General features: G+C 49.2%; 1 protein-coding gene across 2 annotated transcripts; it reads left to right on the top strand.

Annotated features, from left to right (window-relative positions):
* The first annotated feature begins 20,864 nt into the window (after positions 1-20,864).
* On the top strand, positions 20,865-102,411 carry WNT3A (Wnt family member 3A). 2 transcript variants are annotated; one of them, XM_050309943.1, is made up of 4 exons: positions 20,865-21,085; positions 65,848-66,089; positions 98,626-98,891; positions 101,929-102,411. In XM_050309943.1, exons 1-4 carry the CDS (start codon positions 21,015-21,017, stop codon positions 102,406-102,408), a joined length of 1,059 nt encoding a protein of 352 aa, XP_050165900.1. In that variant the 5' UTR covers positions 20,865-21,014; the 3' UTR covers positions 102,409-102,411. The 2 variants fall into 2 exon arrangements, with proteins under 2 accessions (XP_050165900.1, XP_050165906.1); XM_050309949.1 differs by lacking the exon at positions 20,865-21,085 and adding an exon at positions 22,247-22,272 and having other exon boundaries at positions 101,929-102,408.
* The last annotated feature ends 39,754 nt before the right edge of the window (positions 102,412-142,165 follow it).

The following is a 142,165-nucleotide window of genomic DNA, read 5'->3' as shown; positions in this document are numbered from 1 at the left end:
ATTTCTGCAGACACTCTGCCCGCAAAAGTGAGGGTGAAAAATGAGTGGCAGCTGCTGAAGCCTCCTGGGGTTCGTTACAAAGCATGGATTTGGGCAAGATTAGTTTCCAAGGTCAGCCCAGTGCAGGTGGAGACGTGGGGAGCAGCAGCGGCCTCGGGCACGGGGTTGGTTGTGTGAGAGCCCGGAGCAGGTCATTATATCGCAATATCCTCACGGGGCTGTCAGAGCAGCTCTGCTGGGATGGACAGCCCAGCGTGATTTCTGTATGGGAGCCATTGTTCAGCCATCCAGAGGGCCTTCCTCCTTGGTTAATGGGTCAGCAAACTCTGTTGCTTTAATGGTTAATCATCTACTCGCATTGTTGGCCGAGCAAAGCCAGGCAGATAATGCTCCTTGCCCGCGGTTCATGTGACAGCCTGACTGCCCAGCTGGGAGCAGGGAAAGGGTTTAACACTGGGAGAAGGAAGGAGAGAGGAAAAATGCCAGGCTGGGAGGCTCTGACTTCAAACTGGTGCTTATAACATGGGCAATAGCACACAGAAATGCAGAGAGGGTGTGTGCACAACTGTAGGTGCAAAGATTGTGTGGGTGAGCAGACACACACACACAGACCCACGTCAAATTAGGATTTTAACCCCAACTGAACAGTTCAATTAGCTGATTATCAGATATCCTAGAAGCACAGGATGGTTTGGGTTAGAAGGGACCCTAAAGCTCACCTAGTTCCAACCCCCTGCCACGGGCAGGGACACCTGCCACTAGAGCAGATGGAAATGTTTCACACAAAAGGCTGCGAGCTGACAATGAAAACTCACTCCAAACTCTTTTTAAGCAGCAAGTCAGACTGAGGGCCATCCAGGATTTCAACTCCTCAGCCATATCTCTTATGATGATTGCTTGAACATCATACAACTCTTTCCTTTTGCATCCCAAACTCCACATCCCGCCCCTGGGCCCTGTGCTGTCTGAGCAGATCCATCAGGGATGTTGTGGAGGAGTCAGGTGGCCCAGTCCTACTCACTGGTGTCATTTTGGAGGTGTCTCTTGCTTGGGCTTGTCTAATACAGGGAATGCACCACTGCTTTAATTCTTGGAAGAGCTTGGAATAGTAGAATTGTTGAGGTGGGAAAAGCCCTGTGAGATCATCGAGTCCAACCAGCACTGCCAAGGCCGCCCCTAAACCATGTCCCTAAGCACCCCATCGATGTCCCCAGAGACTCTGCCATGGTCCAAAATCACCTGGACTCATCCACATGAGAAGTCAGAGCTTGCCACTGTCAAGGCAGAGCCACTGGGGCAAATTTTCTCCTTTGCTGATGTCTGTGACTTGACAGAAGGAAATATCAGCCACCAATATGCTGGAAGATGTCCTTTATAACCCTCCTTGATACATTCCCACCACCCTGAGCAGGATGGAAGGACTTCCCTACCTGCTAAAACACTCAGCCTGGGCAACCCAACAGCAGGAAGGCCACTAAAGGAAGGATTGACACATCCCAGACACTCAGGGCTGACAGAGCAGACACAGGACCCCCCACAGCAGCCTTGACATGCTTGTGACTCAACAGGGTCAACACACTCCAAGTCCACTCCAGGAAAAACAGCCTTGACTTCATGTCATCCCCCGGGGTGGAAGGAGGCAACGGGAGAACGGTCTGCAAACACTTGGGGTGTTTGTTCCTCCCTGGAGGACACTTGACACTTAGGAAGTACTTCCAGCCTTCCAGGGCATGGATGAGTAAGCTTTGAAGTACAGGTCCCCTTCCCACCTGGAGAGGCACCAAACAGCCCAGACTCACGGGATTTTTGGGTTGTTGAGCAGTGGATGTTGTGCTGGGTGACGGGGAGGGGTCGTGGCCGCCAGGTGAGAGGAGAGGATGAGCGGTAGAAATGAGTCCCTGTCTCCAGGGGGGAAATGGGCTTAACTCACACCCTAAAAACAGGGAGAAGGGGGCCAGTCTGCCACTCATCCTTGAGGAATTAGACTGAGTTAAACACCACATGGATCTTTGTGCCCTGGTTCCAGGCATGGGCTCCTCTGTTTGCCCTTGTGCCAGAGCTTTCTGCACTCCTGGAGGAGCCTGTGGGGCACTGCCCACAGCCCAGCTCCTCCAGAGGGTAATAATTGTCTGGTATCATAATCATCAATAATCATACATCATAGACATCACAATTGTGATAATACATATATAAAATATATATTATAATACTGGAACCATTATAATCATGTCATAATCATCGATCATAAAGGTGATCCCACAGCCTTGGCCAAACTATCCAACCCTAGAGGGGAAGGACAAGAAAACAAAGCCAATAGCAAAGAGATATCAAATTCCAACAAAGAGATGGCATTTCTTTTGCTCAGGGGTAATAAGGCAGAGCCCTCTCACCCTCAGTCCTGAATCTGACCTGTTTCAGAACCCCATCCTCATCCCAGCACGGGAATCCACATGTCCTTCCTTAGCAAAGCCAAGCCTTGCCCTGCTCCAAGGATGTATCCCTCCAGAGAGGTCACAGCACAGGAATTAAGATGAAAACAGCCCTCAGAAGACAACCTGTGAAGGGCAGTGGGGGAACAGACTTGTTTGGTGTAGGGGGAGAGCGAGAGGTGACGGGGTCGGTGTGTCCACCTGCCCTGCTGGGAGCAGAGGGAATAAACTTCATTTCCAGAGGGGAAGCAACAGCAGGCTGTGAATGCAGTGCCACAGGCTGGAGTTAAACATTAGTGTGACCTGTCTGCAGGCCTGGCTGGCAGCAGCAGGGACAGGGCTGCGGTTTGAAGGGGTCACTCCAAAAATCACCAGGCTGGCCCAGCCCCAAGGAACCTGAGCACACCCACAGAACTCACCAGGGGAAGGAGTTCAGTTCAGCCAAGAGTATTTTACTCAAGGGAGAAAAGACAAAGCTGGCAATGCAAAGTGACACTCAAAACACCTCCCCAGCACAGAAAGTTGATTTCAAAGACACACAGTTCCCACCTGCCTGTTTGTACCCTCTGTCTGTTCTCTCCACCCAGTGCCAACACACTCTCCAGCCTCTGGGATTTTGTGCCCCTGGAGGGCACCTGTGCTTTGATGGCTTCTTTGGTTTCAAGCCTCTGTCACCAGGCTGATGTTTTATAACTGGGAATCCAGGAAAAGCCTGGGAGCAGCTGCCTGTGGAGGTCCTTCAGGGCACAGTCCTGCCCCAGAGGTGACTTGGCAGATGTGGTGCTGTCCTGGGGCAGGGTGACAGAGCACAGAATCCCAGAATGGTTTGGGCTGGAAGGGACCTTAAGGCTCATCCAGTTCCACCCCCTGCCATGGGCAGGGACACCTCCCACTAGCCCAGGCTGCTCCAAGCCTCATCCAACCTGGCCTTGGACACTTCCAGGGATGAGGCAGTAGATGAAATGGCCAGGAACTTTTTCCAGGTTGACCAGTTACATCTCTGTGAGAGCCACCCCTCCCTTTTCCAAGGGCCCCAACCCAGGAAATGCAGTTTCAGCTCAAATCCCAACTCGTTTTCTGCTCTGCAAGGTACAGAAAATAGGTGATTTTCATATCAAATATTTCTGACATCATTCCACCTTGCAGATCCCTCTGCTGCTTCGTGTAGCCAGTCTCCACTTTGCCCACCTCACTCTTTTACAGTTTTCTCTCTCCTTTGCACAGCCCTAAAAAGTGGAAGCTGAAATCCACGGCTGTGCCAGGGAAGGCCAAGGTGGATGGTCCCCCAAAATGCCCAGTGGATGTCACTGTGATGCAATGCAAAGTATCAATAGGTCTCTCCCCACCCAAATTTTCTCTCTCCAGCAGCTCCAAGGTGTTTGCCACACTGATTTTCGGCCAAATAAGAAGCTTAAGGGTTTAAACTTCTGTTCCTTTACGGTGTGGCTGCTCCTGACAACTCTGACTGCTGCAAAAACCACCTTGACACAAAACCACTGACTTTGATTCTCGGGGGGTTCCCCTCCTGAATGTTCCTGCAGCAAATGGCCCTGTTTTACCACTTCCTAAGTGCTCCACATGAGCTCTGGGGGCCAAGGGCAAAACTGGCAGCAGCCCAGGGCAGCTCACTCAGGGCTAGCCAGGACGCTGCTGACCAAGGAAACGATGCAGAGGGTGGAAAACCACGTCCCAGTTGCCAGATATTCACCAGTTTGACTCTTTTCCTCTCCTTTCCCACTGCCTTTAAAGCTCTGCTGACCACAGGATTAACCTCCACCTTGAAAGAGCCTTGGAAGTGGGATTTGGGTGCACCTAAATCTTGGTGTCTACAGCTGGAGGGGCAGTGTGGTTTTACCACAGGTACTGCCTGACCCCTAAAATGCTCCATGGGATGCCCCACCAGCCTCCAGCTGCCGTCCCACCGGAGTGCAGACATCCAAAAGTTCCATGTCCTGCAGGCCAGGCTCATGTGGGTGCTTGAGGACACACCTGGAGTGAGCTTGGGGGTCTCCATGTGAGTGGATATCTAAGGTTGCACTGCAGTCTGGGGGGGGATCTGACCCGTGGGGACTGTGGAGAGGTTTGGGAAGCCACGCTCTGGTTTCTCTTGAGTCTCCTGCTCACACCAGCACAGGGGAGAACAGCCTGGGCTGTGTCAGTGAGGGGGCTCCTGGCCCTTGTCCCCATCACCAAGCACGTGAGCAATCACTCAGCTGACCCCACTCGTGTGTCCGGAGCCCCTCGAGCCACATGGAATGACCCCAACGTAAGGAAACGTTGTCTGGGTTTTCTGGACCCAGCAAAGCCCTTTCCTGGGAGGTTTCTGGGACCCAGAGGTCCACAAGTGGCAGGATAACTTGCACCTGATACCCTCAGCTTTGACCTGGGATGAGAAGCAAAATTTTGACCTTGGAAGGAGCCACCAAACAGGCCAGTTGTGGATCTGTAGAACCTTCCAGGGAGGCATTGGGAGCCCTGCTCACGAATTCCCAGTTTATCTCCATGTTCCCTTTCCTGTCCTTCATCTATCTCCTGGCTTTTCTGAATGAATTTCCAAGGCCACACCACAACACTGGGCCACGTGCACGAGTCACAGCTTGGGTGGTTTGCTTGGGAACATTTGGGTTTGGTTTATTACTTCATTTTATTTTATTTTATTTTATATTTTATTTTATTTTATTTTATTTTAATTTTACCTGGGGCAAAGGATCAGAGTATGTCTGTTTGTATATAGGGAGGGAGAGAGAGAAGGAGAATACGTATTTTTTGGCTGGGCTCTCTTATTTTCCAGACTATTCCTAGGCTGCCAGTTTGGGGCATGGAGGGCAGTGGCAGCTCCACATCCAAGGGCATTTCAGAGCTGTGAGAGTGTGTGTGTGTGGGCATTCAAACCACTGCTGGCCTGTAAATCATTGTCAGCTTTCCCACACAGCAGGCCACAGGTCAGGGTCTGCCCAGTGAAGCATCACCTCTCAGACCTTCCCCCCGACTTCCAAGCGCTCCTGAGAGGGTTCTTCATGGGAGTTCAGCGGGATATCAGCCACTTTGGGGAGCACAGGATGTTTCCAGGCAGTTCTGAGGGTGAAAGGAGATGCAGCTTTGTCACATCCTGATGCCTCACACGTGGGAAAAGCTGATTTCGGCTGGCAGGACAGACCTGCATCGCCTTCACCACTCAGCACTTGTCACTGCGTGGCATAAAACGTGGACACACTTATTTCTAATGAAATAAATAGCTTTTTTGAGAGGGTTAAAACACCTACCATTTTCCTGTTTAAGTGTGATATTGCTATCCCAAACACAATCGCCCACTGCTACAAGAACGTGCTTTTTGTGACTGATTAAAACATACCAGACCATTGAACTCCAGAAAAATGCCTCATATTAATGTAAAAGGCTTCAAAATATTGCTCCCTTTCCAGGTGTTGTGTCCTCTGCAAAGGAAAACACGTGCACCAAAAGAAAACACATGCAAGGACATAAATTGTTATCACAGTTCTTATTCCTGTGATTTGTGTGGGCGAGGCACAGCACACCAGGGACCATCAGCCCTGGGCCACAGGTCTCCTTGGGGTTATTTGGAGAGGTTTTGTGCCTCTGCAGCACAGTGTTGGTTGTTAAAGTGATCCAGGCAAACAGTGGATGGAAAAAAAGCACAAGGATCATCACCATCACCTCACATACATAAGCCTCTCTTAATCCCCTTCTCAACCTTTTTTATCAGCCCAGGTCTTCTCTGTCCCCCATTCCCACATTCTCTCTGCATCCCAACTCCAGGCCAAACAAGTGTTTCTTGTCCCCACAGCCAGCACCTCCTGAGGTCCCCACCAACCTGAATCGTTCAGCTACAGCTTCTTCCTCACAAGAGGAAGGAGAGGAGCAGGGTCCATCTCTGGTGACCAGGGGCAGGACCTGAGGGAACAGCACAGAGCTGTGTCAGGAGGGGTTGAGGTTGGATATTTGGAAGAGTTTCTTCCCCCAGAGGGTGGTTGGCACTGAACAGGCTCCCCAGGGCAGTGGGCACAGCCCCAGGGCTGCCAGAGCTCCAGGAGGGTTTGGATGATGCTCTGAGGGACAGGGTGGGATTGTTGGGGTGTCCTGGGCAGGGCCAGGAGCTGGACTGGCTGATCCTTGGGGGTCCCTTCCAGCTCAGGGTATCCTGTGATTCTACCTTTCTGCCATCAAAACCCCCAAAAGGCATTCCAAGGGCGTCCAAGAGCGTGTTCCTGCCGGCCTCTGCTGCTGGGCAGATAAAAGGAATTCCCATCTGATTGAACCTCTCTCTCTCAATCCTCCAAGGTATGTGCGAGTCGGCCAAGCCTTGTTGGCACTTTCAGCACGGGCTGGACCAAGTCCATCCTCCCTTTAGGTCCTGTCTTGAAGCAAAGCCATTGTGAGATTTTTTAAGGGCTTCCTGCAAGTTGCAGCAAAGCCCAGGACTGGCAGGCTGGGGTGGGAAGTGCTGGGGTAAGTCAAGAGCAGCAGGTGATTTTAGGATGGATGAAGGTTTTACCTGCTGAGGGTGGCCTTGATGCTGAAAGGAGGTGTCCTTGTAGCCTTGGTCAGAAGCAATAGCCTAGTATATACAATATAAATAATATCTATTATAGTATAAAATATATAATTATATATAATTTGCATGTATATAAAAAATATTAAAAATAGTAGGAGCTTAGAGTTTGGGAAGAGGCTTTTTGGAAGAGAAGAGAGAAGGTGAAGGACACTGGGGCTGATGGAAGAGAAGAACTGGGATAACACAGCCTTCATGTGGTGCAAAGTTGGGGGATTTTATCCCTCATCAAACCACAGTGGGATTTTTAGGGTTGCCCTGTGCAGAGCCAGGAGCTGGACTCAGGAATCCTTGTAGGTCATGGTTAAAATTGGAGTTTTCTGGGCTATTTTTTGATGTTTGAGGGGTTTTGTTTTGGTTTTGGGGCTTTCTTTCCTCCCCACAGGACGTGAGTAACAACTCAATGGTCCAATTAAATCCCCACATAGGATGGTACCAAGGAGGCCAAAGCAAGTCACAGCACCACTCTTTTCCACTTGGCCTTTTTGCATCATATTTAAGGGCAATTAATCTGCAGAAAAATTCTTGCTATAAAAAAGAAAATAATAATTTTGTTTTGCATTTTCCATGTCGAGGTCTTAATGCACCGGGGATTAAAAAGACTTGTTGGAATTGAAACTCTGCAACTGGTGGTTCTCCATTTTCCCTGCTTTCTTAAATGTGGGGAAACTGGGTTCTTCTGCCTTTCTGATGGATCCACTGGTGGTCCCAGATCAGTTTGGGAATCCTGTGATTCTCTGGTGAGCGTCCGACCTCTTCCAAGTGCCCTGGCTCTACTGAATTATTAATAACTTCATTTTCTCAAGGCACAGGGAAGTCCTACTCTGGGAAGTTCAAGAACAGGCTGGATCATCCCCCAGTGGGGGTGGAAAAGGTTGGGAAAAGCTCTGTGCTCTTCCCTCCTGGAGTCTCCTCCTTTGGCAGGCTGGGAAAGCTTCTCCTCTGAGGAACCAGCACTGCCCTCAGGGGGAGGGTTTTTTTTTAGGGGGGAGAACCTGCAGGGTTTTATCGTGGGAAAGAAGTGGAGGAACAGGATTTGTTGCAGACTTGCTCCTGCCTGTCTGCTGATCGCTGTCAAGACTTTTTTTCGCTGACCTTCCTCCTAAACCTTCATCCCGTGGATGCCGGAGCCACCTTGCTGCGGGCACCGGCACAACCTGCCCTGGAGGACCCCGAGGTGCTCGGTGTGGAAATGGCCCCATCTATCGGCCACTGAACTTCCCCAGCTCCAAATCGGGCTGAAATCACCCCAAAATTGCTCGCCTACCGGTGGGTAACAGGCTCGGCTTCCCGCTTCTCCCGTCACCTCTGTGGGATTGGGGAAGCTGGGATGGGCAGATGAGAATCTCCCGGGGCTGTGAGTGGAGAGGTAAATAGCAATTAAATAAAATAGTCCTTGCCACGTCGAACGCACTGATTTCGGGTGCTTTTTTCTCCTTAAGGAAGCAAAGCTTTGAGCTGAGGGAGTGAAATAGCGGCGGGAAGGGGGAAAAAAAGGGCGGGTGTTTTTGTAGCTTTACCAGTGAGGAATCCCCTCTGCACTCCTCATGTAGGAAGAGAGGTGAATCTCCGGGATCTGGAATGTGGCCAGGCGGGGATAAAGCTGCCCTTGTGCACCTGAGAAGGCAGAAAGCTGCGGGCTCGCCGGGAGGGAGCGTGTCCCAAGCTGAGGAGCGCGAGCAGCTGGGATGGGATGGGATGGGATGGGATGGGCAGGGATGCACCTGCTCCCAGCAGCGGCTCCGTGGAGAACCAGTGCCATCTTCTGGCAAAGGGTCGGTGGCTGGACGGTGCAGACGGAACAGCGCATTTCAGGGTGGCTTTGGACAGAGGAATCTCCAGGAGATCCACCAGCATCGTTATCACCACCACACTCCGGGCGCCAGCTGAGCTTTTCTAGGCTGTGTGCGGGTGGAGAATAAAACGTTGTCCCTGGAAGAGCTGGGAATCCACCTCTTCTCCTCGTCCAGGGGATCAAACAAGGTTGTGCCAACTCAATTTTGGGTTCCTCAGAGCGCTATGAAGACCGATAACAGAGACTCATCTCAACCTTCCCCGTGAATGACCCAGGGACTAATTGTAGTTCCAGCCTCATTTTGCTGATCCACGGAGATCGAGGCTAAAATTTGGGATTTGAGAAGTGCCTTGGGATTTTCCTGGAGTAACTCAGCTCATGGGAAGATGAGGGTGAGTAGCTGGCAAGCAGACTCCTCAAACTGCAGTCCCTTCCAGATGTGGGTTCCTCCCACATTGCAAAAGACAACACTATCACCTGATTTAATCACCCATCGCTTAATTTAATCACCTCAATCAGCTAATTAACGCCCTGCTATGTGAAACTGTTGGATGCATCCATGTGTCTCAGCTCCAGCTGAGCCAAAGGGAAAGTTAGAGCAGCTCAAAAAGCTTAAGGTGCATGATCCCCCTTTCCCAAATCCCTTTCTCCGTGGACAGGACAGCTTTTCTTGGGGATAGGAGTGGATAGTTGGAGCTCCCAGAGACTGGAGCTCCTAAATTCTTATTTTCTCCCCTGTGCTGGGCACTGGTGAGGCCACACCTCAAATCCTGGGGCTTTTCTGGGCTCCTCAGATGAGAAGGGCATTGAGGGACTGGAGCGTGTGCAGGGAAGGGAAGGAAGCTGGGAAGGGGCTGGAGCAGCAGGAGCAGCTGAGGGAGCTGGGGGGGCTCAGCCTGGAGAAAAGGAGGCTCAGGGGGGACCTTCTGGCTCTGCAATCCCTGACAGGAGGGGGGAGCCGGGGGGGGTCGGGCTCTGCTCCCAGGGAACAGGGACAGGAGGAGAGGGAACGACCTCCAGGCTGTGCCAGGGGAGGTTCAGACTTGATATTAGGGAAGATTTCTTCACTAAAAGGGTAGTCAGGCATTGGAAAAAACTGCCCAGGGGAGTGGAGGAGTCCCTATCCCTGGAAGTGCTCAGAAGGTGTGTGGAAGTGGCACTCTGGGGACGTGGTTTAGTGGTTAACAGTTGGACTTGATGATCTTAGAGGGCTTTTCCAACCTCACCAACCCTGAGGACACTTGAGTGAGCTGCACATTCCCTTCCCACCTGCTCAAGCAATGTCAGGACGATGGTCAATGAAATTCCACCTCCTGGTGCAGCCCCAGCTCGGCTTCAAACGTGCCCACCCCCAAGACTTAGGGTCTTCACCTGAGGGCGAGTGGTCACCTCGCTTCCTGGGGAGGCCAGAGACGGCATTCCCTGGAGTCCTGAGCCGTTCCACGGTCACTAGATGGCAGTGGCTGTTTACATTTGACAGGTGAGGGGGAATCGGTGTCACCTGGAACAAAGGCTCTCGGAGAGGATGCCGATCCCACCTGGGGACACAGAAAAGCACCTTCTGCGGTGATTAAGAGCTATTTTGGATCCCTGTGTCAGAGGATGGGAGGGAGGGAGAGAGGGAGGAATTAACTGATGTGATCTTGCTGATTTTTAATTGTCACCTCTGGAGGTGCAGGGAGGAATGTCATTGTAGTTTGGTTTTTTTGGGGGGTGGTTTGATCCACAAAGTTTTAATAGAAGCTGAGCCTGGACCTCCCTGGGGGTACACAGCAGATGGACACAGCACAGCAGGTGCTCCTCTGGGATGGGGATGTTTCATTTTTGAATGCAATATCCGTTAATATTCTATAATTACCCCTTGAATGCTCTTGTATCGAGATGCTGAGTATGTGGGGAAGAAAAATATCTTCATCTGCTGGCTCATCCCTATTGAATCTGTGATTCCTGCACTTGTGATCGAGTGCCCTCGCTCTGGGAACAGCAAAGCAGCCTCACAGATGGCACAGACCAGGTGCAAGCTGAGGTTGAACATCCTCAGGGGACCTCTGGAAAGGCCCAAAACTGAGGCTCCAAGCCATGCTGGAGGTGTTAATAAACTGCTCCAAAACCATGACCTGGCATTACTTGATTTATCAAAGCATAAAAGTGCTTTTTCATTTCTTCTGGCCTTGGTTCTTTCATTACCTGAACCCGTGGCAGGAGTTGCTCAGTTTATCATTGGCTACATGTATAAAAGTGGCTGCTTCTGCTGGGCTGGATTTTGATGCTTTTAATTCCTTTTGGGCTAGAGTGGTGAGTCAGAACCAAATTACAGCTCCTTGACTGATTTCTCTCCTGTTCATTATCTTGAGCAGCTCTTCTTCCCTCCTCTCTCAGCAGTGAAACCCTGATATTTTTAGTCTGCTCCTCTTTTCTGGGTCTTTCTCTTCTTTTTCTATTTTGACAGAGGGTGAGTGCAGCTGAAAAGTTTCATATTTAGGCAAATTCATGAGGTACCTCATCATTATTCCACCCCCCTTCCTCCCTTCCTTCTTTCTTCCTTTCCTTTCTTCTTTCTCTCTTTCTCCCTTTCTTTCTTCCTTTCTTCCCTCCTTCCTCCTTTCTTTCCTTCTTTATTTTCTTTCTCTCTTTCTTCCCTTTGCCTTCCTTCCCTTCCTTTCTCTCTTTCTTTCCACGTGCTTTTTCCTCTCCTTTTCCCTTCTCTTCCCATCTCCTCCTCTTTCTGTTGCCCTCAGCAGAGTTCAGTGTTTTCTTCCTGTTTGTTTTTCCTTTATTTTTACACTGGGCATCTGCTTTCTCCCTTTCATGCACAGCTTCCCCAAATGTCTGGATCTCCCAATTAAGTCACCAAATATCTCAGTGTTTGATGGGTATTTTGAGGATTTCTCTGGTGTTTGGAGTCTATTCTGGAGTTGTGTTATTTTGTGCAAATATTTATCAAGTTTCACGGTGGGCAAAACACTTCAGAAAGAGTGACCCAGTGCCCTGTAAAGCACTTTTTCTACCTGATACAGTTGCAAACAAAGACTGTAATCCTTTTATTTTTTCTCGGGGCAAAAAATATGAAGTAATATAAAAATCTATTTTTTAAAAAAATATATAAAAATATTAAAAATATATTTGAAAACACCAATTTTTATTATTTATTTATTTATTGCCAGGAATTACTGCCAATGGGGCCAAGCCGTGTGGATTTTTACTCCCCTCGGATCCAACAGGATTCCTGGGCAGGATGGAAGCCAAGTAGGGCTGTTAGGAGGCAAAGTTCATCAAGCCTTGTGATTTTCCTTGCTATTCCCATGGAAAAAAAAAAAACAAAAAAAAAAACCAAAAAAAACCCTCCAAAAAAAACCACACACACACACAAAAACCAAAACAAAAAAAAACCCAAACAAACAAAAAACCAAAAAAAACCAAAACAAAAAAAACCAACAAAAACCCACTCCAGCAGCTCCCAGCTCTGCTCCCTTGCAGGCTCCAGCCAAACCCAACCCACATTAAGGGCGTTTGCTCTACATTCAGATTGAAAAGATGGCTCTTGCCAACCTGCCGTGCCTCAACCTCCCGATTTTCAGCTCCCCACGGGTTGTGTTGGGGAATATGTTCCTGCCGCTGGGAATGGGGGGAGGTTCTGGCTCACGACTGGGATTGGGAAGCAGCTCCTCTGCCAGACTCGTCAGGGGCTGCAGCTCATTTGAAATCTGCTTTCCTTGGGAAAGTCGGCCGAGCTGATCGTGGTCTGTGTCTCCATCCTCTCCTTTCCTCCCCAACTCCTCAAGCCCTCGGCCAATCCCAGCCCACGCTGGCAGGGAGATAAAAAAAAGTTCCAGGGAGATTAAGCTGTATGGAAATAAGTGCACAGGTAGGGAAGGGGAAAAAAAAAAAGAACCAACTTATGAGTGCTTTGCCTCCTTTCCCCCGGGAGAAAAGGGCTGGATGGGAGCTCAGCCTTTTTTTTGGGAGCCCACAGAGGAAGGGGGAAGGCGCATCGAGCACCATTAGCACCTTTTTTCCCATTGAATTCCCATTTCACGCCCCTCAGAGATCCCCTCTCTTAACTCGTTACAGGACACACAATAAAGTATTTTGGAAGTATCTTGTGCAGGAAGAGGAAGGGGAGATCTTTAGGAGCTCTCACCTCTTTCCACCATAATTTAGGAGGGTGTTGCTTGCAAGGGAAGCTGAAGGAAGGACCAATTCATGCCCTTTTTGTATGAAGTGACCTCGAGGTGGAATCGTGGAACCACAGGAAGGTTTGGGTTGGAAGGGACCTTAAAGGTCATCTCATCCCACCCCCTGCCACGGGCAGGGACACCTTCCACCAGCCCAGGTTGCTCCAACCTGGCCTTGGACACTTCCAGGGATCCAGGGGCAGCCACAGCTTCTCTGGGAAATCCATTCCAGGGCCTCCCCACCCTCCCAGCCAAGAATTTATTCCTGAAGATCTCATCTCCACCTCCTTTCAGCACCCCATGGATATCGCAGATCCGCGCACTGACCTCCACCGTTCCTTGCACCAGAGCAAAACAGGCACAAAAAGCCGCCGATTCCCGGCGTTTTTCCCCGTTTTCACACTCAGTTTGGGTGCTGGGCAAGAACCCATCTGCAGGTGTCACTCCTGCACACGAAGTGGAGGCAGCAGAGGAGGGCCCGGCCCAGGTGGCCACCCGGCAACTGCATTAAGACATCATAACTCGGACTAATTTGTAAACAGGCTGAAAGAACATCCACCCTCCCTGGAAGGGGGAGAAGAGTCTCTCTAAACCCCGGGGATATGACCTCTTGTCCTCTCTGTTTATAAGAGGGAGGGGAAGGGGGAAAAGGAAAAAAAAAAAAAAAAGAAAGAAAAAAAGGAGGGAGAAAGGGAGAGAAAGTCAGACTCGTGGCCGTGTTAAAACCTGCCCCCCACCATCGGCTTTTGTGATGAAAATGCTCGGGGACACTCCGCAGCTCCGGGCTCTCTGGCTTTGTCATTCAGGCTTTGCAAGGGAGAGCTCCCTTCTGTTTATTTATCAACTCGGAGCCCTTGTCAACACCTCACTTGACCGAGGTTTTAGCACCTCGGTGGGGTTTGGTGCTTTTTTTTTCTTTTTTTTCTTTATTTTTCTTTTTTTCTTTTTTTAACTCTCTCAGCCCAATCTGTCTGGGTTTTTTTTCCCCTCTCCCGAGCGCAGGTGGATCTTTCCTTCCCACCGATTCCGCAGGAATTCCTCTTCTCTCGGCGTGAGCGTCTCCCGCAGCAAAGCACCACACTGCCCTTCACACTGGCAGTGGGGTTTTGGGGGTGATTTTGGAGACATTTCATTAGTAGTTATCTCTCGTTTCACCGTTTCCCACCAGCAAAGCGCTGGCCCAGCTCGTGTTCCCCTCTCCCGTCCTGCGGGTGCGAGGAATTTGTCGTGACAAATTCGCCGCCGTGCTGTTTCGTATCGAGCCGGTTTAAAATCGACTTCTTTAATTAAATAAATAAATAATCTTAAAAAAAAAAAAAAAAACAAAAAACAAAAACACATCACCCCCAAGTAAATAATCTAAACAACCTTGCTGCTCTGCACTTTTTCAACCACATTTAAAAGGGTTTGGAGGGAGACCTTGACCAGGGCACTGCTGCAAGAAAGAGTAGACGCTCCTGTGCTTTCCTGCGTTCCTATTCCTGATTTTAATGTATCTTAATTAACTTGCTCTGTGGCTGAAGAGAAGACACTCCAGTCTGGGTAGTTTTTTTTTCAGTCCAGCGCTTGTCAGCAGCATAAAATAATCCCTGTTTAAAATGCATACTGATTTGCAAACACGCGGCTGAATCCCAACCTTCATCTCGGGCGATGGTATCACTTGAGTTTCAAAGGGGTGGGTTAGGAGCGAGTTCACAAAGAGATCAAATTCTGGTTTAAATTTTAAATTTGGGTTTGTTTTGTTTTGTTTTGTTTTTCTCCTTTTGTTTGCACCTGCAGCAGGAGTGTGGCCAGCCCTTTGAAAATGGCTGATTAGAATAGGATGTTAGAAAGGGATTAGAAAATTTCAACATCAGTGCATCGGTGATTTAATAAATAACTGTTTCTTTTATTGTTCTTTCTGCCTCATAAACACTTGCTTTTCCTTCCTTTCTTTTTTTTTTTTTCCCCTTAATCCAATGTGTATCTCCACCCTCAAAAAAAAACATAAAGAGAGACTGGATGGAGCAAAGCAAAGAAAATACAATTTCAAAGGCAGCCCTTATTCTAATTTGGAGGGAATCTTCATGGAATAATAGGCAGGGACACCTTCGTTTTTCGATGCTGAGACTTGGCAATGTGGACACCTCCAGAAAGGGATGCAGGATTTGCCTCCAGGAGCCAAAATACCAGCCCCTAAAATGTCTCTCCCAAAGAAAGCAGGTGATTATCATCATTGCTATTCTCCTGGGAAGATTCTGTTGTGCTCAGTTACTGGCACCTGAGCCTGCATTGTCCCATGAGTGGTTGGTTGTGTCCCTAAGAGCAGGTTTGGGCCCTGAAGATTATCACCTTCCAGCGCTGATTAATAGGTTTTTAATCTGAATCTGGCCCAGAGAGAAATCCCACCCGAGCAAACACACTTCACACGCACAGGAGCTCAGGTTATGTGTGCATTTACTGGATTAGAGTCCTCAGTTCTGGAGAAGATCATGGAATCACAGAACCGTAGAAGGAATGGAAGGAACCTTAAAAATTATCTAATTCCAACCCCTGCAACGGGCAGGGGCATCTTCCACTAGACCAAGTTGCTCCAAGCCGTGTCCAACCCTGCCTTGGACACTTGTTGATGGTTGAAAGGGACCAACTCAGTGGGTTCAGGAGGAAAGGACAAGAAAATGGAATATTTATCTGGCAATGTCACCTTGGCTGCTGCTGCAGCCTGGTAGAACTGGATGAGCACTTTCATTCCCTGCTGACATCAATTATTAGGGGAGAGATTTGGGTGAAACCCGTGTTATTTCTCATTAACAACGTCCCTCTCAGAAGACACTTTGCTCTTCCCAGGGCAGGGGGTCAGGGCCAGGGGGTGCTGCTCAGTGGGCAGGTGACAAGGGAGGAGCTGCCTGGTGTCACCATCCCAGGGTGCCTGGAAGAGCCAAGGCAAAGAGGTGACACCCCCAGATCACCCTCCCACCTCCCAGGGCAAGCCCCTGCAGTCCTTCTACCCGCCCACCAGGTCTCTCTGCTATCCCCGTGTCTCCAGCAGGGACACAGGGACGAGCCCCTTCCTCATTCTGGCCTCTGCCAGCTCTTCTGGAGCACCGGGTGCGTTTTTCATCCCCGTTTTTTTCCTCTGCAGGTTTGTTCTCCCGCTGCACCACTAGGTGGGCCAGAGCCCCACCGGTGAGAGCCCTCCCTCTCCTGCAGGATACGGGGAAAGCAGGTGGGTCTGCGGGATCCCAGGGGGGCAGGAGATGGAGGGAAGGAGCAGGGAGAGGCGTCAGGGAGCCCCAAAGGGTCTTGCTGCCACTCAAGGCCTCGAAGGAGAGGTGGCCTGTCCTAAAGGAGTGACCATGCCAGGGGCAGGGATCCAGCTGGGGACATGACACGTGCCAGGGTGGCACAAAGTCACGTTTTACAGAGTGGTGGCAAAAGGAGCAGAACACCGCTCCCACCACCATCACCACCAGCACCATCAATTCTGTCTGTGAAAGCCCAAAGGAAAGGATCATCACCCCAGGACAGATCTGCAAAGGGGTTGGTGCAGCTGGTGCAGCTCTCTGGGGGCTCTGCCTCCCTCACACCCAGAGCTATGCCATGGATCCCACCCTCCCTGCCCTCCTGGGGACATGCCAGCACCGGGGTTTGTGCCCTCAGCCATCCTCCCTTTCCCCTGTGAGCTCAGTGATCACACAACAACACATTGCTACAGCATTTTTTTACGGGAATCCCAAAGCAGCCAAAATCCGGGTCTGCCACCGGCATGGAATAACCTGGGAATGGCCACAGCCAGAGGTGTTTTAGGCAGTGTCAAATGCCTGCTGTTCCCTTTCATGTCTGCTCTTCCCTTCCAGTTGAGGACACCTCTTTGAAGCCTAAAGAGCTGAGAAACCCACCCAAAATTGCTCCTGATTTGCTCCTTGCTATCAGGGCCTCTTTAGAGCCTGTGGGCATCTCCCCCCACTTCAGCTGTCTGCAGATTAGGCACCAAGTCTAAAGCAGATGCCAAAGCCAGAGGAATGCAGCTCCAGGAGGAATTCTGTCCACCACCTACCAGAGCCTGGGACCTGCTGGGCTGAGCTGCCCAGGGCTCCACAGCACCAGGGACCAACGTCCTGCCAGGAGGGTTTGACAGTGGTGGCAGGAAAAGTGAAATCCTTTTAGGGTATTTGATTTCTAAAACCCCTCCAGCACCGGTCCAGCCTCCATTTCTGGGCAGCAGTGGCTTTTCTACAGCAAAGCCAGCTGGTGACAGAGAGCTGGTCTTGACAAAGGGACCCGAATTTAGCCCCAAACCCCACTGTTTCACCAGTCACACCCAGCGTTTCACAAAGCATGTTTTGATATCTGGCTCCCCAGGAATCTGCAGCAACTCCTACGTGCTCTTGGGGTTCCTCACCTGCCTGGTGGGGATTTGCTGGTGCTCCCAGCGCTCCCAACAAGCCACAGTGTGGGAGCACAGAAGGAAAAAGAGGTTTCTTGGGACAGAAGGAGAAACAGGCAGTGGCTTTCTCCCACTGCCATGGTGGCTGTCCCAGTCCATGCAGACCAGAGGGGGATTTGTGGGGTAGACAGTGAGTGAACTGCAAGTGGGGGAGTTCAGCCACCTCCCAGTGAGATCCAGTTCCAGCTGCAATCTGCAAAATCAGATAATGAATTAGATTTTCCCAGTGGGATCTCGAGTCTGGAGGAGGGAAGGGGCAGAACATCAGGAGAGAAGAAGCCAAAGCCACGCTGCTGTCACCCCACTGAGGGTCAGATCCTGGCCAGATCAGGAAAAGGATGGGAAAGAATGGATCAGCCTGAGGGAGCTTGGCCAGGGTTTGCCATCAGGCCCTAAATCGGCCGTGGGGAGAAACCCCTGCAGATCCAAATGCCAGCAGTCCCACATCCCTAAGGCTGCCTGCCCTGCATCCCTAAGGCCCGTGGCAGCCCTTTGAGCGATTCTAAGGGATTGCAAAATCTGCCCCTTGAAGGCCTGGGCTCAAAGGTAACTGTGGATAGCGGATAATTAATCGACAGGAGCGTTGCCAGGGATGGCAATGGCCATTACACACCCCAGTCCCCTTTAATCAGAGCCATTAAAAGCGGTTGGTGGTGGCAGGGGGAGCAGGGATGGTGCTGCTGAGGGAATCAATCCCTGTGTGTGTGTGTCTGTGTGTGTCTGTGTGTGCCTCTGACAAAGTGGATTATCTCCATCCTCCCCAAACAGCAGCTGCGAAGCAAAGAGGAAAAGGGAGAGTGGCTGAATTTGTACCTCCAGGTAAAGTTGCCTGGTGCTTCCTGGAGGGAGGGGCAGAGGCTTTGGGGGATGTTTAAAATCTCCTCCCCGGGAAACAAAAGGACGGGAGATTAGCTCGACCCCTGGAAGGGATGCGTGTCCTGCCCCATCCTCCTCCCCCTCCAGCCCCGCGTGGCCGGGACCCCCGAGCCCAGGCAGGGGCTGATGTCGGAGGGTCTCTGTGTGTGTGTGTGTGTCCAGTCTGCAGCGTGAGCAATTTCACTTGAAAAGACGGAGAAATCCCCTCCTTTGAAAGTCTCGGTGTTTGGTTCTTTCCAGTAATGCTATAATTGGATGGGATTTTCTCTAATACACAGGGAAAGTCCTTAAGATGATTTTTCACACACCACCACCCTCCTCCTCCTCCTCCTCCTCCTTTTCCTCATCCTACCTTATGCAATAAAAACTCCCTCCTCCAGCCTCTTTGGCTCCTCCGGGGTGGGGGAGCTGCTGAAGGAGGAAGGGGGGGATGGATTTAATACTCTCCATATAATTGCAGCATCGCCACCGCGGGGATTTGCTGGGAGAGCCGGGAAGAGCATCCATTCCCCCTCTGGAAGCAGGGAGAGAGAAGCGGCTCGGATCAGCCGGAGCTTGGCTACACGAGAGCGATTAGATCTCGGAGCACTTGCCAGAGCTCACATTTGCAATCACTTGTCATCCAACCCTAAAGAAAATAATCAGGGCCCGACCCCTGCCAAATTCCCAATGATTTAAATATCCCCGAATGAACTGCATTTCTAGTATAATTTCACTAGAATGAATATATCTCTCCATCTCGCTCAACACAAACATATCTTTATTATATATATATATATGCATATAAAGCCCTCTGCGTGTGTAAATAGGAATATTCTCTACTAAGGGAAAAAACCCAAAAATATATGCGGCTCTTAATGAGAATGAAAGCGCGTTTTGATTTGAGCTCATGCGAGGTTGCAAGCCTTCCTCCCAGAAAGTCATTAAAAACTGTACCTCTCTTTGTTCCCTGGGAGCCACAGAAATTTTCTGATTCGCAGATTAAAAAAAAAAAAAAAAAAAAAAAAAAAAAAAAAAAAAAAGAAACTCGAAGAAATAAATAAAATCTCAACAACCAGCTCTCTGTCTCCTCAATAACCACAAAAATAAATAAATAAAAAGGCGATTAAAAAAAAAAAAACAAACAAAAAACCACCAAACCCAGAAAAGAACAAAAAAACAGGCAGCAAAAAAAAAAAAATCATGTTAAAAGATCCTCGCTCATCCAGTGCCTCCATCCCCTCGTTTTCGCCTCTCCAGCCCCCTTTCAAATGAGCCAGGGGAAGGCAAAGCCTGTCAGCTGGGTGACACTTGCTCCCACATCCAGCAAGCTTTGAACAATATGTTCCAGAGGAGCAGCAACCCCAAGCCCGGACCGGCGATCGAGGAGCTACATCTTTATAAGAACGTTAATCATGATTTTTTTATTATTACTATTATTTTTTCCCCTTGTTTTCACCCCACCGAAAACCTGCGGATTTTTTTTTTATTTTTATTTTTTTTTTTTTGGACCCGTGGGATCCACCCCGAGCCGCCCCCCACCACCGCCACTGAAAAGGGACAATATGTAAGAGAGAGAAATTAAAAAAGAGATCAATTACTAGTGCCCCGTGGGGTGGATCTGGTGGATGAAGTCGTTTGCAGCAGCAGCAGCAGCAGCAGCGCCTTCTCGCAATGTCCGGGGCTGGAATTCCTGGAAATTGGGATGATCTGGAGAAGCCTTGTTGAGATTTGCATGGAAGAAGTTGATTTTTTAGCAGATGTCTTCAGTGGAGCCCTTGGATATCTGGCTGGTTGGACCGGTGGGGAAGGAAGGGGGGGGGTGGTGTGTGTGGCTGGGGGGGTGGTTGGGAATGTCTGGGTGTAAATCCTCTTTTTTTTTTTTTTAATGAAAAAAAAGGAGGAAAAAAAAAAAAAAAAGGAAAAAAAACACAACCCAAAAAAGGAACCAACTGAAAGTTTCTAGAAAGTTATTCAAATGCGTCCCGACTGTCACCGCGAGGAAACGGGGATTTGAGAAGAAGACAGAATGGCAAGAAGGAGAAACTTGAGAAAATAATAATTGCGAAAAAACCCACCAAAAAACCAAAAAAACTTTCACACCTTTTTTTTTTTTTTTTTTTTTTGCATTTTAGTAGCTTCGACCCAGGGAGTGAAATCCGGGCAGGTTGTTATAGCTACCCAAATCCACAGGGGTCCCCCCTGTCTATTTAAACCCCCTAAATCTTCCTTCCCCTTTTTAAAACTACATTTTATCCCTTGGCTTGTGGGCCAACGTGCCCCCTAATGAGTATTAAAACACTATCTCCTTGCAATTAGCTCATTCCTGACTTCACGCTCCTGATTGACAGAACAAGCCAAAGCATCAGAATTCTCCCTTTGGCAATAAGTGCTGATTGGGTCCTTTTTAAGAGAGCTACTTCAAACTTTTTTTTTTTTTTTCCTTTTTCTTTTTTTTTTTTTTTTTTTTTTTTTTTTTTTTTTTAATATTTGCCTTCAGTGTCTTGGCTGAGAGAAGAGTTTTTTAACCTCTCTGAGATTTTTTTTTTTTTTTTTTCCTTGAGAGTAGTAGAGGAAGCGAGAGAGAGGATTTACCTGGTCGGGTTGAGTTCACTTCATTTGACTTTTTTTTTTTTTTTTAAATTATTGTTTATTATTATTATTATTATTATTAAAATAATCATCCTGCCTCAGAAGAAAGGAAGGTTTTTGGCAACTCTGGTTAAAAAAAAAAAAAAAAAAAAAGAAAGACAACTTTTCATCAATGGCCTCTTTTGGATATTTCCTGTTTCTTTGTGGGTTGAGTCAGGCTCTGTCAAGTTACCCAATCTGGTGGTAAGTTTTATTCTTCTTCTTTTTTTTTTTTTTTCTCTCATTTTCATTTATTTTTCCCCTCCTCTGTTTTCTCTGCAACCCCTGCGCTTAAGATGACTTGAAATTCTCCTTTCGTTGCCACTCAGCTAAAGAGGTGGGATTGTTCCAGCGCCAGCAAGTTCTTAGAACCTGCATTTCACCTCTTTTATTTATGCATTCACTTTGTTTATTTTGACTGGGTTATACCTGATCTCTCCTTCTCCTACTGTAAAAGAGAGAGAGCGAGAGGGAGCGATCGGAAAGTTATTTTTTTTTTTTAAGTGCTTTGATCCTCTCCTGTGAAGAACAAAAGGCGCTGCCTGAATTAAAGAGATAATGATACAAGTTGACATGAGCATTTCAAGGTGATTTCGAGCTAGTCAGGTGGAAGGAAAGGAAAGTGGGGAGGTGTGGGGGGGAGAAGGATGAAAAGTTTGGGGAATTTTTTTTTCCCCCCCACTTCGCTTTAAGGAATATTTAGGGGGGGAGAAAAAAAAATAAAAAAGAGGGGCGGTGGAAAAATGGGAAGAAAGAGAAAGGGAGGTGAAGGCTCCGCAGTCTGGGTGCTGGGAAAGCAGAGCAGGGAGCGGGGACGGGGCTGGGGGAGACGAGCCCGGCGCGGCATCGGCGGGTCCCGCGCGTCTTTTTTCCCGGGGATAACGCACTTATTTTTTTTGGGGGGAGAGGAAGTCGCAGCTCCTTGGAGGGTTTTTTTTTGGGGGTTTCTTTCGCCTTTTCCGCGCTTTGCACCCTACGCCTTTAAGAGCCTTTTCTCTCTCACTCCCCCACAAAAAGCAAATGGTGCTGGGCAAGGCATGTAAGCGCACGATCTGCTCTAATTACCCCGCGGAGGTAATTGGGCTCGGGGGAAGCCCGAGCGCGGGGAGGCTCCGCCGAGGGGGAGAGGGGCTGCTCCGCCGGCAAACAAACCCCCCAAAAATTCCCCAGCGTGATAATTAATTTTTTTTTTTTTTTTAAAGTGCGTTTATTCCCTGCTCCTCCTCTCCCTTTCCCCCCACCCCCCCCAACCCAAACCGGTCGCGGGGTTCGGGCGGGATCCGTGCGGGGATCCATGCGGGATCCGGGCGGGATCCGCGGTTCCCCCCCCCCTTGCCCGGCGGTGCGGAGGTTGAGGGTGTTGAAGGCAGCAGCCTCTCCAACTATTTCAGGTATGTCTGAAAAGCAGGGAATTCGTTGGGATGGGAGAAAAGCAATAAAATGCAAATGCGTTCTCGGGAAGGACAAGGCAGAGAGAGGAGAGAGAGAGAGCACCTGGACGGGGAGTCATTAAAAAGCAATCTTTTATTCCCAGCCACCATCTAACTTATAATTAGAAACTCCGGTTGCATTCCTGATTGGAGAAGGAAGCGCATTCCTCCAATACCAACATAAATATTCCCTTGTCACCCAAGCGAGGGGAGCGGAGGGTCCCCCCCGGTCCCCCGTCCCCGCTGCCGGAGCTGCGGGAGAAGCGGCTGGCAGGGACAGTGGGGGGGAAATGCTGGGAAAGAGGAGATGGAGAGAGGGGCAGGAGTCTCCCTTTCCAAGCCGGGGGTATCAGGTGTGTGCGGGGAGAGGGGCGGGGGTGGCGGCAGCGGCGACACTTTGGTTTTTGGGCTGGTTTTCGTCATATATTTTCCGCCCTTCCCCGGTGCCGACGAGCGGTTTTAGACGTTTCTTTCGCAAGGAGAAACCCCCCCTTAGGCCATGGAAATGCAAAAGAGGGTTTGATTGGGGTGGGGGAGTCGGGGGAGAGGCCGGGAGCTGTTACATTGGCTGCCTAAATTCCATCTCACCCACCAGCCACCCCTTTCTCTCTTTATTTATCCTCAACCTTTCCCTCTTTATTTGTCCCCGAGCAAGATATAAACCCACGGCCACCCCCGCGGCTGGAGCAGCCCTGGGGACGTGGGAATCAGGGCCTGGAGGGTGGCACAGGGGTCCCCTGGGTACCTCCATGCACATCCCAACATCGGGAGTAAAGTTCCTTGGCTCCTAGTCCAGGACAGCTGCTCCCAAAACACCTGATTTAGTATCACGTTGCTTTATTTTATTTTATTTTATTTTATTTTAATTCCCCCTTTTCTTTCTTGAGGTTGTTTCTTTTTTTGTGGGTGTGGGTGTGGGTGGGTGGTGTTGTTTTTCTTTATCTGAGGGGAGGACCAGGAGTTTTTTAGTCTGTCCATGCAAACAGCAACAATCCCATCTCGACCATCCCTGCCTAAATCCTCCCCTGTATCAGCTCACAGCGATTTGATTGCTTTCAGCAGAAAATCTCTAATTGACCCTCCCCAGATTGCGTCCCCTCCCCGATAATAGTTCCTAATTAAAGAGGAAACCCCTCCTGAAGCACACGGGGCTGTGCAGAGTCACACTTGGAGAAAACCCGGGCAAAAAGGGCCGACTGAGAAACTGCATTTTCCCGTGGGTTTTGGTTAATTATTCTCCCCAAAACTAAGGGAAATACAAAGTGTGCATTTGTCAGGGGGAGCAGGGGACGTGTGTCTGTTGCCCTGAGCTCTGTCCACCTCTTACAGCTTCTTACTTGGCTGAGCTGCGTTGAAATTCCTGTTCCCACCGGGGCGTGGGGGCACCTGTTTAGATCAGGCCAAGCGGTGCTGGTGGATCCAGAAGCCTGGAATCTTTGGGAAAAGCTCAGTGGGGAAGATTCCCTCGGAGCAGTGATGCTCCCGTGCTCCATCCACGTCCTTTCAGTGACGATGGAGGAGAGAGGAGGGAGGGGGAAGATGTGGGAGCTTCTTAAAACCAGAAAATAATGTATTTACAGGGCAGGGTAAAACAGGCTTTAGAAACAACGATTTAAAAGCAATGATAGAGGGACCAGCTCCCTCTGGAACCGATGTGCCAAGTTTTTAGGGATGTGCTGACGTGATTTATTGTGCCACAGTAACCCCATGGGACCTTCTCCAGCACAGCAGCAACTGAGCTGTTCAACCTAAAGGAGCTACTGGGAGCAGCAACAGGCTCTTCCACACCCAGGGGGCCAGATTAAGAGCAAAAAACGTGTTGTTTTTTTGGTGGTTTTCCTTTCTTTATTTTTTTTTTTAAGTGTTAGCGCTGTTCATTTTTTGGTTTTTTTTTTTAAAAAAAAAAAAGAAGAGAGAGAGATTGGAATGAAGGAATAAGATTTAGGAAATTCAGAAGCAGAATTAGTGGGTAAGGGAGGATTAGATGTAACCTGTTCCCTGTGCTGTGGGAGTTTGGGGTCCATGTGGAGTCACGGTAGCAGCGTTAACAAAATTAAAACTTTCCCCAGCTAATTTGCACTGCCTTGACTGACTCCACATGGAGCAGAAAAAAAAAAAAGACATTAAATGTTTTTTAATTTATTGTTTAATCAGTAGTGTCTGGCCTGATTTGGTCTGAACGCAGCCAGAGTGCAAGAAATGATTCAGAAAGGAGAAGGGTTTGGTTCAGGAGGAGGGAAAAAACAGCAATAAAAATTAACACAAAACTTCTGTGCTGGCAATCTCCACTTGCAGCAGTCCAGGGTGCTGGTGCAAGGGGACATGATCCCAGGAGAGGCTCTTTGGGCCGAATTAAAAGTTAGCTGGCATCTGAAATGTCATTTTTCCTGGCTGTGAGGCAGCTTGGGGCTTGCTGGGGGTGTGTGTGGTCAAAGTGTGTGCCTGGAGAAGGACTGGAAGAGGGTGTCTCGTGGGAGGAGATGGGCACTGGCTGGGATCTGACGGGGTGGCATCACTTTGGGGCAGGAATGTCTGTCCCTTCCTGTGTTCTCCTGGTCATGGTGGGGCTCCTGTCCCCTCTGCTGCTCCCTGGAACACCCCTGTCACATCCAGAGTGGGGTGGGATGGGATCTGCCCCGTAACAAGCTGGAAAAGGAGATGAGCTGGAAGCACCAGTGTCTGAGTGGACACTACTCCTGGAGGTGCCAGGCTGCTCTGTGGAAAGAGGACATCAAGGGTGTGAGGATGTGTGTTGGAAACATCTCCCTGGCTTTGCTCTTGCCTGTTCCCCCACCGCTGGTCTCAGCAGCTCTCTCGGTTTGCTCATCCACGTGGGATAAAGCTGGAAAAGCCCACGATGTTCTGCAGGATCCACTTTACATGAGGGCTGGGGAGGATGATCCATCCCTGTTTTTGCAGTTCAGGAAGTGCCAGTGCACGGGAGGGGGGTGGGAGTACTGGAGTAACCTGGGGCCATTTCTCCAGCCACGCTCCGGTGCAGCTTCTGAGCCTGTCCCTGTTTGGTGGCATCAGGCTCTGCTCCAGGACTCTCCTGGGATCTGTCCCCCTTGAGGTGGGTGGAAACAGCCCCTGATTTATGCAGGGAAAAGCCAGGCCAGGCTCTGGATGCCACGAGAAACACGATTCCCCTTTGGCTGCAAATCCCACAGGACTAAGCTGAGCCTTGGCAGGCTCCTCTCTGGAGAAAGCAAAGCTTAGGTTGGCAGAGAGCAACCTAACTGATGATCCCTCTCTAGCCAGGAGGGAGGCAGAGCCCTGGAAGGTCACCCAGGGGACAGCCTGGGCCGTGTGTGTGCAAATCCTAAAGCAATCTCTAGAGCTGGGAAGCAGGAATTGCATCCCCCCACTTCCCTGCTCCATTAGCTGGGAGTGAGGATTTGGACATTTCCAAGGTGATGACGTTCCTGTCCATCCCCTGCCCTCCAGCAGTGAAAAGGGATGTTAAAGTCCATCAGCACCCAGTGCAACCCCTCTACAAGTGGCTCTCTCCCACCCTTGCCCCAAGGCTTGGGAATTGTCTTTACACACCTTTATCCGTGTCACAACAGGACCTGCTCTTCCAGGCAGTGTGTAATCATGGAATGCTGGTTCAGCCTGTGCTCAGGGACCACCAGTTTGGATTTTCAGCAGGGCAGGAGGGGTGATTTGCACCCAAACTTCAGTGGGGCAGAGGGATGTGAGTGGTAATAAAGCAGCTCTTGCCCATTCCATGCATAGGGTGTGGCGTGCAAAGGATAAGGGACGTTATTTCCCACCTCCACTTTTCATGGAGAAACAGACCCTGAGGGTATTTATGTTGCTCCTGGCACAGTCCAGGCACAGAGGAGCTGTTTGGTGAGATTCAGTGACTGGACCAAGCTCACACAGGAAGGTTTTTTCCCAGTAGGAACTGAAATTTTTGCAAGGTCTTGGCAGAAAACTCCTGTTTTAAAAATGGGGAAGGCTGGGACTCTCCCATAGAGTGTCACTTTTCTTCAGTGCGTGCTGAAGAAAATCCCTCATCTACTCAGATTTCAGACTCACTTTATTAAATTGTGTTGTCCTGCTACGTATTAATGGATTTGTTTCTTTCAATTTTAAGAGGACTCATCTAGATAAGTTACCCTGAAAACCAGCAGTGAGATATTCAAATCTTTGGATGAAGGCTTTGCATCAAACGGTCTCCTAACTAAGATAAGGAATAATTGTGCTCCCCAGCCCTTTTCTGGGAACCCCAGAGGTGACACATGTCCTGCACAGGCATTTGAACACCTCTAAGACTTCTCACCTGCAAACTCCTGAGCATTTGGAATCGAAGGATGGTTTGGGTTGGAAGGGACCTTTTAAAGGTCATCTAATCCAACCTTCCTGCAACATCTCCAACCACAGTAGCTGGAACAGGGGGTGGGCATTGCTTTGCTTTCTGTTGGCAAAAAAAAAAAAAAAAAAAGCTTTTTGAGCGTTGCCTCTAAAGAATCAGCCCTGATTTTTGCAGTGAGCCCGCGGTTTCTTCTAGGAAAGGAAAATCGAGGATTGCTGATTGTACCAGGGGAAAGCAGGCTGAGTCAGTGGTGTCTCCATCCCGAACCTGTGGGATCCCTTTCCTGCTTGCATCCCATCCCGCTCCTTGCGGGATGAGGCAGCTCCACTCCAGCCCTGCGGCGATGCCGCTGCTCATCCAGGCAGGGATTGCCACTCTCCGCACCAATTCCTGCCTCCCTGGTTGTTATCACGTGTGCAGAGCAGCAGGGGAAGGAGTTTGTTCCACGTTAGACCCCACGAGGAGCAAATATTTGGGTTTTTTTTTTCCTTCTCGCGTTCGGTTGCGCGGGGAAAATCCCGACGGGACGGTGCGGGGTTGATGTGGCCGCCCCGCGTTCCTCGAGTGCGTGACTCAAACAGCCCGGCCGCATTTCAGAGGGCTTTATTGGCCTTAATGACAGCACTTCACAGGCCTTGCTCAAGGGTTTTCGAGGGGGGGAATCCTCCGGGCGCTGAGTCAGGATGCTCCCTTTGGACAGCGGAGCTGTTCCCGGCACGGTGAGCAGGTTGGGTGTGAGCTCACAGCCTCCTCCCACCAACAGCCGGCCTGAAAATTTCCTTCCCAGAGCAGGGAATTTCCTTCCCAGGCACTGCTCTGCATCCCAAAGGAGACCCTGTGGGGGTGTAGCTGGAAGGAGGAGCAGGCAGGAGGTCTGGAGATCACGGCTGAGGAGGAGGAGAAGGTTCAAAACAGGCACCTGCTGTCTTCTGGTGATGGGGAGCCTGGTGCCTTCTGCCCAGTCAGGTGGTGGCCAGTGCTGGGATGATGTTACCAGTTAAATCCACTAAAATATGGTGGAAAGGAAGGGCAAATAGCAGGGGGAGAAGTGCTGGGCAGAGCATACATGCCTGGTCCACACACGGGACTGAGGCACAGCCCCAAGGCTGCAGCAAGAGGGTTCCCAGCCGAAAGGTCTCACTAAACCCATTTCTGCTTTGCTGTCACCACTTAAGAGCCAAATGAAGACCCAGAGCCTGGCCAGATTCAGTGGGATTGATTATTGAAAGGAGAGGAATAGTCAGGGATGCTCATCCATAAATTCATCAGTTTGTGGGTTTGCTCCAAATTCTACTGGAACTTGCAAAAAAACCCCCCCAAAAAAAAAACCAAGGGGAGGGAGGAAGAACTGATACATTAAATCCCCTGTTCTGAACTCCTAACATAGGGCACAGCTTTTCAAAGCAGCCTGTGAGCCCAGGCAGAGCTGTTCTGCATCACAAAGGTGTTGTTTGTCTCTCTTCCTGCTTTGTCACCTGCATATTCACAGCCCCCCTTCCCACTTGGATGTTGCTGCTGCTCAAGAGAGAGAGCTTTGCATTTGTGGAGGCCGAGCCATCAAAGGACTTCAAGGTGCCTTTGGTCTCCTGGTGTCAATAATAGCCAGTTATGCTTTGTGTTGGTCTAGTGAGAATTATTAGCAGGGGTGCTGTGGCTCTTTTCCCACGTGGATATTCCTTGGTGTGAAATGCTTTTCTCTTCTGGCATCTTGGAACACTCTCAGGCCTCACCAAGGTCATGTTGTAGCACCGTGGGCTGGTTCCCTTCTCACATCACCAGCCTCACAAGGTATTCCAGATGTCTGGGATGGCCTGGGATGGTCCTTTCTCCCATTCCACAGGGCTCTGCAGGCTCACAGGGTGCTGGAGCAGGTTTGCCTGGAAGGCTCAGAGAGTATCTCAGGGCTTCCTTGAGCTCAGGTCATGGTAGACCCTCACATTTCAGGCCTGGCCTCGTGTTCATCCCAGGTTTTGGAAGCTTTCCTGGTTGCCATGCATCATTCCCAGCGTTCAGTTTAAACACACCCTCCTGGAATGACATCCAGGCCAAAAATGAAGGTGCCCTTAAGGAGCCCCTGCGTGGGTTCTACTGCCAGTTAAGATGCTTGGTGGCATCCTGGTTGTCCCCAGAGGCCTGGCAGGGATTGCACACAGTCCACTGATCATCTGCCCCTTTCTCAGCAGGAGATGGAGGCCTGAAAACTCCAGAACATCTCAGTGGCACTTTAGGTCTATCTGCAGGAAATTGAGCAAAGCCTTGGGGTGGAATCCACTTTATTTGTTACATCTGCAATTTTGGTGTCTCCATCTGAGCCTTGGCTCCTTTCTGTGATGGGGAGAAGTGGGAACTTTCTTATGGTGCAGTTCAGGTCTCAGTTTTTTGACTGAACTCGATCCTGTGGAGCAGCTGAGGAAATCAGCTCACAAATATCTCCACCACTCTCATCCAGGTTTAGTCGGATTATACCCAAGACAGGCAATCCTCCTGGAGGGTTTGCTCACTTCCCTATTTTCCTAGCTGTTCAGGTCTGTAATTCCCACTGCCTGGCATCATTTCACATGGCTCAAATCATGGGCTTTTTCTCCACTATTTTCCTGTACTTTATTAAGGTCTGTAGTGTCCATTGGTGAACTGGAATGGGTGCAGCCATTGCAGGAACATTCCTTCCATCCAGGCTGCTACTAAAACCCCCCAGACCACCTCAATCCACACCAAGTTGTATTTTGTCATGTCTCAGCCCAGCTGCTGAAAGCCCGAGCAGCTCGAGTGTTTTGCAGCTTCCTCTGTAACATTTTTAATCCTGCCTCTAATCCAGGACTCTCCAGAGCATAAATCCATTTTCCTCATGCTCCTTATCCTCAAACACACCCAGAGTCTCCCACCATCCTCCAACCACATCCACAAAGTTGTTACCTCAAGATTGTTATAGAACTTCATCTCGAAACTCCTTAAAAAGAGACACGAAGTGTTTTTCTTGTGTCCCTGCCATGAGTTATCTCAGCAGAAGGATGTGGCCACTCTGATTAATGCAAGACTCGTATCTGCATTTCCAGAGCTCCCCTTGATTTTGTTTTTCCTTCAGTTCTCTGAAATCTCTTCCCTTTTCCCAGCTGTGTCCCTTAATTTCACTTCCCAGCCCTGTGTCTCCTCCACACCTCTGTCAGACCACGCGGTTCCGCGGCCAAAATTACGCACGTTCGGCTTTCCAGGGAAATTTCTGGGAGAATTCTGCCAGCAGGATTCCCACTGTGGGGTGGAGCAGAGTCCAGCCCTGTCGTAGCCAGGCCTGTGAAACAAAGCCAAGCAGAGCAGGAGCTCCTTCTGCTTCCAGAGGGTGCACCTTGGCTAATAGAGATATTTGCTGAGGGGTGGGAAGGCAGGAGTGGAACTCCTTGAACGGATGCCAAGCCTTCCTTTCACTTTGTCCCTCTGCCCCCCCAGAAGAGCAACAATAGAGCCTGTTGCTAGACTGTGTTGTGTGGCATGACAGACAACAACTCCAAATCCTTTGCAGGCTGGGGGACTCACGCTTAAGGGAGAATCCCCAATTTTTTAATGAGCTCACAGGAGCTGGGAAGAAACGGGACAGGCTGGGCAGGTAGGACTTGCGAGATTTGTAGAATTTTCTAGGAGACCCACGGTTCCTTCAGAGGCATAAAAACCTGGTTAAAGCTGGTTTTTTTAGGAGATCCATGTTTGATTTCCATCCCTCCTGGAGGGAGAATCTTCTCAGGGCTTTTGCAGTCTCCAGACAAGTGTCCTTTAGAGTTGGTGGAGAGAAATAAGATGCCACTCACCTGCTGTGTGTCACACATTTACTTTTGGATGGGATGAATCGCATCCCAGCTGTGTCAGTTTTCTAACCATTCCCTGCAGGGGGATCCTGGATGATCAGGACAGGCAAAGATATCTCCCTGTAGACAGATGAATTTTTGCTTTGAATTTTCCTAAAGGCTTGGAGCATCTGGGCATTTTGTGATCTACATAGACCTGTGTAGTGCTGAAAGGGGATTTTTCTGTTGGAAGGCCCTTCAAGGGGTGTCTTTAGTGACCAAATAACCTTTAAGAATTCTCCACTTGAAGTTGTGCTGTCTCAGTCCACACATGTGGAAGAGCTGAGCTGGGTTAGTCGAGATGCACCCCACTGCTGGGTTTGCAAAAATAGGTGTAACAGCTGCTGCCACCATGAAATCCTTTGATCCAGAAATCATCTCCTCCATCCTCACGTGCCCCAGGCCGGATTAAATAAACCTAAATCCGAATTGGGGAGAAGTAATGGATATATAAGAGCTGGTTAACACTGAGTCATTGCTAGCAGGAATATGGTCTGGCTAAGGAAGGAGCTCACTGGATCACAGCCTTTTCCTAACAGGACAGGTCATGGGTATTAGTGGATTGATTGCAAAACCTCGGAGTCCCAACAGAGAATAAGGGCACAGTGGGAACTGGTTCTTGCCTGAGTATAAGGCCCAGACAGATGGGGCAAACAACTGAGTTGAAAGAGAAGAGATAAGACACATTAGCAGAAGATTGGGAATCAGACAGGGAAATGCTAATTCAGTGGCCACTGAAATCCTTGGTGCAACTTGCCCACAGGCACATGGGAGGCCTGTGATCCAAAGGAGCAGCGAGTCCATCCGTCCTGCTGATGAAATGTCTCGTGGTGAACGAAAGGCTCAAGCCCAGTCCCAACACAAGACAGAGTGTTCTCAGCACAGCTTTCTATCAGCTCCACTGAAATTGCAATTTAGCTGTCATGTGGACCAGAAAAGTCTCCAAATTCTGGTAAAGAAACTAAATTCAAGGTTTATGTAGTGTGGCAGGTATTTACAGCCACAGGTGCCGTGGTGGTGTCTTGCCAGCAACAGTGGTGCTCCTGGTGAGGAATTTGGTCCTGCACACAGGCTCCAGAAACAGGGCAGAACTGTTTGGACTCTGGCATGCAAGAGCCCAGTTTTGGCAATCTCCAGTACCAGGAGGGCAGGGTGATATGCAAAACCTTGGCTATCTAACGAATTGCAGACTTGCTGATAAACCAGGGGGAAAAGATAACTCAGGGGGTTAAAGCACAACCCTGGGACATGGCACCTCTGGTCATATTCCTTCACAAGCCTCAAGAAAGAGCTTGGTGACCTGGACAGATGAGAATCAGAAAGCTGGGAGACAAGAGAGTTCTCTGCAGTCTCTGGCAGAGGCAGGTGCCCACATCCCATTCCAGTGGGCAGTTTGGGGTCACTGAGCCGAGCCTGAGGTAGAGGAGGGAAAAGCTGGGCTGGAGTTACCTTTCACTCACTGTTCATTAAAAAAAAAACCAACCAGTGCTGGGGTGAGGCAAACAGCCAGGGCAGCTGGGCACACATGAGTCAGTGGGACAGAGAGCAGGAGGGCAGGGTTTGGGTTTGCCCTCTGCGTTGCAGAGACAGATGGACCCGGCGCTGACGCAGCACAGCTGGGCAGGGCTCGTCACACTCCAGCTCAGGGCTGGACATCCCATCCCAGGGAGTCATCCCAGCTCCTTTCCCAGTCCATGAATGGAGGCTGACCCTTCCTGGCTGTGATTCACCGCACCTGTCGCTGATGTCAGTCTCTGACTGACGGCAATCACCGGCTCCCCGCAGCAGCCCATCCCTCTGTGCTGCTGGTCAGGAGAACCAAGGTGGCTGGTTGGGTGCCTGGGTGAACAGGGTTAGGTCAGATGCTCCAGTTCCATCGTGCCCAGATCCTTGTGGCTCCTCCTGCCCTCAGCTGCAGGACCCCACGGACAAGGAATTTGGTTTCTGTGGTGTCAGCCCACAGTGCAAAGGCTCATTCAAGACAAGGGCTCCTGCAGCAGCACCATTTGGCAAAGAATTCGTCCAGTGGACTGATTTTTGTAACCACTGGTGAGCTGCCAGGTGGAGGCACCATGGCAGGGACCACCCTCAAAGCCAATCATGGTTCTGAAATCACTGCAGAGAACTCAACAACTTATATTGTCTCCTGAGCTTCAGATTTGTAGGTTCTGCTGACCTTGCTGATAAGATCTGTGGAGATTTATTCATACACTGGTGCTGTCTAGTCCTCAAATTCCCAGACTGTTTCTCTTACTGTGAACGAGGAAGAGTTTGGTTTATCTTAAATTTCTGTGATCTTAAAGGTGTCAGAAAAGATACCTGGGGTTTTCCTTGATGCCAGAAGGATGCAGTGGCATCAATACAATGGAAGAGTGAGGGAGGTGATGTGAACTCTAAACTGACTAAATGTCAGGTCTCTACACAGGTTTTGCCATTAAAACTGTCTGGGTGCTAGGTTAGGCATGAACTGAGCCTTAGGTGCTACTGTGCTAAGTTAGGCTTTATTATTAATCTTAGGAAAGAATAGATGGAGAGACCTCAGGGGTGATTTGCGTAATTTTCAGTCATGTTGGTCCCTTCTTCTGTGAAATTCTGGTTTTTATGAAGATTGTAACTGTAAGGGGAGAGTTTGTGCAGAAGAATTTTGTCCTTCAGGTCATGGTCTTCGTGGTCCCAGAGGGGTTGGCAGGCTGGGGGCAAAGAGGGACTTCATGGAAGGGCTCTCAGATCCATTTCTCCTCTGTTCCACCTCTTGGAACCAGTCTGTACATGATCCCAGACTTAAGCAATCCTGCTGCCTGTTCGTCCCTGCAATGACATTTGAACCCCTTGGCCCAATGAGCCTCACCTGGTGGAGGTTTTCAAGAGCATTAGATGCCCACAAGTCTCACATAAAAAAGGGGCATTTAACTAGAGGAGAGCTGTGATCTGAGCCCTCCCAGGGCTGCAGTGTGTGTGCAGATGTGTGTGTGTGCATGTGAGTAACAATCTGCGTGTGGGAAATGTTCCCAGCACATCCTGAATCCAGGCAGAAGGATGGAGCAGTCAGTGCTCCCTGCTTTCGGTGCCCACAGGATAACTCCTTGCTCTTGGTTTTGTTTTCTTTCTCTTCATCTTCTGTTTCACAGACTCACAGAATGGGTTGGGTTGGAAGGGACCTCAAAGCTCATCTGGTTCCAATGCCCCCACTCATACCCACTGCATCAGGTTCTCAGGGCCCCATCCAGCCTGGCCTTGGGCACTTCCAGGGATGGGACATCCACAGCCTGATCCAGTGCCTCATCACCCCTCTGAGAAAAGAATTTCTTCCCAGTGCCTAATTTAAATCTCTCCTCATTCAGTTAAAACTGGTCCCCTTTAAGTTCTGTACAAAGTCCTTCTCCCTCCCAAAGCAAGACTCAGATCTTTGAGATCCTCACCTGGCAGGCACCTGTGCATTGCAGGTGTTTTGGTGGACAGGACAGAGGGAAGGGGAGGGATGAAGGGTTTGAGAGAAAAGCCACAGCTGGGGAGCAGGACAGACGTGGAAATGCATCCACTTCTCTGGTGGATTGGTGTTAGCAGCACCCAGTGACATCTAGAAAAGTCCAGTTAGGAACTAGTCTGAGGATTCTTTGGAGAGCAGAAGTGGGCATTATGAAGGAAGGTAGTTAAATATATATATATAATACATATGTCTATATGTATATGCAGAAGTAGGTAGAGGCACATAGCCCTCTGCTTAGCTTTAGCTTCTGCTCCAAAGGCAGGTGCAGCTCAAAGGAAAACTTCCTTTGACTGTAACAGACTTTGGGACAATCTTTTTAGACTTTCAGCTCCTTTAGGATCCTACAAGTTGCTTCACACTTTGATTCTGGGCCAGGAAAGCGCTGCTTTGGTGCAATTTCTTTGTCTCGTGTCTTAAGACTCTGAGTTCCTTTAGGTCTTGATCCTGCTGGTTGCTTCATGCTTTGACTCCAGGCCAGGAAAATGCTGTGTTTGCTTTGTGCTCATCCTCAAATATCTGTGGGCAGTTCTGCTCATTTTCTGTGCTCAGCTGGGTCACACAGGTTGAGATCCAGCCTGGGAGCAGGGAGAGTCTTTGGGCTGATCCACAGCACATTATTATACATGTCTTATATCAGGGACATCCAGAAATAACGTATGGAAATCGCTGGCATATCTCAGTCCCATCTCCCATCCCGTGGCAGGAGAGAGAGAGAGGGAGCCCAGTTAAGGCTTGCACACATCTGACAAGGTGCAGCAAAAACTTGGCTTGGAGCTGGCCGGGGTTTTGGGGCGTGCAAAGGCAGAACCGCAGAACTTTCTGCGTGTGTCCCACTGGCCTTCAGCACTGGCAACACCCACCCCTGTGCTCCCTCTCCTGATCTGCACCCGGGGATGGTGGGTGTTGAGAGCTGCTGCCCTGAGCCCCAGAGGTTCCTGGCTCAGCCCCCAGCGCTGGCCAAGCCTCAGTCAACGTGATTAATTGATTAGGCAGTTCCGTGGAACAGCATATTCTGTGCTGCCGAGATTTGGGAAACCTGGGCTCAAAACCCTGCTCCCAGCCCCGCAGGAGGAACCTCTGGAGCTCGTTTTCCCATGCCATGGGTAGGTGCCATAACCACCAAGCTGCTGACTGGGAGTTTAAAGGGGACATTGCGTCCTCCGAATGGCACCCGAGGGGCTGGGCACAGGAACAAATCACCACGAGCTAAGTCAGGGTGTGAGCTCACAAGATGCCAGGTTTTTTTCTGTGGTAACTGCCCGTGTGAATCCTCTTTCCCTGCAATAAACACGAGATGGTTCACATTTACTGGGGGGAGGATGTTCACACGGGTGTTCACGTGGCTCACACCCCGCTTTGACTCCCAGTGACTTGGGTCTGTGCCTCGAGAAACCAGCCTGAGAAACAAAAATCAAACTCCTCCGTTTCACAAAAAAAAAACCCACAAAAACCACAAAAAAAAACCAAAAAAACAAAACACCAAAAAAACCCCCAAAAAAACACACCAAAAAACCCCACCACAATTTGGTCATTTCTGCTTTCCCAGTTATACCTATTTCAGTGCATTTTTCGGTTTTCCAGAAAGGATGTTGCTGGGATTGACTCCACTGCACTGTTTTTAGCACTGAGAACTTGAGGTCCTTGGGATGCTTGGTGTGTCCACCTTCAGCCAAGCGCTGCCTCCACAGTCAGAGACCTTCTGGGCACTGACATCATATTAATATTCCTGTTTCTCACACAGCCAGGTTTAAACATGTGGAGATATGAAGCTAAGCACATAAACCACTATTTGCCCAGTGGAAAAAAAAAAAAAAAAAAGGAGGTGGTGTGGTTGTGGGATGGGCAGTGCTTGCAGGTTGCCTGGAGGTCACTGAGTACTCAGCATTTTCCCTTGTGCTTCCCATGGAGCTGGGAAATGGCCACAAAGGAAGGCAGCAGTTGTGAAGGAAAGCCCTGGGTTTCATTTCTTGGAGGGCTAGGCTGGGAGCCTCCCAGGGTTGCAGGGACAGAAACCTCTCCTAGGAAAAGGCTGAGCACAGCTGGGCACGAGCCTGAGGACAGAGCAAGGGAAAATGCCCTTCAAATTTACCAGGAGCCAAACTGAATTTTCCAGTCAAAAAATACCCCCCCCCCCAAAAAAAAAAAAAACCACTTGTTTATGGGCTGGGACTTTGTCTCGTGATGATGCCAAAGACTGGCTGACTCAAGTTATCTTGAGGCATCTCCCCTCGAGTTTGAAGGGGAAGGTTCAACTCATCCTCGAGGAGCTGTCCCACCAACTCAGGACAGCTCTGTTTGGAAAACAGAGGTTTTCTCAGGAAGTTTGAGCACACCTGCTGCTTCCAAGCATGGAAGGAGTTGTGCCTGTGCTCTGCTGGGTGACAGAACCTTCCCAAAACAGACCTCTGGATGGAATCCACTCAATTTTAGCCGTGTAACGCTCAGCTATCTCAGCTAATCATCTTCCCTCCCTCTAGAAAGCTGGGCACCTTCTGAGGGAGATTCATCCTTCCTGAGATAGGAATCTTTCTAGTGGATGTGATGAATCACTGTCTGGAGTTGTCTCTCTCTCTCCATCCACTCCAGAAACAGCCTAAACACCTCCCTGTTGGACAGAGCTGGGAGCAGGACTGAGTTCCTGAACACCCCACAAATATCATTTCTCTGATGCCACTTGGTGTCTGGAAGGTTTTTACCCCTATTTTAAGGGAGTCTGATGAGAAGCCTTTAAGTGTCTGTCATTTCTTGACCATCTTTGGTGATCTTGCCTGGAGATAAAACACCCAAATCCTCTCTGGTGCAGCCAGCAAAACCCTTCCAATTTAAACACAGCATTTCTCAATAGAATTTTTCCAGGCAACATTTACAGAAATATCACAAATATTCAGGGTTGTCCCAGTTAATGCCAACAAGTATTTGGGGGCTTTTATTTCTGGGCTTTAGGTGACATCTGGCTATTGAAGGCCAGAGTAAGATTTTTGCAGGGAAACAACATTCCACGAATATATATATATATATATATATTCTTTTTTTCTGGAGCAGCTGGTTCTTGGCAATCTGGGAAATGGTTAGTGGTTTCAGGGCTGCTGATTAACAGTTTTCTTTAGGACTGGAGTGTTGTGTGCATGGTGATAACCCATTTATGGATTTAGGAACAACCAAGACCTTGTAGGGAAAATAGAAGCAATTTTTCGTCACTGCACCTTTCAGCTCACGGTTTGTGACTTGCCAGTGGCTTGGTGTAACTTTGACAATGTTTTGGAGAAATACTGAGTTGTTAACAGCGTTTGCTAATTACAGAATCTTAGAAATAACAGGGTCATAGAATGGGTTTAGTTGGAAGGGACCTTAAAACTCACCTACTGCCACCCCCTGCTGTGGGCAGGGACACTTTCCAATGTCCCAGGTTGCTCCAACCTGGCCTTGGACACTTCCAGGGATCCAGGGGCAGCCACAGCTTCTCTGGGCAACCTGTGCCAGGGCCTGCCCACCCTCCCAGCCAAGAATTTCATCCTAATATCTCATCTAAACCTCTCCTCCTTTAGCTTAAAACCACGCTGAAAGGCAATTTAGAAACCTCTCCCTCTGAACTCGCTGTTGGATACTTTTTGTGTGTGTATAATTAAATATCTAGTTTACAGCTTCCACCTGGACTCGTGTTGTTCCATGAGTCCACAGACTCCCTTTTTTGGGGGACAAACTCCCCCAGCAGGCATTTCATCCCACCTATCCTGGACATCTACCTCAGGACAGAGCAACCTGCTTTTCAGTGGCCCTGATTAGTCCTTCTGCGAGGTCAGGCAGGGGCTAAAGTGATACCATCAGCTGGATTCCTAACTTTTAGGTGTTAAAGAGGGATTAGATGAACTCCACTGAGCACTGGTTTCTGCCATGAGCACCTGTGAAATTCCAGTCCCGGTGAAAATTGTGGAAAATTCCAAACCTAGCGAGGGTTGTTTCTATTTTTTTGTAAATCTGTTGAAGTCCTGTAACCTTGAGAGCCCCCTTCAGAGCTGACAAACGTCACACCAAGGGTATTGCAGGGCAGGGGTGAACCAGGAGGTCACTGAGGAAGCTGCTTGCACAGTGTTAGGGCTTGAGAAGTTTGCCAGTACCTGCACGTCATCCCAAAATCTAATTGGGTTAATTCTATGGCAACCCTGACTCCAGGGGAGTTTCTGACCGAGCTCTGGAAGCTTCTTTCTGGCTCTGCTTTGCTTCAAACCTCCCCAGTGGGAAAGTCTCTGTCTCCAGACTGATTTCATAAGCACAGGCCTCGGTATTTCATTAGGATTTGTTGGATGTGTGCTCAGAGGAGGCAACCTGGAATCAGGGAGACTCCCTCAGAACATCCTGAGATGTCATCACAGCCTCTGTGGCCTTGCAGGGAGTGGGTCTGGTCCCCCCTGACCTTCAAAGGTCCATGGCAATTTATTTTTGTGATGATTGCCCCGTTCTCAAAGTTATGGCAAAAGTTACAAGAATAAGTAAATGCCAAGTTTTAGCTTTGCAAGATTTAAACAGAAATGGGAAAGGCTGAGGAAGCTGGGGCTGTTCAGCCTTGAGAAGAGATGATTGAGAGGGAGCCTCATCCATGTCTACAATTATCTGCTCTGGGATGGCCCTGCTTGATGACCCACTAAGGTCCCTTCCAACCTGACCCACTCTGTGGTTGTGATGCTGTGAATTGACCTCTTTTTTCTCTGATTGAAACATCCACCTACTCTCCTGTGACTCCCCAATGGCTGAACACTTTTTCCTCTGCTTTCCTGCTCTTTCCATCCTGTTTCCCCCCCCGGATTTAAGAAACTCCTTCATTTGTGTTTATGTCTCAGCCTGTGAGTTGAGACCCATCCTGGGACATTTCAGTGTCGGTGATTGAGAGTTTGTCCCACCTCAAAGTGGGTGTGGGATGTGAGGCTCTGTGGGATCATTTTTCAGGATGATGATGAGGAGGAGGATTCCACCACATTTTTCCCTCCTCACCCAAACAAATTGGGCTGAAATGCATATTTGGGAAGAGCTTTCAGCTGTGATCTTGAAGGTGTTGAGAGGGTGGGAGAATCCATCCTTTCTCTTGGTGGACTTGGCCAGCTGGGGATTCAACACCTCTGTAATTCAGGTCTGGTTCTGAGCTGAATTTGGCTGGTCTCAGTGAACCATTACTGGTTCCCATTTCACTGCCAGCCTGAGAAAAAAAACCTCTGTCCATCTTCTACCAGGGCAGCAGGAAACATAGGATGGGATGGGAGGGAAAAAATCTCCGTGTCTCTCTGGAAAGTTGTCTCTTCTAACACCTGTTGGGACTTAGACCTACCTGAACTATTGTGGTAGCAAGCATTGAGGACCTCTGGTGACCTTTATTTGTTGTTTCCTCCCTCAGAAACAAGAGGGACTATTAACTTCTCTACAAATTACTTTGCTTGTGATAAACAAATGCATTTACAGTTTTATATTTAGGCCCGGCTCTGTTACGAGGGACGCTCCAGAACCAGATTTGCAAGCAGCTCTTAATATTTTAAGATGGAAAAATTAAAAAAAAAAAGAAGATTAAGGGATTTAGGAGGGGGTTTTTATCGTTAGATTCTTGCAGGATGGAGGGGTCTGGAGCATGTCCACCACATCCTGGCGCCTCCCAGCACGGAGGGTTCTCACTGGGACCGTTCCCCTCTCCTTTCAGGCAGCTTTGTAGCCCATTTTGTACCGCCCGAGGCTCCGGCAGGGATTAGGATGAGGGTCTGAGGGCCTTGCCTGTGTGTGGAAGTCACAGCAAATTAAACTCCCGCTCGGGTTTCTGCGGTGCAAGGAGTTGCCACACACCAGCTGACCCTCGGGAGCCGCCTGCTTGCCTGCAGCCACTCGGGTAATTAGGCTTTGCTCGCCCACAATAAAAAAAGGGGTTAATTTAAATCACATTTCGCCAGCGTTTGCTGTAGGCTAGGGATTCACGTGTGTAGGATTGCTGTGGGTCAGCTAGCAGGGTGGTAATTTGAGCTTCACTCGCTTGACCACGAGGTTTGGGTCCCGGAGTGGGCTGTGGATTTATCGTGGTGGGGGTGGATCTGAGCAGTGATTCCTCCAGGAGACGCTCTGGGATATCCCACCCTTGGACATCTGTGACAGAGACACCTTCTTCTGCCTCCCTGGACAAGTGGATCCCACCTCCCAGTGCCTGTTTGGGGTCTCTCTGGAGCCTTCTCTTGCCCCTCCAAAAGAATTCAGGTCTCCCAAAGAGCCTGTGTAGTCGCTGTCCATCCTAAAAACACAGCTTAGAAACCATGGCCTGAATGTGGAGCCATCTGCCCCCTTTCAAAGAAGCAGAGACTTTGGAGACATTCCACTGCACTTTATTCAAATGCAGGTGCTGCTGCCTCTTTGTAGTTCAGGGTTTGGGAGGAATAGGTAGGAATACACTGACAATCCTGGTTGCTCTGTGATGGTGCCCCATGTAGGTAAATCATTAGTGATTTCCATGTGTTTTATAGGTGTTTAAGATGAGTCAGAGGGCTGGAGATTCTCTGGCTCCTGCAATTCCTGCCTTATGTGAGCCAAAATCACAGAACTGGTCCAATTCCAAGGTAGCTGAGTGCATAGGAGATAAACTGAGAGACTGAGTTGTAGAAATAATGACCAAAACATTTATTTATTTCTTTTAAATCAGCGTATTTCAGTAGCCTGTAAAATACTACAAGTTCCTTTACCTTCCCTTCTCCATTTCCTTTCCCTTTCCCTTTCCCTTTCTCTTTCCCTTCCCTTTCTCTTTTCCTTTTACAATTTTGTTCAAAATAACAGTTGGTTTTGTTCACTTTTCCCTTCCCTTTCCAAACCTTCCCTTCCCACAATATCAATGCCTGGTGAATGATCCAAGTCCTGCCACGTTCAGGGGAGGTTTAAGGTTCCCTCTAGTTCTGTAGGAGTGGGTAGGGCCATTTGGGATGTTTTGGGTCCCCTGAGGAACCCACATGCTTTAGGGAGGCAGGCTGGAGCCAGGTGGGCACTGCAGAGCACCTCAAATGGTACTCAACGTGCTCCAGCAGTGGAATTCCACCCTGGGAATTCAACGTGTGATAAACTAAGGGAGGGGGAAAAATAATCCCAATAATTTCAAGCAGGCACATACAACTTCTCCCAAAAGGCAGCTGTCAGGGTTGCTTTGGAATGTCTGTTCCTGACTGAAAGTGGTGTTATGTAAAGTAATGAGAGTTATGTGCAGCAGGGAACGATTGTCCTGCTGATGGGAATGCTGGTGGAGAACTCTGCTGGCCTGGCCACGGAGCTCTTGACCGTCCCAGGGAGTCACTGCTCGTGGAGACAGTGGGGTGAAACATGAAAGAAAAGAGCTAACCATCCTCCTGTGTTTTGGCTCAGCTGCTTTGGCTCAGGTTGAGCCTCTGCTCAGGGAAGGGGAAGCTCTGTTTGATGTGTGCAGGTGAAGGAAGGCCACAGCTTCCAGAAACTGCGAGTCTAGCACCAGCCACCGATTTCAAATTGACCTGAAGTGCTTCTCACTCCCAGGAGTAAATCAAGTGGTGCTGATTTAGATCTGTGTCTGATAACTGCTGAAGAAGAAAACTGAGCTGTTTGTCTTGCCTAGAAGGATAAGTTGTGGCGTTGCACGGGATAATCTTCAATTTACCACCGCGGCAGCTGCGCTAAACACGGGCGGGTCATCAAAGCACTTGCGATTAAAAACAACGCCTCAGCTTCAGATGACTGATCAAAATAGAGTTGCTGTGGCTTGACACCAGCCACCAGCAGCACTGCAACACCCGTGCATGACCCCAGCCTCATCCAGTGTCCGGGGGGGAAAAAGGAAGAGAGTCAGGAGGCTCCGTGTCTTGGTGTGGGCTCGGAGCGCGCTCATGGAAGTGGCAGCAGCTCCTCTGGCAGGCAGGAACTTGTGAATGACTCGCTCTCATTCACTGTGTGCCAACACCTCGCTTCCCAATCACCCTGGAGAGTAAACAGAGGGAGGCAAGAGCCCCTACCCCCGGGTTTAGGAGCAGCGTTGCCGTGCCGACGTGCACAGCCCCACCGAGGCAGCCCCACGGGAGCGGGTGGGCCCTGCTCGGGCACGCAGCCCTCGGCCCGGGTGAGAAATGTGAGGTGACAGCGCAGCAGAACTCGTGGGATGCAGCGCACCGAGCCCCTGAATGGAGCTGGGATGATGGATCAATGAGAGCACCTGGACCACTGCCGCGTTCATCCATCCATCCCCACGCTCCTGCCAGGAAGGCGCTGACAAACTGGAGGGTGTTCAAAGAGCCAGAGGGCTGGAAGGACTGATGCCGATGAGCAAAAGATTAGCAGGTACTAACCCGGGCCAAACAGTGATGGGATAATAGCTCCCAAACCTTTGTCAGGTGGATGTAGTGAAGGAAACTCGGGAGGAATCATTCCACAGTGGGCAGAACTAGGAGAAGGAAAGAAAAGGGGGATACCAGTTGGATACCAGGGCAACAAGCAGTTTGCCTGGATGCTCTGGAATGTCAGAGGATAGAGGAGTGTTCTTAAAATACCATCATTTGGCTTATTTAACATGATTCCATGGGCAGTGTGAAATGGAGGTTTCTGGTTTATGGCTGGGTGGAACCAAATGAGTGATTTCTTACTGGAATTCAGTGAGGGCTTATCTTCAGCTGGTGGGAATCACCAGGGCTGCCCTGACTTGGGTGAAGCTGTTGCAGAATCCAATCAGTAGGACAGAATAGGCAGCTGAAGAGCTGGAATTCAGGATGTGACTGTAGGGACTCCCTTGGCATTTCTGTGTGTGCTCAGGCCCAGGACTTGGACATTCATTTCTTTGGATATAAAATGGTGAAGCTGCCAAACAGTGACTTGGTGTACCTGGTATAACAAAGTGTGTATGAGTGTATGAGAACAGATAACAACTTCTCAGAGCCCCTCAGCTCAGCTTAATGCTCCACTTCAGGTTTCCCTAAGTGAGGATGAAGTGAAGGAGAGAATCTCCTGCCACTTGCTGGAGTAGGACACAGATATTCCCCTCCTTTGGATGCACCCTCAGTGTGAGATGGTCATTGCTCAACTCCCCAGTCTTCAAAGGCGTGAAAGGGCTGTACCTTTTCACAGATGTAAAAAGACTTTCAGGATCAACACTACTTAAGGACTGTGCTGCATCTCTCTTTAGCACCCTGCTGATTAGTTGGGCAACCAGAGTGTTCATTAATCAAAGAGCTGGTGTTAGGGAAGAGGCTCCTCACAGGACGTGTGAAATGGCCAAAGGAATGCACATATATGGGTCAAAGAGCCAGAGTTTATTGGCTGACTGTGAAGACACTGGTAGAAGAAGGGAACGTGTAACTTGCAGACTCATTTTTGGGGTCCCCAAGAGTGTGATGAAGTTCCAATATGCTCTTAGCTGTGGAGTTGCCATCAGAGCACTGTGCAAAGGCAGCTGGTGGGAAGGAGGAAGGGTTTTGCCATCACAGTGGAGGTGGGGTTGGTATCTTTAGGGACAGAACTGGCTGCTAAATGTTGTTAAAGACCTGAGTCCTGGCTTTCTAAAAGCCCAGGAGTGCTGCTGTTTGACCCCAGCTGAGGACCTGCCTTCCCTCAGAGGTCTCTGATTTCAACAGTGGTACACGAGGTGCTGCTCCAGAATTCCCTGGGATTGGGTTTTTACCCAGAACCTGCATGGGTTGTAACTGCAGTGAGTTCCTTCCAGCCAGGACAAGCTCAGGGGCACAGGCTCACCCTTCCCATCCAGCTGGCAGCCAAACACACACACACAGATCCTCCCCACTCCTTCCTCCAGCACTGGCTGACCTTCATGGTTCATTTACACATTGCCCAGGGACCCTCACGGTGGTTCCCGAGGCAGGAACTCAACGGGGTGAGTCAAAAAACCGGGGCCTCCACCCCGTTGGCCGAGCTTGTGCTGAACTTGTCTCAGCTGGAAGCCACTGTTTGCACATTTTGCCATGGCTACTGAGACATGATTGATTCCAGGCTGAGGTGTGACACGCAGCTCCCCAGCTTATATAAGCAAATTTGTCTAATGAACTTGGATTGCCTCCCAGCTGCTGAATTATCCAAGGGAGATACACGTTCTTCTTCCCCTTCGTGATGGGGTGAGTCCAAACCACTCCAGGTTGTGGGGATGCACTAAGAACTTAGGGCTCAGGCACCCAATTTTGGGGGGCTGAAGGAAATCTCTGTGCTCAGTGTTGACGCATCAGCCCAATGGAACTGTCCTGGTGTCTCCTCTCTCACAGCCCCAGGTAGAGGCTGTGTTAGGCACATGCCAGGAATTCTGCCATGCAACAGCATTCCCCAGATTCCTGGGTCATTAAACAGCCCCCAGAAGCTCCAAGGTTATTGTCAATTATTCCAGTTGTCTAGATTAGCCCCTGTTCTGTCACTTTATCAGTAACACAGCCATAAAGGTGGCCTTTGTGATTCTTATCTCCTCACTTTGATCAAGTCCCCGAATCTTGATTGGGCTCTAAGTTGATTTTGTCTGCCCTGCCTGGGTACCCCAGAGCAGGGAGCTGGCACAGGCTTTGCCTGGGGCTCAGGGTGCAAAAAGATGGCCAGGATCCTGGTTTGTTTTATCCCAAGCCATCTGAAGCCAACTCCTGGCAGGAAATACTTTCACTCAAAGCAAGCAGATCGAAGGGGTGCACAGACGGTGAGGGGAACATGCGAAATGCCTTCTGATTTCCATCCCTCAGGAGCTGAGCTCCTACCTCAGGGGAGGGCTGTTCTCCCAAGGGACACCCTGGCCACATGATTCCTTACCTGCCTCTGTGAAAAAAAGAGGAGAAAGAGCAGAAAAGGCAACCTGAAGCTGATACTCTCAGAAATCAGAGAGTCGATTTGACTTCACTGCCCCCGTGGTTTCTTTCCGTGTATCCTAAAAGCCAAACACAGGTGGAAGCTCCCAAGTGGTTTTAAAGGAGGGCTGTTAAAAGGAAACACTGATATTGTACAGGCCACAAACAGCAGGGGTTGGATGCAGAAGTTTGAAGTGAATATGAGGACTCAGGAGTTTTATCTGAGCCGTGTTTGTGTGGTTTCCTTGAAGGGCACTGTCTGCTCAGCACTTGCCTGTGAGTGCTGAACCTCAGCTAACCACAGGCTGGGTCTTCCCTGGGTCCATCTGAGCTTGCTGCTTGTGCTTTGCAGGCTGGATTTGTCCTGCTGGCATCGTCCAAGAAGATGCTGTGAGAGAAAGGATAAGTGAGAGCCTGTTAAATACATAAACTGTGCCGAGACACAAAGGTGTCACTTTTCCTAACTCAGGATATTGTATCAGGCTTCTGTTTGGGGTCCTCTTCAAGTCACCTTCACCCAGCTGCAGGGGGAGAGGTTTCCTGGAGGTCTCTTCACTGGAGATTTCTTATTCAGGAATAGTCTTTGGATAACCTAAGGATCAAACCTTCCATCTAATTATGTGCCCACTTCTGTCCCCTGCTGCTAAAGCATCCCTGCAGATCTTTGTCAATTTAGCAACTGATAGGAATAAATAACACCCTCAGTAAACAAGTTTGGGATGAAATCCCTAAGTGGATAATTATGGCTGGTAAAGCAGAGCTGAACATGGATTTGTTGGAAAGTTTTACCTGAGGGGGGTTTTGTTGGTTTTAGTTCGGTTTCGTTTATTTATTTATTTCTATAAATTCTTTCCTATTTTCACCTTTTTTAACTTATGGAAGTCTTAAAACATTCAGAGCAGCAATTTCTACAGAGGAGGGTGCAGTGTCACGTGGGACATCCTTTCCTACCTGCTTGTGTCTCTTTGATCCATCACCCAGCCAGGGCATTGGGTCAATCAGGAATAAAGGATCCAGGAGGGAGAAAAGGAAATTTCCAGCTATTTAGGAAAGTGAGTTGAAAGGTTGAAACCAAAATACACCAGTGATCAGACAGGACTTCAGTGGAAATGCAGAGAACAACAGAACTTGGTGCTGCTCCAAAGATTAAAAGGAGAAAGATTTGTGGATGAGGAGGGTGGGATTCCTCCATATAAATAGGAGTGGAGTCTCCCTCACCCAAAATAGGGTTCAGGGGTGCTCCAGTGGCTTGGAAATCAGGTTTTCATAACCACTGTCCAACGGCTGGTACAGGCAGAGACATGATGTGCATCTCTGCAGCCTTTCTGCAGAATATGCAGTGATCCATCACTGCCTTCTGTTCTGGTGGCTGGCACGAGCCTCAGTTTGCCACTGCAACGTGGCTCAGTCACTAAATAATCCATCATCTCAGTGTTAACAGCCTTTGTCTTTAATTCCTTAAGCACATGGCTGTTTTCACGAGTGAGTGTATTATTAATACATAATATTATTCCCACTTCACAGGTGGGAAATTGAGGCAAACCAAAGTGCCTCAGGTCCACAGGGGATCTTTAGTGCAACGAGCCCACAGCCCATGGGCTCATCACTTAATGACTGCACCATCTTCTCTCCTAATTAAAGTTAGTTACTGATATAATTGATCCATGTGCACACTGGGAGGGTTACTATCTCAAATCTAATGTCAGCTCCAGTTGGGACAGTTTCATAACCCACCTCATCTGTCAGTGCTGAAGGTTCTCCATCTCAAACAAGAGGGCTGGGAAATCTCATTAGTCAGCACCTGTGAAGTTCCTGTGTGTGCTTAATCCAGAGTTGTGAGCCTGAAATTATCGCTCTTAAGGTAAAACAAAAAGAAATAAAAATAATAATAATAAAAAAAAAATCTGGGGAAAATCTGCTGCAGTTCTGATTGGCAGTGTTTGATGATTAAAAACATGATTCATCCCAAAACAACCCACGCCTTTCAGTCTGTTCCCAGAGCTCTGGCGCCAACCAAACTCTGGGTACCCAAGAGACAATTCTGTCCTGTCACAGCAGGCAGCAGAGGAATTGCAGCAAGGCAGCTCCTTTCCTTGTGCTAGCACGGGGTGTCTTTCCCAATGACACACAAGTGGAGTGTCACCTACAGGCAAATTCGGGGGGGGGCAAAAACCTCTCTTGAGCAGGACAATGGAATGAAAGGGCCAGGGCTGAGGTGTTCCCAGAGAGAACCTTTGCTGATGAGTGATTAGATGCTCCAAACAAAAAGGTGGTGCTGAAAGGATCAGCGAGGAAAGGGCAGCGCTGAGTGGGAGCAATCTGCCGGTGAGAATCAACATCCTTATTCCTGTAAGGCTGAAGAAGGCTGGTGATTCCAAGGCATAAATCCCTTTGAGGCTTGCCACATCCTGGTTTCAGCCGACTGCTGGGATGGCTTGAAAGCAGGAGGGGCAGCATTGTAAAGCCATGATCTTATCCAGCTCCCATTCCAACTAGCTGTTTGTATGGTTGGAGATATATTACATCCCATTGTCTGAGGCAGAACGTGGTGCTCAGCCCTTTGAGGGCTTGTGGTGAAAGCTCCTCTGATCAGGGGATTTTACAGCACTTGGGTGATAGGGAACTTTATGGCCCAAAGCCCTGGACCATCTTGGGTCTGATGGTGTCAGATTCCTTCCCCTAAAACAATAAGGAGGTTGAGTCACTGCTTGGGTGGGAAACCTCCAAGGAAATCTCAGGTGGGATTCTGTATCTTCAGGACCATTAGGAGCTCGATGTCTGAGAGCTACACCTGATCCCTCTCCTCTGGCAGGCCTCCTGTTTGAGTTGGAGCATTGAGAAAGCCGTTCCAGGTGGCATTTCCTAAAATCCCCGTAGTTCACACTCAGACCACTGTCCTTGCACCTCAGAGGAATTTATTGGAGCCTGCTGTGGCACCGGAGATCGGGAAAGCCATGAATAACTCAGGCCAAAACTCTAGTTCTGAGTCAGCAGAGAGAAGCTGTGGTGACACCCAAAGTATCTCTGTGTGTGCTCAGCATTCACATCACGGGGGTTTAGTCCCCAGATTCCTACACCCTTGACATGGCTTGTGTCGCTCCTACAAGCCTGACTTGGAATCTGGGGCACGGAGGTGGTTTTTGGGTGGTCTCACCTTCATCCCTCTCCTTGTGCTGCTGCCCCATCCCTGTTCCTTCCCTGTCACCCCTCAGGTGCTCTTCCATATCCTCCACACTTTTTCAATAATGATGTGATTGAGGGGTTTTTTTGGGTCACTGGTAAGAAAATCAAACAGCACTGAGATTAGTTGCAGTTAGAAAGAGCCCCTCTGATGATGATTGTTTGGCAGGGTGGAGAGCTGTCAGCTGTGCATCCATTTCTGGTGTTCTACACTGATCATACAGGACCACATATTGAATTCTTTATTCACTCTTTCTCTGTGTGCTCTGACAAAAATGCTGTATCAACATCGCTTTAATCACCCGTGTTTAACAATCCCATTTAAAAATTACATGAAATTAGTTCCCCATAGAACTGTGGTTGCTGCCACTAATTATAAAACAGCTTTTCCATTCTCTGTGGGCTCAGTCTTGTATCACCCATTTCCCTTTTGGGCCAGATAACAGATTTACAGTTACCCATTTGCTCTTTAACAGCACTGTGGATTCCTAACCTATTTGGCATTCTCTTGTTTTCCATCATCACTTGCAGGTTTATTACAAATGTTCACAGTAGTTACCCAGAAATATCCTAGATTCCCTTCATTCTTTATCTCCTTGTTTATCTACATAAGGTTAATATGTTATTAGGGACCATAAATGAGCGTGTGTGAATATCTCTGTATGTTCTCTAACACATTAAACAGTAATTTATTGGTCATTCTCCTGTTTTTAGCACTACTAATCATGGATTATTCACTGAGGGCTTGAGCTTCCCTTATCACTTATCTGCCTCGCTGAGTCCTCATTTATATTCACAATTTCCCACCCTTCTCACACTGATTTTGAGTAGAAATGGAGTTTTTGATTCATGGGCAGTGCTGGGAGCTGATGGATGATTTTAAATGGGATCAAACCTACATTGCCATGTTTTTTGGTGAGAGCAAAGGTGTTCACTTAGGGAATTACCTTCACTTTATTGAAACTTCTCCTGCTGTTCCACCTGGACACACTTTTCTTTCACCCTTCCTGACCCAGACTGTAGTTCAATGCTCCTGTACCACATCCAGGTACTAACTTCAATTTCTCAGAGCCAGAAAATAAGCACTTTTTTTTTGTTGTTGTTTTTTTTCTTTAAATTCATAATTTACCAAACCAGAAAGCTTTCCAAAACATTTCAGAACCCTCCCAACTCCTCTCAGTGAGCCTGTTGTCACTTTGCATCTCACCTCTTGAGATCTTTCCAATTATTTCTTATTATTCATTGGCAGTTGCCAGTTCCAGGGAAGTGGAAAGGCTCCTTGTCCTAAGCACCTCATGTGCACATAGCAGGAGACAGTCCCTGCCCTGAAGCACTTCAAATCTAATCTAAAGAGACAGAAAAAAAGGTGGGGGAAATGAAGAATTATTAGTATGGCACGATGTTAGCAACTCCTTACCCCGGATCCCTGGCGGCTTTCCAGCCCCCTGAAAGGACAGGAGTGCAGAGAATTCTTCTCAAGCTAAAGGGCACAGTGCAGGGGGTTTGTGGTGGAAAGGTCTCCACCCTGATTTTACCACAGAGAGAGGGGGTTTTTTTGGGGGGTCTTTGGCGTCCTTGAAGCGGGGCTGTGGCAGTGAAGAGGCAGTGGCAGGGATCAGACCTGTGTGCAGCTGCTGAAGGCTCTTCTACTGCTCTGTCAGAAAAAAAAAAAAAAAAAGGCACCAAACTAAAAATCCACATTTCTGCAGCTGGGAAATTCAAGGGAGCATTCCCCTTCTCCCTGTCGAGATTTGACATGTGTGGACACAGACAAGGAGCGGGGTTTGCTTAGGCAAGGCCCCAGTGCTGACTCCTGCTATTCTGCTGACTGCTCTTCATTTTCTCCTCGCTGCTGCCTCTCATCCTACCTCATTCCTGGCCCCTTTTCTCTCCTTCTTCCACCCCTTCATGTCCTGCCTGAGTGCAGAAAAGGAGCTTTCTCCAGCAGGAATCGTCTCCCTGACGTTCCTCCACCATGGGAGCCCTAATCTCAGCCTCAAGTTCAAGGCATAATAGCAATAATTATTGTTATTATCATTATAATAACAATGATGGAAAGATTTAGAGAAAGCAGAGGAGGGGGGGAAAAAGTGTTGCTAACAGCAAGGGAAGATTATCCTGATCCTGGAAAGAGGTGTGCATCAGCAACTTTTAATCACCACGGAGTCTTCCTCTTCCAGGGTGGGATGATATGATAGTCTGGTTGTGCTGCGTTGTGGAGCTGGAGCAATGGGTCAGCGAGGTTACAACGAGGTGCAAGGAGCTGTTTTCCCAAAGGCAGGAGCTCAGGAAGATGGGGAATGGGCTGCAGGCATCCATCCATCCAGGGCCGGGTCCCTCAGCCGACAGCGGCCCGGACCTCATGCAGAGAGAGGTCAACGTTTGGCCGCTTGTGGGGTTTGTAGGACGGGGTTAACAACCAACTGTTGGGCATGTAGGGCTTTCTCCCTCTCTCCTGTTCCTCCTGAGCACAGCAGATAAATAGCTGGAGGTGAGGGCCTGCACATTCCTTGTGAAGCAAAACGTGCTGTCGGTGTAAGGAGGCGAATGTGTGGCCCGGGGCACCATGTGCAATGTAATGTGTCTGAGTCCCTTGCACGGGCTTGTTCGAAATATGTGTCAATAAGAGGAGCAGCAGCAACATTTGCTGCTCCCAAAGGAAGAGGAGGTGAGCGTGGTGGGGAGCTCGGGGAGAGCAGTGAGGGGTGGAGGGGAGGCAGGTCCCCCCCATCCTCCCCCACGAGCCTCCTTGAACACCACAGACCTTCCCCTCCTCCCCTCCATGACTCCCTCCTCAGCTGGTGAGATCCCCCTCGTTAAAGAGGACACCCAGCAGAAGCACTTCCAGCAGAGATCCAGCCTATCCTGCTTACAAACTCATTTTCACAGCAGATCTCCTGTAGGGAGTGGGTGAAGCCTCTAATTATGGTTTTAAAGGGCATCAACCAAAACCAGCTTAAAAATTATGGGGGGAACTGACTGTTTTCCTCTTCTTGCTTCCTATCCTAGACAGGACTGGGTCTCACTGATGTCAGTGGAGCCAAAATTAGCACCTGCAAGGTCCACTGTCTGGAAAGCCACGGTCCTTCTGTGCAAGGCTCTGCACTGAGGGTTGCAGCTGCCACCACTGCCACAAGAGGTTGGTTTCAGCAGCTCTTCCAGGGAAGATGGTTAGCACATCCCCAGGGGAACTGGGAGACTCCCGGTCTCTGGATATCTCTGGATCAAGAGTGGGCAGGCACCTTTCTGAAGGAGGTGATTCAGCAGTGGCCAGTGGTGCAGAGGAGATGAGCTAATGGGTTGTCTAACTTGGGAGCTCTGAACGTTGATGAATCCATAAGACTACAGTGTTGTTGAAAAGGAACCAGGCAGAATTCCTAAGCTTTTGGGGTTGCCTCTCAGCAGTTCTCCTGCCCCAGCTGAGGAAAGTTATCTCACAAGGAGGAGAGTGAATGAAATGGTGCTGAATCTTTAGGATTTTATGTCCCAGTGAGAATGTCCCTCTCCTGCACTGGCCTAGCAGTGGGAACTGCTGGATTTGGGTCTTTGCTCTTGTATTTGTTATAATTCCCATCGAGGGAGTTTCTACCCCACTGCAAGCCCCCTTCTCCTCTCAACAACTCTCTGGAGCTGCTCCAGAACCAGATCTTTGGCCAAAGGGTTTAGCAGAGGTGAACACAAACCTGTTACCACTTGAGCTCAGGGTGGGATTCACCTCACTGACCACCTGCACTGTCAGTAACTCACACCTGAGGTATCAGAGTCACAGAATGGTTTGGGTTGGAAGGGACTTTAAAGATCATCTTGTTCCATCCCCTGCCATGGGCAGGGACACCTCCCACTAGCCCAGGTTGCTCCAAGCCCCGTCCAACCTGGCCTTGGACACTTCCAGGGATGCACAGGGAGTATGACTCTTAAATAGACAGTGAAATCCAGCCCATGACTTAACTCCTTATTGAAACTGGTACCTCAGCTAGGCCAAATTCCTTGTGTTCTGATTATGCCTATTTCCACTGGAAACATGGGATGGTTGACTAAGGTCTGTGCTGAACCAGCCAGTCTTCTGCAGGAAGGTGAGATGAATCCCACACAGCTGAGTGGGCCACATCAAAGCACCCACTCTTGCTGCAGATTCCCAGGGGTCCTAAGACACCCAAGCAGGGCTGGAAGTTCCCACATGGATCTTACAGAAGGACCAACCAAACCGACCCTCCCACATCTTGAGATACCTCACCAGCTTTGGGAGACTTGACCCACCTCGTTGTGAGCTTCTGGTTTCCAAATGTTTTTAGTCAGTATTAGCAGGGAAAGAAGGTGTAAGAAAGGATTCCTTGAGGGCTCCTGATGTTCCTGGTGGATGCTGGGCGCAGTGGAGCAGAGAAATGTTAACGGGTGCCTCCACAGACAGGGATGCGTCAATAGGTGTGTCCGTGCGTGGGTGACACAGGAAGGGAAGGGAACGGGAGGCAGAGAACATCTGATGGTTTCATGGAGGGTAAACATGTTCCCAGTTCTGCTTCCACTGCCATTTGCAGCCTTGCAGTTAAGCAACACTTCCTTCCGAAGGAAGAGTCCTCTTTGCCCTCTGAGTTGGTTATGGATGGGTTGATGTCCCGAAGGTGAAGTGCTTAGAAACCTTTAAAATCCTGGGGTATTTGTGCTGTCACATCTCCAGGTGCTCCTGATTTGAGTAAAATAACTTATCCCTTCTTATTCCTGCTAAATCCCCTTCTGTTCCTCCGGACCACGATGATAATTTGTGAAACTGAGTTTCACTAATTATTATTTCAGCACTGTAGCGAAACCCAGAGTTGTGCAGGGCCCTCTGTGTTAGCAGTTATATCATCTGTATATCATTTAGTATGTTCTTCCTGTAAAAATCCTGGAAAAGGGAACTCTCTCTTTTCCAGGCAACAGAAACAGTTGGAAATTCCTTTATTTACTTACCCAAAAAAAAAAAAAGATGCTAAAATCCTGAGTGAGGTGTCCAGTGCAATATTTCTGTCCAGCCAAAATATCTCCTTTACATTCCTGCTTTTCAATATTCTGATGCATGAAGGTACTTTTCACAAGCAGGGTGGGCAGGCCCTGGCACAGGTTACCCAGAGAAGCTGTGGATACCCCTGGATCTCTGGAAGTGTCCAAGGACAGGTTGGATGGGGCTCTGAGCAACCTGGCCTAGTGGAAGTTGTCCCTTCCCATGGCAGGGGTGTTGGAATAGATGACCTTTAAAGGTCCCTTCCTCCCCATTCCATGATTCTATAAGTCTATATTTGGGATTTAGGATTAGGGAAAAGATGGAAGCCAGAGAGGATGAGCAGCCTGTGTGATTCCTCCTGCAGCTCTTTGGTGAGACAGAGCTGCCTCTGCAGGGGCTGAGTGGTCCCTGTGGCTGCTCAGGCTCCTCAAACCCCAGCAAAGACCACGTGAGATCCCTGGGCTGATGTGATTTAGTCCAGGGGAGCTTCCTTGCCACAGCCTGGCATTGTCACTGCTCAGATCTCCTGTGAAACCCAATTATTAGAGTTGCATAATCCCCCAGAAACATCAGCTCCGCAGGTAAGGAGCAGAAATCCGAGCTGGAAGGAATCCATCTGCTAAGCTGAGTGACCCTGCAGCTTTATTATTATGATGATGAAGAGGAGGGCTCGTCTCTGGTTTCTAAAGTAAACACAGGAGGTATCTTGGCAGGGGAACGTGCAGCAGAAAAGCTGGGATTGCTTTCCCAAATTCTTGGCCGCTTCCCTCGCTGCTGCATGTCAAAGCTGGTATCTTTTGCCTAATAGTGATCACCCCTCCACGAGCTGATCACTATCTGGCAGCCTGTCTGCAGCTCTCTGACTCTCAGAAAGAAATCATTAGTGCCTCAGATGCTGCACAGAGGGATCTGCAGGTGCTGCTCCTGCTCCCTGGGAGATTCCCGGGGCCTTCTCCTGGAGGCTCCGTGCCCAAAGCACCGAGGGGGTCACTGGCACTTCCCCCTGGCATCTTATTTCATCCTCCAAGTCAGGCATTTGGGTTGGTTCCTTCTGCTCCCAGGACACCTCACTTCCCACCTTCTCTCCTCAAAATCCTTCCTCTCCTACCTGCAGTTGGGATTGTTTGGCCTGGAGAAGTGAAGGGTTTGGGGTGATCTGATTGTGGCCTTCCAGGACCTGAAGGAGCTACAGGAAAGATGGAGAGAGACTGTTTACAAGGGCCTGGAGTGACAGGATAAGGGAAATGGTTTCAAACTGACAGAGAGTAGGGATACATTAGATTAGGAAGCCATATATAAAAATGTCTTTAGGTGAGGTGTTAGGAGGAAATTCCTGGCTGGGAGGGTGGTGAGGGACTGGCACAGGTTGCCCAGAGAAGCTGTGGCTGCCCCTGGATCCCTGGAAGTGTCCAAGGCCAGGTTGGAGCAACCTGGGCTGGTGGAAGGTGTCCCTGCCCGTGGCAGGGGGTGGGACTGGATGGTCCTGGCTCTGCAGTCACACTCTCTGTGCTTGGAGAACAGTCATGTTCTTCTGAGGAACATCAAGGCACCTCCACCTGCTGAGTCACTTGGAGAAGAAACCCTTTGAGCCCCAGCTCATGCTGTGAGAACAGCAGACTCCAGCAAGTTCAGGGAGAGGAGTCTGAGGAGAAAGTCTGGTCCTTGTCTGTGTTGTCTGCTGGTGCCCACGTGGTGCCCCAGTTCTCCAGAGGAGCTGAGGGAATTTAGACCAGGTCTGTTGCTTGATCACTCAAAAGGTTGGAAGAGCTTTTCACACAGATCATCTTTCTTCACCCAAGAGATATGGAGACCCTTGGAGGGTGGGTGGCCTGTTACTTAAGAGTCATGGAATCCTAGAATGCTTTGTGTTGGAAGGGACCTTAAAGACCATCCAGTTCCACCCCCTGCCATGGGCAGGGACACCTTCCACTAGCCCAGGTTGCTCCAACCTGGCCTTGGACACTTCCAGGGATCCAGGGGCAGCCACAGCTTCTCTGGGCAACCTGTGCCAGGGCCTGCCCACCCTCCCAGCCAAGAATTTCCTCCTAACACCTCATCTAAATGCATGGAGGGTTTTGCTCAGCAACCCAAGAAAACCAATCAACCTTATGGCTGAAACCTCCCTGCCTGTTCCCTTCACACCAGGATGAGTTTGGGGCCCAGTGCATCCATTCTGGCACACAGGAGTTACCCACAAACAGTGGCAAAGCCAGTGCTGTAAAGGAAGGTAAATCCTTCTCTTCTCCCTCTGCACCAGTTTTTATTGCTGTTGTTATTCTTTCAGCTGCTAGAGATGATCTCTTAGCAAGAGTTTTTCTCTCTCTCAGAGTGGATACAAATGCCAGGACATCCACTGGCATTTTTCCTGTACCTCTGAGCGACTCATCAGTCTGTACCTCCTTAATTTTCCTGAGATCTAGCTGAAACATGTCAAGGAGCCATGAGGATTTTTTTTTTTCCCATGCAAAGCAGTTTCTTTGCTAGGAAAAAAAAAAAAAATCCAGTTGTTCTCTTGCAGCAGAAGTTGCTGCTTCATTTGAAAAAAAAAAAAAAACCAAACAAAAAATTGTTTTATAGGCAGCAAAAAATTGTTTTATAGGCAGCAAAAAATATTTGAGCTTTGGTCTCATGGCAGTCTCGTTGTTTTAGTGCTAAATAAGAGTTGATTTCCCTTTGGGCTGGGTTGTTCCTCTTGCCCTTCCTGCATGTGGATTTTTTTTTGTTGTCTAATAACAGCTCATCTTTTGCTGCTGCTCTTCCCAAAGAGAGGGAAGGAGAAGTTAAGGAGGTCTCTGCCCTCTGATGCTTTCCATGTTTCCTCTCAAAAAATGAAATACACGCCTGAAAAGCTTCAACGTGTTTTTGGAGGGAAGGTTTTCTTCCCTGAGCAACTCATGTTCTTTTCCCATAAATGTTTGGACGGAGATCCAGACAAATATTCCCCCTTAGTCCATCCTCTGTACAGAAATGGTCCTCAAAGAGGGTGTAAATGGTATTTACTGTATTTATATCCATGTCTGACTCTGGAACAGCTGCATTGATCAGTCCTGGAGCCTTTCAGAGGGATTGAATGAATGTTGTGACATTTCAGACCAAAGGAGGAGCAGATTCCGAGATGAATGAAAGATATGAAAGGAAGCACAACCATAATTTATTGCAAAGTACTTAGAAGGAAGGTATTTTGATGGATAGTGCAACTAGATGAAAAGCCCTTTTTTGGGGCTGAGATCTTTTTTTTTTCTCAGTTCATTAGTTCAAAGTGAGGCAACTTTTTCATGGCAGGAAAATCAAGCATACAATCAGAAATCCTTTTCCCGCAGAAATCAAAATATTTCCCTTTAGTTCTGAGGTTCTATTTCACTTCAGGTTTGAGGTTCTGAGTATTTTGAGATAAACATAATAGATTCTTACACAAAGTAAAGTGGGTTTTTTAGTGGGTTTTTTTTTGTGTGTTTTTTTGTGTGTGGTTTTTGTTTTGTTTTGGTTTTTGTTTGTTTGTTTGGGGTTTTTTGGGGTTTTTGTTTTTGTTTTTTTGTGTTTTTTTGTACTGTCAAAAAATTGTGTCCAGTCCTACTGGCAGCTCCAGTAGAGCAGATAAACCAGTGTAGGAATTCGCTGTTCTTTGGGTGATCAGGGTTTGGACACAGTGACAAGGAGAAGTGGCAAAATTCCTGCTACAACCAGAGCTATGCTGGGGGTCTCCATAGGAAACAACCCCTGAGATTGCTCCATCAAACCCTCTAGTTTGGTATTGAAAATTAATTTTTTTTTTAAAAAAAGCACATACAGGTGTAATACAAGTCCCTTATTGACTGTCTGGGTGCAGTAAAAGTCCTTCAACACATGCTGGGGTTTAAATATGTGCTTAAGTCCCATTGACTCCGGTGTTCGAGTGAAGCACCCACTGAAGGGCTTTTCTAAACCAGAGCTTCCTGAGTTTTCCTGAAGGGCAGTTTACGACCAGAACAACAGGGAGTTGTAGGATTCATTAGAGGGAAAAAGAAAAAAAAAAAATAGAGAGAGAGTAAAAGGAAGGAAAAACAAAGAGGAGGAAACTTTATGGCTCCGTAAACAGCTGTAAGCGATGTCTCTGGTCGGGTCAGACCGGTCTGAGTTGACAAGGCAGTGTCTCCAATTATACAGCATGCTGTAGCCTGTAAAAATGAAATCAATTTGTTATTTTTCTGGGAGAACATTATAGCGTGAGTTCACACATTTGGGGAGCCTGATGACTCAGTGAAAGCCAGAGGAGGAACTCGCAGGCCCGTGTGTGTTTGTGTGTGTGTGCACAACGGCGCGTTAACACCACCGAGTGCAGGTCCAAAACGTGTTTTCTGGGAGGAAAAAGGGGGGAAAAAATATGATGAACTTGCTGTGTTAGAGCGGTGGGCAGTGAAAATCCGGCTGTTCTTACCCAAAACCGCCGTGGCAGAGCTTTGCATCCATTTCAAAATTGCCTTCATGGCTGCTGAGGAGCTTCAGGACAGAATTCCCCCGAGCACTTAAGCACTTAAGCAATTTAGAAGTCCAAATCCAATCTTTGCAGGGATCTGAGGTCTCTGAGCCCAGTCCTCCCAGGTATTCAGCCCTGACATAGCCCAGACCAGACCTCAGCACAGGGGGATGAGCCTTAATGAGAGGCTGGAAACCACAATATGTACTTTATATTGCTGATCATTTAAAAAAGGTTGGAGTTGGGATGCTTTAGGGGTGTGGGGGGAGGAACTGGGAGCATTAAAACCGGCCACACTCCTAATTATTATTGAAATTCATAGTAGGAGTCTAAATATCTTTACACTGTGTAGGCATTTTTCACCGCCTAATACACTGCTTTATTTCTGCCCTCCACTGCCCTAATTTAACACACCTGACCCAGAAAATTACATGTATTTTTCACCTAAAACTTCATTCCAGTGCCCAAGTTATATAAGCTGGGCAGAAGGAGGCAGGTTCTTTTCCAGGCCAGCCACTCATTGCCTCACAAACACATATTTTCCATTTGTCATGAAACCCTGAGAGGGGTTAGGCTGGGAGAACTCAGAACTCGGGCAGGCAAAGGTGTTTACACGAAACTTTAAATTACTCTCCTTTCATTTGCAAGTAACTGTTGTTCCTCAGCCCAGGTAAATTTATCCATCAGCAATATCATTAGATGAGTTCATTATAACCACGAGATTTACAGCGCTCATAAACTGCAGTGTAGGTGGCAGATTAAAATGTTAAGGCTTATACATCTCTAATACCCTGCACTGCCATCCTGGCACTTCTTGTGGGATAAATTGGAGCTGCAAGGAGGTGGATTCCAGCAGGGGAGACCTCCAGGGAGAAGCCCCAGACTCGGGACATGGCAGGGAAACAACACCAGGGTCACTCTGAGCCGGGTCCGGGCTCGAAAACATGGTTTGAGGGGCCATTATTCTGCTGGACGGGTTGTTTTCTCAGATGACAGGTACAGCAAAGGAGTTAATTGCCTTGGGTAATTAAAGAGTTCCAAAGAACTTTTTCCAAGGAACTGGGTTGTTAATACTTGTACTCCCTCCTCTCCTGTTCTGTTCTGCAGATCCTTAGGGAAGACAAAAGTCTCTTGCACTTAAGAGTGGAAGGTGCTGAGTGTTGCGGTCGGTGCCTCAGTTCCTGTGGGAATTCGCTGTCCTGGCCAAACCTCAGCTCAGATAATTACATTTTGCTTTCTTAGCATCCACTTCAAGCTGCCACTGAGCGTGTTATTTCTCAAATCCAGACTCAAAACTAGTATAAATAAGCTACTGTGGCCCACCTTAGGGACAGCAGAGACTTCCCTTGGCCGCCTCTTACAGAGGTTTCTGAGATCCGGCAGAAAAAAAGAGGGTGAAATTCCCGGTTTCTGCCACCAAATGTCCAGTTTTTGCTCCTCATTTTCCCCCAGCCAGTGGTGCCTCCTGGGCATCTGCAGTGATTCAGCCCCCTCTCTATCTGAGGCATCTCTCTGAGGATGGGCTGAGTTGCCCTCTGGAGATGCTGATCTTTCCCCGGGAGCCGGAGAACTTGGCCGGGATGCCCGGCTTGGAAACGGTCAAAGTGGGGTGAGCTGAGTCCCACGCTGCCAGATCCTCTGATGAAAGGTGCTGGAGAAATCCAACTTGCTGCCTCCCTCCTCCTCCTCCTCCTCATCATCATCATCATCACCATCACTTTTATTCATGCAGGCCAAGGGTGAGGGAATCACTGTGGGAGAAAAGTTCCCCCCGTGTTGGCAGGATCAGCCACGCAATCAGGCACACGTTGTCTGGGTTAGGGGAGAAAAAAAGGGTTTAAATACAACTCAGCTCTTGTGCTGGCCTTCAGGAGGAGCAAAGAGGTGTCCAACAGCACCAGTTAACCCAGCAGGTTGCAGGCTTTTAGTTTTCCGGGCTGGGAGGAGAATGTTCTGGAAGGACAGAGGCCTGCACAGTGATTTTCACCTGTTTAACAGGCTTGGAGTTCTTTCCTGTGAACTCTATTTTAGAAATAGACTGTCCACAGTGAGATTCCCAGAGACCAAATGTTGAAGACCCCGCTGCAATCACTGTTACAGACACTCATAAATTCTGAATTAAAGTGTCCCTTCTGTAATCAGACTGCTTAGGGTTGGTTATTGACACATAACCAAAAAAAAAACCAACCTAAAACTCAAAAAAAAAAAAATCATTCTCATGAGAATCAGTTACTTGATTCATGTTTTCTAGAGCTAAACCTGTCTTTTTGCTGATTTATGCAAAGGTGGTTTTCGAGTTTTCAGCTAAAACAGTAATTAAAAATTTCATTATTGTCCACAGTTTTGTCATTGCTTGGGTTTGGAATAGTTTTAAAGTCATCGAAGGAAATCACTTCCATCCAGGAGGATGTTAATTAGCAGGATAATTTCCTTTTCCTCTTAAAAAGATGAGGTGTGACAAGTTCCTCTTCCTTTCTTTTCATTCTAAAATTTTTCCCTGGGTTTTGTTTTCCATAGAAAACCAGAGAAATAATCACAAGATATGTGCTTGAATATTGGTGTTTTCCTGTGAAAAACGACGCCATTAAGTGAAAGTAGAAGTGTTAACATTTTTCTGCCTGACCACCCACCTGGACCCTGGGCTGGTGGTTCAAGTCATGGAGTCACAGAATCCCAGAATTTGGATTGGAAGGGACCTTCAAGACCATCCAGTTCCACCCCCTGTCGTGGGCAGGGACACCTTCCACCAATTCCAGGTTGCTCCAGCCTGGCCTTGGACACTTCCAGGGATCCAGGGGCAGCCACAGCTTCTCTGGGCAACCTGTGCCAGGGCCTGCCCACCCTGCCAGCCAAGAATTCCTTCCCAATATCCCATCTAACCCTGCTCTCTGTCAGTTTGAAGCCATTTCCCCCTTGTCCTGTCACTCCAGGCTCTTGTAAACAGTTTCTCTCCACTTTTCTTGTAGCTCCTTCAGGTCCTGGAAGGACAATAATAGGTCACCTTGAAGTCTTCTCTTCTCCAGGCTGGACAATCCCAACTCTCCCAGCTTTTCCTCCCAGCAGAGCTGCTCCAATCCCCCTGATCACCTTGGTGTCCCTCCCTTGGACTCTCTCCAACAGCTCCATGTCCTCCCTGTGTCTCTGCAGAGAAGTTTCATGGAGACTGGATGGATGTTTGCTGTGAGAGTGCAAAAGGCACCGTAGGCTCAACTACATGTCCTGCTCCTGGTCTCTCCCTCTGGGATATCCTTCCCAGCTTCTAATTGTCCTTGCTAGAGGGGCTCCACAGTTCCTCTGTGCCATGTGTCAGTGTGGGGAGGCTTTTGGAAACTTCACAGCCTTCCAGTTGCTCGTTTCTCCCCCAAAACGTGTTTTTAGGCAGCCTCAGATACAGGAATTTCATGCTGGTGAACCTTAGCAGCCCATGGGCACCACAGGGGGTCTAACTGGGATGTTTTAGGATGGATTAAGGGCTGTCCAGCCACCACCTGCTTCCCTGTGAGCCCCTCTGGCCTCGTACCAGGAGATGTGAGACAACCCCTGCTGGGTTTTCCTTATAGCTTGTCCCAACCTATGGAGCCTTCTCCACCCACCTTCTCAATTTCAACATTTTAGGGTCATAAGACCAAGGGTGTGTCGTGAAAATGCATCTTTTAAGAATACTCTTATTAGGCCATTCTTTTTAGACCAATCTGCACAGCCTGTCCCCTCCTTCCTTGTGTGGCTGAGGCTCATCTTCCAAGGGATGTGGCAGCCAAAACGAGTGAGAAAGGGATAGGGAGTGAGCTGAACCTCTGGAAAGCTGAATGGATTGTGAGGAAGGATCTGGAGGAGGTGGGACATCCTGCTGTTAGGGGATCCCATGAAAAGGGACCTGCAAGAGGACATCCTTTGACTGAACTCCTTCAGCAGGGCTGGCTGCCACCTCACTTCTGTGTGAGACAGAGGGAGCAAAACCTCTGCTGTTGCTGAGTTCCCAATGTTTGGTGGGGATTTAAGGGCTGTCTGGGTCTTATCCTGGCTCATTAGGCAAGTTGCACCCTGGCAACATCAATGAATTGCAAACAATCCTACAAAATTCACGGACAAAGTTATTTTACCCCATGTTGGGGACGTCCACCAAGGAAGTTCTCAGCAGCACTTGGAGCCAGCAAAGGGCCTCTCCAAGGTGAACAGAGCCCCAGCAGAGTTCAAACCTTAAAGAATTCAGGAAGAAGCAGGTGTATGATTCCCTGCATGCTGCTCCTGACGTGTCAAGGACTTTTGGCAGCCGTGCTGAGCAGGTGGCGACCTTTGAAAGCCGGTGGAGTGGTGCTGTAGAGCAAGGGCACCCAGAAACGAAGGGGTTTCTTCTTTTCTCTCAAAAAGCTCTGAGCAGGTATTTCCTGCATACTTCTCCCTCCTAATCTGGCTGGGGTACCCATTCCAGGAGGGAGGGTACATGTAATTTAGGAAGAAGGTGGCCAGGTTCTTATTTACAACGGCTCTGCTGAAGGAGCAGATTGAGATAAGGGAAATGAAGAGCTCTCTAGGTGTGTTGGCAGCGAAAAATGCACACTGGGGGTTGAATTAAACACTTCAGGGCATGCAAGGCTTAAAGATAAGCCAAGAACTTTGGCTGTGGACATATAGGATAGTGTTCTCTTGGCTCCTCCTGTGCTAATGGGAAGAAAAAGCCTAATTGGTCCGAAAGGAACAGCTCTTTGACCCTTCCCCTTGGTTCAGACTTGAGCGGTGCCTGTTCTGGAGGCTGAGTGTGTTTGTAAAATTCCTGCTGCAGGAATTCTCCAGTGGGAGAGGAGAGGTTTGGTATCAGTGCACGCAGGAAGTGCTGGTGCTTAAGGAATTCGAAGGTGATGCCTGGTGAGGCCACAGCAGAGGATGCTCGCCGCTTCTCGACACCGCATTTTCAGAGTTACCCACCTGGGGGAGGTGGCTGAAAGAAGGAGAGTGGGAAAAATGCAAAGGGCAGGTTTAATCACTGGAAACAGTGAGGGAAAAAAAAATGAATGATGGGAGCTACTAGAGAGTTGAGTAACACTGAGCTGAGATTCTGATCTTTATAGACTTTCCCAATCTTTTCTAAAGGTTTTGGTTGTCGTGTTGTTGTCGGGTTGTTTTTTTTTTTTTCTCCCTTTTGAGTGGAGGAGAAGGTTGGAAGTTTCATAAGGTTCCTACCTGATGATCAATAATGACAGGGAGCTGAAAGAACCGGGTCCTCCAAAAGATAAATCGACTCCAGAGAGGGAGAAAGTGTTTACAGCTGGAAGCCAAGCAGAAACCAAGAGAGGCTTGCTCGGATAGATGTTATCACCCCCCAGAGTGTGCTCAGCTCCCTTCACCAGCAGAGCCACTGCTGGTGGAGAGGTGTTTTGAGATTCCACCCCGTGCCTTCAGCTGGAAGTCCAGGGCACTGCACACTCCTCCACGAAATTCCAGATGTGCATGACACCTTCTTGGGGCCTGGTGACACCTTGAGAACGAGGCTCTCCCTGGAGATTGTCTTTTGCAGATTAAACTTCCCAGACTGTAGCTCAGATCAAAGCAAGGTGTGACTGTTTCCCTGCTGGGTTGAGAAGGGAGCAGCGTGAAAAGAGCAATTAGAGGTATTTCTACATGTTTTTATGTTCTTCCTTAATCTCAGGTGATCTTCCCAGCAACGGAAACGAATAGTTGAGGGCACCAACCTATAAACTGCTCCTTCCTATGACTGGGATTTTCATTCTTCCAGTGTAGCAACCACCAAAAAAACACCCCCAGAGACAGGCGTGAGTTTGGCTGCTCACATGATTGAAGTTTATGAGGCTGGAATCCTAAAACTTCACCCAGGTCCTACTGAAATAGCTCAAAAACATTCTCCTGGCTTCTCAGCATGATGGAGCCTGCAAGAGGTTGATTCTATCTCAGTGGATACTTCACTGGGAATTGGATAGGGGGCTTTGGAAAGCTTTGGGAAGGATGTTGGCGACTGTAGTTGATGTGGAAACAAAATCTGCAGATGTTTCCAGTTAACTTAAGACACTGGGAAGTGCCCAGATTCTGGACTCTGCAGTCAGTGGAATGTTCTCTGAGGGATAAGTCAGTGCTTTTCTCTGGACACTTCACTGAAGGCATCTCTCCACACTGTCTGCAGAGATAGGACCACCTACCTCCCAAGCCTAACACTGACACCTGTAAATACTTCCTAAATCTCAGTCCTTGGCGGGTCCAGTGGAGTGAGATTTGGGTATGTGGCATCCCAAAGCTCCATTTCCAGCAAGGCCACAGAGGCAACATGCTCTGAAGCCTGAAATGGTGATTTAGAAGGTGTCTTCAGTGCAGAAACACTTTAGTCCAGTGTTTGGTATGAAACAAAAAACACACACTTGGCATGGGCTTCATGTCACAGAGGTTTCTCTGCCAATAGTTGTGCCCTGAATTAACCCAAAGCTCAAAAAAAACACCCCATATCATGCCCCTTAGATAGGGAAAAGGAGTTTAATGAGTCCTTTCCTTGGTCTTCTCCTTCCTTGGTCACCTCCTTCCTACGGGAGAACTTCCACAAAGCTTTCCCGGGTGGGACTTCTCCGAGGAACTTGTCCATCCCAGCTGTGAGGGATCATGGCATGACTCATCTCCCAGTGCAGACATACCCCACTGATCCAGTCAGCCAGGCTGTCCTGACAGTCTGGCCAACACAGCCAGCGGGGGCCAGGCCGTGATTCACCTCAGCCCGGAGCAAACAGCTGGAATGGGCAGAGGAACCGGGACGGGGAAGTGTCTGTTCCTCTCCACTGGCTGCTTCCAAAGGCAGGCTGGGGTGGGTGGGTCAGCTGGACAAGTCCATGTCACAGGCATCAGAAGGTGGGTGACACGAGCACCCGCTCAAGGTGAGCTGCCCTCCTCCCTCTTTTAATGCAGTGGGAAGAGAGGGGCACTCCCAGGGGGAAGCTCATGCTGTTTGTCTCATTTTCCCTCCCTGGGGTAGGATGGATTGTCCTCTAATGTTCAGTGGGATTAATCTCCTCCCAGAGACGCAGATGAGTTGGAAAGAGGCCCCTAAGCTTAGGGAATCAGCTGAAAATCCGTTGCTTCCCCAGGTTTGCACCTCCTACCTTGTCCACCTAAAAGTTCATTTACTGGAGGGCACATTCCTGGCTGAGCTGATGGTCTTGGTTTTAGACTCCTACCTGGAGTCATTTGGGATCCAGAGACTGATGTCTCACTGCCTGGAAAGGACTGATGTGTAAATCTTCAGTCTATAGTTAACAAAGTCACTGAGAAGTGGCTCCTTGACCATGTAAATGTCCACCTCCTTTTCCCTTCTGTCCCCTCTTGACCAGGTCCCCACCAGGGCTGCACAGACCCTTCTCCCATGAACAGCAGACACCTTAAACCAATTTTTATCCCAGAGAAGTGCTCAAGTCAAGCTAATTTTCATCTGAACTTCAGCAATGATAGAATTGTTGTACTTTTATTTAGTCAGAGCAGAAGAGAGGGGAGGAGGGGAGGCATATTCCCTGATGGCCCTGCTGATAATCCAAACACACCAGGCCGTTCCCAAATGAAAACCACAAGGCAAAAATGAATGTAAACAGAAATACACACTGCCCAGGCAGGTTCCTCTTTGTCATTAATTCGGGGCAGAAAAGACAATCAGGAGATTTAATTAGAAGAAAAGGAAATCATGCTCTAAAAATCCCTTCAGTTTTAGTAATCAAGGTTATTATTAGAAGCACCAGTAAAAACACTTTAAAAATCTATCCAATTAGCTGCATATCTGCTGATCTCTCTGCAGAGCTGACTTGTTTGTCTCCAAGGCTTCACCTACATGATGGTTCATGGACACTCCTTTCAAGGCTTCCATTGGGCAGAGCACAGAATTTGCACTCCAGTTTAATTGGGGTGTTCTGGGCTTATTTTTGGTTGGTTCTGTTCTGGTTTGGCTTTAATTTCACCCTCCTCACTTTCCCCAAAGCACCACAGAATGATGGTGTTCCCCTTCCTGAATTTTTGGTGTTCCCCTTCCAAAGGCTGCTGTCTTCTACTGCTGGTGTTGTTCCCTCGTGTAGCTCTGGAAGTGCTTTTGCCCAGGCTATTCCCTGGGCTTCCTCCCTGCCAAAATTTCCTATAAAACATCCTGTCTAGGTGTACTTGGCTCTCAAAGAAAGAAATTCAGGTCTGACCCCCTGGTTTCAAACTCCTACAGGAAGCTTTGAGCATCTCTGGGAAGAGGTAGCACAATGATGGGTTAAGGCTTTGAGAGGGTGAAGGAAAGGGAAGGACAATATTAAAAGCAGAGTTTCTTTCCATGTTGGGACTGTGGGGAACTTCAGGAGACAGAGATGATGTTTTTTGGGGGGAGGGATGACAGCGAAAATGTCGTTTCCAGGTGAGGTGAACGCGGAGGAAAAGAAGATTTTGATTTTCTGCCCCCATTCTTGTGAGCCAAGTCCCAAGGTGAAAGCCAGCCTGAAAGCATCTCTTTCTCCTCGTTTTTTCCACCCAGGTCCTTGGCAATTGGTCACCAGTATTCCTCCCTGGGGACTCAGCCCATCCTCTGCGGGAGCATCCCGGGCCTGGTGCCGAAGCAGCTGCGCTTCTGTCGGAACTACGTGGAGATCATGCCCAGCGTGGCAGAGGGGGTGAAGATTGGGATCCAGGAGTGCCAGCACCAGTTCCGGGGCAGGAGGTGGAACTGCACCACCGTCAATGACAGCTTGGCCATCTTCGGGCCCGTGCTGGATAAAGGTGAGTGCGGCGCCGCGGGTTTGGGGACGGCAGCAGCCGTGGTGGAGCGGCAGCAGCCGTGGTGGAGCGGCAGCAGAGACCTCGGGAAACCTGCTGGGAGTTCATTTCCTTCTGAAAAAAATTGTCAGCAGACAGGACTGGAGCTGGATAAAGGATGTGTGTGATACAGGCAGGGAAAATTGAATTGGCCCAGCAGCCCACCCAAGCATTCCAAACTCGATCCAGGGTGTCTTTTGTAGGGACAAGAGGATAATTCTCACAGGGATAGCAAGGACCTGGGGGCCTCCCCAGTGCCAGGAGGGTGGTCACCCAACACCCTCATTGCACAGCCAACACCCACTCCCAGGTAACCCCTGTTTTCACCTCACACCTCTGTACAGGTGACCCAGAGAACTGGGAGGTGCCCACAGAGAGTGGGGTCACCTCTGACCCTTCTTGGAGCAGGAGGTTGGACTGGAGACCTCCCAGTGTCCCTTTATGAGCTGTCCTCTGATCCTGAGCCCCTTGGAAGGAACACAGGGATTACTGTGTTGGCAGTGGCCAAGCTGGATGTCTGGCTGCTCTTCTGACCCCATGGAATGTCATGGAATTTCCAGCTCTCCAGATGATGGTAGAGATGAAATGATGGGCTCTTGGGGATGGTTCCTGGGACTGGCCTTATCACATAACAGCAGTTTTGATACTGGAGTGGAACACAGAGAAGATCAAAGGCCTGGGGAAATCACCACCAATTAGTGGTTCTGCTTTCACTGGTTATGAACGTGGCAAATTAGGACAGGGTGCAAATTCAGGCAGCTATTTCTGCACCCTTTGATAGGAGTGGGAACTCTTAGATCACCCTAAGATGTTGGATGCTGTGAGATTTAAATCCCAGGCTAAGTCTGGGTATCTGGTCTTTTCCCTTGTAATTTGGTAGGGGCCTATTTTAGCCTGTAAGAACCTTTTTATCCTTCTTTGCCCTTGTATGTCTTTTAAAGTCCAGCCTGTTCCTGCTGGTCTCACAAAGTCTGGGTTAAGCTCTGCCTTTCCCTTTAGCACAGAGGAGCCCATTTTTCCATTTTTCCATTATTCCTTTCTTCCTTCTTCCCTCCCTTCCTTCCTTCCTTCCTTCCTCTCTCCCTCCATCTCTCCCCTCTCTCCCTCCCTCTTTCCTCCCTCTTTCTTTCCTGTTCCTTCCCAGTTCCTTCTTTCCTGTTCCTTCCAAGTTTCCTTCCAATCCAAGCCATTCTGTGACTCTTTGATTCATTCTGATGTCGCTATTTGGGTTTATCAGTGAGAAACCATCCCAAAATAATCATCTGTAAGACCCACAGCGTGGGTGCACTTGAGCCCGTGTGAGAATCTCCTACCATGACATCTTTCATGCATTTTTCACTGCTCTGGGTACCTCCCTCCTTAGGGTTGGATTAGGCCAAAAATGGATCTTTTCCCCACACACAACACGACTTGTCTGAGAACATCCCCTGGCAACAGGCAGGAAGTGAAGCAGATAACCCACAGCTGGATGTTCTCAAGGACACACAGAATGGTTTGGGTTGGAAAGGACCTTAAAGATCATCTTGTTCCACCCTCTACACCTTTACCACCACCCCAGGCTGCCCCAAGCCCCGTCCAACCCAACCTCGGACACTTCCAGGGGTGGTGAATCCCTCACCCCTCTGGGCAACGTGGAGCCCCTCACGCTCCAGAGAGTCTCAGATTAGACCCCCCCACATCCACAGCAACAATCCCTGTGTGTGAGGACAGGGGTCCTCACCTCCCTGCTGACCAAAGGAACCCCAACCCCACACGCTGCCAAACCCTCCTCTCACGGTGGTGCCGGCACGAGGGGTCCGTCCCTGCCTGGGGTTTCAGTAGCCGGGCTCGGGCAAGGGAAAGGAGTCTGGGACTATTTCATAACTGAAGAATGTTGTTCCTTGAGGGAGAATCAAACCACCCTTCAGTTTTGCTTCACCTACAGCAGGAGGGGGGAGAGAAGGAAAAAAAAAACAACAGCTCGGTCGCATTCTTGTGCGGCAGATCCCCCAGGGTAGGAACATACTTGAGCTCCTACCCAGAAAGGGAGAAGGAGAAAGGGAGAGAAAGAAAGCCAGCAGGGAAAACTCTGGTTTGCAACTTGGATTTTAGGTAACCCAAGATCCGATTGTGGCTTTTCCTTGGAGTCAGTGAGGAGCCCCATCCTCCCTCAGCACAAACCAGAGCAGCTCCAAAGCATCTCCCCGTTGCCTCACAGACTATCTGCACTTTTTCCTTTGAAAAGGACCAATTTAATGCCTCCAGGAAACCCTTTCTAGGCCCAAATCTTGCTGAGTCTGCCGTGCTGCTGTGGCATCTCATTGCTCATTCAGGGCTAGGCTTGAGCTGTGATTCAGCAGTGCCAAACTGTCACCAGGCTCTGGTCCTTTCAAGAACCATATTCTGATATCTCATCTAAAACCAGAATCTTTTCCCCCATGATCTTTTTTTTTTAAGGGGAAAAAAAAAATCCCACATGTTTTAGCTCAGACTATATTTATGTGTGTATATATGTAATGTATATATATAAAAATATATATAAATATATATAAATATATATAAATATATATATATATATAGCTAGGCCTAATCTCCAGAAGTCCTTCCAACCCTAACAATTCTGAGATTCTGTGATCCCACAATGAATCACAAATTAAACAGGAATGGCTTCGAGGAGCTTGGCTATGAGGGATCAGTGATGTTCAGGGGATCCTGGTCTGCTGCTGTTTGAAGGCAACACCTGCCAGGTGTCCCTTCAGCTCTTTATCAATCACTCAGGACATTGGAAGAGCAGAAACCCCCCATCCCATCCAGCTGTTTGACTACTCTGGTTTGCAGATCCTTGGCTGTGGAATAAACATTCCCTATCCAGGTTACCCAGAGAGGCTGTGGACTCCCCATCCCTGGAATTGTTCCAGGTCAGGTTGGGACGGGGCTTGGAGCAACCTGGACTAGTGGAAGGTGTCCCTGCCCACGGTGTTGAAACCAGATGATCTTTTAAAGGTCCCTTCCAACCCAAACCCTTCAGGGATTCTTTGCTTCTCTGGTTCTATCCAAAGGGAACAGAGTCACCTTCCTTGCTAAGCTCTGCTACCTGCAGAGGGAATGGTTCAGGAATTAGCAGAGATGAAAGAGGGGTTTTCTCCCCCTTTGTGGTCTTGGGAGTGGATGGGCAGCTGGGCAGCTTCATGGAGAAACATTCAGATAGGAGCCACTTGGAAATCCCTAGGAATGGGTGCCTTGGGTAGCCTAGACTATTGGGAATGCGAGGAACAGGATGCCTGTACAGGAAAAGAAGTGAGTCTGATCTTTCTCCCTCTACCTAAACCTGCCCATCCTTTTATTAGTCATATATAACAGACCACACTTCATGTGATTTTTAGTATCCTAGAAGTTCAAGTCTCACCTTCACTTGAACTTTCCTCACAGTAATTTCTAAAGGGAAAAAAAAATGTTCTTGTGTGTTTTTTCACCTCTGTTGTAGGAAATGGAGAAATTTATGGCCATAGCAATGTGACCCTAAATGGAGACACAGCTCCTGCTCAACCACTTTCCTGAGAGGCTGGGCAGTTTGTAGGCAGCTGTTGCATCTTCCAGTTCACCAAGGATGAGGGAAGGTTTTTGAGTTGCCTCTAAAAGTGCACAGGATAAAACTCTGGAGGATGTAAGAGAGGGACATGCCATCAACAGAAAGTGAGCAGTGCATCCTAACAGGCATTTTCCAACTCAAACTTCAGTGCCATACATTGGGAATTGTGATTTTGCCTTTATTTTAGCTTCTGTGGACTGAAGAGGCTGTTGATAAGTTGTGGTGTGTTTTAGAGTCTCTCAGTGCTCAGAGAGCTCCCTTTGAAGCTCCTCTGGGCAGAGATATGAACTCAGGAGAAGTCATGCAATAAAAGCTTATCATGGCCCTGTCTCTTTAAAGGACCTCAGCACCTAATGAAGTCAAAATAAAAGTTTCCTCCCTCTTCCCCCATTCAATAAAAGTAAATTACCTCCAACTATTTAAGCCCCCAGTTGGTTTAAATTTAAAAAGGGAGCCCCTTGTCCATCTCCTTCTTTCACTCACTCCCACCTCCTTCTGCTAAAGGCTGGCCGGGGCTCTAAACCTGCCAGCTGGGCTGAGAAATGGTTAATAGTTATTGTGGAGGAGCAGCTTTTAATGAACTATTGAAGAATGATACATTGATGGAGTAATGGGAGTTTAAGTCTCTCTGTAATGAAACAGGTTCTCAGCGCGGCCCCATTGTGGTGTAAATACGGCACGACTCTCCCACTGTTTGGTCAGGACTAAATAGCAGAGGCCAGAGGGGGGTCAGCTTATGGGGTCTCCGCTTTAGTTAATCAATCTGATTGGATTAGGGTCACTGAGATCCCTAATAATGTCAGAGGTTACGCCAAACTGGATTAAATGCTTTGTTGGGGAGGGCTGGGATTCTTTCAGCTCCGGCCCGACGGGGCTTGTTTATTAGGACTTTAACACTCGTGCAGCCTCGGGAAGCTGCTCCGGCCCTTTTTGTGGATCGGGACGTGGAGGGGAGGTGGGGGTTGGTGGTTTGAAGGAGCCTGTGCTCCCCCAGTGCTCTGTCAAGTGTGTGCACCCATCGGATGTGCCCTCTGGGGACACGGATCAACCTCCCCACCCGACAAATGAGGGCCTGGTGGGCCACGCCGAGGCTCGGGGGTACAAATTCCTTCCGGAAATGACGGCTGGCTGTGACCCTGCTGCAAGGCAAACGTCGGGGAGTCACAAAGACAGGGGGTAGTGACCCACTGCTCGTGCCCACCCTGGGTTAATCCCGTCCCTGTCCAGCCAAGGGATGTTCTCTTTGGTGCAGCTCCTGCCTGTGCAGTTCCCGGGATGAGCACGGAAGGAGATGTGGAGTATTCGACACCACTCGACTGCTCTGTTATCAAACTGGGCTGATCCACAGAATCCCAGAATCAAACAGGTTGGAAGAGGCCTCTGAGATCAGCGAGCCCAACCTTTGACCCAGCACCACCCTGTCACCCAGCCCATGGCACTGATGCCACATCCAGTCTCACCTTAAACACCTCCAGGGACGGTGACTCCACCACCTCCCTTTGAGGCAGCCCATTGATGTCTTGCCTTGCAGCACTTCCATCTCAAATCGAGATGGGATGGAATGGGATGGTGTCTCCCTATCATATTATCCAGAGAGACCACAAAGCCTAAAAAAACCTGCTATTCTCTTCCCTCACCATGTCCCCGCAGATGACATTGTCTTATAAACGTGGCAGAGTGTCCTTCAGGAAATGACACCAAATAATCCCTTTGGAGGTCTCTCCACAATGGAAAGGGGTAGCAATACTAGTGTGTTATTGGCAGAGATGTGAGATCTCTGGATCTCAGCTGCCTTCATTCCTTCCCACAGCAGAGCACATAATGCATGTTTATGGCCTGACAGGGCTGTCAGATTATCCAAGCAGACTCCTTGCGTGATGCAGGCTGGAGAATTTCCCCTCAAGACTTCTGGATTGAACCCAAAATCTGAATTTGACTACAACATCTCTTCCCAAGGGACATCTTGCCTTGACACATCACCGAGAGATAGATAGGCAGCCTCCTCTTTTACAAGTCTCCTCCACTGCCCTGGTGTTGACAACCAGCTGCTCTATTTCCCTTTGCTAGACTCAGAAAAGCTCTTCTAGAACTGACCATTGTCTTTGCTACTCAGACTTCCTAAAAAGTTTAAATTGGGGCCTGCAGAAGAGGGGCAGAAAAAGATTTGGGTCCGTTCTGCCAGACAGCGAGGCGGGTCGAAGGAGCTCCATTCCTTGCTGGGGTCCTCCAGGGCATGATTCATCTGCTGTGCTCTAGACAGTTGGGATTAAATTATTCACACCCTGAAGTTTCTACATCTCTCCATCAATCACTGAGGGAATCCAGGGAGACCGGCTCTGGATGAGAAGCCTCTTGCTCCCAGGGACTACATGGAGGGCAGAGCAGGCATTTGTCTGCCTCCTGAGAGATGTGGCATTCAAATCCCATCCAGTTTCCCGGGGAATGCTGGGCACTGTTGCCTTCCCAGCTGGGCTGCCTTTGGGCTGGGCTTGTTTTTAAAGCCAAGCTTAATTTGGACTCGAGGCTTTTTGGGGATGAGCCCCGTGTGTCGTCTCTGTCAAGAAAGACAAAACAAAGCTGTGTTCAAGGGGCGACTCTTTTGTCCCTGTTACCACTGTGGGTGAGGTGGATGAGAAATCCCATCCTGTGTCTGGTGAAATCCAGGTGAATTTTCCCCCACGATGGAGCAGGGCTTTAAAATCCAGTTATAATCCCTTGGAGACACGAGTCTCCTCCGTGGTTTTTTTTTTTTTTCTCTGGCTGTGTCATGACAGTATCTCTCCACAGGCTCTCTGATAGGCCTGATCTCATCTTCCAAAGGTAGATGTCAAAGTCTGAGCTCGTCACCCCAGGCTCCCTTTGTAGTCAGTGGAGAGCAATCGGCATCTCCAGGGAGCAATTCATCTGACCTATCTCAGACACCTATCTCAGGAGAACATGAATCATGCCCAGATGTTTATTTCTCTCCATTGACTATAGAGGGAGCCTAGGGCTACAGGCTCAGACTTCCATGTGTGCTCCTCAGAGGCCCCAGTTCTGGGGGCAAAGAATTTCCCACCCCTCACCTTTCTCCTGCTGGGAAAAGCAATCCTGACATCCAGTCGTGGCTGGAGAGGCCATTTTAACCGTGGAACAACGTGGCACCAAAAAGGACCTCCTGGACCACCGAGCACGGGCTGTTTAGGACATCATAACATCTCACAATGATTTAAAATGCAGATATTTAGCAGACCTCCCCACGTCTTCCTGGTGGCATTCTGGCACCTCCGTGCCAAACCCTTTTACCCCCCATCTTTCCCCGCTCTAGCTCAGCCCTCTGCACCGCTGCAATAAAGTAAGGCATGAGCAGAAAGCCACAAGATACTGATCCATCCAGGAGGTTAGTTACATGTAGGAGGTACTCTCTGCTCTCTCATGAAACTCTTCCCAAGAGGATCTGATTTCCAGCCACACCCCGTCTACCTCTCCGCTAATGGCAATTTGGGCAGCTGCCCTGGTATCAACAACGGAGATCTACAAACTCTGCCCTGTAACTATGGGGAAGGAAACTGGAAGGAGCAGGATTGAAAATGTGACTGTGCAAGCTCCTCTCAGCCGTCAGGATGCATAAATACTGCAGGCCAGAGGTTTGCCAGCTCTGCTGAGGAAAAGAGTGGAAGATCCCGGCTCGGGAACAGGAGCATCAGTTGTGTTTAGTGCCCCTGTGAGCTGAGCTTGGAGCTGGGGATTGCTGCAGGGGGTGGGGCAGCACGGCAGCACTGCCTGAGTCCACGTTCCAGGCCACTTTCACCCATGTTCAGGATTCCTGGGCTGGGATTTGTGTGGCAAACTCAGTTCAGGCAGCAGCACTGGAGGTGACAAGCAGCTTGAGGAGGTCTAGATGAGCTGCTGCCACATCCCTGGTTTGCAGCCCATGTCGTGCTGGGAGATTAACAGCTTCCACTGAGCTCCTTGGCAGGAGCTGCAGGCTGGGAGGGCAGCAAAGAGAGATGCTCAGGAAACGTGCCAAGGTGTTATCCCTCAGCCTTTGGGAGCAGGATAGCAGAGGAGGAGCTCCTTCTCTTGCTGCTGGAGCCAGGCAGGGCCAGGTGACCACCAGAGGCATCACTTCAGCCTCTTGTCACTTCAGAGGTGACTTCCCTGGGCAAGGATGGCACCAGAAGACTGTGGTCAGCATCACCTGTGGCTGCCTTTCCCTCTCCATCCCCAGTGCAGCTGGAGGCCGAGTGTGGCCTGGGATCCTTGGGCTCAGCTGTTTTTGGGGTTTCTTAGAGGCTCTGACCTCATCACCTCCCTACCTGCAAAGTGATCCCGGGATAAAGATCTGGCTGTGGAGCTGAGACAGCCCGTGTAAACAGCTGTAAACAGCCAACACCCAGACACAGGCTGCAAACCCGCGAGAGGAGTGATGGTGAAAAGGAAATGGCAGCAATTCCAGGAGCCGATCCCGTTTGCTTCCCTCCACCTCCCACTGCACCAACCCTCATCTGTCAACCCTGACATGCTCTTTTTTTTTTTTTCTTTATTTTTTTTTTTTCCTGGCGACTAAAACCTTGGACGGGGGCTCGGGGAGGGGAGAAGGAACAAGACAGCCCGTGGCTACAAAACCGGTGGCGTCTCTCCCGGCGGCGGGAGGCGCTGGAAAACTTCTGCCTCGGGCACAATGCGACGGGCTGGCACCGGGAGCGGAGCTGTGTGGAGTTATGGATTTATTTCCTTCCCCCCACCACTCCCCTCCTTCCCCTTTCCCTGCTGGGTGCTCTGCATTCCCCAAACCGGGCTCAGGTTGGTCGCAACAAGGAGCTCCCTCTGCCGCATCCCGAGAGTGCCAAGTCCAAGCGTGGGAGCTGGTCCTAGACAAAAGGGAACAGTAGAGGGAGCTGATTAGCATCCCTTTGTCCCGGGAGAATCCCAGCCCCAAATGGAGCGCAACGGGAGGCACAAACACGCACACACACACGCATGGACGGGAGCCAAGCAGGGAAACGGGGGTGGAGGAGGCTCAGTCGCCTTCGCCCCGGAGCTGGGGGGAGAAAGGGGGACCCGCTGGGTTTTCCTTTGGGATGGGTCCTGAGCCGGGGTGCACCGTCCTGCCCGTGGGGTTCGCTTTAGGATGAGTCCTAAACCGGGATGCTCCGTCCTCTGGGTGGGTTGAGGGGACACCGGACGGCCCAAACAGGCAAAGTCTTCTGACAAAGAGGGATCCAAGGCCCTGTGAATGTGGCTTTTTTTTTTTTTTTTTTTTTTTTTTTCCCCTGTGAGATGCTCTCTGAGCTGGCAGGGCTGAATAGACCAGGGGATTTTAAGGCCAGAAGGGGCTGTGGGATCATCTGGTTGGATTCCCGTGTAAGGAGCAGGGAATTTCCTCCCATCCCTCCCCGAGCAGATATGACAGAGCAGCAAAAGGGGGTATAAAGATGCACTGAGTGTTTCTTCCTGCAGTGGGATGGCACAGCAGGGGAATGGGGATGTCTCCTGCAGAGCAGAAAGGACAGGCAGACGAGGCACTTTTTGGCAAGACACAGATTTGCACGTTCCCTGTGAAGCTCTTGCTGCAGGAGGAACCCTGTGCCTTGGTGGAACAGCCTCTCTCACTCCTTGTTTCCTCAGCCCCATCTTTTCTGGGAGCACCTCCTTCAAGGGAAGGACTCATCTCCCAGGAAGACCCACAGGGTTCAGGAGGAGGCAGGGATCAGGCACCAGGGGGGAGGGAATGGTTCAGAAGGATTGTTGTGACCGTGTTTGGATTTCTGCTGTGATTGTGAACGAGGTGCTCAGGGAATGACTTGAGGCTGAGCTGAGAGGACAAAGTAGGAGTAAGAGGAAAGAGGGTTTTGGGGATACAAGTTCAGAGAGTCAGCACCCACCTGACACAGGGTAGGGACTTCTTTGCCAGGGTGGGCAGAGGGCTGCATAGAAGGAACCTTTTTGGGGAAAAAAAAAAAAAAAAAAGGCATGAGATGGGTGAAACTGAGGTAGCTGAGGGCTTTGTGAAGCAGACTCCAAGACATCAATCAGGGAATGCGTCTCCTGCTCACCTTCATCCTGCTCCCATGGGTCACAGAGATGCTTTTGGAGAGTGTTGCCCACAGCAGACACCATGAAGTGGCCCCATAAAGAGGGATGTAGGTATTATGTCACAGTCTGGATATGCTCTAGGGAAGGGCTTGAAGGAAACTGTCGTGGTTTCTTTAAGTTTGGGCAGGCTTTTTGAGGAGGTGGAAGGTGGCATGGTGAACCTTGGGGGAGGTCTGGAGCTTTGGCAGTAGGTGACCCTAAACCCTGACGGCAAAGCCATCTGCAGAACATGAATTCTGGAGGTGTCAGGAAGAAATTCTTCACTCAGAGGGTGGTGAGGCCCTGGATTAGGTTGCCCAGAGAGGTTGTGGCTGGAAGTGTCCACGGCCAGGTTGGACAGGGCTAGGAGCAACCTGGGCTAGTGGAAAGCGTCCCTACCCGTGGCAGCATCTCCATTTCCCATGGATTCCAGCACAGAAGTGATGGGAGATCCCAGAGAGTGAGACCAAAGTGGGTCAAACGTGGGGCCCTGCAGCTTTTGCAACACAATTTGGGGAGTTTTATTGGCCTGCTTATGACTGTTTGTCCCAGGTTTGATGGACAGGGCAGTAAAGCTTGCACGGAACACTTCCTTGGTGAGGCTGCAGTTTGTTGACTAAGCACCTGGCACAATTTCCTCTCCATTATTTCCAGGTGCTAAATCACATTAAATGATAGCTAATAATTATGGTTTATCCTTTCCTAATCACGCTGCTTTCCCAGGGAAGCTGTTGCCACAGGGATGTTGTGGGAGTGTGAATGGGTGGGGAGAGCACAGGGAGATGTTTCTGTTCACCTGGAGCCATAAAAAACTCGGAGACCCCTTAGGCTAAGCAGGATCCAGCCTGGGAGATATTATATCTTGTCAAAAATGTTTTGGTTTTTTTTTTCTGGGCCAGTTTCCCATCAGAAAAGGCAGCTGTATCAAAAAACGGAGATGTTTTGCAGGTTCCCCTTAATTTCAAGACAAAAAAAAAAAAAAAAAAGGCACAGGTTTGGTTTTCTTGAGTTCTGGGGTTTTTTATTATTTTTTTGAAAATAAGACATTTTGCTTCTTTTTAATTTGAATGTGATCTTATGCCAAAATAGGAAATCATTAAACTACTGTAGGAGCACACTGCTCTACCTTTAATATTTTATGGAATATTGGAGTGGGTTGATATTATTGAGGCTGAATGATTTCATCCTCTCAAACAACAAAATCTGCCATTAATGGGATAAAACACTTCAACAGCCTAAAAACTCAAACTCTTGCACTGTCCATTTGATTTTCAGCTCTTCAAAACGAAGCAAACCCCAATTTCCCACAATATGGTAAATTTTTGGTCCCTTATTACAAGCCTTGAGCATAACATGATCTCCAAACCTTCTAAGAAGCTGCCTAAATACAGGGTTAACTGGGAGGAAAATATCAGCAGTGATCACCCAAGGACCCTTCTGAATTCATAAAGCAGCCTCACAACTCTATAAAATGAGAGCTGTGACAGATAAAACCCCAATCTGTGACTTAATCTCCCTGTTCAGTCTGTGTTCCTGGATCAGGAAAGAGCTGAAGGGGATAACAAATGTTTTGCCACCAAATTCCCTGTGTTTGCATTGAGGAAGACAAGGGGTCTTGCCTTCTTGTGCTGGTCCTCAAGCAGAAAGGCACCATCTCAGTGCTCAGCTCGTGCTGCCAGGGTTTGCCCCCAGGGTTCAAACAATCAGCATCAAATAATCAGTATCCAACATGTAAGGATAATTAAGCCATAGAATCATAGAATGGTTCGGGTTGGACGATGCAGCAAATGGAAGAGTTAAAAACTCACCCCAAAACCTCCTCACTTGAAGCAAAGCCAACCACTGAGCTCCAGGATGTTCCTGTCCCCTCAGTCGTTAATGCTTTGGTTCATTAACACAATCATGGAATGGTTTGGGTTGGAAGGGACCTTCAGATCTCCTGTGGTTCAAGCCCCCTGCCAGGAGCGGGGACATCTTCAACCAGGTCGGGTTGCTCGGATCCCCATCCGACCTGACCTGGGATGTTTCCAGAGCACGTTACAGCTGCTGTGACTTCCCCAAAACAGTCAAATCAACCCCATACATAGCCAGTGTTTTGGAACAGTGAGAATGGTGTTCATTTAGTGGGTTTGTTGGTTGTTTCTAAGGAATCCCAAATATATTCCCATGCCTGGCTTTCCCCGTAGATACTTCACAAACGGATTACACTTCGCCGTGAGAGCCACGCTCACCATTACAGCCCCGGCACAGGCCTCACTCAGCGGTGCTGGCTGAAAAATCAGAGTTGTTCAAAGCCAGGAGAGTGGGGGAGATGCAGCTTAAAGCCATTATGTACCAACATTACAGCTCTGCTGGAAAAGAGCCTTTAATCCCTGGCGTTGTGACTCCATGAGGTCACTGCGTCAAACACTCTGGGTAACTACAGCTAGTTGCCTATTTTATGGGCTTGACCACTGATGTGGTTGACTAAAAGCTGGAAGAATATTGGGCTTTTCGTGCTGGGGATGGGTGTTGTGATATTTAAGAGGCTTGGAGCTGGTTTGTTAATCCGGGGCTGCACCTTCTTTTGTGAGGTTTGTGACTTTTTGCGAGGGTTGTGGAGTTTTATTTGGTTCCATCAACCCTGCCAGAATGGGAAGGGTGTTCTCTTCATTCAGACTGGGCAGCTGAGGCAACTAGCCTGGTTTAAAATGACAGGAGAGCTAAACTGGGTGCAGATTGGGATCAGACAGCTTGGGATGAACCCCAGTGTGGGATGGTGGATCTTCTCCCCTCTGTGAGCCACAGGTAATGTACATCAGAAAGTCCAGGGTAGTGGTGTACCAGGGCTGCCTCAGAGGATGCTGGTGGCTCCTCTGGAGATGGTCTGAGCAGGAAAACCACACCCCAGAGCAACTCAGCCCTCTGATAGTGGCCTTCAAGCCCCCACAAAGCACAGCCCTGCTGCTCACCAGCCACCCACCAAAACCCAAAACACCAGAGAGCCACAAGTGATCTGGGAGCTGCTGGGGAGCCAATCCTGCCCTCACAGCTTGAACTTCAGCTCTTCACCCAAGATAATACCCAAACCTGCCTTGAGCTTCAGCTGCTCACCTGAACAAGTCCACAAACTGCCTTGCCATAAAAACTGATTTAACCCAACTGAGGTTAACCAGCCTGGGTGAAAGATGCATCTTCTTTGGGGAGGATTTACCCTCTGGGAGCTCTTCATTTCTGGGCTTGACCTCTAAGCAGCTCTGTGAGACTGTGGGAATCTGCAGACTACGAGCACTTTTCTTCTTAAATCTATTTATTCAACAGGACTCTGAGCCCCAGCAACTGCATTAAAATGAGGGCAAACCCAGGCCCTGAAATTTGAAGAATCCCTACAGTTCCTCCCCCCAGATCCCTCCTCTCTGAACCAAAGGGCATCTCCAGGATGAAGTGGAAACCCTCTCTCAGCTCTGCTTTGCTCAGCTGTGCTCTCAGTTCCTGAACTCTCTGGAGGCTTCCACCATCCCCCAAAATTAGCACCAAGCTTGGTGGTGATGTCCATAGAATAGAAGTCCAAACATGCAGATTGGAAGGAAAACAGGCCAGAAATTCCACTGTAGCCAAGAAACACAGAAGAAAAATTGCACGTAGTCAAGAAAGCCCAGGGGATGGTGGGACCTGCGAGCGATTCACGGGCAGGAGATGCCATTTCTTATCAGCTCTGGCTCCATTGCAGGGCAGGACTGGGCAGTGTTTGGGTGCCCCAGCAGCTCCAGTCTGGCTGCCTCCCACACCAGGAGGTCCAGCAGAGCCAGGCTGAATTCCTGAAGGGTAATCCTCAGCTCGAGAGCTACAGTGTGGTCTCCAGGAATAAGCCAGGAACCAAACCTGATTTCCTAAAGCCCACTGACAGCTTTCCACCCTCCCCAGCTTATATCCATTGTCAGGCTCCATACCCCATCCCCAGTTGCTTAATCCATTCCTTCCCGCCCCACTGGCTGTACAATAACACCCCACTGAGGAGACCCACCCACCAGGAAATCCTCCTTTAACACCCTCCAAAGGAGCAGCCAGATTTATCTCTGCCGTTGCTCTGGAAAACTAAACGAGGACTCATCTGTTCTAATCCCCTCTTAGGATTTCAGGATGAGGCCTGTGCTCTCCCATATTAGCATATCCAACAGCTCCTACGTGTGCCCTGCCAGGCTGCTGCTCCATGGGGGTAAATCACGTCCCAGCACACCCTTCAGGTAGCCCACCATCTCCCTCTGAGGACACAAATCAACGAGCCCTTGCAATCGCCTCATAAAAATTCCTGCAGATGAAGACTTGGCTTAAATGAGCTTGGAGGTCTCTCCCTGCAGGATGAGTCTCGTGACTCATCCTTCTCTGCTGGAGAGTTTGGGGACTGCTCCTTCCACGTGGCATTTTTATTGGCCTCGTGTTTGGCACAGCAGCTGTGGCTCCTTTGGTGTAGGCAGCAAACAGGCATCCGGTTTGAGGAAAACTTTGAGAGGCTGTAGAATCACAGAACCACAGAATGGTTTAGATTGGAAGGGACCTTAAAGTTCCAGGCCCCTGCTGTGGGCAGGGACACCTTCCACTAGCCCAGGTTGCTCCAGCCTGGCCTTGGACACTCCCAGGATCCAGGGGCAGCCACAGCTTGTCTGGACAATCTGTGCCAGGGCCTCCCCACCCCTGGAGTAAAGAACTTCTTCCTAACATCTGTAGAATCTATAGATGCCTTTGCCATCAGGTTACAGGATCACCTGCAGGTGATGGGACAGTCATAGGATGAGCAGTAATGGCTTTAAGCTGAAGAAAAGCAGGTTCAGATTGGATATTAGAAAGAAATTCTTTATAAGGGTGGGCAGACCCTGGCACAGGTTGCCCAGAGAAGCTGTGGCTGCCCCTGGATCCCTGGAAGTGTCCAAGGCCAGGCTGGAGCAACCTGGGCTAGTGGGAGGTGTCCCTGCCCACAGCAGGGGGTTGGAATGAGATGAACTTCAAGTTCCTTTCCAACCCAGACCATTGTGTGATTCTCTGATTCCATGCAACACTAATATTTCCCCTAAGCTCCTGAATGACGTTGCTCACTAAAGAGACTTGTTGGGCCATGTAACCTGCAAGCCCAAGAGTTTTTACTCCTCCCAGCAAACCTGGGAGAAGCATCCCTTTGGGAGGGATGCATTTTCCGGCCCGTAACCATCCGAAACTTTGTTGTGCCAGCACAAATCCCAGCTTCAGTCCTGCAAGCCTTTTGCTGGCAAGTCTGGAGCTGCACACAGAACCATTTGCATGATTAAAAGGTTGCAGGACCAAACTGATTAGAAAGTTTCAGCAGATTCTCCAATCAGAGCTTTAGCACAGATCCACTGGGCAAGGAGCTGGCTCCGGGTATGGCGTTGGCTTCTCCTCAGAGTAACTTCCACTGGTTTCCACCGAGAGCTGGAAGTTCTCAGCTTCTCTCAGGATTGATCTCTGCACCTGCAGAGTGAATTCCTGTAAATACTGTTGTGGTTTTAGTGGCTTTTTCTTTATAATATCAAACCCCGATGCTTTGATTAGAAATGGGGAGGTGTTGAGGAGAGAGTGGGGGGGGATGGAATCTGACAGTGTTTTCTGGCATTTAGTCCCTAATTGAAATATTCCCTTTGGGTATTTGAGAGGGGGGGGGTGGAGGGGTGGAAAGGGGGGGATTAAAAAAAAAAAAATTAAATTGGCCCAGATATTTTTTTTTTTATGAATAACGCTTTAATTAATTTTTTACATATTAAACGCACATCAATGGGAATAGTTACACAAATAGCACGGGCGTTAGTCATGTGCGAGCAGAGAGAGGGGATGATTCAGTGCGAGGGCTGCGGGTGTTACAACAGCCTCTCCCTCCGAGGGCGCACGCTGGGGTGCTGAGAGGCACAGGGAAAATTAGCATGAGAGATGGGAGCGAGCGCGGAGAGGGAATGCATTAAAAAAAAAAAAAAAAAAAAAAAAAAAAAAGCCGGGAGGAAGGCGAGGTTCCCAGCGGGATCGGGATCGGGATCGGGATCGGGATGGGGAGGAGGGAAGGGCTCCCCGGCTTACGCAGCGCTGGAGCCGAGGGAGCCCAGCTCCCTTCCCAGCTCTGTTACACAACAGCACGGCTCAATTCCCCTCTTCCCTGCGCTTCCACCCCCTCTCCTTGGCTTTGCCAGCGTGGATCTGGCGAGTTCTCCGTCCACGGCCACCCCGATCCCAGCCGGGGGAGGAGGGGGTTTGTAGGAAGGGCGGCCGAGCGGAGAGGGTGGCGGAGCCGTGGGGATGGATCGCCCGGGGAAGGGGTGGGAGCTCCGACCTGGGAGGTTTTGGGAGAACAGGTTAGACAAACATCTGGCAGGGAGAGTTTAGGCAGAGTGGATCCTGCCTGTGGGCACGAGGGTGCGAGGTCCAAGTCTGATATCTGTGATTTTTTTTTTTTAAGTGCTTCGGGAGCAGGGGCTGAGCCTGCCAGTGCATCTGGAGATCATAAAACAACAACAAGTGAGGGGGTCTCATTAAAAATGTAAGGGATTTTTTTGTTTTTTTTTTTTGGTAGGAAAATAAATATTTTAACACCAAGATGCACCTCTAATTACAGTGGCTTAACTCTGCTGCCAGTTCCCCTGCATTAGATATAAGTTATTCTGTGTATTTACACCGGGCCAAGAGGAGGATCAGGCCCCACGTTGTTCTGCTGCCGGCCAAAACATATGTATTTTTACTTTATTCAGTAAGTGATTTGCATAGACATTTCCGAAGGGTTCTGGGTTTCTTTTCTTCAGTTATTTTTCGCACTTCACATGTCATCTACCCCCCCTCACTCACTGCACAGGGCAGCAGCAGCGTTGCCACCAAGGGAGCTCACATTTAACAGCAGGAGAGGGATCTTTAGCAATTCCCATCCCGAGAGGCTACAGGATGTGGAGCTTTGATTTCGTTGCTGTGAGATAGGCAGGGATGAAAGCGCTGTGCACTGTCAGGAAAACCCTTAAGGTTCTGGGTTGCTCCTGCAGTTTGGCAAATGCCTTCCCACTAAAGCCACCAAAGGCAGGGAAAGCAGAACAGGTCATCACCCTTCCTCCCCTCCAAGTTAATTTGCTGGACAAGGAGCCATCAGTTGTTCCCACCAGCTCTGGAGAGCCCACACCCACATCCCTGAGGTGTGGATGCTCTTTAAGAACCTGTAGCAGAACATCAGCTCCAAAATCAGGACTGACATCGTGTCCAGTCCTCAGACATGAAGGCAGGGCTGATACAGGAGCAAACAGGTGAATTAACAGCAGCAAGAATAAGCTGGAACTGCAAGTTTTCTTGCAGTCAGGTTGGCAAAGCTCTGGAAAAGCCTCACGATGTGAAAGAAAAGAAGCAAATATATGTAATGACACGTAGCCTGGGGAAGGGAATCTTCATCAAAGGAACTGTTATCATTTGGCTTAAAAGGGGTGAAGGCAGAGACAGAACATGGAAGCTGGATCAAACCCCACAGCACCTGCCTCCTCTTCCCACTCGCTCACGGCCCCTGTCTCTGCAGGGAGACTCCAGTCCCTACCTGGAGGTTGCTCACATTTTGGGTGCCCATGGCTTGGGAAGGCAAAATCCACGTGCAGCTCAGGCTGGAAGAGGTCTTCTCCACAGGAGAGAGCATCTCTGCACACTTCCAGCTGGGAGAGGAAACAGCATCTCCCTAAATTAGGGAGGTGGGTTAAGCTTGGGAAACTCGGGCAAAACAAGGTAAGCAAAAGATTAACGAGATTGGCTTGTCTTGTGAACCCAAATGATGACTGGATAAGAACTTTTTCTGGAGGGGTTTGGTATCCTCTGCTTCTCCAGCAGGTTATTTGATTTTTAGGGTGTTTTTTTTAAGGTCAGGCTGGTATCTCATGCTGCCCCAGCTGGGCTGCACTTCTGCTTATGGGAGGGATTTTAGCAGCAGCAGAACTGAGTCTTGACAACATCCATCCACAGTTTTGAGATTGTTTTGGGGTCTCTGGTTCAAATATCTACGTGAGGAACAGAAATCCTCATGTCTGAGAGCCCCTTGGGCTGACAGAGTTCAGGAAGCCTTTAGATGATCCTCTGGGGCACATGGTGTGACTCTTGGGATGGGCCTGTGCAGGGCTGAGGGTTGGACTTGGTGACCCCTGTGGGTCCCTTCCAGCTTGGCATATCCTTGGTGATTCTGTGATGAAGGAACCCCGACCACCCTCCTAACCAGGAGATACAAGTTATGGCTATTCTATTGTTGATATCATTATCATTATTTAACCCCTGCCTATCATTTGACAGTGAAGCCAGTGGAAAACTTCCATGGATCTCATTTCTGTGGCCCTGATATTCACCAAGAGCTCAAGCTCCATGTCTTATTCTGGGTGTGACAGATTGCCAGGTGACCTCCCAGCCAATCATTCACCTTGTATGTTTTTGCTCAGCTTCCCAAATCAAACCAATGATATTTTCAAGCCCAGCAGGATGACAGGCTCCCTCTTTGTGGTGGCTGAAATGAACCATAAACAGGACATACTTTCAGCAGAGGGTGAGGTCTACCTTCAAAGCACTGTGGTGGAGATCCTTTCCTTCACTTTTTTAACACCAGGACATGTTTCTTCCTATGTGGGACCAACACCAGGCTGATCACCAGCTCACAGACCTGTCTTAGCCATCCTGTCATTGCACAGTGGTGTATGGAGGAAAATATTTCCTTTTTTTTCCCCCCACTTTCTCCGTTCTGGTTATTCTGGTTGTGTCTTCTTAGCATTGAAAGGTTTAAGGGAAAGGCTCTCAGAACATGACTGTTGGTCATAATACCAACAAGGGCAATGGACAAGGGGGAATGGCTTCAAACTGCCAGAGGGCAGCTAATATGGGATATTGGGAAGGAATTGTTGGCTGTGAGGGTGGGGAGGCCCTGGCACAGGTTGCCCAGAGAAGCTGTGGCTGCCCCTGGATCCCTGGAAGTCTTCAAAGCCAGGTTGGACAGGGCTTGGTCTAGTGGAAGGTGTCCCTGCCCATGGCAGGGGGTTGGAATCAGATCTTTAAGGTCCCTTCCAACCCAAACCCCTCTGTGGTTCTGTGATAAATGATCCTGCCAAGGCTTGACCATGACAGGTCTATGCATGACAAAGGTTTTTTTCTGCATCCCCTTGGCCAGCAGATGTGTCCATGGGAGATATAACTGTTTCCTTCTCAAAAGGGTGCTGTAGTTCAGTCCTTGGGGTTACTCTTCTGGTTGGGTGAGGCAGTAGATTTATTAGTTTGCCCACCTTTAGACGAGCTCTTGAGGAGTGTCCTCACGTGCCCTCCCTCCGTGATGGACGAGCTCACAACTGAAGACAGCTTCAGACAAGTGTTCAATATATTTAGCTCCCTTTTCCGCTGGAAAATTATCCAAGAGCTCCAGCTACAATCAGAATATCTGTCATCCAGAGCTTATCTGCTGACTTATAATTGCCTGTAAATCATCCAGGCTGCGTCTGGGGCTTTGCAATTTCCTTGTTCTGCTGGGTCTAAATAGATTTGTGATGTCCCAGCAGTGTCCTCGAGTGTTTGGGATTAGAAAGTGGGAAGATGATGATCCCTCTCCATCTCACAGGTGGGCAGAGGAGCTGTTTGAGAGCCGTGTTTTGTAGCGCTGAGCCCCTTCTCCCTCAGGAACCACAGATCCAGCCTCCAAACCATGCTTCCTCTCCCAAGCTATTTATAAAAAGTGGCTTTTATGCTTCGGGAGCTGCATCAAATTTTTCTGCTTCCCCAACTGGGTGAAACTGAAACCCACAGAAAAAAAAACAAAAAAAAACAACAAACCAACAGATTGCCCAAGCCTGCTGCAGGGAGGTGAGCAGCTCCTCCAGCACCCAAACCCCCTCCCTTCTCCAAATTGAGCCTGCAAAGCAAAAACTTCTGCAAGCTGAAAAATTGCTTAATTGCCTCAAATTGATTCCATGGTTTTATTAAGATATTTTCCCAGCTCCATTATGGTTAATTATTTGTATTACAGTAGACTCCGAGGCCCCAAGCAGAGTTCAGGGCCCCATTGTGCTAAATAGTGTACAAGCACATAATAACAAAACCATTCCTTGCCCCAGATAGTTTGCAATTATGTGGAGAGGTGCAGTGGAAACGCACCACAGCTCGTGTGAACACCTTTGAGGAGAGGTTAAAGTGGATTTTGAAAGCCAGGAGGGTCCCTCACCTGAGTGGAGCTGCTCCCCCCCTGCAGCCCCACTCGCTGAGCTCCAGTGGGAAAAAGTGGAGGGAGAATATTGACCTGCAGCCAGAAGAACACCCCACCTGGCTCAAGGATTCATGATGGGAGGAGGGGGAATAAAGAAGAGGAAAGAAAAGCAGGGAAAGCTGAACAGGTTCCCGTGCTGCTTTCCCCTTCACCTCTGGTTTGTGCTGCGGGAGGTTCGTGAGGGAGCTTGTTTCCCTGGGGATTTCCAGCCTCATCCTGCAGAGGCAAAGCTCTCCCCTGCTTAGGTGGATGTTAAGATCAGCACTAGCCTTGCAGAGACCCTGCCTGCTTCCTTCCATCCCCAGTGAGGAAGTGGAGCAAAAAGGCAGAAGGGGAACCCTACACTCCTCCCTCCTCCCACCCCTCTGCGCTGCCAGATCCCTGCGGCTGCATCTCCATCGTGCGTGGGAGACCCTGATGAGCGAGGGGTCAGCACTGGGGGAGCTTTTCCACACCTGCAAGCGAGTGGGGAGAGCTGTGAGAGCTCAAAGCCTTGCTGGATGTGACGCTCAGGGCAGGTTTTGGACGAGCAGGCAGCTGCTGATTGCAGCAGGGGTGTTGTTTGTACCCCGGGTGCTGCCGTGTGACCTCGGGGATGCTCGGGAGGTGCCTTGCACCTCTCTGCATCGCCCACCTCCTGCATCACAACCCAGGGCTGAGAGGACGTGAAAGGCAGCAAACTGCAGCCCAGAGCCAGGGAGAAATCCAATTGTTTCCAAACACTAAGCTGAGGACTCAAGCGGAGCAGGAACCTCTGGAGATAACGCGGTGTCTCTGTGTGTGTGTGTGTGTCTGTGTGCAAAACAGAATCCCCCAGCTTTAGCAGGGCTTTGAAAAAGATCTGGGTGGTGATTCAAAATCCAGGTTATGACCTGTGACCTCTGGATGAGAAATTGTTGCCATTTAGGATGTGTTAGGAGGTCCATCCTTTTCATCAAATGCGTGTTTCTTCTTGCTGCGGGAGGCAATCACACCGGTATATCATTAACTCGCAGAAAAGGAGGCTGTAAAAGAAGTTGATGGGGGACCTTAGCCCACACCCTGCTGGGGTCTGCTCCGAGCACAATATCCCAGCGACCATGAGATTAAGCTAAAGAGAAAAGTGAAAATGCTTTTCACGATTCACACGCCCTTTAGATTGTTTTATTAAACCATTTGAATAGGGATTTCCCTTTCGGCCGACAACGGGGCCCGGCCAATGCATAGTTCTAGGTTGCTATGACTTAGTTGGTGCTGGCTAATCACAAGTGAGGGCAAATTTCATATAAAATATCTCGGGCCATTGTCAACCTAATGCAGCGTGACAGTGGCAGCACAAAGGGGGATTCATTCACCCCAGCAGGTAATAAGGACGATTTGCCATACCAACCAGGCAGTCTCGAGGGGGGCTGTCAAATACGATCAGAGCAGCGAAATGGAGCCTCACATTCCATTCTCAGGTGGGCGAAGGAGATCCTTTTGTCCCACCATGTTGCTTCTGATAACAGAATACAATTATATTCTCTCTCTCTTTTTTTTTTTTTTTTTTTTTTTTTTGGCTTCCCTGTACCCCATTGACCGTTGGGGTTGTTTTGCATAGGGCTCTTTGGGGGCTTGTCTTCTTTTCCTTGCTTTTCTTGTTTTTCCTTTCGAGGCCAGGAAGGACCCCAACAGTCCTTTAACCCGGAACGCGCCCCGGAGAATTTCACCCCGGTCCTTCCCCTGCTCCCTTCCCCTTTCATTAAGGGCTCTGTCCTGCCACAATGAGGGCCCTGTATCTCTGCTAATAACCCCCAATTGGCACACAGCTTCCTTTTGTCTGGAGCCTCCCAGGGACGGCGGCTGTTGGGGAGACAAGGGCTGGGGGTAATTCAGGGAGGTTCGAAGAGGACCCCGCTGGCTGAGGACGATGAAATATTCAGGAGAAGGCATTTCTGGGATGGCAGGAGAGGGGTGTAGGGGGGGGAATCAGATGCCACCGAGTGTTTCACACATGACCAAGCCAACAGAAAGACAGATAAAACGTGCTTGCACTGAGCAGGGTAGGTAGGGAGACACACACGGGTGACGATTAGATCAGCAGGGAGATAGGGAGATGGAGAGAGTGATAGAGGGGGGTTTGCTCTGCAGGCATCAGACCCGGGTTACTGATACCAGACTGTCCTGCTGATTTGCCTGTCGTGGTGGTCTGGTTACCTGTGATCACCTGGGGTTGTTTTGACAGTGGCTAATTAGGGAAAGCATTCCAGCCTCCAGCCCACCCTCAGCTCAGGCTCACACGAGGGCTCGGACCTGCTCCCAGCGCCAGTGCACGGGGCTTCCAGCCTGCTCTGGTGCCTGGAAATCTGGCTCTACCTGTTTCAGGTAGGGCCTGAAAGGTTTGGAAGTGCTAGAAAGCTTTGGAAAGTGTGAGAAAAGTTTGGAAGTGCGAGAAAGGTTTGGAAGTGCAAGAAGGGTTTGGAAGTGCGAGCACCGCGCTGGAGGTTGCAGCTCCATTGTGCTGAGTGCTGCAATAACCACAGAGCAGTGATAACCATTAAAAACCAACAGAGAGAGAGAGCAAAAAGAAGAAGAAAAAAAAAGAGTGAGAAAAAAACCCCATCATTCAGATGTTTTAGGGAAACTTGGCCTTCAGGATTTTACAAGCTGCGTTAATCCAACCTCCTTCAATCCAACTTTCCCTCTTATCTGTATCGCCTTCATGTTCCCTGGCAGGAATTGCCCATTTAATAATTTCCCTCCAATGAGCTGAATCACAGCTAATCTGATCAAATGTCTCTTTAGGGCCTTTCATCTTCCCAGGGATGTGTTGACACTAGCACAGCTGGTTCAGAGGAAACAAGAACTCAATCAGAACTCCGTTCAAAACACAGATGGGACCCAAACCTAACCTTTCCTTTAAGATATGCAAAAGTGTGGTTAACTCCTTGTTATTATGCATTTGCATACGTCTTTGCATTTAGGGGCCTGGTTTTTAAATGGATAGAAAAAAGTCAAACAAAGCCTGGAGCTGGATTTTGATGAGAAACTCTGCGGAATCAGCTGGGCCTGGAGCTGGCACAGCTCCCTGTGAGGAAGGGGATGGACTGGGGTGTCATGCAGAGCCTGGAATGGATCCATGGGGCAGCTCCTGGTTGGCATCCTGGAGCCACCCTCATCCCATCTCAGGGCTAGACCTGAAAGCCTTCATTACCTGCAGCCTCCAGGGACTGCTGTTCTTGCAAAGTGGGCTTCCCTAGGTTTGGAGATAAACCCTCTTGGGAATGCTGCTAAAGACCAGGGGACCTGAGACAAGTCCACCCACCACTCCATGGCAGCAGGAGCTTGGGTTTCCTTGGTGAAAGGCTCCAAATCATTCAGGTCTGCCTGTAAATCTGCACAGAGGATGGAGTTGTAGATTCCCCATCCCTGGAAGTGTCCAAGGCCAAGCTGGACAAGGTTTGGAGCAACCTGGGCTAGTGGAAGGTGACCCTGCCCATGGCAGGGGGTTGGAATGAGATGATCTCAAGGTCCCTTCCAAAACCATTCTGGGATTCTGAGATTCTCTGATTCCAATCTTACAAACAGATCTTTGAGGAATGGACTCAGTGATCCTTCTGCATCCAAGGCATCCCAGGCAGTCATTTGGGCTCTGCTCCAGTCCCAAGGTCCCCATGCAATCAGGCTCCTCTGGGCAAGATTCACAGGGATTTATTTAACACTGGACATGTCTTTGTGCAATGCAGAGCTGCTCTGGGATGTCCTAGAGCTACCACAGAGTCCTGTAATGACTCTAAGCCCAGATGAGGTGCTGATTCAAAAGTCTTCTTGTGGTAGAAATGTGGAACAGTTTGGGTTGGAAGGGACCTTTAAAGGTCATTTAGTCCAACCTCCCTGCATTGGGTGAGGAGAAAAACCATCCCTTTTTCCCCTCTTCTCTGTGATGCTGGAGGCTGAAAGGGTCCCCAGAGCTCAGGCTGGAGAGTGTAAGCTGAGCTTTATGTCCACTTCTTTGTAAATGGGGAAAATAAGGCAGAGTTTATGACCAGAGAGGCACCTTGTGCAGGGGTTTGTATCCCACTGGGTGAGGCAGCTCCCAGGCTCTGATCTTCCCAAAGCCTCTGGAGTCTCCTTAGAGAAACACAGGGACCTCCTGAGTGATGCTGCTGTGGTGGAGCAGAAAATCAGAGTCAGGGCACTTGGCTGCTCAGTGGTTTAGGTTTGGGAGTGACACCAAGTTAAAGAAACAAAAAAAAACCTTAAGGAAGTTCAGGGCCTCTTCCTAGAGATTTGATTTGGAAAGTATTTTCCAACATAACTAGGGCAAACACAGCTCACGCTGGGGAATTTGGGAATGTGCTCTGTGGAATGAATCTCCCTCCCACCAGGAAGCCTGACCTGTCCCCTCCTTTTAAAATCCTTGTGCTGAGCACATCCAAGGCCACAACTCGCTCCTCCCTACCTTTCCTGGTGGGTGGAAGGTGTATTTTTTTGAAAGCCAACAGCAAGTGGGGTACCAGCACCCCCTTTCAAGGAGTCAGGGGGTAACTGGGGAGGTGTCCTGGTGCTGCAGGAGCCCAACATGTTTATGTGAGGATGGGTCAGGGGAAATACAAACACTGGGACCTCTCCAGGGAGAAGCTGAGGGAAGCCTGAGGCTGAGCCAGGCAGCTTGTGTAAAACCCTTCAGTTGGTTTATCTGACTCGGGATCCTCTATTGCCACAATCCAGAGGAACGTGGGGAAAATGAAGCTCTACAGCCTCTGAGGCTCTGCCAGAGCCAATATTTTGTTTCCAGTGTTTCCCAGTGTTTTCCCCACGAGCAATGTCAGGCTCCCAGCAGCTGTGACACCTCTGTGATCCTCCTCCTCCTTCTCCTCCTCCTCCAGGATGGGAACAACACTTGTTCCCCTCCAGCACTTGGGCACAGTCTGTGCAGCGTGGATGGATCTGTCAGCTGGCGTGTGCCAAGGATTTCCCTGTTCCCTGCCTTCCTTCCCCTGGTGCTGTGCCAATATTTAATAGTTCTGATTGGCAAACCATTTCCTTCTTTGTGATCATTTAAAAAAAACAAACCAAAACCAGCATTTTAACCTTTTTTTTTTTTTTTTTCAACCTCCACCTTCACTCCTTTCCCTGGGGAGAAATGTGTCCTGTGAAGATGTGAACCCTCGTTTCTCAGAACCTGGTTTGGGTTGGAAGAGACCTTTAAGGTTCATCTGGTCCAGCTCCCCTGCAATGAGCAGGGACAGCTTCCACTAGAACAGGTTGCTCAAAGCCCCTTCCAACCTCACCTGGAATGTTCCCATGGATGGAACATCCACCACTGCTCTAGGCAACCTGTTCCAGTGTTTCACCACCCTCATCATAAAACATTTCTTCTTTAGATCAAGTCTGAATCCACTTTTTTTTTTTTTTAGTTTAAAACCCCTTGTCTTGTCTCAACAGTCTGTCCCCATTTTTCTTCACAGCCCCTAAAAAGCATCCTAAGGTCAGGGACATCATCCCCATATCCTGAACCCTCAGGTTTTGGCTTTGAGGGATCTGCTGGTTGCCCAGTTTAGGAGAAACCAGCTGGGCTGAGGGAACTGGAGTCTCCTCTGCTGGGTATCTGGGACAAGTGAGTCCTGCACTGCTTCTCCTGCACGTGGATTTGGGGGCCAGCAGGCAACGCCATTCAGTTCCTACAAGCACTCAGTGTTTCCTGCAAATGCTTTTCCAAATCCTGGGAGCTCTGACTCATCAGTCCCACTGGATTTTACTCCTGCTGTTCAGAAAGCAGCTTTGCCTGCAAGGCTGTGGGGGCCTAAAGAAAGCTGCTTCTCCCAGGGGTCATCATCTATTTAACAACCGCCCAGGCGCACTTGGTATTAATCTTTCTCTGATATTCTCCTTTTTCATCCAAAGTGGTGCAGCACAACCTTCCATTCAAGCCCTTCTGGCTTCTCTTTCACCGTGGGGGTGTTTCTGGGTGACCCTCCCCACGAGGGAACAGCACAGCTCTCCTCCCACACCTGGGGAAGGTGCTGATAGCAGCTGGGTTGTCCCCTTCATACTGCACAGTCAAAACCAAAATTCACTCGCCTGAGTCAAAGACCAGCCTTCCAAAAGCCTCAAAATTCTCCCTTCTGAAATTCCAACCCCCTTTCTCCCCTGGATAACCCCTTCCTCCTCTGCAATCCCCGTGTTGCTTTACCATGCCAGGCAGACCCCAACCACAGTAACCAGGGGACCTGAGCTGTTAGGACAGGCCCCAGGTTGGGCAGGCTCCAAATACCAGAAGCACCAGTCTCTCCCCACTTCTCCTTCCAGTTTCTTGGGGTTTATTTAGTTTATTTGGTTGGGTTTTTTTCAATCCAGAGTCAATGCAGTGTCAACTGCCGTGCAAATCCTAACTGACAGCTGTGGGTTTATACCCCCTGGAGCCAAGGAGGGAGTTGAAACCCTTTCTCATATTCCCTGAGTACATGCCCTACCAAACAGATGCTGGAAAAACTTCACACCTTCCTCCCCTCAGAGATGGGGGTCTGAAGCAGCTGATGCAACAGGGACCTTTCTGCTGTCCTTCAGCTTTGCAAAATGAAGCTCGGAGAAACCAGCACGACTCCTCCCCACGGCCCTGCCAAGCCAATATATTATTCCCTCCATTTTACCCCATTTTCTGCCTCTCCCAAGAGCACCCAAGGCGTTGGTGGTGTCAGAAATTCAGGGTTTATGGCCACACTGCTGCAATGACTTCCCTGGAGCAGGAGCCTGTGTTCAACAGGAGATGTGCTAATGATGGCTGGGAGGAGTGGCTGAGGTGTGGGGGTTCTTCCTTTCATGTCCTGGGACAATTCTGTTCTTTTCCACGTTGTTTATACGTTATCCAGCCTGAAGTGCTTCACTCCGAGGTCTGTGTTTCAAAAAGGATGGTGACAAGGTCCTGGATTGTTGGGGTGGGAGTTTTGGCTCCACAGAGCAGGGTCAGGAGTTGTCCTGGAAATATCAATGTTCCTTTTGCAAAGGAGCTTCCAAAGCTTCAGGAGAACTACCTAGAAAAGTGACATGAGTAGGAAACCCTTAAAAGAGGATCCATCTCTACTGTTTGGCTGTCTATTCTGCAGCTGCTGAGCTCTGCTTCCTTCTGTGCAACCTGACATCTTCTTTTTCTTTTTCTTTCTTTCTTTTTCTTTCTTTCTCTCTTTTTCTCTCTTTCTCTTTCTCTCTTTCTTTCTCTCTTTCTCTCTTTCCTTCTTTCTTTCCTTCCCTCCCTTCCTCCTTCTTTCTTCCTTCTTTCTTTTCTTTCTCTTTCTTTTTTTTTCTTTCTTCTTTTTCTTTCTTTCTCTTTCTTTCTTTTTCTTTCTCTTTTTCTTTCTTTCTTTCTTTTCTTTCTTTCTTTTCTTTCTTTCTTTCCTTCTTTTTTTCTCTCTTTCTCTTTTTCTTTCTCTCTTTCTTTCTCTCTTTCCTTCTTTCTTTCCTTCCCTCCCTTCCTCCCTCTCTCTCTCCCTTCCTTCTTCCTTCTTTCTTCCATTGCCACTGTGCAGTGAAGAAGGAAAGATTTAGAGTGTCAGGAACAGGAACAACAGGGCTCAGTGTTACAGTACAGATATGGTAAAAACGGACTTTTAAGCCTTTTACAGGCAAAATAAACCATTATATTCATTCTCCTGTGTCACCACAGTCCTTCCTCCCACATATCTGGGATATTTGCCTGACCTGGGGTTAATCATTTAGTCATTCAGAGAAGGATTCAGGGAAAATAAGTCACTGTCTGGGCAGAAGGACACAGGAGAGCAGGTTTCATATATTGAACAGTCGAGATATTTATAAAGTTATTAATCTGACTTCCTCACCTACAACCCGATGACCCCCTGCTCATCTCCAGCACCTTCTGCCTGCAATTCTGAAGACCTCACTGAATTCAGCATTGCAGGCACCTGAGGAGATAAGCAGGACTGTCCTCAGGTGTACAGATAAGGAAGCAGAAGCACAGACTGACCACAGGATTTGCCCAAAGTCACATAAAACAGCCCTGTGACAGCAGGAGAGCAAAGCTCAGGTCACCTCATGCTCAGGCCTCTGAATTATCCCACTGATACCGCTCAGCTGTGTTTCTGCACCTCGAGATGTTTTTTGCTGCTGAGACGTGGTGGTCAGAGATGTTGTGCCCAGGGTGTTCAGGGGACATTCAGGATCTCAGATTCACAGACTGGGTTCCTTAAGAACCCGTTTTCCAGAAGTGACCAGAGAATTGGAGACCTTTGCAAACATCCCTAAGGGCCCTCCGTAAGTCTCAGATATTCAATCCCTTGTGCTGCACCGAAAAGCAAGTGGTTAAAATGCTCTGTAAGTCAACATTCCCATGAGATGTTAGTCCCTGTTAACTAGATGACTTTCCAGAAGCTCCCTTCCAGTCCTTAACGAGCTGCGTGTCCCCTGCCACCAGAACCACCCAGAGAGGAATGAGGCGACCTGACAAACACGCGGCCGCTTTCCCTGCTATCTTCGCCGAATCTCTCGCATTTTTATATGGCACCTTAATAACCCCTCATTTCCATTACAAGTGCGTGCTTTCCTCGGGCTTATCTCCACCTCCATCCACTCCTGCTCCATTCCTGCGGCCACGCCGCCCCCGGCTACAACCCCGGGAGCTCCGAAATGCTCGGCAGGGTCGGGTCTGCTTCGCCAGGGCAGGACGGTCCCGTAACTCGGGAGGTGGCAGGACGTGATTCACCGATGGCACCGCTCCATCTGCGTCAAGACTGAACCCGGTGCCTTAACTTTAGGGGGGCAGGAGACGTAAACCCAGTGCCCTAATTCCGCGGAGCCATTAAAGAGATCTGGGGCTGCGACTTTTCTCTCAAGAGACAAAAAACCTCCTCACCTCGCTGCCCCCGGGGCCAGATCTCGGCTCCTCTGCCCTGCCTGCCCGCATTCCCCAGGTAGTTACGATCAGATACAGCCTCCTCGCTTCCTGTTGTGCGCTGTTAAGTGGTGGCTGCGCTCCACCCCAGGGGTGGCTGCATTTCAAAAGCAGGGGAGCGATTGCATCGTATACGAGGCTGTAAAAGGCACCCGGGCTCCTTCTGGGAAGAGAATAATCGGTGCTTCTCCAGGCAAATCCTATCAATACCCCCACCCCAATGCCCTTTGCCCCCTTTTTGGTAAGGGCTAAAACCAGTGGGGAGTTCAGGTAATGGATACTGAGATTTAGGGCTCGGTATCCACAACCCCAGCGGTGTTCCTGGAACTGCTCGTTCAGCCGGGACCAACTCCTGGCAAAGGCAGAAATTCTTCAGGCTGCGTGGCCTGAAGCTCCCCGGGGTTTGGTGAGCTCTTCACCTGCACAGAACCATAAAACCCTTAAGGTTGGAAAAGACCACTGAGGTCACCCAGTTTAAACATTAACCCAGCGCTGCTGCATCCACCAGTAAACCCTGTCCCCAAGTGCCACATCTACATGTCTTGTAAATCCCTGCAGGGTGGTGGCTCCACCACTGCCCTGGGCAGCCTGTTCCAATGCCTGACAACCCTTCCAGTGAAGATTTTTCCTAATATCCAACCTAAACCTCCCCTGGTACAACTTGAGGCCGTTTCCTTTCAACCTGTCACCTGATAGCTGGGAGAAGAGATCGACTCCCACCCCGACCCAACCTCCTTGCAGGTAGCTGTAGGGAGCAGTGAGGTCCTCCCTGAGCCTTCTTTTCTCCAGGCTTATCACCCCTGGCTCCCACAGCCACTCCTCCTAAGACTTGTGCTCCAGACCCTTCCCCAGCTTAGTTGTCCTTCTCTGGAATGAGCCCCTCAATGTCTGTGCTGAGCTAATTCAGCTCCTGCTGAATCCAAAATCAGATCTAAGACCTACAAACTCTCACCACGGCTGTAGACACCTCCTCTTCCAGGGGGTCTCCATGGCATTTGCAAACACCAGTTCAGCACCTGCAGCACCTTCCCAGCAAGCCAAAGGCCTGGATCAGGTTTCTCCTGAGGAGAGGAAGGGGTGACTCCCAAGAGATGGGAGGTGACCTACCCAAGCAAGGTGCTTTGGCCACTGCAGATGTCAGGTAGAAGCACAACATCTTTGCCTCTAAACTGGGGATGACTGGGTTTGGTGGATGGACCACTTGGTGGGTAAGGAATTGGATGGATGGTTGCACTCAAAGAGATGCCCACATGGAGACCAGTGGCTGGTGGTGTTTCTCAGGGGTTGTTTTGGGACTGGTGTTTGCCAGGGACGTGGACAGCGGGATGGAGGCACCCTCAGCAAGTTTGCTGATGACACCAAGCTGGGTGGTGCATCTATTGTGCTGGAGGGAGGGGATGCCATCCAGAGGGACCTGGACAGGCTGGAGAGGTGGGTCTGTGTGAACCTCATGAGGTTCAACAAGGTCCTGCACCTGGGTCAGGCCAATCCCCAGGATCACAAATGCAGGCTGGGTGGAGAATGGATTGAGAGCAGCCCTGAGCAGAAAGACTTGGGAATGATGGAACTGGATGATGTTTAAGGGACCTTCCAACCCAACCATTCTGTGATTCTCTGAAAAGGTTTCAAGATCAGTTAGGCCACAATGGGAGGAGGTGGAAGGTGTGGTCAGGCACTCTGGATACCCTTCCACACTGTAATGACATTTAAGCCACCAGCTTATCTGAGTGGCTTCTGTGAGAAGAAGCCTTTGCTTTTCAAAGACCCCAAGGCTGGTCAAGCATCCTTGGAGTGATCATCTGAAGCTCTCCACCCCGCTGAATTTGGGTTCTGAATCCCACCTGAACTTAGGCAAGTCCAGAGTCCTGTCAAAACCGGACTCATTAGTGCTCTAAGCTGAGTTTTCAGTCATGAACTGCACGGTCATCACTTGCAGGATGCTGGGATCCTCCAGGCTGGACAGATGCTGAACAAGGGCTTTTCAAAATCACACTGGGGACCTGAGGGTTCCTGCATTTTCCTTTTTTTTTTTTTTTTTTTTTAAGCTCTTCTAGCCCCTGGTGACTTATTAACCTCCCCATGTGCATAGACAGACATGTTCCAGGACATTGCTCATACCTTCAGCTTGTAAATTCATGCACGTTATTTCATTTGCATGTTGTTGTGCTTGGTAGCCTTCCCAAAGCAAAGCTTAAGTTCTTGCTTAAGCCTCACAATCCAGCCAGGACTGCTTTGCAGTCTTGATTGCTCCCCGAAAACATGTTGACTTTTTGGCTTGGTGTATTAAACTCTTTGCATTAGTAAAGCCTGGAAGCATCTGGAGGGTAAAAGACGAAGCCAAAACGCCCAGGGAAAGCTCAGATCAGCAAAATATGGTGCAGAGAAGGTCTGAGTTGTTTTGAGTAGTCAGCTGATACAGAGCTCAGTAGAAGTTGGTGAAGATGCTTCAGCTGAAAGTGTGACCCTGTGCCTTTTGGATCCACTCGGATTTCAACACTGTTGTAGCAGAACCATCTGAAAGGGGTCAGAAACAACATGATCTCTTGGAAAACCGGTCTATAAGCACAGGGTGAGCTCCTGTGGGGAATGCTGTAAGAGCTTAAAGGAGGCCAGCTATCAGAACTGTTGTGTCTGCTTTGAATTTCCTCAAGGGCTTGAGAACAGCCCTGTTTATGGCAAAATACCATTCTAGTGAAGCCAAATAGCAGGGGTGATTTCTGAGGTGTGGTGTTGAACTCCAGGGTGGTTTCTTGTGAGTGAAGAAACCAAAACTGGGGGGGGGTAGATGGGGTAGAGGGGGAATAAAACCTGATCTTTTGGTATATTCCCAATTTGCAGAGCAGTTTGAAACGTTTGGTTTTCATTTTGGTCCAGTGCAGAAAAAGCCCTGGCATCCAGTCAGGCCAGGCCAGTGCTGAGCTCCCCTTCCCCACCCAGCTCCACCTGGGATGAAAGGCTGTGATGGAAGGTCTTCACAAAGACTAAAACCCCTCAGCCTTTAGCTGTGACATCCTTTGGCTGATCCCTCCCACCAGAATGAGGCAAGGGGCAGAAAAGAAAGCTCCTTTCCAGTCTCCTTGGCAGGGACCTTAATTAGGCAAGCGAGGAAGACTTTGGGCAGGTGCAAGATGCCATGCACTGAGCAGTGTCACTGAGCAGGTGCACACCCTAGGGAAAGGAAAGGAAAGGCGACCTCAGGATGGAGGGTGAGGACAGTGTTTAGTTTACACAGTGAGGAGTGAGGACTACCCGTCCACCCTGGCATTTTCCTCCCTTTTCCAGCTATCAGCAGCTCTCCCAGTGGAGGAAGAGGAGGTGCTTTACCTGGTGCTGGTCCCACCACTAAGGGTGCAGGCTGCTGTTAAGTGCAGACCTGCCTTTCCCACGTTCTGGAAGCCAGGCTCTGTGCACCTGAAGCCAAGCCCACGGCCCAGGGTACGGCCCTGTGGTGCACTGGCTGCAAAGCACCACATGGAATATTCCAGGTGCCCCCCGAAACCCAGGCTTGCCCAGCTCTTTGCTGTGCCCCGGCCCTCTCCAAAGACCTCGGCATGACCCGAGTCGGAGCTGCCTGGCTGACCTCAGCGGCCCTGAGTCAAGCCTGGTCCTGCCTGCACAGGAGCTTGTTTCCTGGCGAAAGAAAACCCTCTTTGGAGCAGGTCCAGGGCAGACCACAGGGAAGAGGAGAGTTTCCTGGCCTCCTGCCACGCCCTGGAGAGAGAGGAGACGTTCACAGGGCTGATCAAACCCCGCGTGTGGTCCCTCACTCCCTTCTTTCTCTCTCCCGCAGCCACCAGGGAATCCGCCTTCGTCCACGCCATCGCCTCGGCCGGAGTGGCCTTCGCCGTCACCAGGTCCTGCGCCGAGGGCTCCGCCACCATCTGTGGCTGCGACACCCGCCACAAGGGCTCCCCCGGGGAAGGCTGGAAGTGGGGGGGCTGCAGCGAGGACGTGGAATTCGGGAGCATGGTGTCCCGGGAGTTCGCGGACGCGCGGGAGAACAGGCCCGACGCCCGCTCGGCCATGAACCGGCACAACAACGAGGCCGGGAGGACCGTAAGGACTTCTCTCAGTTTCTCCTTTCCCCGTCTCCCGTTCGTGTTTTCTTACCTGCTGTGGTGAACTGTGGGAGGGGATGGAGGGGGAACGACCAAACCTGTGTCTGGGCAGGTTTACATCGCAGAAATATAATAACAGTTCTTGTCAGGGAGGTGATCGATGGATCAATGGAACTGATCCATGAAGGCTCCAGGTAAATTCACCCACCCACATGTCAGTGTCTGCCTTGGAGTCAGTTGTCCAGAGGTCTTTAATAGAGAATGGATCTGGACAGGTCTAGGATGGGATTTCATCCCATCTTGGTGAGGGCATCACCAAGTGGTGGATGCCCCATCCCTGGAAGTGTCCAAGGCTTTGAGCAAACCGGTCTAGTAGAAGGTGGCCCTGCCCATGGTAAGGGGATTGGAACTGAATGGTTTTTAAGGTCCCTTCCAAGCCAAACCATTCTGTGATCCCATGATTAGAATCAATAATTCAATCATAACGCCCTAACTGGGCCTGTTCCCCTCTGTTGGCTGTAGGACATCTGAAGTCGAGGTGGATCAGGGCTTAGGGTGGGGATTCATCTGCTTAAGAAAATGCATTTTAGCATAAGCTGAGATATCCTGAAGTATCCAACCCTGGGAAGACAGCGTGTCTCCTGCAGATCTGCCATCCTGGGGCTGATCACAGAGTCACGGAAGGGCTGGGGTTGGAAGGAACCTCTGGAGATCATCTGGTCCAGCCAATGCCTTATCATACCTTTGACACTCAGAAATGGCATTAAATGCAGGTGTTTAGACAACTGAATCCCAGCTGGAGTGCAACTGCCCATCCCCATGGGGTGGCCTCTCTGCTTTGCAGGCTTGAGGGAGGAGAAGAACAGGAGACCATTTCCCACCACCCCTCTTCTCAGCACTGTTCTGTTTCCCAGGAAATATTTGAAGCAAATCAGAGGCAGTGTGACTGTAGTACCTCTTGATCAAACCTAGACCATGCCCTAAAGCTGGTTTTATTTCAAACAATCAAGGGGAAAATATGTGTCAGGGAAAAGAAAGCACAAAAAAATCTTTCCCCCATCACAGGGGTCCTTTTCCCTGGGTGGAATAATCCCACTAAGAGGATATTCTTTTTTTCATCTCAAGAATAGCCCATAAATTCCAGAAAGAGTGTATTTTGTGGGAAACAATTTGTGAAACTTGAAGCACGAAGTCCTTGCTGATGGAGACTGGGATGCAGCTTCTCTGAGGTATCAAAGAGCAGATCAATATGGTCTTGTTCCCTCAGCAGAAGGTCTGGCACTTGCCTGGGAGGACATCAGAGCAAAGCCACCACAGCTGTGCTGTGCTAGGAAACAACTGTGCTCAGGCAGAGCAGGACTTTGGGGTGAGCTCCTCAGGTGGGCACCCTCAAACCCCAGGGGAGTTGTCCCACCTCCCACCACAGCAGAGCCCTTGGAATACAACTTTTGGAAAAGAAATACCACCAGAAACCAAAACTGTCTCCAGTGTGGACAGCCACAAGCAATAACGTGGTTTCTTCCAGCTCTGGCCTAAATTCTCCCAGGGAACCCCAGATATTGCACATTGCTGGTGGAAGTTTCTGGGATAGATAACGGGACAAAGGAGGACTGTGGAGAGGATGTATAGAGTGGAAAGGAGGGATTTGCTTTAAAGTGAGAATCCTTGGGAAAAACAGGCTGTGATCACAGGCCTGCAGGGGCCTTTTCACTGTAAATCCTGTTCTTCGACACTGAGTTATTTTAGGCCATTTTACAGGTGTCAAAGGACCTGAAAATCCTAGCGTTTCATAAAGCACTTTTCCATTCTCACCACGCCTGCACTCATGGAGCAGCTCTTCCAGGCCTCCATAGCCAAGTGTTCCCAGCTAAACCCGAGCCATAGGCAACGTTTCATCCCAGTTCCCATCGGAACTCCAGCCCTGCCACTCCGCCAGCAGTTTTGATTAAGTTCAGCGTGATTATACGAACCAAACATGTTGTGGTTCCCTCTCATCGCTAATTACAACCTCTTTGTGGCGGGTGATACTCCGTAAATAACCCAGGAAAGCACCTGGTGAGCACCAAGGTGCTGATTCATGGCAAATCTCTTGGCCTCAGCCTGGCACGAGTCTGTTCACGTACCCAGAAATTTGCTGATCGGTCTGAAAATGCAGATTATCAAGCCTGTTGCATAAGGTCGTCTCCCACCTCGGAATCCTGGAGGGCAACCACCTCTGGAAACGTTAAAGCTAATTTCATGAAGAGGTGTAAAACCAAATAGGATCGATAATCACGTTTGCATTTGCTCCGGGACAGTGTTTGGTGTTGAAGTTTGAGCCTCTCAAAAGCAGAAGTTGGGCTCCTGTTTTTTTTTTTTACTTTTGAAATGGCTTAAATGTGACAATAAATTATGTTTTGGTTTCTGGATGTAGCCACAGCAAGACTAGAACATTGTTTGATTAAGTAAATATAAAATATATGTAAAAGGTAGGATTCTGTTCTGGGTAAAATGTGGAATTCTGTCCTAGATAGTTAGGAAATTTCACATTTCCTTAATTTCCTGTGGGACAGCTGAATATTTTATTTATGGAGACATTGCTGGAGCAGTTTTGTGTGTACTTTGCTTCTCTGCCAAGATGTGCCTGAACTGCTGGGTGACAGCACTGCAATTTTCCCACGTGAGCACTGACAAGAGTTAAACATGCTCAGAAATCCCTTTATCCCCTGTTGGAAGCTCTTGGTAGATGCTTAAATTTGAGGTGGGAATCCAAACTACAACAAAATCAGAAAACAACAAAGTTGCAGAAGGTTTATGTTCCTTAGATCCAGCATCAGAGCGGGGCACTGACTGGGGGGATGAGGAGATTTTTGTTCACAAGCGTGCAAATATATGAGATATCAATATGAACAGGTGAAATACGAATAGATGAAATACGAATAGATGAAATAACTGGTAATTCTTTAGGAAACCAGGGCTAAATATCAGTGTGCCAGAAGTGTTTTGATTGCAGCTTAATGCCTTTCCTTCTCCTTTGCCTTTCTCCTCTTCTCCAGTCCATCATTGAGCTCATGCACCTCAAGTGCAAGTGCCACGGCCTCTCAGGCAGCTGCGAAGTGAAGACCTGCTGGTGGTCCCAGCCAGACTTCAGGGTGATCGGGGACTACCTCAAGGACAAGTACGACAGCGCCTCGGAGATGGTGGTGGAGAAACACCGCGAGTCCCGTGGCTGGGTCGAGACCCTGCGGCCCAAGTACAACTTCTTCAAGGCTCCCACCGAGAAGGACCTGGTGTACTACGAGAACTCCCCGAACTTTTGCGAGCCCAACCCCGAGACGGGCTCCTTCGGCACCCGGGACAGGATCTGCAACGTCACCTCCCACGGCATCGACGGCTGTGACCTGCTGTGCTGCGGCCGCGGCCACAACACGAGGACTGAGAAGCGCAAGGAGAAGTGTCACTGCATCTTCCACTGGTGCTGCTACGTGCGGTGCCAGGAGTGCATACGAGTCTACGACGTCCACACGTGCAAATAAAGCAAATAAAGGGAGGGGAAAGGGACCCTTTGGCGGGCTCCGAGCGGAGAAATGGATTTGAGCCTCCTCGCTCTGAGGTTTTGCGGACTTTGGGAGGAGTCAACTTTTTTTGTTGTTGTTGTTTTGTTTTGTTTTTTGTTTTTTTTTTTATATTAAAAGAATAAAAACTTTTGAGGGGGGATTAAAAAAAAAAAAGGGCAAAAAAAAAATAAATAAAAGGCTAAACACTGGTCGGATAGAATAGGTCTAAGGACTTCTGGGCTATCCTGAGGTACATGTGGCAGCCACACGAGTTGTGCCCCAGCGGGGACAGCGGCTTCTCAACCAACACCACGGAGCTGGGAAGAAGAGCACGAGAAAAAAGTGTGGGTGTGCTCTGCTCCCACCCACCTCGAGTGACTTGTGTGGTTTTAAGTGTCCTTTGAAAGACTTGCATCTTCCTAAGCATCTCCCTTTCCCTCAGCCAGGCAGAGGCTGTGATGGACAGCAGCACTGAGCTTTCCAAGAGGTCCATCTCCATACCCCAGTGGCCAGACTCTGTGCGTGATGCGAGCACCAGCAGCAAAGGAAATGAAAGCAGATAAATTAATTTTTTAATTTTTTTTTTTTTTTTTTAAAAAGAACATGACTTCTTTGCTTCTGCCCTGGAACCAGAGAAGTCTGCAAGAATATAATAAAGCTGTAGGGTGGGCAGGCCCTTCGTGTGGACTTTTTAGCTTAGTAGCTTTTGCCAGATTCGACATAGGATTCAGTGACATCTGGAGAAAGAAGAAGAGAGGCAGAGAAAGAGGGACAACTGCTGGTGGCTTCCTGCCAATGGCCTGCTGGCACAGAGGTGATGTGCACGGTATGGAAAAGTTCAGTGCCTGGCACGTGAAGTGAAGAGGACTCGGGGGGGAGGTGGGTGTTGAGAAGGAGGCAGTCCCACAAATGGGGATGTTGCACCAGCTGTGGCTCAATCAGCCAGTGAGTCTTCCTTGGAAACACACAGTGCAGAGTGAGTCTCCTGGGGCTGGACACTCGCTGCTGGGTGTGGGACATCCATCTCCTCAGCATCCCAGCTCGTTCCCAGAGGAGGAAAGGGAAAGTGTTCGCCCTTCCCACCTCGTTAGAGAATCCTGTCATCAGCAGTGGGAAGTGCACTTAGTACACCCCCCCTCTGCACATCGTTCAGGCTTCCCCCAGGCACTTAGGAACAGCTTTAGACCACACGTCTGTCATGAACATGACTCTGAAGGACCGACTGTCACCCATGAATTTACATGATGGTGAACCAACCCACCCTCCCCATCACGCCCCAGGAGCTGGAACAGCCTCACACTCAAGCCAAATTTTGTTCCACACCTGATTTCTACAGCCATTCCCACCTATAAAAGTGGCACAGTTTAAAATGGACAAAACCCAGACTCTGAACCAGCCCAGAGTTTGGTAAGTTTGGACACAGAATCAAATCCCAGCTTTGCAGTGCTGACCCCTCTGACTCCACATCTTTCCACGCTGCTCTACTTCTGATTCCTGATCGGGATCACCAGTTTACACAAACAGGTCTCACCTCCTCCGTGGGCACCAGGACTTCCTTCAGTGGGTATCAGGCACGAACTCAGCCCCATCACCCTGGGATTTACAGCACTGCCACCCTGCTTGAGTGCTCAGTGTCGGCACAAAGGAGTGGTGAACCCAGCACGGACTCGCAGCCTCCTCAGCCTCAGATGCACTTGTCCTGTTTGCTTTATCCGTGCTTTTGGGTTCCTGTCCTGGAAGAGGGACAATGGATTGGTGTTCACTCTTTGTCTTCAGTCCAGGAAAGGGAAACAGGGCACGAGCCAGCTCCCAAAGTCTCCTCGTGGCACTGTGACCTTACCTGTTGGCTGGTTCACACCTGGAGGTCTACCCAGAGAAGTCAGAGCGCTCTTCCCTCCCTGCCTGTCAGCTCCTTCCCGGGAACCAAAGCAGGGAGTGTGCAGAAGAACAAGAAGAAGGGAACAAACAGAGCTTAATCCCCATCAGAGGGAAAACAGGAGGAAATGATGCCTCCAGGGGCTGGCTCTGAGTCACAGCGTCTCCTGGGACTGCTCCTGGGCTGGTGCAGTTTATGCATCACCCATTTGTCTCAGGGCTGCGCCCCAGGGCACAACCAAGATTTGCTTATGGATGGAGGCACTCCTGGCAGTGCTTTTCAATTAAAAAATATCCAAAAAAAAAAATCAAAAAACAAGAAGCTGCAATAAAAGGAGAGCAGAGAAACAGAAAGGAGATCAGCGAGGGCAAAGGAAAATACAGGGAGGAAACCAATCTGTGTGTTCATGTCAACATTGCACCCAACTGATGGCCACACACCGACCAGGAGAGAGCAACAGATCCCTGAAAAATGACAGGGAGAGGGACCACCTCATGGACACACTGACTGATTTTTGTAGTGCAGTCTTGGGGAAAAGGAAAACCTGGTCATTATGGAAAACAGAGAAGGAAGCCACTGCAGGGGCAAGTTGCCACAATAATAGATGTTCAAACACAAGCTGACAAGAAAGCAAACACTGAAGAAAACCACATGTGGGGTGGAAGACATTGATGAATTGGAGGAGATGGGATAAGGGAAGATACATCTGATTTACTTAATGGGATGCAGTGGAAGCAGCCACAAGAGATGTTAGACATGTCCTACCAGGTACTTCTGTCAATAAATGGTGACCTGACAGCAAAAAATTTGCAGGTCAAGGTCCCTTCAATCCATTGACTTGAGAGGGGTCACACCCACAACTTTTTTTTACCTAAGAATTTTGAGGAAAGTGATTTCAAAGTCCTCCTTTTACACCACAGCAGTGAAGGAATGGGTTGAAGGATTTGGCTTCCACGTGTGGGAGCTGGACTCTGCCCCAGCCCATCCACAGCCTGCTCACATCCACCATTTCTGCTTCTGCACCCAAGAACCAGCCCAACATCAGCAGCAGGTGAAGCTCTTCGGGGGGCAGGGGGAGAAAACTGGAATTAGGCATTTGCTGAGCAATTGCCCCTTAAGGTGAACAAACAGATTTTGACTGTGGGGGTGGAATTCATTTCACCTGGTCTAAGGTATTTATCTAGTTCTCTGCTGGGACCAAGAGCAAGGAACAAAGGAGTCCAGCAGGTGATTCACCACACCTAGGGTGGTACCTGGGCTGTGTTTGGTAAACTGCCCGCTGGGTGTACCTCTGTCTTTCCTCTGACTTCAGCTGGTGAGCTCAGAGGAGGTGATGAGCTCTTGGATGGGCACAGACTGATGATGTGAAGTCCACCATGAGTCAAGGAGGCGAAGCTGCAGTCTGATCATCAGCTGAGATGGGCTGGAAGTTGTGCTCCTTCACTCCAAGCTTGAAGCAGCTCAGTGGTTGGGGACTTCCACCCCATTCAAGGGGTTCTTAACAAAGCCTCTGCATAATTTTGGGGGGTTTGATATGTAATTAATCATCCATTGTGATGAGACAACGTGAGGGGTTGAGCAGCTGCTACTAAAGTCGGTGAAAAATTCCTGTGTGAACTCTGTCAATCACTCCAGGTGCACCCAAGGGTTCTGGTGCTGGGTCCAACTCTGCCCCTCCATGAGGAGGGAAGGGAGCCTGGGAGGGGTCTGAGGTGCATGCACTGCTCCTGACCTCGTGGCTTTGGAGCACTGCCCTGTGCCATGGCTCCCTGATCCACACGAATTCGGGGAGTGTCTCTGGAAAACTAAGATCCCACTCCACTGCCTGCACCAGCTGCCTCCAGTCAGGGTTTCCACTGTCCTGGGGTGAAAGATTGAGACAGTGATGAGTGAAGTGCCATCCCTCCCTGCACATCAGCACGTCTCCATCAGGGGTTATTGAGGAGATGGTCTAAATACAGCCCAGAGCCACCTTCTGCCTCAGGTTCTCCCCCCCTGTGGGAACAGCAGGGCCTTCCTTACGGAGGGGACTTGAGATTTCTCTCAGTAATATAAGAATCTGATGACATTTTAGCTGCCCCACAACATCCTGTCGGGATCCAGGTGTTGTTTCAATGACATAAGACTCACACAAGTGTAAAACCTGGGCAGCTGGGTGTGCAGAATGACCTGAGAGGTCTGTGTGGGCAGATTGTGCACTTCTCTGGAAATGGTTTTCTGCCAAATCTTCCTCTCCCCCCTCCCCACTCTCAGTCGAGCTGGGTAATGCTCCAGCCAAAAGGAAAAGGTCATTTATTTCCCACTGACTGGAGCTGCCCACTCCACCTCCATGATCCGTGGTGTCCTTCCCTTCGCTCCCCACTTCTGAGGGGGTTTGTCCTCCGGCAGATGGTTTGGATCAGGGGTGGCTCTGACAGTACCAGGGAAAAGGGAGACAAAATCATCCAACCAAGCAACCCAGATGTAAAAAATAAAAATGGATCATAATTCCATCCTCTGACATGCTGCTATCCAACCTTTCCTTTAGCTGGACAGGTGGGTTGGACAGGCCCCATCAGTTCCACATCCAGCCTCTTTAAAGACAGTGGAGTTACCTGTGAGGGGTGAAATTGGCCTCATCTCTTTTCTTTCTATGAAAGAAATGGAAAGTTTAGGACTTGTTTGGTTGGTTGTTTTGTTTTGTTTTGTTTTGTTTTGTTTTTCTTGGTTTGGTTTAGTTTTAGAATTTGGGGCCTTCTCTTTCTCAGAGAAAATGGAAATATGGGGAGGGAAATGCACAACATTTTCTGTTCCTTGACCCCTGATGAGCCTCTCTTGGCTCAGTGTCGTGCCCAGCACCGGTGGTCCTCTCCAAAACACCTTGAAGTCTCCAGAATTGTTCCCCAATCCTTACAAGGGGCTTGACATACAGAACTAAAGCAGTCAGGATTGAATTTTTGGAGGAGATTGCATCGACAGCCTCCCCACAAAATGCCATGTGGCCCCGAAACTCCTGAGTCAGCACCGACCACATCAGCCCTGCAGACAGAAGTGATGCCGTCTCAGCCGAGTACTGCGGGATTTCTGTGTTAGCAAACCTCAGAAAGCAATTTCTTCTGCCTCTCACTCCGAGATATTTTTGGTGTTTTCAGTGCATTCAGTTGTTTTGCCACGTAAACATAATGTTTATGTTACATTTATCTGTGTGTGGGCACACACTTGCCACGCCCCCATCCTCGGGTTCATAGATAAGAGAAACACTCTGAGCTTTGGGGGCTGCTCTTTTTTGATTTCAGTGCTGAAAATCCTGAGCTTGATGTTCTTGGGGATATTCAGGGTTGCAGCCTGAGCACGGTGCAGGAGCCTGGCAGTGGTGAGATCAGTCCTGGGATCTGCACCATGGGAATTACTCCAGCCTTCCCTTGATGCTTTAATGAAATTGCTTTGGGAAGGGGAAACAGTGGAAAGGCATCAGATCAAACTGCCCTGCAGGTATTGGCCATTGCAGCTGGTTCAATAGGGTGTCCACAGCAAAACAACTCCTGGCTCTTCCAGAGAGCTGCTCCAGTGCTGTCAGTGGTGGAGTGAGTGAGTGGGTGGGGGGTTTGCTCAGATTTGTCCTTCCTGTGCCCAAGCAGCTGTTGGGGCTGGGATGAGAAGCTGCAGAAAGAGCCTTGGATGGTGGGAGAGAAGGTGGGCTGGGCAGGATGAGATCTCATCTCTTCCTCATCCCTGTGTGCCTCCTCTTTTCTACCTCCTTCCAAGCTCAATCCTGGCTGTTTTAGTAGGGTCTTCTATAAGGGGAGAATCCTTTTCTAGATTTCCCCTCTCTCACAGGGCAGCAGTGGTGGGGTGTGGCTGAATTGTTTCATTCCTGGCTTACCCCTCCCATCCTCCTGTTTCCTGCCCTCTGTTGTGCTCCAGCAGAAATTACTGATCTGCAGTTCATCACCCCCCCTGACAGGCCTCTGTTAACATCTGTGGGGTGCAGATCCCTCAGGTTGATGGGAAATGAGGCTCCATTCTGGAAAAAAAGGAAGTTTAATCCCCATTCCTGACACTTCCAGTGTCTTCACGAGCTTGGGCGAGTCACTCTGCTCCCACTTTGCTGCAGTTCCCAGAGGTGTCTTTGGTGCATCTCCACCTTGGAGGAGGAGATTTGATTTTCTCAAGCACAAGCAAGATGCCAGGAGTGAATTCCCAGGCCGTGGTACCTGGAGTGGGATTTGGAATACAAAGTGAGATGCTTAAAGGCAGGAATCTACATGTGAGCTGGGTGCTTAAACTCCCATACCAGCCAAATTATGGGCTCCATTTGCCTAAATTTAACATCTAGGACTGAACTAAATTATTGAAATAGGTGTCTAGAGCCACTTGGGATGCTCCAGGGTACCCCACTGGCTCCTGGAAGTTACTCTGGAAGAGTTTGGTCTTCCCTTAAATCTCATGGCATATCTAACAGATCCATCAGATGCTTCTCCAGCAGATGTGGGGGTTCAGATGTCTAATCACGTGGAGACACAGGCCCGTGGGCATCCACAAGTGTGTGTCTTAATCCACGAGCTGGATCCCACTCCAGATTCCTAAATCTCATGCCCTTAGTGATCTTAAGATGGAAAACTATCTGGGCTCACTTTAACTGATATAAATCAGGTACAAGTGCATCAAAGGGAGCAATTAAGACAATTATTCCCTAAGAATAATTATGTGAACCCACTTTGCTGCCTGGTGTGTCACCAGGTTTGACCCCAAGGGAGCACCTCTGCTCTTCCCGTGGGTGAGCACGTGGACATGTCCCACCAGCTCATCCATGGGAAAAATCCTGCTGTTCTCTGAACACCAGCCACACAGGGAAAGCTCCTGAAGCCACAGGGATCTTTTCCACAAGGCTTGGTCTCCTGTCTCTGGAGACCTTTCCTTACACACGTCCTGTAGGGACCAAGGGAGGTCTTGCACAGCCCTGCCTGGAAGTGGAGAGTGGGGAAAGCGGGAGGAGATGTTTTCCCGTTTCCCTTTCTTTTCCAAGCGCCTTCCTGTTATTTGTTAGTGTTTATTTATTTCTCACCATCGGTTCCACTCCACCAAAAACCCCTGAAGGTGTTTCAGCCACAGACATGGGCTGAGAAGCAGCTGAGTGCCACCCACGTTTGCGAGGGGCAGCCCCATCACGTCAGAGCTCCTTCCCACTCGGAAAAGCACAGGAGGCCTCAGTCTTTTCAAGTCAGGCTCCCAAAAACTCCAGAACCCTCCTGTGCACGATCAAAACCCCCGGTTCCCTGCAGTGTGGGTTCCTCCAGACCTGTTTGTCCCGCTGCCCACCCGTCCCCAAACTCAGCTTTGCTTGCACCTCCTGACCTCAGCGGAGACCCACTCGATCTGCCTCTTCTTGGCATCACTTTCTGTCACTCCCGGGACAAAACCTGCCTGAACAAGCCCTGTCACAGCTTTGGACTATCTGACAGGGCCACCAGCAGCGTGGAAGACATAAAACACAAACCTGTAGCACCCCAGGGGGATTCCCCCCCCCCCCGGTACAAAACGTGCTTGTCCGGCGGTCGAGGACAAGTATCTTCTTGTGAGTGGGGTTTGGTTCTTTTTCACCCTTGCTTTTCCCTTCCCACAGACTGTCTGCCTGATTACATCGCCCTCTTCAAAGCCACCTCACTGTCTGCAACCCTTCCCCCAGCCTGCCCCTGCCCTCACCCCCTCTGTACAGGCTGCATGTGCGATACAACCTGAAATTCCAAAGCTGTTGTACAAAGTAGAGTTGTCACCTTTGTTTGGTTTGGCTTTTGCTTTTTATTTTGTTTGGGGTTTTTTTGTTTTTGTTTTTTTTTTCTCCTCAGTATTTTGTTAAGTCTGATGGTTTGGTTTTTTTTTTAAATGATTATTTATTTTATGAATAAATGTATATATTAGTAAGAGTATATATAAATAACTCATTGGGACAGTGTTGTTGCTCTGCTGTTGTGCTTGTGACCTCATTGGCTTTTACCCTATTTTCTACTGACAGCACACTAGAGATGTCTTGTAACTGTTTTTTGTTACCAGTTAAGTTTGATAGATGTGTTAACTTTATAATGAAAATTAAAAAAAAAAACCAAAAACCAAAAAAAAAAACCACAAGCATCATCAATTTTAACCCGTGTTTGGGTATTTTTTTTTCCCCACAGTTTTGATGGGGTGGTGTTTCATATCAGGGGCTGAAAACACAGCAGGGAAGAAAAACATCTTCCCCTTGTGGGACTGTGTGCTTTGGGAGAGGAGATGCCACCTGTGGTGGCACCATTTGAGCCACTCCCAGCTGCTGTGACAGGTGACAACCCCAACTGTGAGCACAAGAAACCCACTTCAACTGCCACAAGTCCATTTCCCAGCTGGGCATCCCAAAAACAAGGACTCAGTTTCTCTTTCCAGAAGGAAAAAAAGCCTGACATGGGAAAGAGATGACTTTTCATGATGTTCCTGGAAGGCTCTGAGAAACTCTGGGCTGGTTCTGCCAATTCCAATCATTTTCTTCCTCTTAACAGAGGAAGAAAATGATTGGAATTGGCAGAACCAGCAAAAAATCAGTCCTGCAACCTCCAAGGCTGTAACCATGCTGGAAAAGGGAATAAATTGCTGGGAATGAGCTTCAGGATATAATTAGGGGGAGACTCTGGGAACAGGCAAGATAGGGAAAATCATCTTTTTCCTTTCATTTGGAGCCTACCATGGCTGGCCTTCCACTGCACCTGCCAGAGAAATCTGCTCCCCAAAGAAACCCTGTCACAGCCTCTCCCATTCCTGTGTCCTTGGCGAGGAAGGGCATCCTCTTGGAAAGAGGTCGTTGAGAAAGGAGCACAGCTTCTCTTTGGAACTTTGAGTTTGACTGGGTTGTTGTAGAGATGGTGGGTTGGTTGTAGAGGTGGTGGGGTGGTTCCAGAGGTGGTGGGTTGGTTGTACAGGTGATGGGTTGGTTGTACAGGTGATGGGTTGGTTGTAGAGGTGATGGGTTCTCTGCAACAGAAACAGCTGCAGTGAGACAGGGCAGAATTTCCAGTGTCCCTGTGCCTGTTCACCTCCCACCCCACCCAAACAGGACCAGATCAGATCCCACAGGTCTCCTCGTGGCCTTCACTTAGGGGAGATTCCAACCACCCAACCTGATCCCTCACAGACCAAGAATCTCCCCTAAGATCATTCTTGACAACTCCTTTAGAGCCAACAGAGGGATTTCAGCACATCCCTAAATTTATCCCACTTACTTAAAACACAAAATGCACTTTGTGTAAATCACCTTCCAGAGAAACACTTTTTTCTCTAAATGAACACATTTATAAATAAATAAATAAATAAATAAATAAATAAATAAATAAATAAATAAATAAAAATCACCTTTCCCATGGGAAGGGAGGGAAGCAGCACACTGTGATGCCCCAGACAAAATACCCCCACCCCAAACACGCCCCCCCATGCCTGGCTTTGGCTGACACAGCTCAAACACCATGGAGAGCTTTCAGCATACCGGGCCCAGCATATTTTCCAGAAATAAATGATAAACATTCTCATTAAAGAGCACTTGAGATAAGTTTATTTGTCAAGCTGTGTTGCCCTGCTCCACCAGGTTTGAGCAAGAGGCTATTTTTTTTTTTCCTTTTTTACTTTAATAGGAAAAAACTAAGAAATGAGTGAACATCTCTGTTGCTTTCACCTTACACATGCTATTAACCCCTACAGATACTTTTAGGAATAAAAGAAAATACAATTTTGGCAACTTATTGATGCCTCCTGGGTTTTTCAGGATTATAGAAGTTGTTGAAGTCCCCCCGTTTTTCTAGAACAGTCCTTTCCCTCTGCATGGGAAGGCAGCACAAACCATGGTCCCCTTTAGCCAGGGCAGTGGCCTTTGCTCATGACAAAGGGGTCACCTAAAACTGTTCCACTGCCAAGTGGCAGCTTTGATACAGAAGCCAAGAGTCAAATCTTATTCCCAAGCACAATTTAAGGATTGATGTGCACACAGGCCTGGATGCAGAGGTGTAACCAGGTACCCAACAATCAGAAGAGTTGAGAGCTCCACGTTTCTCTGAGGAACAGTGCACTGAACGTGGTCAAAGGTTTGTGTCCCAGCAAATAATGATAGAAACATAGAATGGCTTGGGTTGGAAGGAACTTTAAAGATCATCTCCTTCCACCCCCTGCCATGGGCAGGGACACCTTCCACTAGACCAGGTGGCTCCAAACCTCATCCAACCTGGCCTTGGACACTTCCAGGGATGGGGCAGCCACAGCTTCTTTGGGCAACCTGTGCCAGGGCCTGCCCACCCTCACAGGGAAGAATTTCTTCATGGTATCTCTCCTAAATTTCCACTCTTTCAGTTTGAAGCCATTCCTCCTTATCCTGTCATTACAGTTCCTGCTGAACAGTCCCTCTCTGGATTCCCTGGACCCCCTTCAGGTGCTGTGAAGTCTCCACACAACCCTCCCTTCTCCAGGCTGAGCATTCCCAACTTTCTCAGCCTGTAAAATAATTCCTCACGAGCAAACCACGGCCAAGTTCAGTTACTGGGGGCACTTCATCCCTTCTCCCGACTGCTTTCCATGCACAGGCTTCCCAGTCACCCACAAACAGTAACTCAGATCAGTCTGGGATGTGCCAGATCCGCAGGACAGGGGAAAGCTGGTCTGGGTGTGTTGTTCTGGAGTGAGCTCAAGGCTCCTGAGAGCCCCCTGAGTCCTCGTGCACCGGTTTGGTGGAATCAAACCACCCACAGTCAGACAAACCTCCACGTGAACAAGGCACCCAAAGGCTCCACAGGCTCACAGGCTTGCCACACAGGCCTCACTGGTTACAGGGAGTGGGATTCAGCCCATGGATTCACACACACACGCCAGGGTAGGTGCCCACAGAACCACAAGCAGGCACAGGGGTGCCCTCGGGGCGTTTCCACCGGGAGCGTTCTGCCTGTCCTCCAGGTGCTGTTCCAGAACCACCTCGAGCCTCCTGCAGGTCTGTGCCGTGTCTGGCAGCTCCAGGGAGATGTCTCAGATGCCCCAAGACACGTCACCAGGCACCAGGCCCTTCAGTCAAGTGACAATTTGCCTGAATTTGAGGTCTGACCTTCAAGTTCCCGTTACTGTCCGTGAAGTCTAACGAGGGATTTATTTCCCCATAAGGGCTACCTTGGATCCCTTTGGCCATCTGCAATACCATGTGGACTTGACCCATAGAGACCCTTTAGGAGGTCTGTTTCCCTGTGGATTGGGAGGGGGATACCCAGAGGGATTCCACTCAGATCCCACGGATGGTGCTGGTGTTTAGTCAAGCACGTTGAAAATTCCATCTCCACCGGCTGCCTCGGGAGCTTGGAGCCTCCCAGCACATGGAGGCAGCACATCACGTAGTGCCACCCAAATGAAGATGTCTTAACCTGCAAGTTGAACCCCATTTGAGCAATCAGCCCAGTACAACACCCTTTGAAGCTGTGAAATCCAGCTGAAAGCAACTCCTGAGCAGCAGCCACCCCGTGGCCCAATAACACCTGAAAGGCTTTGCCATCTCGCTCCTTACCCAGCCTGGCTTTGGAATTTGCTTACTGATCTCTTTTATTTGCAGGTGTGGAGGGGTTTTTCCTTCGCCCTCCCCCTCCTCAAGGAGTCATTTGGAGGCACAGAGCCAGATTTGCATTCCACAGGGCTGCAATCCGCTCGGGGATTTGCCTGCGAGTGTCAACAGGTGAAGTGTTCACTGATGAACCTGGGGCTGGTGGCAAGGTGAGGTCAGCTCCCTTTCTCTTCGAGCTGGTTTCATGCAAGGACAGCAAGGTTTAAATAGGCTTTAACAGTGATTTAAAACAGATCTGTGCAGCTTTGAACCCTGGTTCCATTCTCCCTGGTTCCTGCACATCCCAACACCCTAAATGTCATCTGCTTTTCTGTCAGTGTGTCTTATCAGCTCCTTGAGCTCCCAGAAATAAAGTGACTCTATAACATTTTTTTTTTCCCTTGGAATATGTGAGATAATTCCCAGCTCTGTGTGTGGGAAACAATGGTGATTGATAAGTGATGAGGTGCCAGCTTGCTACGGGGAGAACTCCTTCCATGGAGGCATCCAAGGAGAGCCCTGAACCTGTTTGTTCTGTCCTAATCAACGCAGCTGGTTTGGGCAGGAAGTGTCTTTCATCCTGGGAATGCCGAGGTCCTTATGGCAGCCTATGGAAATCCAAGTGCAAGCCTCCCCTCCCTGTCAGACAGAGACTTGAACCTACAGCCCATATCCTGACTGAGTCACCAGCTGTCTCCAGGTGCCTGATAACTCCAGCCTGGTCTTGAGCAACCCGGCCGGAATTCTGCTTTCAACAAACTGCTGCTTTCCAAGGTGTGTGTGGGGGGAAATGATTCCTTTGGAATTTCTGTTCCTCACGGCTGCTCCCTCAAAGGCATCACACCTGAACTGCAGGTGAGCTCAGAAATGAAGTCACTTGGGTCCTACTCACTCCTCAGACCCAAGCTGGCAGTAGGGACCTTTGTCTGGTTGATGGGAATGAACATGGGGGAATTTTTGGACAAAGACTTACCTATTTGCAGGTGGGATAAGATGAGATACAGCCCCTTCAAACACCTACAGATGGTTTTGTCTCCACATATTTCTATCCCAGGCCGGGAATTTGCAGGGAATTTCTCCCCTCCAGGCTTTCCATGGTGTCAGCTGGGACAATGTGGTGTCTCAGTGAAGTGGAGAGGGCAGGACAGGTAAATAGCCCTGAAGTGGGCAAGGGAAGGACTGTGGCTGACATGAACAGCTAAATCAACAAGGAAAGCTTGCTCCTGGTTCAACCATGGAGTGGGAACACCACCTTCCAAACACCACAGTCAGCCAGAAGGAGATTGGCACACGGAGGGCTGGCAAGGGGCTCACCTTTAGGCTTGTTAATGAGTGATAACTGAGTGGTCCTCAAGAGCTGTGAATAAGCTCCCTGGCTGCCCAGCTGCTGCTCCAGCCTGGCAGGCACTGCTGGACACGCCTGAGCTGAGCAGCAGATGCTGTTCCTGCCAGGGAGAGGATGGTTTGCAGGTTAAAAGGCAGCAGCCACACTCCAAACACGGAATGGAACCCCACCAAAAGGCTGGCTGTGCAAGCTGGGTCAATTCTTTTTTTCCCCTCCCCTTTGATTGGGGTGTTTTGATATCTGGGGTACACAGTGAGATCCAGGTGCCATTGTTGTTGTGATTGTCTTGATCCCAGTGCTAATCCTTGCCTTGTGGTGGGATCTCTGGGCTCATCACAGCTGGAGACCATCCCCGGTGATGCACAAACACCACAACAAGGTGGTGGGCCCTGCCCTGAAGAACTCCCAGCTCCAGGGATCAGGTTTTATCTAACCCTGGTTGCATCCACAGTGATGCTGATAAATAAAACCAGCTCCTGACCCTTGCTGTGGGCTGCCTGAAACAGCTCTAGGGTAAAACAGCCGTACCCAAGGAGGCCACACACAGCTGGACATACCAAGCTGATGTCTTGCAAGTCATTTAAACACAGAAAAAACATCGAATTATTCACTTTAAAATTCCTGTGTTAAGCAGAGAAAAGTCAGGCCCACTTTTTAGCACCGTTTACCGTGCATGTAATGCCAAGGAAATCACCTTTTTTTTCACTTGTGGCTTGCAATTAGTACGAGCCAATAAAAAAACTTAATGTCCTGCTGGGTCATCGAGAGTGTGGTTAGACCTTGCTGGCAGGAGGAAGGTGGGAACTGCTCTGTAAGCACGGGCTGCCTGGTGCAAGGTGGCATAATCTGCCAGAGAAATCCTTAGGGCTTTGGGAGACAACGGTGAATATGGAACAAATATCCTCCATTTCTCGTAATGCTAAACCTGGGGGACAACCTGCAATTAGAAGGGGTGAAAACAGCAAAAAAAAAGGGGTTTTTTTTCTCTCCTGTGGTGTTGTTTGATGGCAGAAATCTCTGCCAAGGGGAGCTGTGGGTATTTAAAATTACCCCAGTTTAAAGAACAACTGGGCAATGTGCACCAAAGGAAGACACACGAGGGGTTTTCACACCGAAAGACAAAACTCCTCCATCAGAAATCCCAGCCTGGGCGTTGCTGGGAGTGGAAATAATCACCCTGGCTTCGTCCTGGGAGGTGGGGCCAACACAACCTCCTGTCTGATCCCACCCCTACGTTCATCAACACAGAACAAATTTGGGAGAGATTAATATTCCTTCAGCACTTCAGGGAGGAATGACTTGCAGAAAAAGGTGATTTACTCTCTCAACCTGACTGGAGAAAAACTAAGCCAGTAGAAAAAGTGGTCATTTCACCTCACCTTGTAAAGATTCAAAGCCTGGCAAGCCTTTCCAGCTGAGAGAGAGAGTGGGACGTGTCCAGCAAGTGCTTTGCATGAGCAACCTTGGGTATCTGTTTTAGGAGCTGAATCTCCCCCTGGGGGTGACTCTCCTCTCCCCTGACCACAAAGCAAGCCCGGGCTGACTCACCTGGACCTGGGCATCTAACTTTTAGAGGTGCAAATTAGGGCTGATGAAACCTTCCCAAAACTGCAAGCCTCACCTGGAATTTGCAGGAATCTCAGCTGTGAGGTGGAACTTTGAAGAAGTACCAAATAAAAGGTGTTAAACTAAGAGAAATGTGAAATATTTCAATTTTTTTATTATTTTTTTTATTTTTTTTGGATGGGTTAATTAAATTTTGGCCTCAAAAGTTTTCTCTAAGGTTTTCATGTCAGCTCTCAGCTCAAAGGTAGTTCTTCCTGAGAAGTCTACGGTGCTTTCCATGAGAAGGAAAAGGTCTTGGTAACCACAGGACCTGAAGATTGAAGGCCACTTCTAACTAGGGAGAGACTTGTAGCTGAAGACACCAAAGCAAACTTCATTTCTGACCAAAAAATGACCTCAGTGTCTGTCCAGGCCATGAAACAAAATATCCTTAATGGGATTAATCTGAACAGGCTCTGCTCAGCTGCTGAAGAAGCACAAAAGGCTTGAGTTGACTCAGCTGGATTTTGGCTCTGTGGCTGCAAGGGAGAGTCAAACCTTGAAGGGGTTCGAACCCAAACTCGCTTTGCCAAGTCTTTCAGAGCGTTCCAGAGGTGGGGAGTGGGCTCCTCTTTCAGACCCAAAGCCATCAGAGCTGTTGTCTTTCACTTTCTGAAGGCAAAGGCTTCCCGTCAGACTGGGGAGTTGGTTGTAAATCCAAACTGGGGGTGACTTGGAAGAGTGAATTTAAAGGGGCTGTGGCTCCACAAGGGATGCAAACTGCAGTTTTTAAAGAAAAATGTGGATGTCCTGCGGGAAAAGAGACAATTCTTTGGGACATTCCTTTCCTAACCTGCTGTGGATTGACCAACAAGCAGAATAAAATGATCTGTCCCCCTGGAAACCGAAGTAAGTCACAATTTGTAAGGACACAGGGAGTTGTACCTACTTATTTCAGGACCTCTTAGTCTCAGAAATGTGCAATTCCACATGCAATTCCCACTTTTGTCTGGAATGCTCCCAAGTGCCAAGCTGACACAATGGTCTCTGACTGTAAAACTCTCAGAATAAGCAGGAGGCAAAAGTTGCTTCAGAATTTGGATCATTTGAGTCTTAGGTGTCCAAAAGGATGAAAACCTTGGGAATAAACAGTTTGGAGAAAGAGCAGAGGCTGGAAATGAGTCCTCTGCAGGCATGTTCTGCATGCTCTAATTTCATGGCTGGGGGTTCTTCTTTGACTGCCCCACTCCACCTTGGCCACTCTGCATTCTGAAACCCCCTCATCAAAGCTCCTCCGAGCTCCAGAGCGACCTTCTGGGCACTGATCTTTAGCCGTGCTGCCCTGGCAGGCAAACCCCTCTTGATTTAAAAAAGCTCCAGAGAACATTTATTCCAGCCTTCTCAACCCCGTGGAGACGCCCCAAACCCCACCCCTGAAGCAGAGCATCCCTCGGGAGGGCGAAAAACCAACCCCACCTTTCTTGTTTCGTAAAGACAAGAGTTAAAAGCTGTCAATGAGCGTTTTTCCGTAGGAAAAAAGAGTTCCAGCTTCGACTTCCCCGTTCACCAGGGGAGCGTGGAGAGAGACATCTGGTGGTTAAATAATTTTCTGCAAGCGGATCGCAGAAAAGGTGTCTCTGGGGACGCGTTTTTGGAAGGAAGGGGAAAGGGGGGGTGGGTGAGTCTCCAGAATAAAGTGCCTCTGAGGAGCCTCAGAGCAGCAAAGATGCTCCAGGCGGTCGGTGCCAAGGAGCTTTTCTGCCAGAATGGCCTCAAGAAAGTTCATTTTGTATTTTTATTTCCTTTATGGCACAACCACAGCTGTGCAGGTACACGGTGATTGGTGGGCATCCTGTGCCCCACTGATGTCCAAAATATATAAGAAGGATAAATGATGTAAAAATCTATTTAGAGGAGAATAAAAACATCTCAGGGGGTGGTTGGAGAGAAACAGGGAATACAAGCAAAATCCTATCAGTTCTAGTCCTGGCTTCAAGCCTATATTTCTCATCCCAGCCCTCTTTCATGTCACCTCAGAGGACCAAAGGGTGCTGATCAACTGGGTCTTGATTTCTCCTTTTCTGAAGAAAATATGGGCAGAAAGAATGTTTTCTGCTCTCAGGTTTCCAGAGAAGCTCTTCTTCTGCACTTGGCAGCAGAGATCCAGGTGGGGAAGAGGGTTGGTCAATCCCTGCAGTCCCCCAAGGCAAAATCTGACCAAGGAGAATAGTTAGAGCATTAAAACTAGGATTGGGAACATAACCTACAGAAGATTCCTACAGAATCCTCTTAATTATCTGCTGCTTGACCAGTGCAGAAACCTTCTCAAGATCTTCAGGTGTGAGAGCTGAGGCACTGATGTCTCCACCTTTGCTGGTTGCAAATCCCTCCAGACCCTGAGCCTGAAGAGTCACCAGCACAGGAGCTTCATCTGGAATTTTCTACTCTGAGGATGAAATAAAAGGCAAGGGGAAAAAAATGACCAAAATGAGCTTCATGCTGGATTGTTGCCCCACACTACACCGTTTTCCCGTGGTTCCTGGTACCCCAAGAACTGAAGGGCAGCACAGAGCTGGTCACCACCACCACTATCCCTGTTTTGCTGTGGAATTCAAGGTCCAGGGATCTTCAGTGGCTGTTGTAGGCTGTGAAGCTCCCATCCCCAAAAGTGCTTCCACAGTGACATGTGCTCTTTGCCCCTTTGTGTTGGACCAGGTTTTTTGGGTCAGCACTTCAGTCAGGTCCAGGAGGCCAAGAGTGACAGCACAGTGATGGACAGACCTGCTCTTGAGGTCACCCTGAGCATCACCCTGTAACAACTGTTGTCTGTGGTTTTCCACCACTACAAAAGTTCCCCAAGGTGATTTTTCTTCAGGCAAGTTGGAGCACTTTGACCTGAGCAAGAATCCGTGTCCAGGCCCATTTCCTCACCAAAACCAGGAGTGCAACTAAACCTTCCTGCCACTGATGCCTCCCAGTGGTGACACCTTATTTTCAGAGGACCATGGAAACATAGAATGGTTTGGGTTGGAAGGGACCCTTAAAGATCATCTCATTCCAACCCTCTGCCATGGGCAACGACACCTTCCACTATCCCAGGTTGCTGCCAGCCCTGTCCAACCTGGCCTTGGACACTTCCAGGGCTGAGGAAGCCACAGATCCAGCTGTGTTACCAAAGGGCCACTCTCTCAATCCAACCCTTGTAAGAGCCCCTTTGCCAACATTTATCCACACACTGAGTAGAGAATCAGTCTGGCAACACTCTGACCTTGCAGCCCTTGCTCTCCAGGGCTGTCCACTGGAATTCCTTAGGGAATTGTCTCTCATGGTAAGGCCAACCTGTCCAAATGATTGCAGCTGGAAAAGGCCCCTGAGGTTCATTCTGAGCAGGGCTTGATGAGATAAGCTCAGCTGGGAGGCTGCAAACCATTCACCACCACAGGGCACAACCTAATCCACCCCCTCCATTTGTCTGATCTCTCCTAATTTCGACTAATCTAGATGAGAGGAAGACCTTGTGTGCCCAGGAGCACATTTCTCTGCTCCAGCCGTATCTGATGGCCTAATAAAAGATATTCCCCCTCTCCACAAGCCCTCACTGGCCTGTGTTCATTGGAGCTTTGATTTTCCCTTGAATTCATGGAACATCTTTCACCACAAAACCAGGGGCCTGACCACTTTTCCCAGCAATACTTGACTAGAGGAGAACATCCTGATTTTCTTCACCCCCAAAAAAGCTCCGATTACTTATTTTTCATCAAATTGGTAGAACCCATGCAGGCATCTCTCCTCTGGGGTGGTTGATATGGAGGTTCTGTGGCTCAGAGCTGCTTTTCTGATGCTGCCTGAACATCCTATGCTATTTTCTTTTATCATTCCCTCTGGCTGACCAAAAAAAAGAAGCATCACCTCCACCACGGACAGGATGGATGTTCCTGCAGGCAGATCACCACCAAGCAGTGGAGGCTTCCCAAGGGAGATAAAAGACAATGGATCCACTTAAAAACATTTTAAATCCGGCCCAGAATATGCAGGTGGTGGGAGCTGAGCCACACAAAAGACACTGCTTGGCAAGAGGTAACGGGGTGGGGGAATTAATGAGAAGGTGGGAACTTCTAAGTCCAGTTATCAAAGAGAACTCAGGTGAAAAGGTTTTGTCCACAGGTGACCTGCTGGCATCTTCAACCTTTATCACAGGAACTGCAACCAGTTTTGTCTGACAGGTGTTCACCCCGAAATGGCAACAGGTACCTGGTCTGAAAACTGTCCCACCTCATGTCTGGGAACAGAAATCACCTGGAGAAGGTTTTGTTGCATCACCACTCCCACAAGTGTAGGTTAAGCTCTGAATTTCAGCTTCCTTGCTAACTAGCAAATGGATAAAGGTTTATGCAAAGAAGTTCATCCACCCTAAGGCAGCTGAGGCAGCTGAGACCAACAGCCTCCTGGAGGGTCCTCTCACCCCAGGAACTGGAGAGGGAGATGGGGTGGGCAGTTCATGCTGGACAGGGCATTTTAGGCAACGTGATTCTAAGGAGGAATGCCCTGTTTTGGCTACACGATGCTGCAGCTCAGAACGTGATCTGAGCACATCAGAATGTGATCTGTGGCCTTAAGGTGGCCACATCACATCTGACCCTCCTGATCTCAGATACCCCTCAGCGTTCCCATTGTCCTCCACATCCCCATCTTGGCTGCCACACAAGCGCCTTCCCCAGCGGGATGGGGGGAGATTCATCTTCAACAAAACCTCTTTCCTCTGCACCAGTGGCACCACGGAAAAGCTAATTCCAAAATAGCTATTCTGGTCACATTTGCCACGAAGACAAGTCCTGAGGAGATGTAAAACTGGCACCGCAGACCTTCGGGGCGTCGTCGGTCCCCCGTAGCGAGCTTCTCAAAGAATGTCTATTGTTCCTGCTCGCCTCCGACTGAGAGGTGATAAAACCAAGGAGCTGAGGGGAGCACAGAAAGGCAAAGCTCTACTCGGGCGAGTCCTGCACGTTGCATGGGAAATCCGGGCTCTTTTCTGGCAAATGTGGTTTAATTACCTCCTTTTGTTTTCCGGGACCGTTCCGTGTAGCGGAGCCCCCGGTGCTGCCCTGGCCGAGCAGCCCGAAAATCTCCGGGCATTTCTACCCCGAAATCATCAGATCTGTTTAAAAATCACGGCAGCTCAGAGGTGATTAGTGCTGGATTCACGTTATTTATTTTCTGAGTCCTCGTGGGGGGGTTTTCTCCGACCTGGTTCTGAGCGCTAAAAACCCAGTGAAGGGGGTTTGGGTTTTTTTGTTGCTTTTCACACGCATTTATCCCGTGGCTGAAAACGCAATCACCAGGGGGAAATCCAGATAGAAAAGGTCTGCAGTGTAATAATCATTTGCCATAAGCAAGGAAAAAAAAAATGCAGGCAAAAAATAGTAATAATTCAGCACAAAAATGAATGCAAATCACAGTTGTTCATCCTGATGTCCATGCAGGTGGAGGAGGCATCTTTAATAACTCATGTAAACAAACACACACAGGAGTCTTTGAGTGAAACTATTAAACTTTCTCTGAGGTTATACAAAGCTTTTTTTTACCTTTCAAAGGGAAACACTCTGTCAGTGGAAGCTCTACTAACCCTTGCTTTAATGATTAATCCATTAATGATGATGGTGGGATTTGCAGCCAAGGAAAAAAAAAATCACCTGTCAGATTGTCCTCTGCAAATTGTCACCTTAAGCAGCTTCAGGGAAAGCTGGGGCTCGGTGCAAGGGGCACAGGGTGGAGTTTAATTGATTCCAGCAAGATCCAGAAGCCACCCCAAATGAAAAAAACACGTTTGTGTGAGCAAACGGATGAATAATGTCTATGAAAAAGCGAGAATGGAAGGGGTAGATTTGTCAGATTATTTCTGCTGTGCTGGGACTGCCAAGCATTTCTTACTGTCCTTTCACTCTTCCCATCGTCTTTGCTGGCATGTTCTGCTTGTCCAGAAGGATCCATGTGGGTGGAGTAGCTCTGCTGGGTTTAGAAGGACCTTTCACGAGCAAGGCAGCCAGAAGAAGGTCTGATGCTCCAGGTATCTCCAGGTAGGGAGCTTCCATTTTCAAATCATTCATAAAGCCACGTGTGCACCACCAGCAACCACCACCCACCTCTTTAACAAACCCAACTGTGAAATTGGATCCTTCCCATTTAGCCTGGCTTTGCCTTTGATGCAGTTCCAGGGGTTTAGGTTGCCTTATTTTGCCTTTAATTTCCAATCCAGGCACAAAGCCAGGTTTAGGACACACTGTCTCCTGTGTTGGGGTACCTGCTGTAGGGGTTACATGAGCATCCTACAGCTCAAGAGGATCAGCCAAAAGCCCCCTGAGCTCCAAAACTTGTATCCAAGAGCACAGTTAGAGATGCCCCCAAAAACAGGGCACTCTGGGGAGGATCCCTTCTCCTGAGATCCTCCTTGGCTGATCTCCAAGGCTGTGATGAGGAAGGTTGAGTGGCACCAGGGTGGGATATGGCCTTGAGAGGGTTTTGTTCCAACAAACACCATCAGTCATTGGTGCTCAGCCCCATCCAGGTGTTCCTGCTTCATCCTGACCTCAGATGTCTAGCAAAGGGGTGCTGAGGAGTGGCTGGGAGTGGGAATCACAGCAGGGAAGGTCATGGAGCACCTGGTGGGCAGTGCAGGGTGTTCTGTCCTGAGCATCCACGGGATGTGGCTGTTCAGTGAGGTGACACTGTTGTGTGTGATGCCTGAAAATGGGCAGAGAAGGATCCAGGGCACCAGCCTCTCTTCCTGGTAGTGGTGCTGAGGTCTGACTAAGCAGGGAAATGGGTTTAAAGTCATGAGCTGATGTCTGAGGGATCTCCAGGATAGCATTCCTTAGAAGAGTATCTTCTTATCATCTGCCCTGAAAGACCCAAGGATGTTTCTCCACCTGAAAAGGGCCAGGAGCAACATTACACAGGGATGGTGCAAGCGTTTTCCTGGGGCATTCCCCCATGACCTCAGATGGGAAGCATGATGACTGAGCAGACAGCTGCAAACATCCTGGGGTGGGATGGGGAATAAACATCTGCTCCAAAGGAAGGCAATCAACAGCTCCCCTGTGTCTGGCTCATCACAAGACATTTGGGTGCCTTGGGCTGCAGAGGAATATCCACCTCCCCTGGCCATGAGTCACCACTGAGATCCCTCAGCACCGGCACCCTCAGCGCATCCTCCATCCTTCTCCCGCCCTTGCAGGTGATTCAAGCAAGCAGGGGTGGACTTGCCCTCTTGAGCAGTGCCAGGAGAACAAACAAAACCCTCTCACACCTCCCTCCCAAGCCAGCATCATGTAGAGAGACAACTCTATCCCTGGGAGCACACACAAAGACCCAACTCGTGAAAACGCCGAGATAAAGCAGCTCCTCCCTCCTCCCAGCTGGCAAAGGAGCCCTGCATGCCTTTCCCCCCCACACACACTCAGTTTAAAACATCTCAGGCTTCCTGGCTGAGCTTGGCTGAGGTCTCACGACAGGAATAAGCTCCCCCTGTGTGGGAGCCAACTGGCAAGGACAGCTTGGATGGGACCCTCCATTTGTTATACGGGCAAAACGGCCGGCCCAGCTCTCCTTGCCCAGCCCCGCGCTGCTGCTCGGGAAAAAAAGACACAAGGTCTGTTTGTAACACTGAACACACAATCCCTTCCAGCCCCAAAGACATGGAGGGGGGCACCAAATCCACCCTATTCGCTGGGGTGACCCAGTTCTGTTGTCAGCAGGTTAGAGCGGAGCAAAGTTGAGGGGGAATATCCTGATTAGAGAGGGGTCTCCCATAACGGGACAGTGAGTGCCCTTTTGTGTCTTGATTTTCATCCCCCCCACCCATACCCGAATTCTGGGCTTGCCATCAGCTCTGGAACTCTCTGGGTCACGGGCCTGTCCGGTTTTATGTCGGCTGAACTCCACTGGCACCGAGTTCTTGCACCAGGAGAAGGTCCAACATGGAGTTTTGCCACCTCGTGCCTGCTGCTGGCCACTGGTATGGTTTGTTTTGACAATTTTTAATCCCTTCTCCTTCTCTGCTCCATCCCTGAGAAAGCCTGGGAAGGGTGGCACCAACTTTGCCTTCTGTACCCGTGGGTTTTCATCCCCCCACCCCCGGTAGGAGTGGGATGCACCACGCTCCCCACACCCACTTTCTCTGCAACCTGAGGGACCTGAAGCCCAGCTGGGTTCCAAAATCCGCAGCCTTTTCCTCCCATCTCCAAGACAATGCTGCTCCTCAACACATGCAGAGGAAAAAGGGCCAAGAAAAGAGACAGCTCACACATGAAAAGCTACTCAGCCCCTAAATAAAAGGGGAGAGTGACTAAATTGCTTGTCTGTACCTACCCTGCTGGACTGAGGGTGGGGAGACAGACACACAGACATTTCCTTATTGCCCTTCGATGACATTACACCAATTAAACACTTTCCTAAATTTAAAATGTACAGACATTTAAAAAACATTGTGCAGCCAGCCCACTGAGCAGCACACTGGTGATTTATTAACTGCTTAGAAATGTTAAAAACAGAAGCTTTCCCTTTCCTCTTCCCTTTTCTGGTGGCGACTGTTAACGGAGGATTTAATCACCCATTTTACATCCTGTTTAAAAAAGAAGGGGCTTTCCTGATAACAGATGCCCCTCTGGCCAACTGGCAAGGAAAAGGGGAATGTATGAGGGATATAAATGTATTTCAGAGGACAGCCAACAAAAAGAGGGAGAGGGGGAGAAGAGAGGGAGGGAGGGAGGAAGAGGAGGAGGAGGAGGAGAAAGGGGGGAAGGAGAGAAGAAAAAAAAAAGAACCTGAAAGGATTAGAAATTAAAAAGAAGGTATTTTGTGCTGAGCTAAATATTATTTTGTTTCCATTGAAAGGGTTAAGAAAACAAAGACAGAGTTGACAATTTCTCCCGACTGGAAGCTGGGAATGGCCCACGGTGGCACAATGCTATTATTCTTGCATGGGCCCATTCTCACTGGATTTTCCACAAAATCTTTAATAATTTGATTCTTTTCAGCCTCAGCAGCCAGCTGAGCTCTTTAAGAAACAGTAACAAAAACCCAGAGAAAAACCCACTACTGAGAGGGGAGCTTTGGCGGAGAGAGGAGCTGAAGCCGATTAGTTTGGCCTGAATAGAACCAGCCGGGTCCTCGAGCTCTTGCTCAGCCTGGAGCCCTCTGTCTCATTCATTGCAGCACAATATCACCACCAGAGCCCGGGCCTAGACACTAAATTACACTATTATAAAACTAGATTGATACACAAACTTTCCCTCCCAGGCTGAGGAGGGGACTTTTTCAACAAGTTTTTTTTTTTTTTTTGGTTTTTTTTTTTTTTTTGGGGTGGTGGTGGTGGTGAGGGGAGTTCGGGGTCTATTCAGGGGTTTTGAAGTATTTCCATTCATATCGAGCTATATCAATTCTTAATGGTGCCACACACAGGAGCGGCGAGCACGGAGGATACAATCCTGAGAGGGGGAAAATAAATTCCCGGGGGGGAGAGAGGGAGGGAAGGATGGAGGAGCTCGTGGGGAGGGGGGGGGGTTGTTGGGGTTATCTCCCCAAAGCCCCAGCAGGACGGGAGCCTTTCATCGGCCGGGGGGCGGCTCTCATTGTCTCCAGGAATTCCCGTGATGGCACGAAGTGGGAAGGGCAGACGTTTGACCCTCGTCTGAGCATCCCTGAGCATCAACTCTGTCCCGCTCCAAGCATCACCTGTTCCCCGCTCCAAGCATCACCTCTGCCCCGGTCCAAGCATCCCCCGTCCCGCTCCCCTCTCTCCCCTGGGTGCTCCCCCTGACCGGGTGAGAGATCCGCTTTCTAAACGTGCCCCTTTTGGAGGGAGTGACGACAAAAATAAACACCCCCGAGGGTCCCTTTTAAGGACCCTCCTCTCTCGTTTTGACAGGCCAGTCTGGATTTGGCCCCGCGACCCCAAAAGCCAGCGGGGTTGGCGAGGCTGACTCTGGGTGCTGATGTTTTCACCCCACCAAAGCTCGGGAGCTCGGGAGGAGGGGGGCAAAATCTGATTAGATCCCTTTCCTACCCGGAAAAAACCTTCCTACAGCTGTTTAGGGTTGTGTTGTTTGTTTGGTTTTTTTAAAACCCTTGAAAAAAACACTAAATCCTCCTTCAAGGAGAGACGAGGGCCCTCAGCAAGGAATCCTCAGCATTATCCCCTCCTCCTCCTCCTCCTGGTAACACTTTGCTCTTTTCAGGCTCTAAAACAACAACAACAACAACAAAATTAGGAATGTCACCTCGGAAAGAAGCGATTTGGAGGTGGGCAGGGAAGGGGAAAGAAGGGTTCTGGGAGAGGGAGTGGTTTATATATCAGAAAACATGCTCCATCCATGTGTCCCCATCCCATGCCCCCTCATCCTCACGGACAGCCCTCAGGATGCAAACCACCCTCCGGACACACACGGCCCAACATTGCCCATGGAAAGCTCGGCATAATCCCCTTTATATTAATTTTCCTGGGTATTTTTGGGTGGGAGCTGCATGTCTCCATGCATCCTTCTGATTAATTTTTTTTCCCTGGGACTTATCTGCCTTAATCCCTGCCTAGTTTTTTGTTTTGTTTTTTTGTTTTTTCCTTGCCATTGCTGCAATTATTTTTATTAAAATAGATGTCACTAAAAAAAAAAAAAAAAAAAAAAAAGGAGGAAGGACAGGTTTTTTGCTGATTTTTTCCGTGGGACAAATGCACGGGAAAAAAAAAAGATATCCTGCTTTTTCTTGCCTGTGCTGGCACCCGTGCCATTTATTTTCCCCAACTTTTTAATTTCTTTCCTCCAAGCCACGTTCATCAATGAGAACAATCTCACTCTGCTCTGCCTCCAAACCTCAGGCTCCCCAAACGCTCCTGCATACATTAAAAAGCAGCACAAAAAAAAGAGCAGCAACCCGACATGCAAATTAAATTAAAACTTACTCCCCGCAAGAGGGAAATAAACAAACAAACAAAACCCCCACAGCTTCTCTCCGCACAAAGAGGAGAAATTAAAAGAGATTTAACAGTTTGCAGGGATTTGGCCCCTTTTCAATGGTTTTTCTCAATGGGAGCTGCTGCGTGACATCAGCACCAATCCTCACAGCGGTCATTTCTCCGAGAGAGAGTTTGTTTTTTTTCCCGAATCATTCATCAACCGGAAAGTCCTTCGAGTGGTTTTCACTTAAAATATTTTTGGACGCCGCGGATAAGCCACGATAAACGTCAGGAAAAGGAATATTGGCTGTTTATCAGTGTTATAACCATGGTTTTGAAGCGTTCGCGGGGCAGGGGTGGGACACGGCAGCACCAGGTTTTAGTGCTGGGAAGCCTCTAATTAAGACAGAGCAATTAGGAGGCGACAGAAGCGGCCGGGATGGGCATCCCACAGCTCCGGGTTGTCCTGGGCAGGGTTTTTATCCCGGGAATCGAGCGCGTGACGTGGCCCGGGTGGCCGGGACCGGGATGGAAACCAGCATTAGGGCAGGGGGAATAATCAGCATTGCAGCACACGGAGGGATGACCCTCCGACAGCTGAAAGCTGCGGCTGCTTGCGGGGAGAAACAAAAGAGCCCGGGAGGAGAAGAAAGCAGCAATTAGGAAGCAGAGAATGAGCCGGGGTGTCGAACCACAGGTCTGCAAATGGACACAAATTGTCCTCAGTTGCCTTTTTTTTTTTTTTTTCCCCCTCTTCTCCCTGCTTTCCTCACAGGAGGCTGCAGTTTCAGGAAAAGTCATCTAGGAATGATGGTGTCAGCCCTAAAAATCCAAGGGGTCCATCTCTGCGTTGTGAGGCTGGTGGAGGTCCTTGGGCATTAATGAAATTAATTCTAATATTCACCAAGATCTGTGAAACAGGTGGATGGGAAGTAGAGAGATATTTCCTCTTTATGCCATGGCAAGGAAATTTCAGGAAAGGAAAAGGGAAAGGGGAGTAGAGGAGAGAAGAAGGAAAAGGGAAGGGAAAAGGGAAGGGAAAAGGGAAGGAAAGGAAAAAAGGGAAGGGAAGGGAAGGGAAGGGAAGGGAAGGGAAGGGAAGGGGAAGGAAGGGAAGGGAAGGGAAGGGAAGGGAAGGGAAGGGAAGGGAAGGAAGGGAAGGGAAGGAAGGAAGGGAAGGAAGGAAGGAAGGAAGGAAGGAAGGAAGGAAGGGAAGGGGGAAAGAGGAAAGAGGGAAGGAAAGAGGGAAGGAAAGAGGGAAGAGCCAGGCTGCAGGTTGCATTGATATTGGTGGTTTGCCTCATAATTAGGGTAGGGATCCTGAAAAGTTCATCATTTCTGGGCATCCCTGTCATAACATGGTGCACACCAGGAAGTGAAAGACAAACCTCTTGCCTTTTGCTGCCAAAATGTCCCTCAGGAAGCAAATCCCAAGCTGACAGCAGCCTCACCTTAGGGAAAACCAGCAGTGGGAACCAACAAGCACGAGGAAGACCATGTGGGAATGGCACAAACCAAAGGGTTTCACTCTCCAGAGAAAAGCAGGAGGGGACTGCAGGAAATGGGGAATGGGATGCCAAGCAGGAATGTCTCATGTTCCCAATCCCCACCAGGCTCTGACACCCAAGTTCCCTGGCAGGGCAGGTTGGATGAGTGCCCAGAGAGGGAATAAGGGAGTTATTGTGGGGATGTGGATCAGGCCTGGACTATCTGTGGGTGTTGTGCCAAACCTCTCAGCCACCTCCCTGCACCTCAGCTCCCCTCTCCATGCAAGAGGATTCCCAGCACTGCCATCCCTCCCAGGACATCCCTGTGGCAGCAGGGGAATCCAAGCTTTGGAGGTGCTCCCATGCCAAGCTGGCTGTCCACATCCATCCTTGGAAGTTCAAAACTAGGGTGAGTTGTCAGACGCTCCCACTCCACCTCCCTACACCCTGAAACACGAGCACTTGTGAGCCCTCAGAGGTCCAAGGGGACCTTCAGATGTTTTTATCACTCCTCTAAACAACTTTATTCCAATAACTCTCCTTTTTTTTCCCCTTTTATTTTTATTTTTTAATATCCCTTCCTTCCCTGTGATCCCAGAGGAGGGAGTTCCCCAGACAGGGACATCACGTGGTGGCTGTGGCTGCTTGTGCTGGCCCTGCTTTTCCCTCTGACAGGCACCCAGGTGATCCATCCTCTTCACAAATGCTTGTCATACCACAGTCTGTGCCTCTCCTTCCAGAACAGGCAGATTCCTCATCCCGAGCTCCTTTTATGGAGCTGTGGCACCTCCAGCCAGCCGGGTCGTGCCCCTGCTTGAAGTGCCCCCAAAATCTTCAGCCCCTGGGGGTGGTGAAGTTGAGCAAAGAGCTCGTTCAGGCTCCCAGACCTCTGGTGTGACTCCCAAAAACCAAGGTCCCAGACAGCTCCTTCACCACCCCCCCTCACCACACCCCCCAACAATTCCTTTTTTTTTTTTTGACTCTGCATTTTTTCTGGCGTTTCCCGACGTGTTTTCTCTTGTGTTACATTTCTCAAAGGGGAGGCTGCCTGATGAGCAGCAAATCATTATTAATTCTTCAGGTATTTGCCTCGATCCAATTAACCCCCAGCACGCCACACCCTGGGCTGCCCTTCCCCAAAGAACCCCCCCACACTCCACATCCATCCCCTCCACCTCCAAAACCCCTCCAAGACCCTCCAAAGGCTTTGGAGAGAGATCTGACCCCTCATCTCCAGCTGGACATGGAAATTCAGAGGCCCTGGAAGGGCCCATCCTCATTTTTCTTGGGTTTTTGAGTGACATATCCCCAATTTTGTGCCTCTCAAAAGTCTCATCTCGAATTGCCCTCAACAAGAGGCATCTTGGAGGGTTTTCCAGTCTAAAAAGTCAAGGGAAGATGAGAGTAAAGTCCCTTTTTCTCTTCTGGGGTAGTAGATGCAGGTAGGGAAGGAATGGCACTGCCAAGCTCTTGTGTAGCCCCAGACAACCCCTGCTAATCTTGAGACCTGCCTTATCCAGCTCAAGTTTGCAATGGAAAAAAGCACCTTTTTCCCCCTCTTTCAAGGGATAAGGATTCAGTAGGACAGCAGAGCTGTGTCTCTCCCTTGTCCCAGGGAAGTGGTTGAGAGCCCATCCCTGGAAAAGACCTTTAGCAAATATCAACTCTTCCTCCACATCATCCAGTAACTCCTGGGATTAGGGAAAAAGGTAACAGCAAAGGGTATTCACTCCAATGTTAACACTGAGAAGGGAGAAGAACATTGCAGATTTGGGATGTGAGAATTAAAAGGAAGAAAATGTTGGTGATTTGGGCCAAAAACACTGAATCAGCCTCAGATTTGGGCCTGGTCTCTCCTCATTCCTGCTGCACTGGGAAAACAGCTCACAGCCATTTCATTCCAGTGGGAATAAGGAAACAAAGAGCAGAATCAGCCCCGTGTCAGGCTGTCAACCAGGCTCCAAATTCACCAGCTCTGCTGCTCTGGGCACTCAATTGGTGAACCAGGGGGTGAAAAGCAAACTGGGATCCCTCCAAATTCAACCTCCCAGGGTTCAGAGGTAACCCAGGGCAGAGTGGGGAGGAATTCCAGCTTCCATGCCCTGCCTTCCAGCCCCTGCCAGGTTGTCCTCAGCCTCTCTGCAGCTCATCACAGAATCACTGAGGCTGGGAGAGACATCTCTGAGACCATCGAGGATTCCCAGCCCCCTGGGAATGCAACTCTGCCCGACAAGCCTGGGTACCTTCTGCTGCTTCCAAAGGCAGGGGGAAAAAACCCCCTGGGAGAACCTGGAAAAACCTAAAGGATGAGGGGTTTCCACCCTCCTCAGCAAGGTGGATTTGCTGCAGCATCCCGGGGAACGAGGCCAGTCCCGGGAATAAAGGAGCCTGTTGACTTTTAACACCACCTTGGGAGGGGTGGAGGAGGAGGTGGGGGGGAAGGAAGCAAAGAAACGAACCCAGAGAGAAGGAGGAGGCAAACAAGAAGAGCTTTATAGCCTTGAAAAGCCCTAAAAAAAGGGTTAAAAAAAAAAAAAAAAAAAAGGAGTGACATTCCTGGCTGGCCTCACACCTATTAGCTTAGGAAATGGTGCTGGGACCTGACTGAGACCAAAGGCCGGAGGACCTGTTAGCAGGTACTTGAGAGAGGGGCTCTGCTCTCCTAATGACCATATAAAAGGGGCTGGGGGGTGGCAATCGCCTCCCTGCCACCCTGCCCGAGCACAAAACCCCATCACTCCCAACCCACCCCCAGGGACCGGCGTTCCTGCATTTCTAAACCTCCCACCCACCCCATCCCCCTGCTGTGGGGGCTCTTGGAGCTGCTTTCCCAAGCTTTGCCAAGCCGGGTCACGCTCCAGGTGGGATAAATTCTCCCTTTGATGTCGGGGAGCATCGGGACATCTCGGGGCAGCAGCTGCGACATCCCACGCGTGTGTCCCCACATAGAGCAAACCCAAGCCCAGATATCATTTTTTTTCCCTCCTTCTTCCCCTGCAGACATCGATAAAACCCAGCAAAGTTATTTTTTTTTACGTCCATCGTCTTTATTTTTTTTGCCTCGTGTGCCCGGTCCTGAAATGCGTTTTGAATTTGGGACAGTTGTAGTGCTGGGTTTGGTTTTCCTTCATTTTGCTTTGCAGAGGACAAAAAAAATCTGTGAGTGGCAATCTGTTTTATTTCGGCAAAGGAAGAAGTGGGTTTCCAACACGATCCCATTTTCTTAATTAAAAACAGTGCTAAATTAAATATATATAAATATATATTTTATATTACAGATTGATATTATCTAGATACTATATGTTATATATTTATCCTACATATATATTACCATATTAAACTAATTATCTGCATTAGTATATATTTTATAGTATATATTTATAATTTATGGATATTATATATTATATATAATTATATTAAATATATATTAATACAGTGCAAAATTGTCTCATTGTTTTAAACAATTTATTTTCAAATGGGTGTTTAAAATGCATGAAAAAAATGGAATTTACTTGTCCACATCACTCCAGAGCCATTTTTTTTCCACTCTTGTAATTGATTGAGAACATCACCTTTAATTTCCATAATTCCACAGCTGTTTTCATTGGGTTTTTTACTCCTTTTCTTTCTTTTTTCCTTTCCTTTTTTCCCTTCTTTTTCCTTTCCCTTCCTTTTTCCCTTCCTGGGAATCTGGAGGGGGGGTCTGAGGAGAGTTTCTAACAGTGGGTTCAGACCCTTCATCTGAACAGACACCTCAGAACCAGTTTGGTGTCTCCTGCCCCTCTTCCCTGTGCTCCTGTGTCCAGTTTCAGGCAGGGAAGCTCCCAGTGGAGGTGGGGGAAGGCACAGCCTGGAATCAAGGGCTGGAGAAAAGCCTGGGATTCGATTGTTTTGTCCCTTTTAACAGGAAATGGGAGGTAGAGCAATTGGAAATGGTTTGGATTTGGGAAAAGGCTCAAAGAAAAGGAGGGAAGGGGAGGGAGAGGAGATGTAAGAACATCTTCCCTTCTCTCTCTCCCCCACTTGTGGTGGCCCAACCTCAGAGCCAGCCTTTACCCAGCTTTCTCAGCCATCAGCTGGTTGTTCTTTGGTATTTTAAACATTAATTGTCCCAAACTGTTGTGGGAGGACCTGGAAAAGGAACTCTCCACGTGGCTGAGGGGCAAGCGGTGCTGAAACGTTGTGGGGCCTTGAAAGATCAGTGATAGATTGAAAAATATCTTTAATGAAGCTTGATAAAAGGGCCAGTCTATCATAGAAACTGGGGAATTCTCCCAAATTCCCAAAAGAAGGCACACTTTCCCACCCCTAGTCCTCCTACACAGTCTCACAGGGACACCCCAAAAGAGCCTGATCCACTCAGGTGCAAACACAGCCTTTGTAGGTATGGCTTTGATGTTCCCTTTTCTCCCCAAGAACAGCTGGAAGTTCAAAGCATCTATCAAAAGGCCAAGGGAATTCCATCACCTTGTAGATTTATGCTTCAAAAAAACCCCACAACTTTTTGAGAGGAATTGCTGGGAAGGCCTAATCTGACATCTTGTTCCCGCTTCAAACTCCAAATGTGATTTGTATCCCGATGGTAGGAGGGCAAAAGGCAGCACTAAGTTTGGAGAAGTCTCCCCTTGGAGATCTCTGCCGTGCAGGAGCAGGGATTAGGTGGTTGATTTGCAAGAGATTTCCTGTCCTTTGGAAAATTCTCTCAGGAAAACCCCTCTCAGACGTGTCCACAGGAGCCTTTGCAAAGCCATTCCAGCTGTTGGCCACCTTCTCAGTCTGGTGGGGTTTAAGCTTTGGAGATGAATTTCCCATACCTGGCTTGAAAATTCTGAGTTCCCACTGCCCAGGAAAAAACCTTCCAGCCAACCTGCTAAAAGGAATAATCCCAATAATCAGTGCAGATCAAAGCTTGGCTGGGATGAAGACCTGCACCTGCTCTGGGAAAGGTGAAGAAATCAATGCTGGGACTGAAAAAACACCCAGCTCTGGATTTATTCCTGTTTCAATAGTTCATTCCTGTTTTAATTCCTGATCCCCCCCCATCCAAGACCAGGTCATGCTTCCTATGTTCTGTGTGGATTTATTTGACTGTTGATGGGTGCAGAGGAAGGCTCAGCATGGAGTGAGGGGTTAGAGGAAGGAAAAGGCAGCTCAGAGAGGCACTGAAAGGCTGTGGCAAACATTTAATCTGCTGCCCAGCACAGCCCAAGCCAAAGGAATCCCCTTCCATCAGGCTGTGATCCCGGGCTTTGCCTCAGCTTCTTCTCCCTCCTTGTTTAATGGCATCCCAAACGTCACCTGTTTAAATTTTGGACATTCAGCAGAGCCAGCAAGGCTTTCCTGGGCTGCTGAAGCCAAACAGCTGGGCTGAAACACCTCCCTGAGCCTCATTTCTGGTGTATTTATCCACATTTTCATCTCCCACTGCTCGTTTCTGATGAAGCTGTTCAAGCTGCTGCCTCCAGCTGTCATTTCCTGGGCACAGCTTCTCACTTCTGACCCCCCAAAAAGCCACCTATTAATGGGTTCCTTCCTGTTCTGCAGTTGCTGTTTGCTGCTCATCAAACAGATCTGCAATCAGAGCAGATCTTGCACGAGGGACAGCGGAAAAAAATGAAAAAAAAAAACAAACCAGCCCATAAATAAATAGAGAAGGAAGCATAAAAGGCAAGACCTTCTCAAAGCAATGGCTTGCAGCTACGTATTTGCAGTCACCTCTAGTGACCAGACAGGTTGTTCAGAGTAATTCCAGCCCCAGAGATGACATTTGACATGACATGTACATGAGATGTATCATTTAGGTCACTGTGCACAGGACAAACCCCCTCACACCCCCTTCCTCCTCCTCCTCCTCCTCCTCCTCCTCTGTGCCCCTCAGGGAATCTAAAAGTTCAGGGTCTTTAAAGCTGAATTCCCCACACAAGAGTTCAGCACCTTTCAACCTTTTCAGACCTTCTGACAGGAAGAAAACGGGGGTGGAAGGAGAGGGGAGGGCAGGAGGGAGGGTCAGGGGGGTTATTTCGAGGCAGGTTTGGAAGGTGAGGAGAAAAGAGGTTTTTTTTGGTTGGAAGGGAGATAAAAGACACTAGATTGGTTCATCTCCAGGGCCAGTGGCAGAGCACAGGTTCCTTCTAAAAGCTTTATGAAAGTACCTTTAATTCTGTGGTAATCCCTGCTTAATTAAGAGATAAAGGCAACAGAGCAGGATGCGTCATCGTGGGATAGCAGAGCGGTGGTTTAAAATTAAAAACAAACAGATCAGGGGGAAAAAGCAACATAATATATCCAGCCATGGTCAACTAATTCACTCCTTTAGTCATGTTTGGGATTAATTTGTGCCATTTGGCTGGCACTGGGCAGCAGTTTGGGATGGGAAGGTGGTAGCTGAGGCTCAAACAAAGCCACGTGCACGATCAGGTCAGCTCCTGTGACCAGAGCCTGCCACAGGAGGATCATCCATCCATCCATCCATGGGATTCAGTTCCCCAAGGAAAATCCTCGGGTATTTCTATTTTCTCTTCATTTTCTTTCCCTGCACACTTTCACGTAGTTCTCTAAATCCCTCAGCTCAGGGAAATACATAAAACTATCAGTATGTGAAGGATATGGTCCTGAGGGGAATAAAATCACAGAACCACATTTCCCACACAGGCAAGTTCAAAAAATATGTGGATGTGGCACTTGGGGACCTGGTTTAGAGGTGGCTTTGGCAGTGCTGGATTAACACTTGGACCTGATGATCTTAGAGATGTTTTCCAACCTTAGCGATTCCACGATTCTATGGAATGAGAATAGTGCTCAGAAGCTGCAGGTGGGACATTATGGTGGACAAACACTCCCTTGAACCACCAGGAAAAGCCTCCTGGGCCCATCTGTGCTGATACTTCCAATAACAGGGAGCTGGGGCTGGAAGGGGGATGAAGATGTTGCTCAGTCCATTGCCTGTGTGGTGTTTGTGTCATCTCCAGAGCATGGAATGTCTGCCTGGGAACTGGCTGGGAGCCAGGAGAGGTGACAGTGATGGACTGGCCAGGAGCAGGGACCAGGACAGACCTCCTAGGTGGTGTGTCCACCTGCACTGTGGGGGAAAACAAGTCAGAGCCTTCCAAAAAAAAACAGTTCAAGTATGGCTCCATCCTACAAAACTGGGGCTCCACGGTGGGCTTGTTGTTCCCCACGGAGGAACAGCACTCCTGGGATGCCCCTTCTGGCAGTGAATTGCTCCTGAACTTCCCTCTTCCCTGCCTGAGACCAGAAGAAAACAGCCCATGTCCTGCAGGAGCAAAATGTATTTCTGGAAAAGTCAGATATTCTTGATACAACCCGTCCAGAGAGGGGTCCCTGCCCAATAACTGCATCCCAAGTTCTCCAAGCTGCAGCTTCCTTAAAATCCAGGACATGCCCTTCTCCAGGGTGTCCTGTGTCCTCCAGTTTGGCTACACAGGCTGTTTTGACACTTGTCAGGCTCGTGTGGTCGGTGCCACAAACATCCTGACCAACGTTCAGAGCTCGTTCTCCAAAGCTTCAGGTCTTGTTTTGCTTCTATCAGTTGGATGTGAAAGGAGAGTAAGGAATCTGCTTTAGGATGGGATGTTTTGACATCTGAAGGCAGGTAAAATTATTCAGTAGCAAAGTTGTTGGAACAGCAGGTCTCCCTTGCAAGATATTTGTTAATTTGTGGCTTGACCCCACATTTTTCTTCTCTATCCCAGAGGTATCCTCAGCCCTACTGATTTCAGTCCCTAATTTTTCCCATGTCCATAGGAGCAAAGAACAGACTGATTATTCTCCTGACTTCCAGAAAGCCTTGGGAAAAAAAGGAGTTCTCAAGGTTAGGTGGGAAAAAAACATTAAAAATTATAAAAAGACCAAAAAAAAATTAAAAAATATAAAAAGATAGGCCTGACCTCCCAGTGAAATTCTTTTCATGCTCTGTGTTAGAAACAGACTCAGCTTCCTTTGCCTGTAATTCCTTGAGTACCAAAAATTTATGTATTCCCATAATCATTCCACCTACACTTCCTACATAAGGGAGACAAATCTAATATTGGCCATGTTCCCTTCTCATCTTACACTTCACATCTATTCTTTCTGCTCCCTTTGACACCATGGACTGTTTTCCTCCATGACCAGTGTTTGTTCCAGCCTTGTTTTCCAAACCCACTCAGACCCTTTTGCTGACCACTGGGCTTTGCAGGACAACAGCAACACCTGCATTGCGTTAAGAAAATAGAAACGTGGAAGGAAAAAAACAATTAAAAATGAAGTATTTCTCTCCCAACCCCCCTTCCCACCTTGTCCCAACCCATCTGCTGGGTATAAAAGAGCATCTGTAATCTAATTAATCTCCCCATTGCCTGTCACGGCTGGAAGGCAATTTTGAAAGACTATCACCCTGTGTTTTACCTGCTCTCAGAAGTTAATCTCCTCAAAGAAAAAGGGACTTCCCCAGCCCCCAGAACCCTTAATCTTCCTTCTTAACCGCTTGCTGGTGGATGTGCCTCAGTGGCTGGGTGGAAGAACGTGTCAGAGGGAGGTGTCCCCTCCTCCTCTCCCCTGCCAAAGACAACTCCTGAGAGGAGCTGCTGCTCCTTCTCCCACCACAGAGGGACCTGGACAGGCTGGAGGGATGGAAAGCTGATCCAATGGGATGAGGTTCAACCAGGCCAAGTGCCAGGTCCTGCCCTTTGGCCACAACAACCCCCGGCAGCCCCAGGGCTGGGACAGAGGGGCTGGAGAGCAGCCAGGCAGGAAGGGAGCTGGGAGTGTGGAGGGACAGGAGCTGAACAGGAGCCAGAGTGTGCCCAGGGGGCCAAGAGGGCCAAGGGATCCTGGCCTGGCTCAGGATCAGCGGCAGCAGGAGCAGGGCAGGGATTCTGTCCCTGTGAGGCCACCCCTGCAGTGCCGTGTCCAGCTCTGGGCCCTCAGCTCAGGAAGGACAGGGAGGGGCTGGAGCAGGGACAGGGAAGAGCAACGAGGCTGGGGAAGGGACTGGAGCACAAGTGCTGTGAGGAGAGGCTGAGGGAGCTGGGGGGGCTCAGCCTGGACAGGAGGAGGCTCAGGGGAGACTCAGCACTCTCTGCAACTCCCTGACAGGAGGGGGAGCTGGGTGGGGGTCTCTTTGGTCTCTTCTCCCAGGAACCAGCAGTAGGACAAGAGGGCTTGGTCTGGAGCTGTGCCAGGGGAGGTTTAGGTTGGATATTGGAAAAAAATTCTTTCCAGAGAGAGTGCTCAGCCATTGGAATGGGCTGCCCAGGGAGGGGGTGGATTCTCCATCCCTGGAGGTGTTTAAGGACAGGCTGGATGTGGCATCAGTGCCATGGGCTGGGAACCACGGCAGGGTTGGAGCGAGGGTTGGACTGGATGATCTCAGAGGGCTTTTCCAACCTGTTTGATTCCATGATTCCATGATCCTATGACCTCAGCTCCCCAGCCTCACTCTGTGGTGAACCAATTTACCCTATCTCTTCCTTCATCCAGCTCTTTTCCCCTCTCCCTTTTTTTTTTCTTTTTTTTTTTCTTTTTTTTTTTTTTGTGGGGTGAAGATTAAAAGATCTCGGCGAGAAGAAAGAGCCTCCAGTCCATCCCCACCTTGTCAATTATGAACGAGGGGCTGGGGAGGGTTGCACGCACTGTTATTGACTGGAGCACTTTGGAAAGGTCATCTTCAAGGTCTGAACCTTCCCTTTGCCACCCCAGGCTCACCTGGGCCCATTAAGGAGGAATTTCTTGGTCCGTCCTCGTGTTTCATTCCGGGCTCACTGGCACTTCTGAGGACTGATAGGCGAGAGGTGGAGAGGGAGGAGGTGGGATGGGGGCACAGAGGGGAAAATGAAGACAGGTGAGGGGAAAGAGAAGTCATTGAGAGACTTCAAAGTGGAACAAAGACCCATCCAGATGTGAATAATTGCCGGGTCAGCGCGTTAATCACAGGCAAGGGTTGCTCTGCAAGACGTCCCTGGTGGCTTCACAGGGGCAAGAAGGGGAGGGGGGGAAGGGACAAGGAGGGAGAGATGCAGAAACAGGGCTTTGATACAGCAAAGAACAAGCCTGAGAAATACATTTTCCAGGTGATTATGGGAATAATGAGCCAACCCCTGTTTTATTAAGGGCAGGCTGGGCCTGTAATTGCAGCTCAGAGGACAGAGGTGGAGGCACCGAGCTCTCACACGCATCCCCAGCCCAACAAAAGCTCCATCTCCCCACCTGACAGAGCATTTCCTGCCGTGTCCACCACAATATCTGAGCTCTCAGATCTTGGTGTGGTGGGAGGGAACCATTAGGGTTTTGTTCTCGTGCCTTTGACTGAGTTATGACTCCAGCAGCCTCCAACCAAAAGTTGAGAAGATGCTGGCTCGTCATCTTTACCTCTTTTCTTTTTTTTTTTCTTTCCCCCAGTCCCGTGTTCCTTTGCCACAACACCAGCTGTGTTTATCTCTTTCTTCTAAATCAAGCCACAGGGTTTCACTAACTACAGACAAAACACCTTCCCACGTGGCTTTCTGCTGTGTAAATAAACATCCAGCATCTAAATAGCTGGGGGTGATGGCCTGGTGCTGACACCTGCATGTTCCCTCAATATAAAAGAAGTTTCTTATTGCAATTGCAGCATTATTTCAGGGCAGCAGCCAATCCCTCTGGTTGCCTCTGCTCATTTTTATACTGATGTTTCTTATAAAAATTCCTGTTTTTATCAAATATTCTCGTTATGATGTCTGACCCCCCTTTCCTGAATTAAATGATGTGGCTTGGGTAGGGTCGGTGCTTCCCTCCACAGATGTTGTTGGTGGGGTATTTTGTTTTGGTGGGGTTGTGACCCTGCTATTTTTTGGGAATGTGCTGCACGGGGTCAGTGCTGGTGAGGGCAGAGGAGGGATGAAGTGGGCTCTGCCTCTGGAGCAGGTGACACTCCTGTTTGCAGCAGGATCTCCATCCAGGACTCAGGAAGGCTCCTGTAGCTTTCTCCCGATGGCAGAGCTGTGAAATGCCATTTCTTCACCCACCCCATCAATCCCCTTCCATCCACCACCTCCAGCTCCTGTGCCAGTATCCATCTTTCCTAATTCTGGGACATTTGCACATAGTCCCTCCATTATCAGATCCTTCCTGGAAGCTTCAGCTGGGACCTCAGAACTAGACCAAAAACTTACACAAACACCACAGTGCAGACCCCTGATCCCCAAAACCAAGGGAATCAGGGATTTGGATTTGGGAAGGAGAGGCAGAGACTCTTCTTGAAGTGATTCTCCTTTAATGGAATTAGTGAGATGCTGTGGGACACCCACAGGGAATGCAAAACACAGGGGAGCTACAAAATCTGGAGTGAAAGATAACTAGAAAAGGGAGGAGTTTCTTATTTAAAAATTCTTTCTTGAGTAAAAAATGTGTGTCAAACATGGACAATGTGTAAGTTGAACAGAGTTAATGGTTTATCTTTGGACACCCAGTTTTCAGTAAGCTGTAGACAAGCTGGAAAAGGGTAGACAGAGATAAAAATTAGCTATAAGGAGGCTTAGAAGGGATTTTTTGGTCTGGAAAAGGGGAGGCTGAAAACCAAAAGCAAAGGCCCTCACTCAGCAGAGCTTTTAAGAACAAATGTCTGCCCAAAACATTTCAACTTTTGATGAAAGGCAGCTACTGATAAAAAATGTTTCTCCCATAAAGTCTCTGGTGATTCTCAGTCATGTCATTTCCACGTCCAGGAGCTTTGTAGGATCTCCACAGGACAATGAAGAACATGATAAACAGCCCCAAATCGTGTCACCCCTGAAAATAAAGGTTTGGAAGCATAAGGGCCCTCAAACTGCAAGAGGAGAAGAGCTCAGATCTCAGTGAGGGGAAGGTCTGAAGCAACACTGCAGTTCCTACATGAGCCCAAATCACAAGGACAATCAAAAAGCTGTGATTTGAGGCTGTGCAGAACACAGGAAAGGGCACCATGGACACTGATTTTTGTCTTCTTCTCACAGGAGTTTTTCTTTCTTCTTTGTAACAAGACTCTTGCTCAGCTGCCAGAACCAGGGGAGGATTAATTTCTCCCCCATCCATTCCACCCCTGGCTTAATTGGGAAGAGCTCTTCATCCCAGGGAATGCAATAACCTTCCTCAGTAGCTGAGCCTGGAGAGATGGTCCCGTGCCAGTCATGGCTCAGAGGTGCTGTTTGGCTGCCTCATAAACACCTATTTGGCCTCCTCCTCACAAACATCTCATAAACAACTATCTGGCTTGGTGTGGGTCTCCAAATTAGTGTTTATAGCCAGGCAGAGAGAGCAAGTTGTTTGCATAAGTAATCCTGAAGCAAAATTTGCCTTCTCAGCCAAAAAAAAAAAAAAGAAAAAAAAGAAAATGACTCCCCTCCATCTGCTGGTTTGCTGCACGTGCACGAGGGACATGGGTGCCACCAGCTCTCCCAGGGCACAACCCAAGGGACAGCCCTCTGCTCCCACCAGCCAGGCTCTGATTTCTCCAGTCAAGGAACACATTTCACCTTCCAGGACGGTGATCTGTGGATTCCAGGGGCCTGGGGATGGTGCAACCATGCAGAGCTGAACAGGTCTGAGGTTCGAGCTGGCACAAGCCAGCAGGGATGGGGGTTCAGCTCAGCTCGCCTCACATGGGAGCTGCTCACACAGGAATCCTCCCAGGGTCAGCAGGGAGAGATCAGCACCGTCAGGGATTGTTCTCCCTGATTTATCTCAGGTTTTTGTGCTTGGGCTGACAAACCCTCCCCACAGGATTGTGGAACAAGGGTTGGAAATCCAGAAACGTGGAAGGGGCGATTGCAACGCTCAGACAAAAGTTGGGGTCTGTTGTGCTACAACAGGGCTGTTCAATCAGGAGATAAATTTAGACTTTATGACTCGTGTTTGTGTTGTCCTTGAGCAGATTTCAGCTCCCTGAGTCCTGTGATGATCAAAACTTCATTCATAAACTCCAAGCTGCTGCTATTTTTTGGTTGGAATGGCATTCTGG

This window comes from Myiozetetes cayanensis, unplaced genomic scaffold, assembly GCF_022539395.1.
Source record: "Myiozetetes cayanensis isolate MyiCay16 unplaced genomic scaffold, myiCay2020 scf1, whole genome shotgun sequence".
Taxonomy (NCBI): Eukaryota; Metazoa; Chordata; class Aves; order Passeriformes; family Tyrannidae; genus Myiozetetes; species Myiozetetes cayanensis.
Note: the sequence above shows the minus strand (reverse complement) of the source record. Positions and strands in the feature narration are given on the sequence as shown.

Coding starts and splice junctions, on each gene's coding strand:
- WNT3A (XM_050309943.1), top strand. CDS start 21,015: ATGGCCTCTTTTGGATATTTCCTGTTTCTTTGTGGGTTGAGTCAGGCT. Junction 21,086..65,847: donor TCAAGTTACCCAATCTGGTG/GTAAGTTTTATT, acceptor TTTTCCACCCAG/GTCCTTGGCAATTGGTCACC. Junction 98,892..101,928: donor ACAACGAGGCCGGGAGGACC/GTAAGGACTTCT, acceptor CCTCTTCTCCAG/TCCATCATTGAGCTCATGCA.